The following is a 112,033-nucleotide window of genomic DNA, read 5'->3' as shown; positions in this document are numbered from 1 at the left end:
GCGCAGTTGTGAGCGCGCAATTTGAAAATAACTTATGGCGCGCCTGTCTAACCGATGTGCATAAATTTGCAAGTCAACGACATACATGGTCAACGTATGGGGCTTTAACAATAAATTTGTTAGCTAATATTGATAGTTTTTTGGCAAGGCTGTCAGTGTGTCTGCGGATAAACGCATATTTTTGTGGCAGCAACAACTTAATCAAGATGCATAAATCAAGCGCTAAGAGTCAGAAGAAGTCACAGCTGGCAGCCAAAGATTAAACATAATTTATAAATATTTATATTTTTGCATAAGAGTAGGAGTAGCTCTTGCTGTTGCAGGCGAGTGTTAGTTTCAAATACAATTGCATAATAAAGGAAAATTGCCGCTGAAAGTGAAACTAGCCAATAAGCGAAAGTGCATCCTCAGTTTGAGCGACCGACCAGTTGGCCAATCTTCACACAGCTTGGAGACGATGCTGCTTGCAGTCGAGATCATAGAGTTGTTTGTCTGTCGTCTGTCATAAGTAACATTAGCACAGCAGCAGCAGCTGTTTAACAATTTTTTGTGAAAGGAGGAAACGCTTGGACTTGGAAATGAAAAATGCAATTGAAAATTAAATTTTTGCTTTTTTAAAATTTTTTTGTTGTATTTTTCGCATTGGTTTTATACTTTTTAGGTAAGAGTTTTGTTGTTTTTTTTTATGGGTTTTTGTATGTTTTTATTGAAATTCCTTAGATCGCAAGAAGCGCACAGAAGTAAATATGTATATGGTAAATTGTTGGTAAGATTATACAACATAATTAATATTAATATATATTTTAGATAATATAATGTAAGTAGGCTAAATATGTGCATATATGCCCAAGTGTATGCATGTGTGTGTGTCAATGTGTGTGTGTGTGTGTGTGTTGCATATTATGCACATATAAAGCATTTTGTTATAATTAGACATAATTATAATATTATATACAAATCTCAATAGATTGCTGATTGATTTGATTTGATTTGCATTAATTTACATACACATTTATAGAGCTGCATATAATTTGTATAAATTGTTTAAATGTACTTGGCTTAAAACAAAACTATATATGTAAAACATTGAATTATCAACTAAAGTTAATACAATACAAAAAATTCAATTAAATTGCTGACGACGGGCTATGCAAAGTTCACTTTTCGACACAAAAAGAAATTGTTCAAGTACACACAAGAGTAAAAGTTGAAATTTAGTTGTTGTTGTTGTTGTTTAAGTAAAGTTAACAGTAAATGTTAACATACGTCGTATATATATATATAGTTCCTATAAGTATATATATTATATAAAATTGTTTTGTGTTGGACTTTGTCTTTCATTTTTTTTGTTTTGTTTTCGAATATTTCAATTACACATAGAGTTGTATATTAATATTTTTATATATATCTGGTTCTTGTTATGCCATAAATATGTTCGTATTGTATATATATAATAATATAATATGTTTTATATGTATATCAGTTAAATCATTCATAAATTATCACCCATCAAGTTATAATCAACAAACGAACCAAAGCCAGTCAATCAATCAATCAATCAAACTTCACACGCACTTTGTAGTTTTACACAAAAAATTTGTTTTGCTTAAGAGATTATGTTTAAAGTTTTCTATAAATTGTTTTTACTTTGATTGAGCAACTTTTACGCTGAGATACATTTTTCATTATTTTTTTAACAAATTCTGCACAGTTGTTTAACAATTTGTTTGATTGTACAGTTACAGTTATGTATTTAGTGCTGAAATTTGACTAATATTTATTTACATGTCATTTCAAAATGTATATATAATAGATATATTTTTTTAATAAGATTTTATGTATTTTTTTTTTTGTATAGTTAATTTGCTTGGAATTCTCGCTTACAGCATACGACAGAAATTCTTTTATTATATGGGAGGGGGGTGGCTGGAAAAACAAATTAAAAAACAATTTTAGTTAATTGCGTCGCAGTTTTTTACATGTTTTTTATTACAAATATAAATTTCTTTTCTTTTGCAAAAAAAAAAAAACTAAATAATTAAGACTAAAACTAAAATGAAATTGAATTTTTTGTTTGCATACAAAATAATTTTTTTAGGCGACGCAAAAAATGACAGAAAAAAAATACTAGATGCAAATAGATTTTTTTTTAGTTTGATTCTTCTACAGTTATGCGGGTGTCCCATATGTGTGTGTGTATAGATGTGTGTGTGTGTGTGTAGATTAGGGGAAGCAACAACAAATGTCTAAACTGACAGCGGCCTTCAGTCGAGTATAAGGTTTAGTATATAATATATATAGATGATGCATATGTCGTGGAAAGTCTTTTGCAGTCGTACAAAAATTAATGTTAGAAAAGGGAAAAGGAACAATTGAGGGTACGGTGTGAGGGGCGTGGCGGCTTAGTCAACTTTTAGATAGGAATCCTCGCCGAGCAGCAGCAAACTGGGCGCCGAGCCGTCATGTGGATAGAAATACGCAAATTGCCCACTGTATGTGCCTAATTGTTGCTCCTCGAATTGTTGCTGTTGCTGTTGTTGATGTTGCTGCTGCGGTTTGTAGACGGGCCAATTGTGTATTTGTTGTGAAGTCAGCACCAAGCTGCCCGCTGAGGCTGCAGGCGGACTAAGCTGCTGCTGTTGTTGTTGTTGTTGCTGTTGTGTTGGCTGCTGCTGCTGCTGCTGTTGTGACAACAATCACGTGCTCAGCCAGGTGGAGTTGCAGGTGCAAATGGTGCTGGGAATCACAGGTGCATAGTAGACGCCATTGGCATAGATAAGACCCGGCGGACCCGCCTGTATTTGTATAGTTTGTGTTGCTGTTGTGTTGTCGGCAACTGTTGCTGTTGCTGCAGCGGCGCCAGCAGCGCTGCTATTGCTGCTGCTGCTGCAACAAACGGCAGGCGGCGCTTGTTGCACATAGATCGTTTGTGTTTGCGGCGTTTGCGCTGGCGCAGCAGCAACCAAAGCAAGCACAGGCTGTTGCTGCTGCTGCTGCTGCTGCTGTGACGTTGATTGCTGCTCCAGTTGTTGCTGCTGTGTTAGATACAGCTGCTGCTGTTGTTGATGATGATGATGTTGCTGTTGCTGTTGCTGTTGATGATGATGATGCGCTTGCTGTTGCTGCTGCTGCGCTTGTTGCTGCTGCTGCTGCTGATACTGATGATCCTGCGCCTGCTTCACCTGATTGGCCAGCGAGTGTATCAACATGAGCGTCAGCCGACGCTCGTGGCCCATCAGGCAGACTGTGGACATCTCGACCACATGATATAAATGCATCAGGTACTCATACTGCAGCGGCTCCTCGTCGACGCCCCAGAAGTGATTGCGCAAATAGGCCTCGAGCTTGGTGGTCTGCGTGTTGATGTCCGGGAAATCGATGAAGAAGCGGGAGCACATGTAGCGCTCCAGCGTCTTGATCAGCTGCGAGTCGACGGCCGTATAATTGCGCACGAGTAGATTGCAGTACTTGAGCAAACCGCCGCCGCGTATCTCCTCCGGCTGTCGCGTTGAGATCAGTTTCTTTTGCAAGTGATAGAGCGCCTCCTGAAAATCCCCATAGACAGACTCGCCCACCACCGTGGGATAGAAGTTCTCGGAGATGGGCAAAGCGGCGCAGTCGTAGAACAGCAGCAACGAGTCCAGCACAATTTGGAATGAATCGACTGAGAATTCAAACTGGCGCCGCATCGTGTCGACAAACTTCAGTTCGACATTCTTGTGGCCGGGCGAGTTGCCCAGCGAGATGAGCGACCAGCGATCGCCATCATTGTTGTTATTCACTTTCACCATCTTGCCCACATACGCCTCCTTCAGGGAGCACGTGTAGATGCGACGCTTGCAGACGCCCTCGGGCATCAGATCGAGCAGCGTGTTCAGCACCGCGGTCTTCACGCGATCAAAGACGCGCGGCGAGCTCAGCTCAATGGCAAATATCAAATCCAAATCGTTGTACGGCTGATCCTCGCTGGCCAGCACATGACTAGCGGCGCCACCATTCAGACGTATATCCTTCACCAGCACTCCAGCTCCCCCAGCATTCACATCCGCCTCCAGCTTGCGTCGCACCAGATTCACCAAATCTTTGAGTGTCACCTCGAGTGTTGGGAAATTGCCACGCCCATGTATGGCCACCTTCTCGTCCATCACATTGTGCAGCTTGCGCACCTGCTCGAACGACAGCACGGCCAGACGCTGTGTGCCCCCAGTGTCGACGCTCTCCAGCGAGCCATGATCCGAGGTCGAGGCAATGGATGAGCCCGAGCTCGGCGACGGCGGCGGCGTCTCAGTGCCGCCATCCGAGTGGAAACCATCGTCAATCTGGTAGACGTCCATTCTGTTGTTGCGCTGCTGATGAAACAAAGGTTCGGCGGCTCCGTCTAGTGTCCCGCACTGCAAGTGAAAAGATCGAACAAAATTAGTTAGTTATAAAATTAGAAGATTTATTCAGTTATATTTTAGTTAATTTTAAATTATGTTTGTATTCATAGTTCATAGTTGATATTAAATAAACATAAAAAAAACTTTTAATTAAATTTTCTTTTTTTTAGCTGCCTATTTTAATTTCATATATAAATAAGTTTTTAAGCTATAAAAACTTTAAACATATGAATTAACCACAGTTTATTTTAAGTTTATTTATAATCATTTTGTTATAATTTTGATATTAAATAAAAAGTTGTTGCTGTTAATTGAATTTGTTTTCTTTTTCTTTTCAGCTGCTTATATAACTTATTATTATTTTTAATAAAAAATGCTTTTAATTTTTTATTGAATTTTGTTTTCTTTTTTTTATATGCCTATTTAACTTTCTGCTTTTTTAATATATTAAGAATATATTTATTTAAACTATAAAGGCTTTAAACAAATTCAATAAAAAAGTTTTTATTTTAAGTTAATTTTTGTCATAATTTTGTAATCATTTTCATTTCTTCATTTTTTTTTAACTGCCTATTTAAATTTATTTAGATATATTTCATTTTAAGTCTTAGCTTTAAATATTTAATTCAACTTAAGTAAAGTTTTTGCTGCTTCTAATAAAAATCGTTTTTTATTTTCAATTGCATTTGTTTTCTGCTTTTATTAGCTGCCTAGTTAACTTTCTGCTTATTTAATATATTTATAATATACATTATTTATTTAAGCTTTAACGCTTTTAAACAAAACTAATAACAAGAGTTTTAGTTTTTAATATTCAATTCGTTCTAAGTTAACTTTTTGTTGCCAATAAAGCTTTGAGCTGCTGCTAATAAAAAGCGCTTTTAATTTTTAATTGAATTTGTTTTTTTTTTTTTTTTGGTTGCCCACGGGAAACTTTTAGCTGCTTTATAAGGCGGCTATTTATAGTTCCGCTTTTAGCTCTTTAATTTTTATAGACCAGCAATATTTGCAATTTTTATTTCAATGTCACGCAGCTAAATTTTAATTAATTAATGCTCGAAATTGGGGACACCTAAACACACACACACACACACACGCACATCTGTTGCTATAATTTACTCAGAATTTTCCACATACAACAATTTGGACGTTGCCTTGTTTATTTGTTAAAAATTTATTTGTTTGTTTATTAATACAATTTAACGCTCAACAACAGCAGCAGCAAAATTTTTTTTCTTTTTAATGCTGATTTAATTTTTTTTATGCTTTGCTATTGAGTTAAAATTTCCGCGTTGTTATCGACACAAAATTCTTTCTTTCATTCTTTCTTTGCTTTTGTTTCTATTTTTTTGGCTACTGTTTCGACTTTTGGGTTGATATCGCGGCGTTTATTTTATATCTATCATTTAGCTCTATCTGTGGTTATTTATTTTTATATACAATTTATTTTTGTTTCGCTTTGGCATTAGCGTGATTTCGTTTTTTTCTTTTTTGTGTGTTTTGTACTTTTATCAGCAGCAACAGCAGTGGCGACTATTTACTTAAGAAATTTAGTTTATTTTTTTTTTTTGTGTACTTTTTATCAGCAAATCTTATGCACAATTTATTTGTTGATATCTTGCGTTTCGAGTTCTGGTTACTTTGCCACGTATAAACTTTGAAAGCTTTGCTTAAAATTCAAGCCGAAGCTTGAGAATTGTCGCGTGGTTTAATTCACAGACTTTTTGCATAAATTTTTGCAGCTTTATTTATTGCAACATCGAAGTCTGCTAACAATTATTGGAACTATGCGCATTAATTGTTTGTTAATTGTTGCTAAACTTTACGTAATTTTCTAGTCTAAATTTTGTGTGATTTTTGCAGCTTTCACTAAATAAAAATTAACACAATAAACAAGAAATTAAGCCACTTTAATTTGTTGGTTAAATATGCAACTAAAAGTTGAGAGATAACAAAATTTTGACGCTAGGCAATGATAAAACTAAATACATAAAGTTTTTAATTATTTGCACGAATTTCACAACGTACGTATGTAATAGTGTGTGTGTGTGTGTATTTGTATGTGTGTGTACTTTTTCCACAAATAATAAATTAACGCTGCAATTTTCACCAATTTCTTTTAGCTTCATATTTGTTGTTGCTCATTATGAGCTTCATTTATATTGTTTGCATGTGTGTGTGTGTTGATTATGTTTAGCTGCAGTTGCATAGCAACTCACACACACACACAGACACACACATAGACACGCAAACAGGTGTATTCGGTCTGTGGGCTTTGTGGCGTGCCCCGTTGTTGTTGTTGTTGGCCTAGACAAGACCGAACTCGGGGGTACTGGTCTCAAATAAAAGTGAAAATCGTTGTTTTTTCTTTCTACCGCAGCAGCATAAAATATATATGTATGTGTGTATGTATAAAAAAAAGAGAAAAACACAATAGCTGAAAGTCGGCGGCAAAGCTCACACAAGTGTAACTTAACAAGTGTGTTTGTTTAAATTTTATATTTTATATTAACTATTATAATATTAAAACTTAAGCATTACCGCTTTTAAAAGGCGCAGACAACTTTTAACTTTTAAACGCTTTAAGTTTCTTTAGTTTTGATTTTTTCCTTGCCAAGTGTATTAAACACTAAACGCCGCCAATTGGGCGACACAATTTAATAAACAAGCGCGTATTTGTTTGCTTTTGTATTTAGTATTTAGCACACACACACGCACTAACACTCGAACGCACAATTGCTACAAAATTCAACACTTAGTTTATTAAAATTAAATTTTTTCTTATATGCGGGAGCAAGCGCGCTGCGTGTTGCGTTGAGTTGCGCGTTTGAATTGTTATTGTTTTTAGAATATTCGCGATATTCGTTGGTTTCAAAAATTCCGCTCGTTTGTGTGAGAGAGCAATGACGAAGTTCGAACAGCGTTAGAGTGAGAGATTCGTGTTTGAGTTCGACGCTGCCGACGTTGCGAGAGCGTAAGCGCCAAAGAGCGCGAGCGCACATAGAAAAGAAAAAAAGAGCTTTGCAGCAGCAGCTGACGTCACAAGGCGCGCGCAAGAGTTTGAGCGCGAGAGCTTTGAGTGTAACACGAGTGAGTGAGTATGGCAGTGTGTTAGTAAGTTGTTGCTTTTTTAGAAGGGCAAGCATAAGCACACATACATATATATATATACATATATGCAGCTTAGAGCTGCTGCTGCTGCTGCTGCTGCAGGTAGCCTAGGCATTATTTTATATGCAATTCTGACGGTCGCTTGACTCAGCTGATAAAGCGATCAAAGCACTCTGCTGCATATGTATTAGTAGCTGTGTGTGTGTGTGCTCTAAGCTGCGCTGCTTTTATGCCATTTTTGTCTTGCTGCATTGCCTATGTTTGTTTGATTTCATTTTTTTCATATAAAATTCTTTGTAAACTTGTTTTAGCTTAAATTCTGCTGCTAATTAAACAAGTGTGCTAACTTTAGTGAAAGGTTGTACATAGATTAGCGCACCTTTGATCTTAAGCTGCGCTTGCAGTTATCTTGGGTCTGCTAAAAAGCTTTCCATTAAATATGTTGTGCCCAAATGCCAAAAATAGCCACAACAACGGCACTTTGTACACACATACACACACACACACGCAAGCAAGCACAGTGGGGCAATTATAATTAGCTTGTATATTCATTCACTTAATATTTGTTAAAAATATATACGCATACATATATATTGCGTTGGCCTTTAATATTTTTATAGGCAGTGCCTTAATTATACACAGCAACAAAAAATAAATTAACACACACACATACACACACAGGCATACACTTGTATGTCTGCATATTTATATTCATTATATTCACCGTTATTTTGGCATTTTGGCAGAGAACTTGCCGTTTATAATTTTATATTTTTTTAGCTTTTTTATCAGAGCCCGCTGGCTATCTTATTATATGGCCTGTGGTTCAATGTTAATCAGCAGCTCAAATCGAAAAATTAATGTGTGTATGTATGTGTGTGTGTGTGTTTTTATATTGTTAAGCAAAGTAACGCAATTCAACTGTTCGTGTGGCCAAAAAGATTAATGATATTTTTAAAGTCGCTGATGATGAATGCGCGCCGCACAAAGCAACAACAACAACAATAAAAGTTTGAGCATAAGCCTCGCTAATGTATCTTGCAGATACATACACTGCACTGCATTATAAAAGGCCGTCTAACTACAGCTACCTCTCTCGCTCGCTCGCACTCTCTATCCCTCTCTGTCTTTGCGGCTGCTTTTGGCTTTGTTATTAATGCCACAACTCTGCTCATGTATCTGTTAGCTACGTTTGTATCTTTTGATGATGTTGCTAATGTTTTGGCAAGCGTCTTGAGTCAGTCAGTCAGTCAGTCAGTCAGTCAGTCAGTCAGTTAGTCAGTCGGTTATTCAGTTTTGACCCTGACCTAATAAATGTGCGCAAGCGCAAATTGTCCGTTTTGCATTGTTTTTGTTGCTGTTTTATTATTTACGCTCTGTCTGCATTCCAAGTGTATCTGTATCTGTATCTTTAGCTGTAGCTGTATCTGTAGCTCTCCAATGGCACCAAAGATACGCTACTGCATTTGAATCTATTGCATGTTTTCGATGGCAAAAGCTTGTTAATTGCAACAATGTTTCACTTGCCAACATTTTCACATAAAATTAATTTCACGATATTAATTACAATTCAGCAGAAAAATCAACAATCATAACACGCAAGTTGACACGCCAACTGTTTTTCGATATTTATATATTTGTTTTTCACTTGCCATTTACCGCTAAATAACAGTTAAAGTAAGCAAGTTAAACGTGCATAAGAAGTAAGTAATTGAAATGAGTTAAAGATGTCAAACTATCGATGTTTTTTATAGACTCGAGCGAAATAACTATACTATCGATAGTATTTAATAATGGGTAGCAAATAGTTTTGAGTAGTAGAGCTTCAGCTACATAACAGTTAAGGTAATTGAAATATTTTTGAATAAGAAGTAATTTAAATGGAATAACTGTATTAATTTATTAATGTTTTTAAAAGATTTCACAGAAATACCAATTGATAGTATTTAATAATATTAGAATAAACTTTTAGCAATATTCTATTAATTAAGATCTTTGGATACAAGAAGTATTTTAAAAAAAAAAGTGAGATTTGGCGGAAATATTGATAGTTTATTTTCGTTATATGGTTCGAAATTGAAAGATTGAAGTAATTGAAATGGAATAAGTATAAGTATAAAATAATTTATTGATGTTTTTAAAACAATTCACAGATATATCAATTGAAAGTTACATTCAAGAACAAACCTTATTACTTCTATTTCAAATAAGAAGTAATTAAAAAGAAGAAGTATTGGAAAGAAATATCGATACTATCGATGGTAACTTATAATATGTGCGTTATATGATACGAAATTAAAAGTTTCATCTTTGCAGCAGAAATTATTTAAGATCTGATTCGAAATTGAAAGTTCAACATCTTTGCTGTAGAAATTATTGAAAGTGCCTTTGGTTGGTTGGGGGGAATTCAGTTTCAAAATCGAAAAGACATCAAATGTTAATTGAAAGCCAAATTCTAGCGCGCCTGCTACAATGCAAATGAGGCTTAATTATAATGCCGGGCACTAAGCGTTGTCAAGTGCCAAATTGAAACCGGTTCGACCGACATTTCAAATACCGACCGAGAGCATACATAGTATAGACAACACACACATAGACACAACACATAGAGCTAAGCTACAATTCAATTATACAACTACGACATAGTCCGCCGTTCAGTTCAGTTCAGTTCAGAGCTGGCTTTGGGTTTGGGGGTTTGGGGCCAAAAGCGAATCGAGATTCACTTGCGATTTTTGGCATAGTTTCACATACCAGACACAGAGGCAAGGCTGCGGCGGGGTGGGGCGTGGCATTGGGCGGCAATACGAAGCGAAAATGAAAGTGCAGCGCACTGAGAATTTAAGTTTGGCTTTTGTATCTTTTTTTTTCGGTTGGTAGCCAGCACTTTATTTAGCTTTGTCGCTGTCGGAAATGTTTGGCTTGCCCCTCTTTCTCTTTTTTTTGCTTTCAGCCATGCAAATAAATTTAAACGGTATATATAGCTATATATTGATTTCTGTCTACGTCTTTTGTTTGACGTTGCTGCTGCTGCTGCTTTGCGCTTTTTGTCGCTCGTTGGGTTTGGGTGTCAGTTAATCTTGACCCGGCGCCACAAAACGTGACCACCCTCCCTCTGCTCTTTCCTTTGTATGCAACTGTACCTGATGATAATAGTATAACAGCGCTTTTAGCTAGCCACGAGTCTATTTACGAGTCAAACACGACAGACATTTGAATAATTAAATTACTTTTTTTTTCTTGTGCGCTGCTCGTTTCATTAGCTAAGCATTGTCTGCTTTTATTTTCTTTTTTTTTTTTTGGGCTAGCTTAAATTTCTGCATTGTTTTAATGACGTTGTAGGCGTTGTGGATTATGCAACAAATTGTTGAAAAGTTGATTTCATTGCGCGCGGCTCATTAAAAAATAAAGCACAAATTCGAAAGTCTGGAAATGTATCTGCCAGATACAGTACGCAAGCCGTTTCTAACATTTGTGCAAATATTATTAAGCACATTTCTTTTACACACAATTAAACTTAGCATACATTACCCAAGCAGCAGACAGACTTGTCGACTAACGAGCATAATTTATTTATTTATTTACCTGCAAAGAAATAATGAAATTCGAAAGAAAAATATTAGTCAAGTAAACAAAACAAAGCATTGTCATCGAAATTTAATTTATGAGCATACTAATTCTTGATTTCAAAATGAAATAAAAAGCTTTATGTTGCGAAAAAACATTAGAATTAATTAGCATTAATACATTAAAAAATCAATACAGATAATTTTGAAATGCATTAAAAATTTATATGAAACAATTATTCATTTAAGTATGGTCCTCAATTTCTTAAAACATATTTTTTATTTTCTAATTTTTATTAAATAATTTTGTATATTATTTTGCATAGTAAAATTGGCTAAACATTTTTTTATTAAATTTTTTAGCTTATAAATTTTTAATTTATTTATTTTTGAATATGTTCTCGATTTTTTTTAATGTCTTAATATTTTTTGTTATTTTTTATTTATTAATTTTTGAAAATATTTTTTTTTTTAGTATTTTATTGATATTAATTTGCAGAAATAAATCAAATTTAAGCTATGTGCTGCATTTTTTTTATTTTTTGTATTTTTTTATTAATTAATTTTTTTATAATTTTTTGTAGTATTTTATTGAAATTAATTTGCACAAATAAATCAAAATTTAAGCTGACTAAACCAGTAGCGCTGCTGCTTAATAATAATAACTTTATCCACTAATTGTACACAATTTATCTAAATAAAAAAAATCCCCAGCTATAATTTTTCACAGGCACATCAGCTGAATATGATTATTACACATTTTTAGCTGTTCTCAGTACTGTCAATTCATTAATTACCAAAGTAATAGTTTAAAAGATACACATGCTTAATTGATAAATGCGCCTCCCACACAGACAGACACACACACACACACAGAAAGATATTGCCAATTGAAATTTAGTTAAACAAATGTTAGAAACTTACATTGTAGTGAGGTTAGGACGGAAGTAATTGATAGCGAAAGGGAAGCGTAAGGGGGCAGCAGCTGCTCATTTATCAATTTTTAATTACAATACAAAAAAATAGCAAGAACTAAAACGCAAAATATGCCAGAGAGCTAACTTTCAGATACATATGTATCTATATATAGTTGAAATTCAAGGTCTCGCGCTACTTGTTGCTGTTGTTGTTGTTGTTGTTGTTGCTGGCTGACACTCTATTCTAAATGATTTTAATTGATTCCAATAGCAAATTTATTATTATTAAGCTCTGCAAGGCTTCCACTCAGCTGTATAGCAATAGCTTTTTAACTGTTTATGCCTATATAACAGATACTTAACAGTTTGTTTGTAATTACAGTGTGTTACATGCGAAGTCACGCAACAACAACAACAACAACAAATAATATCAACTAAAACAACAGAAATTTAATATAAAAATTGCTAACGCTAACGCTCAAAAAAGCAGAAAAAAACAAAACTTAAGTCAACACGAGTTTTGCAATTGAAATTGTTTTGTTTTGTTTTGTTGTTTGCTTATAGCGAATTTTGATTTGATTTGATTTTGAGCTACAGCGCACATGGATTAAATTGGTGTGGATAATAAATTCTGTTATTTTCTTATGGAAACTAAACTTTAATATCAATGATCATAACTGCCAGCTGTGATATAAAAGAAAAGACAAAGCACGCAGCACTAAAAAATTAACATAAATAAATAAATAAAGCAGTTGTAGCAACCAGTGTGCTAGTTTTTTTTATATATATAGCTATATATGCACTTGAAGATGCTGCTAACATTTCCTACACAGCTTATGACGTTAATAGAGTTTTGAACCTACACGTGAGTTAAACATAACTTAAGGCCATAGCCGCTGACTAATGTTGGAGCAATGCTTTGGAGGATTGCCTGGCAGCCAACACACACGTGTCTATATACTATATACAACTGTCTGATTTATGTCATTAAGTGCTGCTGCAAACTTAAGCTGTAAATAATTTAGAAATTGGCTCAGCTGGCGCTTGAATTTATTTGCGCGTTTTTAATAAATTGTTTAATGCCATTTGTTTTATTATTTTTTTTTTTTGCCAGCATGTCAAGCAAATATGTCAAGACAGCGAGTTTAATGCACTCGCTCTCTCATTAAAAAGAGATGGGCAGCTGCTTAGCAGCGCATGCGAAAGAGCGAGCGCAAGCGTCGGTAGCTGGCAACAGCTTTCAAAAAAAAACAATTTTCTTAAATCAGCATTTAACTATATATGCGCCATATAGTACATAACTGTAATCAGCAGCAATCAGCAGCTACAATTTAATTTCAATCAACAAAAAAATCTTGCTTAATCTCAAAGCACGTGAAGTGGTTCATTGGCCCAATAATCTTAGCTATAATATATAGACAAACTAATTGTCTGATATATAATTCATTCAAAAATAAAACATTTTTTGCATTACAATTTAAACTTTGTATAACTTTGTCCCCCCCCCCCCCCCCCCCCCCCCCTACTTTCTTTTACGCAATTGTCTGTTAATTTCTCTTCATTGACGTGCCCGCCAATCTACGCTACGTGCCATTAAAAATTGGCTACGACCATCAGCTTAACTATTATGCAATATAATTGACAAGCTATAAAAAAAAGTAAGTGCAGCTTACTTTGCTACTTAGCTCCAGTTTTATAAGCAACTGCAGCTTATTAAAAATGACTGAGTTCACTAGAAATTGCAAAAGGATAACTAAATAAATTTCAATAGAAAAAACTATTAAAAAAATAGCTGCGTACTTTGTTAAGTAATAAATTTCTAGGTACTGCAGCTTAACTTTTATAACTGGATTCAGTTTATAGTAAGTGCTGAGTCAAGCAGCAAAATGTTTGCAACTAAATTGCAGCTAAAACCAATTTATGCCTTAAAAAAAATGTAAATAAAATTTGACTTTACCTTCAAGTGATTTAATACTTTTATTTAATGTATTTCTAGACTTTAGTTTAGAAAATTTGTTGCTATTTTACTAAAAAATTTGTTGTTTTGTTTACAAAAAACTGTTTAAATAACAATTTTAATTTACAAAAAATATTCAAGTGCTTTAATACTTTTATTTAATATATTTGTAAACTTAATTTACCTTATGAGTTCGCTAGAAAAATATTTACTATTTTACTTTGTAACTAAATTGCTGTAAAGCTTAAAAAAAATATACAAAAAAATTTAAATAAAATTTTAATTTACAAAAAGTGCAAGTGCAGCTAATTTTTAATACATTTATTTAATGTATTTCTTTCTTACTTTAGTTTATGAGCTCACTACAAATTTGTTTATTAATTTACTTAGCGCAATGCACACTAAACAGCAGTTAAGAAATATAATTTAATTTAATGTATTTCTAAACTTACTTTTACTTTTATGAGTTCACTAGAAATTTGTTTATTTTAATTGCAAATTTATAACATGTAAAGACAACTTCAATATTATTTGTCTAATTATAGTTTAGCATAAATTTTCTTTACAATTTATTTAGCTCAGCTAAACTCAACTATATATAAATTTGTTTAAACTACACAGCTACCAATTGTTGTTATTGCTCTGCTTCCGCTCAAAACTTCTTCAGCTTATTTAAAAATAGCCAGGTAAACAAAAATAATAAAGCACGACGACGACGAAAAAACATGAAAGGCAGCAAATTGAAAATTGAAATCGAAATTGAATTAATTAAGCAAATCAAAAATATATATATATATGGCTAACGCTTACGTAATGCGCCCACCTAAGGCATAAGAAAAATGTTTTAATAATAAACAAAAAGCAAATTCGCAAAGCTGCCAAAGTGTAACATACAAAAAAAAAGAAGAATTTCAAATTGTGAAGAGCTCACAAACGTGGGTTAAAGTCGAGTCTGCTGCCTAATCAGCTTAAGCTCAAGCCTGTGGCAGCAGCAACTCGAGCTGAGCTTGTTTAAAAATAGAAATTTGCTATACAATTATAGTTCTATCTTAAGCGCACTTTAAACCAGTCTTGAGCGTAGTCGAGTGCATCCATTGCTGGCTGGCTGCTGTTCCGCTTGGCAGGCAGTCAAGTATGGTATTTGATTTATTACGCATACGCCACGTGTGGTAGCCAACTAATTGCTGCGGCTAAAACTTTCTTTAGTTTGATTTTTAACACAAATCTTAAGCGCATTACTCAGTCTGTTGCAATTTTGTTGGCTAAGCTGCAGACAAAGTCAATACGTCAATGTAAAACTTGCAGTTGATAAAAGCTGTTGATGAATTTGTTGATGGCTTTGCAATTTGCTAATAAAGTAACGCGTTAAACTTGCTGACTGCATTGCCCAAGAGTTCAATACAGTTATTAACAAGATTATAAATTATTTATGTGCTAATCAAAACTTTATGCGAATTTTTTAATCAAAAATTGCAGCTTAAGCTGCTTTTATCACCAGCTTGAAAGCTAAAGTGTATCTATAAGTTGGGGAAGCATAGCTTAGTGTAATAATTTGCCTTTATTTGGATAATAGGGCACATATATTGTTGAAAACATTTTTTATGAGCATTTTGTAAGCAAAACTGCAATCTTATAACACTAAAGTGTATCTATAAGTCGGTTAAACTCAAGTTTGTGCAATAATTAGCCTTGAGTTTGATAATAGAGAATATCTATTGTTGAAAAACATTTTTTATGCGCATATTGTAAATAAAACTGCAGTTTAAGCCAATCTTATAACACTAAAGTGTATCTTTAAGTTGGTTAGGCACAGCTTTGTGTAATAATATGCCTTTAGTTCAATAATAGAGCGTATCTAGTGCTGACAAAACATTTTCTATGCGCATTTTGTAAACAAAAATGCAATCTTATAACACTAAAGTGTATCTATAAGTTGGGTAAGCTCAATTTAGTGAAAAGGCATAATTATAATATCAATTACGCTTACATTTAAAATTGTTTACATATTTTTTAGTTATGCGCTATGCTCTTTTATTTTTATAAAGTGTATAATATAGTCAGTCAAGCGCATTTTAAGTCAAGTTTTAATGCTAGAATTATGTTCTTAGCCAAGTATTTATTTTATGCAATGTTTTATTAGTTGTAGCTGCACTTTTGTTTAGCAAAGTGTATATGCTAGTCGCTCAATCCTCATTTTAAGCAACTTGTTGTCAATGCTTAGACGACAGACTCAATAGTTTCAACAGCTTTGGGTGCAAACATATTGACAAAGCTGTAACAGCTGTATAACTTGGCAAATGGCAGGGACAGGGGCGGGCAGAACAGAGTTTAATTTTTTTTCTTTTAGTTGCTGCTGCTAGTAAAACAAAAGGCAGCTTGAACAATTTTTTACAGTTAGCAGGCGCGCTGAAAGTTCATTCAACGCTTGCAGCTGCTGCCAGTTGCAACGTCTTCGGTCTTTTGTTCGTCTGACTGCTTCGTATGAAATTGTTTTTGTTTTTTTTTTATATTTTAGTTGCGCTTTTAGTTGGTCTGTGTGTCAGTAGAGCTTTTGGTATTAAAACAAAAATTCAGCTGTGTGTGTGTGTGTGTGTGTGTGGCAATGTGGCAAGCTGAAACTGAAACTGCGCTTCGCTTGCAACAAAGTGAAAGGAGTTTGAAGTTTTATGCGCATTTTTTTTTTGCAGCTGATTTCAAATCAATTTATAAATTTTGCAAATATTTATTAAAATATTTTGCAATTGCTTGACGTTTATAAATAAAACAATAATAATCTTTGTAGGCTCAGCTTCCTGTAAACGTGCGCAGCCAAACAAAAGTGAAAGGGAAACAAATTTGACTTTAAAAAAAAAATAATATTTAATAATAAGCCCAAGCTATAAATCAGCCACGCCCAGCCTGACTAACTATTACTTTTAGTTAATTTTCATTGATTGCGTGTCATTAAAATGTTTGTGTATGGAAAAGCGTTTTTAGTTGTTTTTTGTGCGCTGATGTTGGATGCACATGCAAAATGCATGTTGAACCTTTTTAGCGATAACGAAGCAGCAGCAGCAGCAGCAATCGCTGGTGAAAATGACTGCCAACAACACAAGTGAACAGCGCTTTTCACTTAACAAACAAACAAATAAACAAACAAATAAAAAAAAAACATAGCAAAACAACAACAACAACAGCTCAAAATCAAGCAAAGTTGCAACTGCAACTAATGCTGCTGCTGTTGGTGTTGCTGCTGCTGCTGTTGCTGCTGTGGCAATTGTATATGAAAACTACAACTAAGCACACATGTGTGTGTGCGTGTGTGTGTTACAATGCCCCCAAGTCATGCACATGCACATGCCAAAGCATTGCGCCACAAAAACCACAACAACAACTACTAAACACAGCAGCAGCAACAACAGCAATCACCTTAGCTTGGCAGCAGCAACTGCAAACTAAAATTCCAATTGCTCGTTAGATTGGAGCATTGGCTTTATAGTTATGACTATTTGTAGTTAGCAGAACTTAAGCTAGCAGCTTTTAGCTTATTAAATTCAATTTGTAATATCAATAAGTAATAATATTAAGCACTAACAAGTCTAATTCTAAGCTTAGAACATATCTCAACTCCTAATATTTTAAATAAATGCTAAACACATTTATAACTTTATTTAATTCCCAATAGAATATTATATTTAAAAACTGTTCATAATAGCTCATACTAAGCTTAGTCAGCTTAGGCTTCTTAATGATTTTTATTTATTATTAAATTTTAAATACGCATCTATATTAAATTCCCAATAATATAGTAATATAATAATAATAATCCCAATAATATAATTATAATAATTAATTTAATTCCCATAGTATCACTACTAAGCTTAGTCCAAACTCATTTAAAAAATTAAAAATTTTTGTACTCAACGCATTATTATATTTTATTTTAAATTAAATTTATTTAAAATTAAATACTGAAAATGTACTAGTCTCAATCAATTATCATATTTTATTCTATATTAAATTCTATTATTCTTACTCAAATATGTTAGCTTAACCAATTATTAATTCATTTACTTAACTCAATTTTATTTTATATATTTTTTTTATATTTGGAAAGTTGTACATTATTTAATATATAGAACATTTTACTAATCTAACCTGTTTTACTTTTTTTTTGTATTAAGCATAAATTGTAAGAAGGCTTCTTAATGATTTTTATATAATTTTTGATAATTAACACTCCCAATCTATAAGTTCATTAAATTTAAATAATTTTTAAATTTAATTTTAAATATTTTATGTAATGTTTTATTGTCGACTGTACATAGTTGACATTAAATAAGTAAAAAAATAATTAAAATATGGACTGAGTTTATTTATTTTTAAAAATGCTTTACTAACGTAACTTGTTCTACTATTTTTATGTTGATATGGAAAATCTATAAAACTTCATTCTAAATAAATTTTAATTGTATATTTGTTTAAGTTATGCAGCTGCCTTGCTCAACTTTCAATCGAACTATCCATTTATTGTCTTTCGTTATCTTAAGCAGCTTCATTCAGTATTCTATAATTCCATTTAATTCGAATATGTAATTATTTATACAAGCAGAGATATATATGAAGTGCGCTTTGTATCGTCATAAAATTCTATAGAAAATCTTGTTTGCTATACTCAAGAGCTTAATTATTATTTATACAACAAATGCTTACTGGGAAAACTTAAAGCCAAGAATCTGTACAGTGGGGAATAACCGCAAAGCTAAGCACACACATGTGTCTGTGTGTGTGTGTGTGTGTGTATTAGTGTGCGTGTGTGGCTGGTCAGTGACCAGTGCTGCAACTGCAACTTGCTGGTTGTTGTTTTAAATTTTAGTTGGCATTTGCATTTGCGCCTCTTTTATTGTTTACGGCGTGAAAGTGAAAACGCGCTTTTCTTTTAGTTGTAAAAAAAGAAAAGTAATGAAAAATTATTTGCGTTTGAAAGAGTAAAAACTCTGCACGTTTCCCGCTTCCCAATTTTGTTGTTTACCACACAAAGTTTTTGCCTTTATGGCAAAATAAATATTTACGCATAAACTTGTGTCGCTTGTTTACTTACAAATCAAATTCGCGAAATTCAAATTCAAAGGCGGCTATTTTGGTTTGCTTACCTGCAATGAGAGAGAAGAAGAAGAAATGCAAAATAAGTGTCGATATATATAAACAAATTGCGTTCTATGCATAAATCAAAAATAGACGAGAGACCAAAGAGGCGCCAACAGCAGCAGCAGCAAAAACAAACGAATTTTAAATTCAAGTCAAATGTGCAATGCTCAAAAACAAAACAAAAATTCAATGCTTAATTTTATTTAAAAATATACAGACTGTTGCTTAAAATAAAAATTTGACGCTTGACAACGTAAATTATACGCAGCAATAACTGTTAATCGAAAATATAATTTATAGCCAGTGCAGCATTTGTTTATTTATAAACAATAAATGTGCGACAGCAAATTCAAGCATAATAATGCTCTAGTTTATAAATTATTGATACACAAAGTTTCTTATATAGGTTTTGTTTAAGCAGCTGCGACAGCTGTTTATAACTAAATAAATAATAATAATTATTTTGGAAACTATAAAGCGCTAAATGGAGCAACAAGTGTGCAAACAAAGCTACAAGTGTTGCTTTTGCTTAAACAAATAAAGCAGTAAAGAAGTTTACTTTACAAATTTTTGACTTAAACCGTTTTAGCTTTATTTTAGCTTGCAGCCAAAAATAGCTTGAAATGCGCTGCCCTCTCTCCCTCTCTTTTGTTCTTACTGCTGTTCGCTTGCACTTTGAACTTAGCCTTGGACTTAAACAAAATGTCTTCGTCTTCTCAGCTAAATGTTGCGCCTTTTGTTATTTTATTTTATTTTGTGTGTGTGTGTTTTTGTTAATTAAATTAGCATTTTAGTTTACGCGCTTGTGCTCTTGTCCTTAACTGACGCTTTGGCTTTTGCATACCAAAACTGCGCCCATTTATTTCTTTTATTGTTTTTGTAATTAGAACGCAACAATGCAAATTTGCTGACGCTCTTGTTGTTGTTGATGTTGCTGTTGTTGCTGTTGTCGTCTAATGTAATCAAAGTCAAATGGCTCTACATATGTTAATGCCACAGTCGAATGCATTCAGCTGACTGACTGACTGACTGACACACACTTGGATACTTATGTACGTATCTCATAGATACATATGTATTTTAGCTATTTAGTTTGTGCATAAAATACCCGACGGACAACGCACTTGGCGACCTTCGCCGTGTACGTGCGACTCAAGGTTAACAATCAATAACAACAACAATAACAACAACAACAATAGCCAAGCAGCAAACCAATAACAAAGATAAAAGCGCATTAACTAGAGCAAGAGCTGCTTGCGCGCTGGATTGCATTAATACAAAAAACAGCAACAACAACAACAAATAAAACTTTGACTTGACGACCGTGTCCGGGAATTGCAGCTAAGTGGCCATATGCCCCCTTTGCTAACAGATTTAGGTCTGCAAGTCATGGCAACGCAGCAATTGAAATGCAGGCTGGGAACTTTATTAATTTATAATTAATTAGTGGCGCAGAGCTACGCATTTGTCCATGACACTGAACGCTCAGCGCTTGGGGCTTACAGCAGAAATAATGTTAAAGTTTCAGTAGTTGAAACTAACTCAGTTTATAGTGCAGCAATATTAAATATTATATTCAATCTGTTTTTAATAAGAAACCTTTACGCTCATTGCTTACGCTTTAAATCAGAAATAATGTTAAGGTTCAAACTAACTCAGTATGGAGTTTAGCAATATTAACTACTATATTCAATCTGCTTTTATTTACTTTTTAATATTTATGATTGTCAATTTTTCAAACAAAATAAATAATACAATATATTAAGTTCTTATTCTATTGCTTTAAACTTATTTTATTTTTATTTTTTGTCAATGCTTTTAACTTTTTTGTAGTTAATTTGTTTTTATTTATTTTTTAATATTTATTATGTTAATTTTTCCAAAAAAAATTAATTAATTAAATTAATACAATATAGAATACATTATATAGAATAAAAATAGAATAGGGTTAAGGAAACAGAGTAAAAACTTTCCTAAAGCTTTTAGCTCTTTTTTTAGTTTAAGATCCTTATTTTTAAAATTGTTTAGTTTTCTAACATTATTATATACATATTTATATTTATTTATATTTTTATATTTATTTATTCATTTAGCATTATTCAGCATTATTTTTATTTTTAGTTCTAGCACATTTTTTAAACATTTGTTTTAACTTTAGCATTTTTTAAAAATATTTTTAGCTTTATTAGTAACGAAACATTTTATTGTATTTACTTTAGTTGATGGCAAACTTTTTTTCTTGTTTAAATGTTTTTGTTTTTTAAGGCTTAACACCTTTATTTTTAAATTTGTTTAGCTCGTTTAATTTAAACATTAAATTAATCTGAAGAAAATATTTTTTTTATTGGGCTTAAGAACATTTTTGAAACATTTTTATTTTAGATTTATATTTTTTGTATTTTTTTGTAAGTTTTAGATTTATCTTTTTTAAATTTACTTTTAGCTGAATTAACTTTTTCTAAGTTTGTCGCGCCTGCAATTTATTTATTCCAACTCTATCTTTAATTTACTTAGCGCGCAACTTCTCATCTGCAACTTCAACTCTAATTGTTTTAAGGATCAGCTTTGCATCTTTCATTAGCTTACGTGTGCGCTCATTAAATCACCCCACTGAGACTTGAGACTATGTAATTTGTTGTTTAATGTGCCCGCTGGCAACTTTTCCTTTTGTAATTATTTCAAATTCCAACTTGCAGCTGAGAGTTGCCCAATTTCGAAATCCCCCACACTTGCAACTTTAACTTGCATTGTTTGTTAACTGCACAAACAAAAAAAAAGAAGTAAAGCCTAACCCAAAAATGCGCGCAGCTCCCCCCTCTAAGCGCCGCCTATGCTGCGTGCGACTTTGTGCTCGTAATTTTTGGTCGGGCTTCGTGACTTGTAAATAATAGCAAAGAAACCAAAAACATTAAAAAAAAAACTAACAACTAAAAAAACAGTACAACAAATGTGTTTTAATGACAGACACACACACACACACATAGGTGAGCTTAAACTGCGTGTTAATAGTTCTTTGGTGCGATCTTGATTGCCTGGGCATGGCTCTTGGACTACGCGCCCCCCTCACCGCCCAAACTTTTATAGCAATTGCGCTAGTTTATTTGTTATGCAACAACTATTACATATCTCTCTCTCTCTCTCTCTCTCACTCGCTCTTGCGCTCTCTTTGAGTTTAGCTTGCAGCTTTGCCAAATAGCAGCAAAAATTCCAAATTATTATTATTTACATCAGCTTTTTGCTTTTGCCTTGCAAAATTTAAATACAGTCGAGTCGAGTCTCTCCCCCTATTTCGTCAATGTGCCTACACCCTATTATGGCCCACATACTCGCATATGATCAGTTTCCCCTCTCCACCCCCCCTGCATATAATTTGCATACATAGCTAATTTGGCACAATTACTTATCGCGCTCTATACGCAAATGAAATTCTAATTAGAGCAACTTTTTGCATATTCAGTTTACGTCAAAACTAATTCCATTTGGAACAAGGCTTTATCTTTATCTATTTGTGAACTTTAAGCTAAACAACTAAACTGTCGCTAGTTGCAAATGATAATTAAAAACAGTTTAAGCTAAAGTTACTGTTTGAAATAAATTTGAAGTCAGCTTATATAAATGTACAAAGCGTATTTAAATTATTAATAGCAATTATACATATAGAAGTATTTAAATTTAATAAAAATAGCAGCAAAAAAATATTCATAAAATTTCCAAAAAATATTCCTAATTTTTTTTTAAATATTGCGTCACGTTTTTGCTTTTAAAAGTATTTTTAGTTAACATTTTAAAAATATTTTAGCGTCCCTTTAACTTGCTTCAAAAGCTGTACAGGAGTATGCGTAATATTTTGTTTTTAAATTTCAATAATTTTTATTTGTCAATTATAAAACTTGCTTAAATGTTAAAACGCATTACAAATTTCCAGCCAATCATAGCTAGAGCCCAAGCTCTTAAAACTTTGCTGCATGCGTATGCGTAATATATTTTTCCAACTATTTTATTTTTTAATCATTGCCATGCATAAAGCATTAAAAATTTCCAACCAATCTTAGCGCTTTGATATGTATCTATAACAAAAATTAATAACCATAGCAGCAGCCTAAGCCGTTGGGCTTTAACCCTTTTAGACAGTTCTGCATGCGTATGCGTAATTTTATACAGTTTGTATGTCTAGCAAGCGCCGCAGGCTTAAGTGCAGATTATTTTTTTGTATATTTTTTTTTGTCTTTTGCCAGCACAACAATTGGTTGCTATATATGAGACTATCAATGAGGTCAGAAGCGAGCCAAGTTGGTAACATAGCGTGCCCAACAGACAGACACACAAAATTTACAGATATTTCTTCTACCTGGCTAATTTCGTTTTGGAGTTTATTCACCTTTTGTTTAAAAGCTAATAAAACAAAAAGAAAAAAGACAAATATGAGGCAGCCAGCAAGTTGAGCTTATCACAATCCATCAACAAGACTCGAATTTACATTTGAAGAAAGAAAAATTTACAATGCTAAAAGCTTTTCAAACTAAAGTCTATATTTTTGTGTTTTGAAACAATGTGTATATGTTTGCTCTAAATAAGTAAACGCCATGACAGACAATTGTTTATTTTGTAACTATTTTTCTTGCTTAGTTATTGACTTTTTCTTTTTCGTAACAGCGCAGCAACTGCAACAACAATTACAATTATAAGCAAACAAACAATTTGTAGACAGAGAATGAAACGTGTCGCTGGCGGGGACAATCGATAACAATTGATAGGCGCACACGCAACTCTCTTGCCCATAAAACTGAAAACAAAGGCAGGAGGCAGAGCTAGAGGCAGCGGCAGCGGCAGAGCAGAAAATACCAAATGCAAACAATAAAAATTGTTTACATAATTCGGCCCGGGCCGATGTGACAAGATGCGTGCATATATATATATATATACATGCCACACATACTAGATAGCTTGCAGCCATACACTGCGCCAAAAAAAAGTTTGGCATAAATAGAAAATGTATTAAAGTATCCAATTATTTCTTATAAAGTTTGTGAGTTTAATACAATAATAAATTAATGATATATGCCAATTAAATTATATATAAACAAGCATTTATTTTAATATATTTCAATTGGCAGCTAACATACATTTATTATTTACATGTATCAATCTAATATTTGATTTTGAATTGTTTTATTTTTATACTTTTGAATAATTATTTCATAAGCTGAAACTACCAAATTATTTCTTATGAAGTTGTAGCACTTATTTTAATTTATTTTATGCATTATTTATTTTTATTAGCTTCATATATTTTTTTTTTTTATTTTATTGCCATACTTTGACTTTTATTTCGTAAGCTGCAATTTGTTTTGATTTGATTTCGCTAGTAGAAACTGAATTTGTTTTAATCAATATTAAAAATCTTTAAAAAATATATTTTGAATTAATTATATATTTTTAAGCAGACAAAATTCTACAAAAATATATATGCAAAATAATGCTTTAAATAAAAATTATTAAGCACTTCAATGATGTTAAACTGTGAGCTCAAAATATTTATAATATAAATTTAAATGCTGCCTTTGAAAGAATATTTTATAGAAATAAATAAAAATATAATAAAAATGTATTAAAATATATTAAATGTCAAGAACTTGAAAGTTTGAGTTATATAAAAATTGTTAACATTATCAAATGTGAAGACAAAATATTTAATATAAAAATGTTGTATGCTGCCTAATGAAAAAATATTTTATAGAAAAAAATAAATATATAATTAAAATGTATTTTATAAAACTTTAATTGTCAATAAATTGAAAGTTTGAGTTGTTGCTTTATATAAAATTTATTACAGACTTCGATGGAGTTGAAATGTGAGCTCAAAATATTTGTAAAAAATTTTGTATGATAGAATATTTTATAGAAAAAAATAAAAATTTATTTTATGCTTAATATTTTTATAAGTTTTATTTTAGTGCATATATAACTTTTGTAGCTTAGCATTTGTTTTAAAAACTAAAAGCGTTTTTTTTCGAGTGTTAAGCCATATGCTAGTGTATATTTATATAAATATGTTTGCCTAGGGCCCATTGATAGTCCAATTGGGCATCCATTTTGGCAACGTGCGTTGCCTGCACAAGTGACACACAAAAATGCCAAAAAGCCGAACCGAACTCACGATATCAGCAGAAATCAAAACAATATAAATTAAAATAAGTTGGCAGCAGCAAAGCTAAAGTGCCAAGTGTTATATAGAGAGACAGCTAGACAGACAGACATACATATATATGTATTAATGTGTGTGTGTGTGCATAGAGCAATGTAATGTAATGTAATTAGTGAGGGCTTGCAGCGCTTCAAATGTAATTTGCGCTTGTGAAATAAATATATGTGCAAGTGTGTGTGTGTGTGTGTGTGTGTGTCTAGGGCTGCGCGTCACACGTGACCCAGCCCTAAGACTTGCGCCTATAGCCGCCCAACAGCTGCTGGCGCATGCAAAGAAAATCGTTTAAAAAAAAACTGACCAAGTCATTAGGTTTCACTATACGACACGCTAATGAACCCGGATATATGCACATATGTCTAGTAGTTGACACGCTTAAACGTATTGAACTGGAATTTCAAATTTGATTTGAATTTCAATAGCATAGCAACTATTTCAACATATGTTTGGCTCAAAATATTGCAACAACATTTTAAAAGTAAAGCGCAAATTCTTGGCACTTAATGAGCCACGAACAGCAGCAGCAGCCACAGCGACAAATTGCCATAAACGCACTTAAATAAAAAAACACACACATACATATATACAAATTAGCAGCTAGAGAAAAAAAATAACAACTAAATAGACAAACAACAAATTTGTGTGTGTTTTGCTATTTAACGAGCTACGCAGCATTTGAAACTTTTTTTTGCCATATGCTACAATTGAGTGTATGTATGTGTGTGTGTGTGTATCTTTTTGTGTGGGTGTGGCTGCAAGTCAGTGGGTGGTTTGGGGCGTGTCGCTGCTGGGCTTGACATTTACCTTAGCATTGTACGTTGCTGTTGTTGCTGTTGTTGTTGCTCTGTTTTTGGTTGCTGCTGCTGCGGCAGCTGATGTGGATGGTGATGTGTTTGTGTTTGCTGATGATGTTGCACGCCAATTTTCCGGTTTCATATGTGTGCTGTTATGCGCTGCAGTCGGCGCAATTTGGTTGCAAGGAATATATTTATAAGTTAGCAGAATGCACCACCAACTAAGACAACACTTCAGATGTTGCCACAACGTTTTTTCAATTGCACTTTGCACACACACTCACACACGCACACACACTTTGTATTTGACACACACACACGCGCGCGTTGCTTTAAAGAAAACGCGTATACGCCTAGTGTAGCTGAAAGCGGCCTCTAGCGTTCAACATATGTTAGAGAATTTCTTTACAATGCAATTCTATATGCCCAAGCTGCTTTCAATTGTTGCTGCTGCTGCTGCTGCTGCCAAACATATGTTTTGCTTTCAAGTGTTTCAGAGCGAGAGAGAGCGAGAGTGCGAGCGCAGCAGAGCGAACGCAGTGTGAGAGCAACAGGCAGACAGGAGCTAAAACGCAGTTTAACAGTTTCAAAGGCTCGAGAAAGTTCTGTACGCTGCTCGTTTTGTTAATTTGTTGTTATTGCAACAAATTATATGCCACACATATATGTATCTATATAGTTATGTTTTGCGCTTGAGCTGTATAATGTATATTTGTATATTATATGTTTATGCTCACTTTGTTTTTTGGCTGCATATATATATTTGCTTATTAGCTCGTTTTATATATATTTCTCTCTTTTGTAATAAATTTTTGCTTGTTTTGTTTTAATTGAATTCTTTTGCTTTTTTATTTGGTTTTGTGCGTCTCCGCTATATGATGATTGAGGCTTTCGTACGCGGTCACTCTCGTTGAACGACTGACTTGACAATTTGGTGGCATGAAACTTGACTACGCGGCCGCCCCAATAAGCCCCAAGCAGCCAGCAGCAGCAGCAGCAGCAGCAGAGGCAGCAGCAGCAACAGCAGCAGAAAATTGAGTGCAAAAAGCTTAAAGCGCTCACACAAAAGCACGCTCAAAGTTTTGAGTGAGTGCAGCAACGCAGCTGGCGTTGGCGTTGGCGTCGACGTCAACAGCAGCAACAACAAAAACTTGATCCCATTCGAAAGTTTAATTATATTTGCGCCACCGCACACTAGTTGCTATGCCTGCTGCGCTGTTGTTGTTGTTGTTGTTATTGCTTTTGAATTTTCGAAACCGGCAATACAGCAGCGACGTCAGCGACGTCAGCGCTGGCAGCGCTGCTGATCAAGCCAGCCAAGCAGCGCTCTCAATTACTCCCGCGCTCTCGCGCTCGCGCTCTCTTACGTTTGTCGATTCTATGTGTGTTGTGTTTGGCACACAATTACGTCAGGTATGCTCACACACACACACACACAGGCGCACACAGTAGCTTTTGTTTTTTTTGTGCACTAAAAGTTTTCTTATACGAAATTCGTGCGCCGTTCTTTTTTCAATTCATGCGCGACCCAAAACAGAGACCTGCTGTCCGTTCCCCGCTGCAACCCCCCACGCTGTTAAAACACTTAAAGCTGCACCGGCAACAGTCGCGAAAATAAAAATTAAATTAATTAGAAATAAATGTTGTGCACACGCACACACACATACAAAGCGCTTACTCACTGCTCTGTCTGTGTGTTTGTATTTTTTTCATTTGCTTGTATGTGTATTTAATGCAATTCACTTTAAAGCGTATCGAAATGCCTGCCAACAACAAATAAATAAATAAATTAAAATACATTTATTTAATGCACACATTTTTGTCGCCTGCACCGAAATTGCTTTGCTGTTATTATTATTATAATTTGTTATTGTTTTTATGTGGCTTGTAGTGCAATAAATATTTGTTTTATATAAATTTATTTGATTTTTACATTTGCTGCGCTACAGCTCAATCTAGTTGCTGACTAACTAATAGCATATAATTTGCTATAATTAATAACAGAATTAAAGCTGTAAACACATGTTATTAAAATTCAAAGTCAATGACAATGACAAAAAGTTCTTGAACTGCTGCGCAAAGACTCAATTTGTTTTTAATTACAGCTTAATGTTTATATAGCTTGTAATTGTTGCAAGCAACAACAACAACAGCAACAATAAGCAATTGCCCTTAAAGCTAATGCTATTTATATATATTTATTTTTATCAGCCCAATAGACTGTATATATAATTTAATTTTTAAATGATTTCGATTGCCAGCTGTGTGCGTCTTATCAAATAGCAAAAACAAATAAACACCAAAATATAATAAAAAAATTTAAAAAAAACAAAATAAAAAGCTAACAGGATGCATTTACAGTTATGCATTATGCATGAGGCGGGGGAGAGCCGCTTGCTTATCGAAGTTTGTTGCCCCAAGTCTATGCCCTTGACAACTGTATATTTAATATATATACATGTGTGTATGTGTGTGTGTGTATGTGTGTGTGTGTGTGGTGTTAGCACTAATTGTAATTAGGCCGCTCTTGATGACGTTGCTGCATTTACAGACACGTGCCGCAAATGAAATGAGACAAGAGCACAAACAAAAAAATAACGTTGAAGTTGAAAGGCATTATCTATGGCCAGGCCAGATATCTACGAAAATAAATCTCGACAAATTGCTGCGAAGACGTAACTTCCGCTTCAAACGAGTCGTAACAAATTACAGCTAAAATTTATTAATAATTTGGTACAAATTAAAAATTTCCCAGGCCAAGCTAAACGAGTTGTAACGTTTATTAAAATATATTAACAATTTAAAAGTTTCCTATACAACTCTTAATATGATTTTTAAGCAAGTTGTAAGTTTGTTGTATTTTCTTTAAATTATAACCAAAAATCTTTGCTTGTGCTAAATGAATTTCGATTATTAGAATATATTAAAAATTAGTTTACAACTTAAAAGTTTCCCATACTAACTTCATTTAATTTTTAAGCAAGTTGTAAGTTTGTTTTATGTGCTTTAAATTTAAATTATATATACACATGCTCTAAGTGGATTTTGATTAAATTATTAAATGCATTAAAATATATAATTATTTTTTTAACAAATACAAAGCTACTCATGCAACTTCATTTGATTTGTAAGTTTGATTTACTTTCTCAACAAACTGTCTTTGCATATTCTAAATGGATTTCAATTATTTCCCAAGCAACTTCATTTGATTTTTAAGCGCGTTGTAAGTTTGTTTGATTTTCTTTAAATTATAACAAACTATCTTCGCATGTTCTAAATGGATTTTGATTATTTTTAACTTTGAATAAAAATAGTACAAACACTTGCTTGGAATAGCAACAAAGCCAGACAAACGCCAAAGCTTACAGTTGGATTCAAATCTAAGTGGGCGACGGGGGGAGGTGTTCATGTTTGGCTGCATGTGACTGGGGCGTTAGCTAATTTTATAAAAATTACGTTCTAAACTAAATGTAGAGCTTAAGTACACACACACACACATACACAACTGCAAAAGAACGCTGGCTATATACTTATTTTATTTTTTTTCTGTTCTTCTTGTCTGCGTGTGCTGGCGCAGAAAAAAATAAAAAGACCTTGCTTTCGATTTTCAAAAACACACATACGTACACACACACTCACATACTAATACACATACAGTCACACTCTGTAGCAGCAAACAAGAAACGTTTAAATTGCTATTTTATGCACTGAAATCTGACTATGAATACCAACAACCAAAATTGCAAATAAAAAAAAAAAAAATAAATAAATATTAAAGCAGCAGCAACAACAAAAACACAAGCAAATTCATTTATAATGTGTATCAATGCTTTTTAGCTGCTGCCGTCGCCATGCCACGCCTCTTGCCCTGCCAGCTGCCCACCAACAGCCCCCGCCATTTGATTTATCCCCTTGTGCTTAAAAGCGTAACCGCAGACACAGTCCAAGTGCAAGCCCAAGTCAAGTAACCACAAGACAAGCAAGCAGCAGTGGGCATTTCGATAGCTGCAATACACTTTAAAAAGTTATCGATAAGAGTGCATTTATGAAATTGATTAGCGATACATTAATTGTTATAATTAATATGTACAAGTTGCTACATTAGCAAGTAATAGTAAGAAAAACGATAACTAAGTCAGTTAACGCTAGTTGATTTGTATAAAGTTATCGATATGCACAAGTGATAAGCACAAGCAACAGCAATGGGCATTTCAATAGCTACAATACACTTTAACATTTTATCGGTAAGAATACACTTATCGATACAATAATTGTTATAACTAAGTTAGCATAAAGTTGCTGAATAAGTAAGTAATAGTCAAAAAAAAACGCTAAGTCAGTTAACGCTAGTTGATTTATATAAGGTTATCGATATGCACAAGTGACAGCAATGGGAATTTCGATTGCAAAAACACACTTTACAAGGCTATCGATAAAAATACATTTGTGAAATCGAACAGAGATACATTAATTAGCAAAAGTTTCTGCATAAGCAAGTAATAGTAAAAACGATAGTCAGTTAACGCTAGTGGATTTATATAAAGTTTTTGATATGCACAAGCGATAAGCACCAGGGACATTTCAATAGCTACAAACACTTTTAAAAGTTATCAATAAAAATATAATTAGCGATACATTAATTTATATAAATAACAACAATAAGTTGCTGCAGAAGTAAGTAATAGTATACAAAAAGTTAACTAAGTCAGTTAACGCCAGTAGATTTATATAAAGTTATCGATATGCAGCTAAACGAGTCTGCAGCAAACTTTGCTAGCTTTTATAGCTGCCATATTCTTATATATAGCAAACTAAGTATATAAAGTGTATACAGCAGTTGGTTATTTGCACTGCTTGCGTTTTTTTTTGTTTACTTCAGCGCGTTTAGTCTTGTGGCCTGTGACTGTTGTTACCATTGCTTGCTGAGCTTTGATCACAGTTGCACTTGTGTGTGTGTGTGTGTGTGTGTGTTTGCCCTGTTGTCGGCCTAAGATGCCAGCTTAAGAAAAAGACACCTTTCAAGACTGGTTTAGTTATTGCTTACACACGCACACACACACACACGCCGCTAGCTATAAACTCTAGCTACACATATATATATATTTATATATATATATATTGCTATAGTGTGTCTTTGGCTGGCTTCTTGGTTGCAGCTCATTTGATACACATGGCTTCTAAAAAAGCATGAAACTAACAAATAACAACAACAACAGCAACAAATGAATGCAGCTTGTGCTTAGTTGGGTGTTGGCTCAAAAGAATGTCGTTTTAATTTTTTTTTTTTTATTATGAACATTGCATGCAAAGTGAATTGCTTAAGCAACAAAAGCAACCACAAAGGCATTTAAAAGGGCGTGTCTACGCATCAAAGAACAATATCAAATGCCATCGATTGAGAGCAAAGTATAAGGCAATTAATTTATGCGCGCGCAAAAGTGAAAGCTTGAGCACATATTACGTATACGACAGCGCATCCTGAATTCCAGACTTCGTGTGTGTGTTGCACAAAATTGAAAGAACAATCGAAACCAACAAGCAACAACGACCTTAATTCTGTGGCACAAACAACGTCAAGAAACGACTCCAAGGGCAGCGACACTGCTGCACTCAACACACACACACACACACACACACAAACACACACACACACACACTTGAGTACATGCCTATAGAGTAAGAAGAATGTACGTTAATTTGTAACTAATCTACACTTGAAGAATCGCGCGTTGTCTACAATTTGTCTGCCCCAAATATCAAAGCTTTGTTCATAAACCAACAACTTTAATTTTAGTTGGAAACGCATTATCTCGTCATAACTGCTGTTGCCAAACTAAAAATAAACTCATCGCTTAGTTAAGCAAAAGACAAATTGTCTGTAGTAGCAATTATATATAACGGTTGTTTTGCTGATATTTATAGATCGTGCTTATAAGTGATCAATTTTAAGTTATCTAAAGCAAGTTCCTAGAAATGCGCATACTATAAGTTTATCTTTAAATAAAACTTCTTTATCGCAGTGGACTGTGAAAAACTTTGAATTTCAGACTACGCAATAAATAAATAAATTAGCTTGGAGTTCTTAAAAAGAATTTAAATACTTTAAAGTAAAATTTGTAAGCAAGAAAATCTAACAAAATATTTAAATAAAGTAATAAATCTAAAGCGACAAGCAAGAAATAAAGATTCGATATAGATACTTGAGACAATAGAAAATTTAAATTTGCTCAAAGTTTTCAAGAAAAATATACAAAAGTTTGGACTAAAGCCTCAAGCAAATTTATAAAATATTTAAATAAGCTAATAAATCTATACGAACTAAGAAATAAATAAAACTGAAAGATGATAAAATACTTTAAAGTTCACACTTGAAATAAAAACAAATATGGCACTTAAATTTGCTTGCAGCACCTCAACAAACAAACAAACAAATTTGAAATAAACTTTTTAAGCATGTGCTAAAAATTTCAATATATTTTTTTATTATTTTCGAGCCTCATGCGTTTCTCGCGGTGCAACGCTCTTGTCTTTATGCATATGTGCAACGCTCACTTTGTCAGGCGCATTAGAATGGAACTGGTTGCAGCTGTAGAGCTTGCAACAACAAGTTGCTGCTGCTGGTGGCTGCTGCTGTTGCATTTACTGTCGCTGCTGTATGCATGTGTCTGTGTGTGTGTATGCGTGTTTGCTGTATTATGTCCTAACACTTGGCGCAACGCCTCCGTGGCAAGCACAGCCTCCGTTAGGCGGCGTTAACGAGCTCGTGCGGCTGCCAAAACGCACACAAGCATTGCCATGAACCAATTTTGATAATACACACACACACACACACATAAGCACGCACAACAATTATTTGTTGCCAATTTTTGGTCTTTTATTTTTATTTTTTTTTCTTGTGCGCAAAATTGAAAGTTGCCGTCAACACACAGCGACAACAATTTGTGGCACATTTGAAAACTGACGAAGCGTGAACGCAGCTCAAATATATAACCTTAAAGTGATGACCTGCCATGGAGCGCTGAGCCCCGCCTAAGCCTCCTTGTGGGCCTTGCCACAAAAGCAAACACCCATGAAATTAATGTCCTGTCGCGCTGCGTGGGCGTCAAGCTGAGTTTACAGAGAAAAGTAAGAGCTACCGACTTGTCAGTTACGCTGGCATAAAAATGTTTAAGAGCTTTGAAGGATATAAATATACTTAAAGCGCAATCGATGTTTTTGATTGTTGTAGCAACGATACTATCGATAGTTTCATATTAGTTTCATTTTGTGCAACAAGCATTCATAATTTCATTAGAGAACTATACGAAAAATATTAAAAGCAACTTTAGAAAAATATATCTTATAAATTATTATCATCTATATATCAATAGTTTCATAGCTACGCTAAAACTTTTTGGGATAAAAATATATTATATCCTTAGAAAACAAATCACAAATTTATTGTGCTTTTATATAGTTTGCTTAAAAAAAGGAATCACAAATATTTTTACTAGCTATACTTATGCTAAGCAAGTTCCACTAAAGCTCCTTTCTTCTGATTCACAGTTAATATAATTTATAATTTCTTACATAATTACTATAATATTACAATCGATATTATCGATAGTCTCTTTGTTGTTCTAAGCAGTTCCTCTAGCGCTTCTTTAATCTACGTCATTTTTATATAATTTCTTTCAAAAAAGTTATCATAAATATTATTGCTAAGTATAGTTATGCTAAAAATGTTCATCCTTGTTTTGTTGTTCACTTACTATATTATTATATTACTATAATATTATAATCGATACTATCGATAGTCTCTTAGTTATGCTAAGCACTTCCTCTAGCGCTGCTCTAATCTACATCAATATTATATAATTTCTTTAGAAAAAGCAAACACATATATATTACCATCTATACTATCGATAATTTAGTTATTGTTCTTCTACAGCTGCTTTAGGCTACTAATATTACAATCGATACTATCGATAGTCACTTAGTTGTGCTAAGCAGCTGCTTCAATCTACATGAATGTTACATAATTGCTTTTGAAAAAGTTATGACTAATATTATTACCAACGATACTATCGATAGTTTGCTAATTGTGCTAAAAAGTGCTGCTCTAGTCTATTACAATGTTATAGATTGCTCTATAGCTGCTTTGCTCCACTTCAGCTGTTATATAATTTCTTTAGAAATGTGTAAATCACATAATTTTATAACAATGCCAACACAGAGAGAGTTCGTTGGTCAAAGCGAGTTCAATTGTACGCTTACCTAATCTCTATACGGCATGACAATAGCCATATAAAAATACCCTCTGTACCAGCTGCATCTGTTGTTAATGTATTTGAATTTTCTGTGTGTGGGCGCCAAGTGCAAAATGAGACTAAAAATGTGCGCAAATCGTTGATAAGCAGCAGTTCATGTTTATCAGCAACACACACACACACACAGACACACACGAGGGGACTAACAAACAGCCAGTTGACTTCACTTGATGTGGACGTGACGTGTAAGAGTCCTGCTTGTTCTTCTTCTGGCCAACATTCTATTTACGAAAATTGCCAGAGCTAAAAATAGAAATACGTAAATATAAACCCAAAGGGCCAAACGACAATCGACGCTGAAACGCGTGGGCAGAGCAGCAACAAGAGAGTAAAAGCCAAAAAGAAAAAAGAAAGTAAAATCGAATGCCAAAAAAAACGCGACAACAAAATGCTCTAACCTCAAAGCTGAAGATTTTCACAAGTTTTCTTAATTAAGTTAAAAGTGAAACAAAGAAAATTAATTTGTATACAAGTTTGAGAAACCTGCTTTGAGTATATTTAAATTTTTGATAGCATATTGTTTAAAAAGCAAAACAAGCAATTAAAGAATAAATTTAAAACCTTTTATAACAAAATGAAAGCATTACAAGCTTTCAGTTTCGTTAGCAAACAAAGATGAAGAGAGTTGAAAGATGTTCTAATGTTTATGAATTTTTAATTACAAGCATAGATAACAATTAACTAACTATATAAGCCAAACAGCTTTGGCTTAATATACACTACACTACAATGGAGCGACTGTTGCTGATGACGCTGATGCTGCTGCTGATATAATGAAAAATCAATGAAGCGGCAGCAACAACAAGTAGCAAGCAACATTTTGTGGCACTGGACAGAGCAATTGCTTTAACCAAAGGGCAGACGACAGGCGCCTACGAAGTGAACGCAGGAGCGGGAGCAGCAACTAGAGCAGCCAGCTGGGAGCACATGCTGCCGTAGCAATTGCTATGTGGAGAGCTGGGCAATTGAAAAGGACGACGACGAGGACGACGACACAACAGCAGGGGCCACACGACTGGCGACGACTGTTGGCGCCCCTTTGACCGTGTGGGCGTTGGCGCCTCTTTGTTGTTGTTGCTGTGGCGTGCGCATGACTAGTAACGGTAAATGTGCATGTGCCTATGTGTGTGTGCATGTGTGTGTGTGTGTATTTTATTTGTGGACATAACGTACAATTAAGTGCAATTTAAGTTTGACTAGCGTATGTTGCGTAATAACTCATAAATTGATTGCAGCAGGTCCTGAGTCCTGCTACTAACTGCGTGGGCGTTTATTAAAAGCTTACATTAGCTTCATACGAGGGTTGCACTAGCTAATTCTATAGAAAAAAGTATTTTAGTAGCTTGAGAAATAAATTATATATTGCAAATCTTTAGTGCAATTAGTCTGAAATCTATCAAACCAAATTGTTTGGGAACGCAATGAATTTTATTTAATTTCAAATAATATTCTAAGTATTTTTTTGCTTCTAAAAATGCAATTTGTATGCCTAAAATCAGCTTAAAGCTTAGTTTGGGTTAGTTTGAGTTCAATTTAAAATTCAGTGGCACTCTAAATAAAAGTTGCCTTTGGCCTAATGACATAAAACTAATTCAATTACTGAAAAAAAGTAGCATTAGTTATAAAATAGATTTATTTATTATATAGCGCTGATAAACAGAAATCTTTAGAGCAATTAGATTGAAATCTATCAAAGCAAATTGTTGGGAATGCAATGAATTTTTTTTGTATATTCAAATAATTTCGCTTAGCCTGAGTTTAATATAAAATTCTTTAATTAATATAATTTAATGCAGCGTAAACAAAGTTAAAGAACTTTATTTTTTATAAGTTAGAAATATTTTAGTAGCAACAGCTATAAAAAATATTTATTTATTATACAGAAATATTTAGAGAACAATTAAAAGAGATTGTATTGTTTCAAAAGTTTTTGCGACTAAATATTGTTATAGTAAATTTAATTTGGTTTGGTATGAAGCTAATTTGATACTCGCTGGCTGCTTAGCTAAAGTTATCAAAGCAATTTGGCTAAATTACTGCAAATTTATGCAGCAAAGACTTTCATTTAAAAATTAGCTGAGTTAACATAAAATATAAAATATTGCTATTTTATTGAGTAAGCATAAGGAATAAAGCTGCTAGCTTAATGGCAGCAAATTAATTTGCCATTAAAAGTTATAGAACTTTCATTTTTCAGACAAGTATAGCGCGTTTTTATGGGTATTTTCACAATTTGAAATTAACAAAAGCTGTTAAGCAACTTAAATATATTTATACGCATAACTTTGAACTTTTATAGTGAAGGATAAATAATACGACAATAGAGTTATAGTTGGCGATAAGAGTTGTCAGTTATTTGGAATAATATTTTTATCTCATATGCTAGCTAACTTTATCTTATCTGCGCTGTTGCATGCGTCGTTAGCATGCGGCACATATAAAGGGATTAAGGTAACACGTTTTGGCTGCTGCCAGCCTGTGCATTGGCAAAAGTAAGAACGCCCACGCCAAATATATAGCTATATATACTACGCTATATGTATTACGCGCGCTGACGTCACGTTGAAATTGAAACGGCAAACCGCAAACTGCGTCATTCATTCATGGCGCACAGCAGCAATTGTCGTAGGTTTTGGGGCAGCAGGCTGCAGCCAATGGGGAAATTCATTCATAAAATTTTGAAGAGAGCGCGAGTTAACGCATGTGCCGAAAGTCCTTTTGGTGTGACCTTTGTGCTGAGCTCACTTGCAAATGCGCAAGCCTTTGCGATTTGAGTTCTGAGTTCTTTATTTTGGCGCTGAGTGAAAGCTTGCGCAGCTTTTGTGTTGCTGCGCAGTCGTTAGATAGAGAGCGAGATAGTGAAGCTGCAATGTCAAAGCCACAACACACACACACAGTTGACAACCAAATGACCTTTAAGAGTTTTTGCGAGGCATGAGCGCTTTTGACGCAACAGCTTGTATATGCCACAGATTGTGGTACGCAATCCAATCAACCATATTGTTGCATATTGTCAAAGCCAAACAGCTATTGAATTTATGAACTAGCCCACAAGATCGCAAACTCAACAGCAGCAGCAGCAACAACAATAACTCGCATTTGATTTCAAGGTTGAGAGCATGCGAAATGTCAAAATTGCAGATGCGACAATCAAGTTTGCACCTTGGTCCGCACAAAAGCAAAACAAGTTCCCAAAGCGCATTAGAACAGCTACACACACACACACATATATATATATACATTAAACTGATATGATATTGATTATCATAATGTTGCTGCTGCTGGCGTTGATGCACCTTAAGCGCAGCCACAATGCCTCAGCTTCAGTCTCAATAAAATCCAATCAAGACAAACATTTCGATTCGATGCGCCAACCACAACAAACTCGTATTATAATTTATTGTGTAATAATTGCAAAAGTAACTACAACAACCACCACTAATAAGAGTAACAAACTGTGTTTAGACCTCAAGCTGAGCTACTCTTAAAATTCGTTGCTTTTATTTTAAATTTAATTTAATTTTATTCCTTTAGCGTCTAGACTTTATTTATGTTTAAAACAAGTTGTGGGCATATTTTAGCATAGTTTGGCTCTTAGCTATGCTCGTTAAAGACTGAAACTAATAAAAATAAAGTGTTAAACACTATTTTAGGCTTTGAATGTCTTAGAATATATTAAAGTATGCGACGGAATTTAAATATGCAATTACTATACGAATTTTTCTATTTGATTTTAAAGCAACATTATATATTAATAGTTTTAATTAATTTTTGTGCAAATAATATGAAAATAGTTTATGTACTAATTTCATGAACAGAAATGTGAAATGAAAAAAATTTTAATTCATTTATTAACTATTAAAAATTTGTAAAAAAGCTATATTTTTATTTACGTAATTATTATTATTATTTCTTTAAAAAAATATTTGATTTACTATTAAAAAAAAATTTATTTATTAATTTCATAAACATAAAATGTGCAATGAAAATTTTGTAATTATTTTATTAAATGTAACAAAATATTTTGTGTAATTTGTGCTTGATTTAATTTTTAGAAATGCTAATTTTTTCTATTTGGTTAATTTCAGCTTTAAATTTAATTTTGATTATAAAAAATGTCATAAAAATATTTTATTTTATTTATTAATTTTAAATATGTATTTTTTTAAATTTTAGTATTTGTGATTGATATTTTTTTTTAATTTTTAGAAAAGCTAATATTTTTTTTTTAGCTAATTTCAGCTTTTAATTTAATTTTAATAATATAAAATGTCTCATAAAACTATTTCAATTCACTTATTAATTTTGTATATATACATGTATTTTTTGAATTTAATTATTTATGCACTTTTCATACATTTTTTGAAATTCATGCATACCCTACACTTCGAAAATTCTCCTAGGCACAGTCACATTTAATTGTATTCAAAGCAAAAAAAAAATTAGCATTTAAAGTTGTTGCGGGCGTCATAATGCAATAAGCAAAACATGACAACGACAATAACAAAAAGCGCTAACAATACAAAAAAAAAAGAAAAGAAAAAAATATATATACCAAATACAATGTACCGTTGCTTTTTTGTTAAGCAACAATGCTGATTACTTTCAAATGAAACAACTAAATGTTTAAACAGCTGTAATGTCAAAAAGTTGCAGCTGAGGCTTAAGCTCGAGCTACTTAGGCTTAAAGTCTAACTGCACTTTCCCAACTATGAACAACAACAAAAAATGTTAAAAACTTTGGCTAGTTGGTCCAGTTTAAAAACTTTAACTTATGCAAATTCTGTGTGTGTGTGTGCGTTGGTTAAACAACCTGTTGTTGTTGCTTTTTTTTTTTGTGTTTTTCTTGCCATGCGCCATGCTCGTGGTTCAAAACTGGCATAAAATGCAGCTCAGTGTGCCAGCCATGCAGTCAGTCAGTCAGTTAGTCAGTCAATGTTGCAGTTGGTTCTATATGCATCTTGGCAGCGCGGTCTCTGCTCGCTACAAAAGTGAATGTCCACACAAAAGTCCTTGAAACCTGAAACCGATCTTTCCAGTTTAGAGACTAAAAGTGCAGTCGCTGCTGCTGCTGCAAACAGACAGACAACAAGCTCTAAAAAAAATATTAAGCAAAAATATAAAAAAAAAAACTTGTACTAGCTGCTGTTTGTGCTTTTAGCCAAAAAAAACTAAAGCAATCCAATTCAATTCGCAGTCAATATGAAAACTGCACTAATCCTTCAGCATGCACCTGAACAAATTGCAAAGTGCTGCACTGAAAGAAAAAGTTTAAGTTTAACCAAAGTGGAAAATTAAACAATTTTAAGCCAAGTTCTAATAACATTAACACTTATAGCTTAATAAATAATTTTTTCTTAGTGCATACCTCAACTTGTCAAGAATTTGGGTTGATTTTGGGTGCGGTTTCAAGTACGTTAATATATAAGAAATAAAACAAACCACAAAAGCAAAAGCTAGACGGGCGCTTACTTAATTTAAGTTGGCATACATCCTCTCTAGAGCTGCAGACAATCCTGCAACCGGATCTGTCTCTCTCTCTCTCTCAAGCTAAACATTTTTGCTAATTATAGTCACATATCTGCATCTTATATATACTTAGCTCTGCTTATTGCACAATGGAAGCGTCCGAAATGTTTAAGCAGAACCTGAAACAGGCCAAACATAAAATTCCCCCCCTGCAACAAAATTTCCTCTACAAACGTAATGCGATTACAAAACACCCAAAGCAAAGCGAAACAATTAAGCTCCACACACACACACATACAAACTTTTTATACAAAAAAAATCGAGCGAGCGTTACAGATAAATCAAAAGCAGCAACCAAACAAACACCCTGTATATATAAAATATGGCATAACACACTTTTAATTTTAAAAACAGTAAAAATGAATATTAGCAATTATTAATTGAATTTTTACTAAACTTTTACTGAACTAGCCTCAGATAACTCGGCTATGTTAAAAGCTACAGCTATGTAATTCAACATGGCCATAAAGCAAAGCTTAGTTAACATTATTGTATAGAAATTTTAAAGCGCATACCTCAAGGAACTCAGAGATTGTTAGACTTTAAGTTTGGGAAAATTGGATATACAAGTAATATAGCTAAATATAAACTAAAAAGAATTCAAACTACAAAGTATTTTAATGCAAAATCTCAAGAAACTCAGCATAAAGTAAATATAAACTATAAGCAAATGTTAAAGCTAATGCTAAGCTTAGATAACTCGGTTATTTTAAAAGCTACAGCTATGTAATTCAACATGGACATTAAGCAAAGCTTATAAAGCATTTTTGCATCGAAGTTTAATGCGCAAACCCAAGGAACTCAGAGATTGTTGACTTTATAATTGGGAAAATTGGTATACACATAATAAAGCTATTATAAATTAAATAGAAACTAAAAAGAAATTAAACTGCAAAATATTTTAATGCAAAAACTTATAGTTTTATAGTTGGTACAACTAGAATACAAGCAATAAAGATATTATATTTAAATAACTCGGTTATTTTAAAAGCTACAGTTATGTATTTCAACATGGCTATATAGCAAGGCATACATAGCATTTTTGCATCCAAGTTTAATGCACAAGCTCAAGGAACTCAGGGATTGATGACTTTATAATTGGGAAAATTGCTATACAAGTAATAAATTTTAATATAATATATTATTATATAATATATTTAATATATTTTATTATAAATTAAATAGGAATTAAAAAGAAACTGTATATTAATGCAAAAACTCAAAAAACTTAAAGTTTGTAGTTGGTAAAACTAAAATACAAGTAATAAAATTAAATAAATTAAATTTAAGCTAAAACTACAGGGTATTTGTATGTATATGCAGCTCAAGTACAGCACGCTGACTTGTTTTTTTTTTTGTCTTTAGTCTTTAGTTTTGTTGACCAAAAACCGAAAGCTGGGGCGCTGTCCATAGCCAACAGCCACCTGCATTGGATTGACATTGAAGTTGTTTGGTTATTGGATTGTATTATTACTGTTGTTGTTTGTAACTGTAAGACCAAACCTACAAGTAACTTGTTGTTGTTGTTGTTTTTATTACTGCTGTTGTGGCTGCCTTTCATTTCTTGCAATTGGCGTTTTAATTTGCTTGCTGCATTAGCAATGTTTAATCTACTTATACAATAAGTAAATGCTACAAGTTTTTTTTATTAAATATGCATATTATATTATCTAATTTAAATCTGTTCAAGCGTACTGCAAAATTTAGATCAAGGAAAGATAAATAATTAAACAAATAGAAAGGAAAACACACAGAACTTTATAGAAAGCGAAAGTTTGTTGTTTGTTTGAGTTTGACTTAAGATGAAAGTACAGATTATATTTTCTCACGTATATAAAACTTAATTAAAGAGTTAGTCAAGTACGAGCATAAAAGCAAGCAATAAAACCATTTATAGTGGTTAGGCCTAAAAAAAGCAACAATTTTTTTAGTTAATTTCAAATTGTTTTGCAATTGCAATAAACGTTATAAACACTTAATAAACAGCAATTAGAAGTTTGAAATTCCACAGCGCGTAAATACTTAAAATGCTGGTGAGTTATAAACTTGGGCATTAATTGCTATAAAAACAAAAAACAAGCAATTGGTATAAGGTCTACACTTCAGAGCTGTTGTAACCCTTCAAAAAATAAATATAGCGTGTTTGGCCGCAAGGCAAATACTTATAAAATTAATAGAAAAATGATATAGAGAAAAGCTGCAAACGGATATAAACGCCACACAGTTAATGCAATAAGTTTGCGAACGACCTTGCTGAAGGCAGTCTGCCAACGCTTCCATGGCGAAGTCGCAATAAAAAGAATTAGCAACGCTTAATACGCAAGCGTAACTGAAAAACCCATATATATATATATATATATATATATATCTATATATATACATAACTCTACAGCATTGTACTGTATGCTAGCGAAACAGACTTCCAATCATTTGGAGTCCATTCATAAGTGGCTGCCATACACATATATAAAGTTTTATATATAAAGCTGTTCAAAATAAAGTTTTCAACATCCGCATTCTGGCTAAAGGTGCTCTAAATTGTTGAGTTTGATTAATAGTTCGTTAAAGTTTTATTTTATTTCAATGCTAATTGCGACGAACAGATATTTAGCACGTGATCTATTTGGCCGCCCCCTCCCCCTAGAGCTCTTTAGATGAATCAGTTTTATTATAAATTCGCACTGACGTACAACTTAATAGGAGCTATTAAAAAACCACTAAGCAATTATAATATATTGTTTAGCAAAACGCATATGAATATATATACATATAGCTAAGCTATCAAGGTAAATCGAGATTGCATAAATAAATGTAAACAGCGGGCTTCAGTGAATATTTTGATTCAAAAAAATGGTTAAGCTATGAATAATAAAAAATATTGTATATTTTTAACCAAATTTTTTAATAAAAAAAATTACTGAATAAAAATCTTTAATAAAAATAATGTTAAAAAAATTAAATTAAAAAAATAGGTACATCTTGAATAACTATTTTTTTTTAATTTTTTTATACATTTTTATATAATGAATGTAACTTTTATAATTTTTTTTAATTTATTTTTTTTAATTTTTTTTTAAATTAATTTTTTTTTAATTTATTTTTTGTTTTAATTTATTTTTTTTTAATTTTCTTATTTATTGCAAAATCATTTTTTGTAATTTGTTTTTAATTCATTGAAAAATTCAATTTTTTGTCTTATACAAATTTGAATATTTTCAATAACAAAATTTACAATCTTCACTTATTAAAATTTATTGATTATTAAAATCTAATAAATTCGATTCCATTAACAATTAACTTGAACATAACATTTTTATGTCTTACGCCTTTGAAAAAAAACGCCCATAATTTTTAAAGAGTTTGCAGACCAAAAAAAACTTCAACTTTGCATAAACTTTTTTATAGGCTGCATAAACTTTAGAGCCCACACTATACTAAAGCTTAGCTAAAAAAAACAATTGAAAGTCAATTTAATTACAGCATTAATTTCAATTTCAGTTTAAGCACAATGCCCGTTAAACAGATGCTAATCAGACAATTCTAATTTAAATGTCAAGTTAACGTTAAGAAGGCATTAGCTCACTTAGGAATTACCCGGAGCCAGATCTATATAGTATAGATATATACGTACGATCAGCTGTTGTTTTTGTTAGCTAAAGTGGCCCAGTTTAAAGTCAGACAATTGTTATTTTGGCTTGTAATCGTTTTCAAATTGGCTTAAATTTATTTTAAATACAGTGTTTACGAATTTGGTGCGCCAGAGCTAGAGCTGGAGTCAGAGTTACTTTTTGCAAGTCATAAACAAAACTAAAAATAAATATAATAACATACTTATCATAGCTGTTGAAATACTCGTAGCCTTTAAATTTTTTTATTTTGCGTATTATTTTTGTTAAACAAAAAAGAGACAATAACAAATTGAAACTGAAAATTTTATAATTAGCGGAAGTAACTTGTCCCAACATGTCTACATGTTTCTATTCGCTTTTGGCATTCTTTTTGATAAACAATTTTTTGCTTTTTTTGTTTTGCTGTTTATCAGTTTTCCCATTAACTATTAGAGCAGCAATTTGGCCAACACTTTTGGCAGCTATTTTAAAAACAATATTTCTTGGAAGTGACTGTTACCAAATTACAAACAACAAAAAGTGGAAATAGTATTTGTTGTTCGAGTCTGTGGTAATTGTGGCAGCAACAAATAGAAACAAAAGCAACGAGAGAGCAACTGATAGCTGATAAGCCGCATAAACCGCACTGATTATCAGCTGACAAAGAGAGAGACAGCGAGAGCGAGAGCGCAACACATGCAGGCAATGAACCTTAAGCCAAACTACTCGAACCATATAATCAGTTGAGAGCCAGCAATGAAAGGAAGACACTTGAAATATGTTGATAGGCTCTGACTTGACACTAAACGTGCAACGAATAAATCAAATTCTTATCAAAAAACAGCAAAAAAGCTCCTAAAATTAATACACTTTGCAACCTTTTAACTGCAATCAATAAGAAATCTTAACAAGCAGATTAACTATAGAAGTCAGATAAACTCTAAAGATCAAAAGCCAAAGCATCTAAGAATAATTCATTTCCAAACTTTAGCTGCAATCTTAACAAGCATAGAAGTTTTAGTTAGATTTACTCTAATTAAAGTTTTCTAGAGCTTTCAAGGTTTAATTTAAAGCAAAACATAGCAAAAAGAATTTAGATTAGAGCTCTACAAAAATTCAATTTAATGCTAAAATTTATTACTTAAAGTTTTTAGCAGCATCAAGAATTTTATGAGCCCTCAGAGCTGCTTAAAACTTTAAAGGCTAAAGTCTTATTATTATTTAGCCCCATAAATAATTTTCTTTTGCTTTCAAAGCTTAGAGCTCAAAAAATCGATTTAAAGCCAAAATATAAATTTTAATTTAAGTTTTTTGCAACATCAGGAATTTTTGTATAGATTTTATGAGCGCTTAAAGCTGCTTGAACATTTAAAGGATAAATTTTAATACAAGATTAATTATTAATTTTCTTTTCTTAATTTTAATTTAAGTTTTTAGCAGCATCAGGAATATTTTAAGGCTTTTATGAGCGCTTAAAGGTGCTTCAAAACTTTAAAGGCTAAATTTTAATACAAGTTTTATTATTAATATTTTTCATAATTTTAATTTAAGTTTTTAGCAGAATTTTATGAGCGCTTAAAGCTGCTTAAAACTTTAAATGCTAAAGCTTTATTATTTGCAATTCTTATTACTTTAAATTTTCATTTAAGTTTTGAGAGGCATCAAAAATTTTATGAGCGCTTTAAGCTGCTTAAAACTTTAAATTCGAAAGTTTTACTATTTTCGATTCAATTGTTTAGCACCATAAATAATTTTCTTTTGCTTTCAAAGCTTAGAACTCCAAAAAAAATTAATTGAAAGGCAAAATTTATTACTTTTAATTTTAATTTAATCTTTTAGCAGCAGCAAGAATTTTTTGACCTGCATAAAACCTTAAATGCTAAATTTCAATACAAGTTTTATTATTTGCAAGTTTTTTTTTAGCAGCATAAATAATTTTCTTTAGCTTCAGACACATTTGACGCTTTATGCGCACAAATATTTAATTATTGCAAGTCAGCTGAATTTAATCTTAAACAATTCAAACAGCTTTGCCTAATTGAGCTTTTAAGCTTACGCTGCACGCTTAAGACAAATGCTACAGTAATTGCAATCAAGGAGCCCAAAACCGCTTTGAAGCTTAATCAGCTGTTTACATTTTTTGTTTTTCTTGCTGCTGCAGCTTTCCAAGTGCTTTCCAAGCTTAACTATGCGCTACTTAAAGACACGGATTTATTGTTAAATTGTCGATGTGTGTGTCTGTGTGTCTCAACAAGCGCCACTTGAGGCAAGTGTCATTGAGCCACAAGCAACAAGTGTTGGCCGCGCTTTGCTGCTTGAAAAACGCTTTTGGCTTAAATGTCAGACAAAGCCGCCTAAATAGCGGCAGCCGTGCATAAATGTTAAATGTCTTTTAAATACCAATCGAGGCGGCACTTTATTTAATTTTTGCAATATTGTTGTTCGTTCGTACGAAGACGAGACTGTAACTTTGCTTTTGAAAGTTTATATACATAATTATTAATCGTTTTAAAGCTGTTAAGTAACAACAGCAACAAACAAGCAAATTTAACAAATTTGCGCATAAAACTAAAATGCGGCCTTCTGCTTGCAACTACCACATGCAACAACAGCAACAACAACAACAGCAACAGTCGCACACAGATTAGGCGAAAAAATTTGAAAGGTGCACACACCGCGAATGCATTGCAAGCATTTTAAACAAAGAACTACCAACTACAAGTTGTCGGCTGTGTTGCCTTATAGACAAACATAGACAAACATAAAACAGCAATCGCAACATTGTATTGTGGCATGCCACGCATACAAGCCAGCGAGCGAGCTATGCCGAGATTTCACATCCTTCTTGTTGATTAATTGAGCTGCGGTCGCGTCGTGGCGCCAACGCATTCGTTTCTCCATTAATTGCTTTAACGTTTTGTGGCCCGTAACATATAAAAGTATTTTATTTAAATTAGCATACAAATTATAATTTATTAATAAACATTTGCATATTTATATAACGCGTTTGTAGTCATTTGCTTTAAATGTTATAAGCTAAATGTTGCTAAATTATAAAAAAGGCGCGCCAAGGGCTTTAAGTGCGACTCGCGCATACATAAATTTAAATTTAGGTAAAAGCAGACCTTGAACCCGGCATATAAAATTCAATTTAAAGCATTTTAATATTACAACTCAACTTTTATGTTCTTGTTTTGCTTTAAATACTTTTCTTTAATTTGTAGCCACAAACATTTGGAGCGTTCTGCTATCAGCTTTAAAGTTTATATATAAAAATTTTTATTTATTTACCTTACATATATTTTTGTTTTGTCTGCTTATCATTGCTCAACAATGTTGTGCGGCTTGTCATGTCAGCTCAGGTCAAACTTCGAGTGTATCTTTTTCTTGCTAATGGCACTAATTGCAATCTTTTTGTCTACGGCGACACAATGTGCGTGCCTCAAATTACCAAAAAAATAACAACAAAGTGTATCAAAGAGAAACAAGCAATGCCTTGTAATTAGTTGAATTACAACAAAGGTCAACTTGTGTGTGTAATTTAATGCATTAACAGCTTTAATTAACTTATAACTTGGCAGCGCTCTGGCGCTTTGAGAAAAGCTTTCAAGCCCGAGCGCTGCCGCTTGTCAAATGCAATTAGTGCGCACAAATTCCATTGCATAGTTTGAGGCGCTGCTTAAATTGCTTAATTAAATTGTTTAGTTTACGAATATAACGCAGCATACTTAGCGTGTTTGTGTAAACAAAAGCAGCTAAGAGAAATTAAATTTATTATATTTTTAATATATATTTTGTATAATGCTAAGCAAGCTTTGGGACTCCAACTCCAACAAATTAAACAGATTAAATTTATATTACATTTATTTATATATATTTTGTATAAAGCTTTGGAGTCAAACTTCTCGACTTAACATATCCAACTCAACTTTATATATTTTCGTATTCTTAGTGTATATTTTAACTGCTGTCTAATTGAGCGCTCATTAAAGCTGGCAATTTGTCTTTGGCTGCTTTGCTTAAAAATAAATAAATAAACAAACTGCTGGCACTTTGCGCAGCTTTTTTGAATAACAAGTGATTGTTAACATATGTGTGAACATTAATTTTATTTAAGTTTGTCTCTGTGTTTGTTGCCTGACGTATCTGAGCACTTTCTAAGTTCTCAAGTAGCGCATCCAAGTGTTTTGGGTTTTTATTTCTTAGCTTTGATTAAATTATTTATTTATATTTGTTGTTGGCTGATAAGTGCCCACAACTATGTGTTGGGCTTTTGATAAGAGCCGCGCCATTAATATTTCAAAAATTCTATCAATTTCTTGCGCAGTTTATTTTTAGCCATACAATTGATATGCGCGCTCCAATAAACGACGCAAATTATTATTATAAATTAACATGCAACTGTTACTTTAAAAACTTATAGTCTAGCTCTAAATATTTAATTTTATATATTTTTATTATCACAGCTGTAATTCTTAATTAAGCTTAGCTTTAATAAATATGTGCATGATAAACAAAGCACAATTTGCTAAACAAATAACAGTATATAAAATTAAGCAATAATTTTGCTGCAGCATTTTTTATAAACATCGCTATGGCATAATATATTAACACATTTTATATTTACTGTTTATTTATATAATGCTGCTAAACAGGCATAAGCAGTTTAAATAATTATAAATAATTACATGAACTTAATAAGCAAGCAGATGTTGTTATATATAAAGTTGAAGAGCAATTAACTTAAAAATGTTTATGGAAATATTTCGATCGAAAATATTTTGTTGCTGCTTTAATTTTTATACGCAAAGGGAATTTAAAAATAAACTTTGTGTGCGTTTGTGACATTTTTAATAATTTTAATAAAAAGGGCAATTAAAAATAAACTTTGTATTTATTTTATACATTTTTTATTCATTTTGGGTATTAATTTTATTGAAACTTGTAATTCATATTAAATCTGCTTAATTTTTAATAGGTGAGAAATAAAAAAAAAAAATTTATTAAATGGAAACTTGGTTAGGGTAAGGGTTACCCTTTATTTCTTAGAAGGGAATTTAAAAATAAATTCTGTATTTATTTCAGACATTTTTAATTAATTTTTTGAATTAATTTAATAGAAACTGGCAATGAATATTTTTTAACCCTCTTTATTTCTTTAAAGGGAATTTAAATATAAATTCTGTATTTATTTTAGCCTATTTTAATTAATTTTGAATTAATTTAATAGAAAGCTGTAATGAATGTTTTTTAACCTTCTAAATTTCTTAGAAGGAAATTTAAAAATAAATTCTGTATTTATTTTAGACATTTTTTATTAATTTGGAATGAATTAAATAGAAATTAATGAATATTTTTTAGCCCTCTTTATTTCCTAAAAGGAAATTTAAAAATAAATTCGGTATTTATTTTAGACATTTTTAATTAATTTTTAGAATTAATTTTATAGAAACTAGCAATGTATATTTTTTAACCCTCTTTATTTCTTAAAAGGGAATTCAAAAATAAGTTTTGTGTATATTTTAGCCATTTTTAATTATTTGGAATTAATTTAATAGAAATTTGTAATGAATATTTCTTTAAATTATAAACTTATACATTTTTTTAATATTTTGATGCTCAACTAATTCTGCGCACTAATTCCTCATTTAGTTTTAAATTCTTACAAACTACGAGTTTGAACTCCAAGTAATTAAGGCGTGTTAGCCATAACTGTAAAGGTGCTAATTATACAGTTATATAGCCAAGTGTTATGGCAATGTAACACAGCTGTGCTGCATATGGGGACCCATTAAGCCCACATTAGTGGCAGGTAAGGAAACGTTAATGCAAGTTGGTAAGCAACTTCAATATTAGCGCGCATTTCAATTATTTCAAATCAGTTAAACAAAAAGTACGCTATATAGACTATATAGATTGTATGCCCAACTGTATACACACACACACACACACACAATATAACAAATTGAAATGGCTTGTATAATTTGTTGTTCTTGTTATTGTTATATTGACGCAAGCGACATGTTTCAATATTTGTGAAAGGCCTAACGTCTGTTTAAGCGTTACCAGAGCTAAATAAAAAATTTGCTTTTTATTTGTGCGCACACCTACACACACACACATAGCTATACATATTTAATTTGTATATAGATTTTATTGTTTAAATTTTTTGCTGCCGCTGCTGCTGATTGTATCAGCTTTTAGACTTAATAACAACCATAACGGCAGCTAGCGATGCATGCAGAATAAAAATCTAAGCACTACATGTGCCAAACTCAAATTAATAGTATATAAAACTCAACTCAATATATATTATATTTAAATGCTTTGTGTTTTGGTTGTTTTTAATGAAGACAAGTGCAAAGTTATCTTATCAGCAACGTCAGTGATTTCCGTTTGCCTGCCACGTGTTTGCAGCAACTTGTACCACTGTGCGCTCTTCCATAGTTTACAATTGTTTTAAGGTAAATAATAATACTATATGTGTGTTATAGTCGCCGCCGCTGCTTTGAAGGTCAGCAGTTGTTCAAACGTACTTGACATAATGCCAAAAAGAATTTGTTTGGTTTTAACCGTTTGGGTTTTTCCGCTTGAGCAATGAATTTGTAACATGGCGTGTTTTATAGAGTTGAGATTTCTAGTGGTTCGCTCGAACAAATGTATTGTTTATAAGTCACAGCGCTTTTAAATGTTATAGTTTAATTTATTTGCTAGTTCATGAACGCAGCCAAAACCATTCGGAACTCTTTGGCTAAGTATTATATTAAATTTATAAAAAATATGCTTGTCTAAAACAAAAACAAGTTTCACTTTTTCGCATACATTTTAGAACTTGTTTGTCTAGCAGCTCGCTCTAACCAACTTAATAACAAAAATTAAACTGACGCACATGCTGCTGCTAATCAAAAAAGCAACTTCTTTATTTTTTTTTCCCCCATATGCAGATTTAAAGCCTGTTGTGGCATAATTAGCATAAATTGATTTTACAAACAATTTCCGCATAACAGTGCAAAGAATCTATCAAATCAGTGTCAGTAAAAACAAAATACAAATATTATTAAAACACACGGCGTATACGCAATGTTATATAGCCTTCAGTTAGCGGCGGCAGCACAAGTGCATTGATAACAATGCAACAAATATAAATAAATAATGCACGTAATAAGTTAATTACACAATTACAAGCTAAGCCGAGTGTTTGCTTATCAGTGTTCAAAATGCTTTACGAAAATTTCTGCGTTAATAGATCTTGAAATGTATTTCATGCAGCTGAGAGTGAGACAGCTGAGTCATAGCTACGCTCACTCTCTCTCTCTCTTTTTGCTTACTTTGTTAGTTGTGCTCATTATCAACTGAAACTGTTTTGCTGCCCGTAATTATCAACGCTTCCTTTTGCTGCTGCTGCTGATTAGAACAACGAGCACAAAAAAAAACTAAACTCTAACTCAAATGGAAAGTTACGTTAGTCGATTAGGTGCGATTGATATATATTTTGCACTATAATTCAAACTCAAGTGGCTGCTGTCAATCAACAACGTGCAGCAAACTCTAAACTTGAGCTGCATTAAGATACAATTGATTTAAAGTCTGTGCTTTGCCATAAATTGTTTACTTGGCTTAGGCGACAAAATAAATAAACAACTGCGCTGACTAACCAAGTCTGATAAAGCAAACTTCAATTAAACATTATCTTGCAAGCAATAAGTAAACACTTAAGTCATCTCTCTAGAAAGTGAAAAGTCTGTTGAGCAGACCTTGGGCTCTTTCTAGAATTCAGCACAAATGATGAAATAAGCGAAAGTATTAAAAATATATAAAAATATATTTCGCTGACTGCTAACAATTGTTTATAAATATATGAATTAAAACTTAATGCTTATATCTAACCCAGCTATATTATATTTATTATTTTTGCTCTCACTCACCTGCATACTGGGATAGGCGATGCGTCCTTTGCCGAAACGTTCAATGATGGTCAATTTGCTGGCACTCGCTATAACACCGGCGATATTTGATGAGGATAATACAGGTCGCAATGGTTGTACAATGGGCACGAAATCGCGATTACGCTCGGCAAATGTGCGATCAAAGGAATTGCGTCGATCGCTTTGCGAGCGTCTATAAGGCACATGATTGCTGTTGTTGCCATTGTTGCTGTTGTTGTTAGTGTTGCTGGCAATTGTTGTTTTGCTTGCATATTGCGCACTGCCCATATACGATTTAGATTTGCGATATTGTTTGCTTGTATAAACAATTGGCTGATCCACCAGCTGATCGCATTTGCTGCTATTGCTGCTGTTGCTGCTATAGCTGCTGCTGCTGCTCAAATCAGAGCTGTTGCTTATGTTTGAGGCTGTTGTTGGCAGCAGCGCGGGCTTGGAGCATTTGGCACAGGGTACGGCGAGAGCAGCAGTTAACAAATCGGCGGGATTCACTTTGGTCAAGGCTAGTTCATTATTGCTGTCGGCAACTGTTGTTGTTGTTGTTGTTGCCACAGCAACATTGTTGCTGCTGCCAGCATGTTGACGTTCCAATTGTTGTTTCTGTTGATTGTTGTTGCTGGTGTTGCTGCTGCGTGTGAGTGGTTGAAAGAATAGTTGTTGTCGTTGTGGACGCGCCTTCTTGCTGCTGCGTTGCTGCTGTGCCTGTGGTTGTTGCTGTTGTTGTGACTTGTTGTTGGCGTGCTTAGAACGCGCAGCATTGCTTTGATTTGTGTTGTTGTTGTTGTTGTTATTGCATTTGTTAGTCTTGCTTTGCTTTTCAGCAGTTTTTACAACATTGCTGCTGCACGCCAGCAACTGTTGCTGCTGCTGCTGCTGTGCTGGTTGTTGCTGCTGCTGTGTTGTCGTTTTTTCCTTGTCCGCCTTCGCCTGTTTGCCGTTGGCTCTGTTTACCATCTTCACAACAAAAGCGTTGCGTTGCGTTTATTAATTGTTATTTGAATTATTTAATTTTATTTGCACAATTTAAAACTGTCGGTAGCCACAATTTCGGTCTTTATTTTATTTTCGTATTTTATTACTTGTTGGCTTTATTATCGGCTTCTGCGCTTGCAATATTGCTTCTGTGCCTTGTTGTTCTATGCGCAATTGGTTTTGGCCGTTACTTTTATTATTTTCGCTGCTAACGCTGCTGCGCACTCTCTTTTGCTCTCGCTGCTCACAACGAAACGAACACACACACTTATTACTTGCGCGCGCTCTCTTATTCACACACGTTTAGCTCTCACTCTCAAAAACTCACTGTATTGACACGCACACATACACCCACGATACACTCTCTTAGGGCTTCGCTACTTGTTGCTCTCACTTCACAGTCTTTTTACTTTTGCTTTTGCGCGCTGCTCTTCGTTGCTGCTGTTGTTGTTGTTTGTTTTTGCTACAAAGCTTTTTGTTTAGTTATGGCCACGTTTTATTGTTGTTGTTGTTTTTGTTGTTGTGCGTTGTACTATATTTATTATATGTATGTATATTTTCTTTTTTGTATTTCTTTAAATTTTTATCTTTTTTTCGATTTTGTTGCTAGGAACGACGCCGCGTTTTTGTTTTTGCTTAAACGAGCTTTTGTTGTACCTTTGAAATATTTATAATCATAAAATTCATAAAATTTCGTTGACGTTGTTTCTATCTTGTTGCGCTGCCTTTCTAAACTGCGTTGCTGCTAAACAAAAGAGAGCGAGAAATAGAGAGGGGAAGAGAGAAATTTAATTAATATTTGATTAAATTGCTTAGTTTTAAGCTTTTAATTTATATAAATTCTTAGCACATATACAAACACATGCATACTCAATTGCATATCTTAAAAAATTGTTGCTAACTTTTATCACTTTTTCTTTGCTATACTTTTGCCATGGCGCTAAAAAGCACAACAACTAAGAAGAGTAGCCATTGTTGCTGTTGTTGTTGTTGCCAAACACACATTGATACCGATTTGCGACGCGCAATTTCTATTACTTTCGCATTCAAATTCAAAAACAACAACAAATACATTTGCAACGCCATTTTTAGGCGCGCTCTATCTTTAAATATTTTGTTTTTGTCTTTGCCGCTCTCTCGCGACAATAAGATGATGTAAGTTTGTTAAATGCTAAACAGACACACAAACTAGATTATTTGAGCACAAACAAAACTAAGGAATGAAATGAAATTGGAATGATTCTTTTTTTTTTTTTGCAACCATATGCAAGGTAATTGAGAGCTATACCTATAATTAATTCTTGGAAAATTCTAAATATAAAACTATTGTTTGTTTACAGTTTGTACGGCACATACGCATTTGATAAAAAACAAATAGATATTGATATTGAGTCGTTGAAAATTGCAACTTTTTCTTCTAATTACGCATGAGTCACAAATAATAATTTTTTATAAAGTCCAACTAAGTTGGATTAGCAACTAATTGTTATAGCTGCATATTATGACACTATAGCATTTAAATTGCCATTTGTTTATTAGTTACAGCTACAAGATTTACAGCTGTTTGTTTGTGTGTGTGTACTTGAAATCTAAACTAACCCTGATGCTTGAAAATTGTCTTAAATATAGGAAATCAGCTGTGTGTAATGGGCGCATTACCAAGAATCTGTCAACGAAGGTGATTTTATTTCAAAACAAACCGGAAATAACAGAAATTCAGCAACCCGGCAGTAGTTTCGGTCTCGGTTTGCAACTGTGTCACGTAGGCATAAAAAATTTGCAATATCAATATTTTTGATAGTTCATTGGCATACATACATTACACACATATTACATATGTACATACAACACACATACATACGTACATACATACCTGACAGTTTTTAAGCTCGTGCTTTAACGGTATTTAAAATAAATCAGCAAGAAGCAACTAAAACAGCAAAGAGAGCACTAAATTGTCAGAGAGAAACAAAGCAGAGAAAGAGAGAGAGAGAGAGCAATGTCTAGCTGCAGCATCGCTGCAATCTATGTATGTATGTATGTGTGTTTTGGCAATTGTTTGTGTGTGTTTGTGTGTAGGCGGCAGATCTCCTAATAAGTTTGCTTATTGCTTGGGCTCAAAAGATGTTTTTGTTTTGAAAATAACGTTTTGAACGCGAGAACCAAAACCGAGCGGGCAAATTTTTCTACACACAACACAATTACAGCCCTGACAACTAAAGCCCTGTATTTCTAAAAATTATTAAATATTCTTTTATACATATGCATTAGGGCTTTAATTACAACAATAAACACACGCGTGTTAGGGCAGCCAAACGAACACGTTGTTTGGCTCTTCGCAAATAAAAGCTTCGAGAATGTTGTGGGCGGCAATGGCGCGTTGGCAACTAAATAACTGCTTATGTATTGTATGTGGCTATGTACTAAGTATCTATAAGTATTGTAACTTTAAAATTGTCTTATCACACTCACAGCTTGCACACGCGTCGTGGTAAAAGAACAGTTCCGTTTGATTTGAATCTCTTTCACGATAAATCAAATAGATTTCTTTTCTATTTCTCTAATCAAATTGATTTTGATCGCCTTTAGTTTTCTTGGTTTTAGGTTTTATACTTGAGTGTCGAACATGTGACGAGCAACTGACGAGCCGTTTGTATAAATCGCGGCGAAACGTCGCGAAACGTCGTTGACGCACAGTGGTCGCCGATGGGCAACTTCCATCCGGTCAGTTTCGATTGAATGTGACTTTAAAAATAAAACAAAATAGTTTTGTTTTTGTATGAAATTTGGAAATTGAAACTATTTTCAAGTGTCAACTTGTTTTAGCAGAAAAAACAAAACGAAAAATTTTAATAAAATGCGCAACAGTCATGATATTCAATAATTTTCTACGCATGTGGCCCCACTGTGCGACGCTAACGTGAATTTAGAGAGCAAAGAAATAAAAATTCACACAAAATCGAAATAAAAAGTGAGCAACAAAAAAAAAGTTCACGAATAACCAAAATGTTCATATATACATATGTATGTATGTACATTGTACATTTGTATGTATGTATGCACATTTACATAAGCACATTTTGTGCTGCTGAATTAAACAACAATTAATTAGTTGTTGCTTTGATGGTCACACTGCAGAGAACAGACACCAAGTGGCAGAGTGAGTGAGACAGCCAATGAATGGGTCAGTCTGATTTGTTTTGGCCGCGTTTTCACTTTTAAGCCTAGTTTTATTTTCGCGCTCACCAGACTTTTGGGCTTGTCTATTGTCTGTCTGGCAATGCTGCGCGTATAACTTAAAGACGGCACACGCGAAAACGCGAGAAAGCTTTTAATATGAAGATAAGCGAAGCATACGCGCTTTTGTTGTAATGCTCACATTGTTGTTGTTGTTACAGCTACAGCTGAGCTGAGAGCAGGCGATTGTATGTATGTGTGTGTAATAAAACACCGGCCGGCATTGAAATTGGAAGAGAGCGAGAGTGAGAGAAAGTGTTGTCTTCCCTTTGTGCACTAATTTCTAATTTTATTAAAAAACCAAACTAATTTTCGTTGCCCACTAAGCGTTTAGGCAAAACACGTGACATACTTACATATATATGTTTTTAAATTAGTGCAATCGGCGCATCTTCGTGACATATTTTTGGCTGCACAATAGTCTCCTCTTTTCACACATATAACATTGTATAAATAGAATGTACAAACATTTAAGAACAGCCAAAATACGATGCGTAGTATTTGACCACGCGGTTATAATTTATGAACAGATACATATAGAAATTAAGATATGCGGTTAGCTATTATAAAAAATTAGGCGCCTTAATTATGAGCACATTACATTTTTTTGCCATTCACACGTTTAGCTCACAGACACGTTTTGCATGCAAATTTAACAGCACAACACTTTTAACACCGTAGTGCAAGTATGTAAACTTTTTACAACAATTTCTAATTAAGTTTTTATTTATAATTATTAGGAAATACAATTTTAACGGAAGCGTCGTATATAAAATGCACCAGCAATGCCAGCTAGCGCGCCAGTAAAGAGCGTTATATTCAAAGCTTTGCCAAGTACTCGATCCTGCCATTGACGATTCAAAATGCATTGGCTATAGGGCATGCTGCTAAAGGATACGCTATTGTAGAGCGGCACCCACTTGGTGGGGAACAGACGAAACAGCATCGTGTCCAGCCACTTGCGGCAGCGAAAGGACAAACGCTTGGTAAGATCACGCATCTGCATTCAAAAGAGTTAGCATTTTCTTATCATAATAGTTGACTGACACTCACCTCTACATAGTTATACATGGCCAGATCACAAATGGCATGAGCATCTGGCCAGCGCTGCTCGGTGAACTGCGCCAGAGAGACATCCAGTGGCAGCTGTTGATCCAAAATGGAGCAGAGCAGCGTCAAGTCTTCCATGCCAGTATTCATGCCTTGGCCATAATAAGGGACCATAGCATGCGCAGCGTCTCCGAGGATAAGCGCTTTATCTTGATAATGATACGGCTGACATTTAATGGACACCAAATGCTGTGGGCGTGTCTTAAAAAAATCCTTAATGAGCTGCTCTTGGCCAATAAGCGGCAGTGTGTCTACGAAATTCAAACGAAAGAAGTCTAGCAGCTGTTCGTGAGTCTTAATCTCAGCAAATTTCTCAAAAGGCATGGAAAGCGTAACGGTGAAGGATTTATCTTGATTTGGCAAAGCAATCATCATAAAGGAATCACGTGGCCAGATATGCAAATAGTTGGGAGGCATTTGGAATTCACCGTGCTTGGCGGGTATGCAAAGCTCCAGATAACCCGTGTTTATATACTCCTGTGAATAATTAAAGCCCGGCGTGCGCACCAGCTGCTGTCGCAAGGAGCTAAACGCACCATCGCAGCCAACTATTAAATCTGCCTGCACCTCCAGCGGCTGCTGCTCGGGCAGCAAGCGAAACTCCAGCTGTCCCTCGTTTATATTGGCGCCCACCAGCTTGTGCTCAAAGTGGCAGCTTATGTTGGGAAACTTGTCGCAGGCATTCAGGAGCAACTCATTGATCTGCTTGCGTCCCACAGAGTACAGGCATTGATTGTGGCAGGGATCATAGAGCACCACACTTGTCTGACCACGCAGATTATGCAACATGCGCCCACGCATGGGTATGGCCGTTGAGAGAACCTCCTGCTCTAGCCCAACAGCAGCCAGAGCTTTGCGTCCGCGCGCAGATAAAGCCAAGTTTATGCTACGTCCATGCGGATAATATTCCTGTTTGCGCAGATCCTCACGATATTCATAGAGCTCTACTTCATGTCCCATGCGTGCAAAATTTAACGCAGCCAAGGAACCCACCTGGCAACAAACAGCATTATCATTTAAAGTAAACCAAAATTTGTAGGAATTTTTCACTAAGCCTACCGTAGATCTAAACATCTTAAGCAATTTATGAGTTTACAGCCACTAGCAGATGCTTTAATCTGTTAACATTGATAAAACTATGCTAGATAACCCACTTACCAAACCTGCGCCCACGACCGCCACCTTACGGCGCACCACACCTACTCCATTGACCTCCGCGCGTGTGTAGCTCTTGTTCTTTACCATCATTAAGGGGGCTACTTTCTTATGGACCGTACACTTGGGCTGTTACTTGCACTATGAGCAGACCATTTGGTAGACAAGTCCCAGTTATAGTGATTATTAGACGCCTAGACAAAGGGGCGCACTAAAAACTAAATACACATAAGATATGCACATAAAACATATAGGGTGTCTTGAGCTAAACTACTTTACTATTTGTAGTTATATGCTATACCTCACTTTAGGCACACTGTTTGGGAAGCCCTACAGCTGTAGTTTGCAATTTCCTTCAGTTTATGACAAAACCGCCAAATGAGTTTTCACTTTCAATTGCGAATGCATTAAAGCAAGACTTATCAAAAGGGCAATCCAATTTAAAGACGTTTGAACTTCGCGAATGACGGAAATGTAACCCAATAAGACATAATAACCCTATCTTTCAGTTTGTACTCAATTACATTTTGCACTGAATTTAAATAAAGCGCGCAGGCGTTAAATTCGATAACAATACAATTTCTGTTATTTAACATTGCTGCTAAGTTTTCTCTAATGATAACAGAAGTTCGAATGTACAGGTGCACCAGGGCGCCAACAAATTGTAAAAGCGCCAGTTTTAGTGAAACTCGCCAACTCTGGTCACATTTTATACATTTTTAGCTCCCAAGGAAAAATCGACCACAAAAGGCAAAGCAAAATCAAAACACAAAATGGTAATAAAATGCATAACAAATAAGTTAATCAAGTGTAATAGCAATCAATAGAACTACTATGCTATTAAGGCAAAGTGCTGAAAAAATATGCATAAACAAATAACGGGGCTGAGCTTCGTCGCCATTTGCCAAACTGGAATCTAATTAGATTTTTACTATGATTTTGCCAATTACAGGGAAACGAAACCTCGCTGCCCATGGAAATGTGCTCCAATTGTAAGTAAATGTGAATCTGCGTGCTAAATAACCAATGTCAAAGATCTAATGAATATGCATATGTATAAAAGCAGCACACGTTCAATTTTACATACATATACATACATACGTATATGTGTGGCCCATTATAAAGTGTATGTGTGTGTGTGCGCATATTTGCTTATTTGCAAAATATACGGGTATGACACTTGTTTGTTACACATTTTGAAAACTTTTTGTAACACATGGAACATTAGATGATTACAAGCTTACAAAATAAATATTTGAACAAGTGCAACAACAATAAGCTAACTGTGCAACGCGTGTTTACTGTTATTTGCCTTTCGAAAAAATACTTTCCATGAAATGAATATTAAAATGATATGCGATTTACAGCTAGTGTTTTTAGCTGGTCATTTACCTGCTGTGGTGCATACAAAATATATATTAAAGTAAATGCTTCTAGTATAATGTGATGGATATGTTCAGTCGATATTGATATTATCAACAAAAAAAGAAATTTCATTGTCAAAATTCACACGGCTAAAAATAAATAGACGCACACATGCAGCTACGTTGGCTAATTAGCTTATGAAATCTCACTTACCATATCTTATTTACATATGTGTATATAGTCGACGCGGATGAGATACGTCGCTTGGGCAAACGCTTTCGCAAACTGGATCTGGACAATTCAGGCGCCTTGAGTGTGGATGAGTTCATGTCGCTGCCGGAGCTGCAGCAGAATCCTCTAGTGCAACGTGTCATAGATATATTCGATGCGGATGGCAATGGTGAGGTAGACTTCAAGGAGTTCATCCAAGGTGTATCGCAGTTTAGTGTCAAAGGTGATAAGCTGTCTAAGCTGCGTTTTGCCTTTCGCATCTATGATATGGACAATGATGGTTATATATCCAATGGCGAGCTGTTTCAGGTGCGTATTTGGCCATAATAAATATAGCAGTATTTATTTTATTTCTGTACTGCTTTGCAGGTCTTAAAAATGATGGTGGGCAATAATCTGAAAGACACGCAATTGCAGCAAATTGTGGATAAGACAATCGGTTTCGCTGATAAGGATGAGGATGGCAAGATCTCATTCGATGAATTCTGTTCGGTTGTGGGCAATACGGACATACATAAAAAGATGGTTGTTGATGTTTAGAGAACGGCAACGAAAACCTCTTAACTGCATATAGGTTTAAAGTGTATAATTTTTTTTATAAAACAAAAGAAACACAAGAAACAAACAAACAACACCCACACATATACAATTTTTCACTAGTTACTATTTATTATAAAAACATTTTGTTTGTTTAATTTTTGCTTTTGTATTAATTGTTAATGCAGCTGTCAAGTCGTAAACAAAATTCAATATATATATATACATATATATTTAATCAGCTGCCTTTAGTCAGCTAACATTTTTCTAACACTCGCTTGTATGCTCGAAAAGAAAAGTAAAAAAACAAACGTTAATATCACACACACACACACATACATTTTCTCAAAGAAATAACTTGTACAATTTTTTAAAAAGAATTGTAAATCTAAGTCGTAAAGTAAACAAACAAAAAATTTAAACTTATACATATTTATAGGGAATATTGAAAATGAAAAATAATGAATTGTGCGCCCTACTACTTACATATGTCTTAAATATATTATAAATATAGTCATAATTTATTATACAACAAAATATACACACTCACGCAATGAATTGAGAATCAAATTATATGAAAAAAAAACAAAAACAATTCGTTATGTTAAGCAACAAATAAAGCAACAAGTTGAGCGTTTACTAATTTCAACTGCTGTCTCCAATCAAAAAACAGCTAGCTATAAGTACGAGAGGTGTTCATTATACAATATTAACTTTTGGTAATTGTTTCTTAAACTCACAACACTCATACTAATATCTATATCGCTAATCTCTCGCTAAACTCTTGCTGTTAATTACAACTAATTCTCCTGTGATTAGGCCAAAAGTTCATCTAAAAGCAAATGATATATAACGAAGCAACTCCTTATTTGTGGAGCTTTTAAACAAATAACTGTGCTATGTTCTCAACACCTTTTTTTACTAATATATATATATATACATATATATAAATATACATATACATATTAATAATATTATATATTATGCCAATTTAACGAAAAACAAACAACAAATTGTTTAAAATGGGAAGCAAATTGCATAACAATTTTTCAATTAATTATATACTATATTTATATACTTACAACTAATTCTAATCAAGTTAACTTAACATCAAGCGCATAAATCGAATAATTATACAAATACAAATTTTATACTTAACATATTTAATATTAATTATATTAATAACGTTTAACGAATTGCATGTTACAGCAAATTTTTACAAATTAGCAAACATTTTTTTGCACAAAATGCCATATAATTAACAACAAAACAAATGTGTTAACATTTTTTTCATCAACGCATTCTGAAAAGTCAGCCAAAGATAACAAAATGCTCTTTCCGCAATCGCACAATGAACATTTTTTAAAGGAAACTCAGTTAGGCGGCTCGTTGAAGCAATAAATAAATAAATATACATAATACTATTTAATATTCATAAACGCTTTATTCTTCTTAATCAATTACTTGCGGCAATTGCAAATGGCCTTAGCATTACACCAGCCACCCTTGAAGCCCTTGACGAGACAATGGGCGGCACAGGCCGTGTGCTTAAACTCCCATTTGCTCAGCAAATCGCAAGTGGCACGTTTCAGGCGTGGATGCAAAATGCTGGTGTCAGCCTGTTCTTCCGGTTCCAGTACCTGCGCTTCAATGAGGCACGCCAGGAGCAGAACAAAAGCAATGCTTAGCAAGAATTTCATTTTGATTTCGTTTGTTCTGATTAACTTTAAGAACTGTTGATGTAGCCTAGTCCAACAGCCTGTCTTTATATAGTTTGTATCTCTTTAAAACGCTTCTTTTGTCGCCAAGGGACTCCCACTGGGTAAATTTGCACAGACGCTTCAATTGATATATACATATATATTTACATATCTTATGCACATCACGTCTTCGTGGGGATTTTTGAGTTACGCATGCGAATTATGTCAATACAGCTTTCTTATTGTGTCATTGTCTGCAGCACTTACGTTTGTTCATGTGAATAACTTTTATTATTCTGCACAAATATTTATCACTTTCAAATAGTTTTGTAATTCAAACTCGCGCCAAGTTGTAAACAGTGCTGTCGCTGCTTTTTAATAGTTATGCTGGATGACAGTGTATTGCTTACAAGACTTGCCATTCAAGTAAACAAAAACTACGCGTAACCTGTTGAAATTAAAACTGCAGCTAAGTTTGTTTTTAATGCGTTTGTTTAATCAAACTAAGCATAAGCATGGCCAGCATAGATGACATATACTCGCTGCGGTTGGTTATAGCCGATTTCTATATGGAAAAGCCGGTATTTGGACTGGATCCCTGCTATTCCGAATTGCGCGGTGGTGAAATCAAACGCGTAAGTTGTAAACTAGCTTATTATTGTTATATTAATGCATTGTTTGTTTAAAGGTGCCCATTGTGCGCATTTTTGGCGCCAATGCAAATGGACAGAAAAGTTGCATGCATGTGCATGGTGTTTTTCCTTACTTTTATATACCCTACGATAAGAAAGACTTTGAGACAGTGCAGCGCGGCATATTGCAAATAGCCATGCACTTGGACAAGGCCATCAATATATCGCTAGGTCAGGGCAGCTCCAATGCGCAGCATGTGTTTAAAATACAGCTGGTAAAGGGCATGTAAGCTTAATTAATATATGAATATAAAACGTTTACTAATGTGTATACCCTAGACCCTTCTATGGCTATCATCGCGCAGAGCATCAGTTTTTTAAGATTTATATGTTTAATCCACGCTTTGTGCGACGTGCAGCAAATCTGCTGCAAAGCGGCGCTATTTTAAATCGAAATTTTAATCCACACGAATCGCATGTGCCGTATATATTACAATTTATGATTGATTACAATCTGTATGGCATGAGTTATCTGCATGTGCCACTGGAAGTTGTGAAATTCAGAAGAAGCAACGAAGAAGAGGGTAAGCTTTGCTATAAACTTATGCCATTTTTTAAATATTGGTTTACTTTTAGTGCTGGCTTATGCTAACGTAAAGCCACAACAACTGCTGGATCCAAACTTGGTTAAGAAAGTTGCCTGCAGCGCTTTGGAGCTGGATATCAATTCAAATTTTATACTAAATCGCTTTCAATTGGTTACCAAAAGCAATGCAACGCATACAAATCCAGGCATTGAAGCTATCTGGCATGATGAGCATGTGCGCAGACAAAAACTAGCGGCTAGCTATGGCAATGATCAGGAGAAACTGCAAGCGGTTAGCTGTTATATATATTTGTAATATAAGTAAATATATTTAAACTATGCCAACAGTTGCCGGTGCTGCAAGTGCCGCCCACACAGGAGCGTCCGCATGTGGAGGTCGCCGAAAGTGACAATTTCTATCGCGCTGCGCTGGAGAGCAAGCTGATTAGCCTGGAGCAAACGCTTAGCGAAGAACAAACGCTGTCTGATGTCACCAGCGTTAGCAATGCGAATATAACGTTGCAAACAAGCGCCAAGGAACAGCGACGCAAATTTAATTTACAAAAACTATTGGTAAATGCTGTTTATCCAGAGGAATGTTCACAAGAGGCGCAGCAGTCGCTGGTGAATGCATCTTTTATACAAAATCATTTAACTGGCAGCGGCAGTGTGCAAAGTATAGAGCCAGAGCAGGATTTTCTAGATGAAACGCTTATAGATGAGCAGCTCATAGCAGGACCAGTGCCACATGAGGCAAGCTGTAAGCTTAGCGAACCTGAATAATAATAATAATAATATAAAATGTTAAATTTTCAATAGTGCGTGAGCAGGACTTGGAATTGTTGAATGTTTTAGCAGAGCTGGAGCAGCAAAATGAGCATGAAACACACATAGATTTGGATAGCTCGCTGGCGCCGCTCTCCCAGCCACATAAGCAATGTAAGTGTTAATACAGCTAACTCAAAGCTTAAATTAATTTTTATTTACTTGCAGTTGAGCTAACGCCAGAGCTGCTGGATAGGGAAGCAGCAGCTGCTGCCACAAGGCAGCCGCTTTCTGAGGATGAGGGCGATAGCTCAGCGGATGAAACTGCTGCCGAGCATAAACATGACTTTTCTGTTGCTTTGGATGACATCGACGAGCTGCTGGCCAAGCTTACTCAAAGCCAACCAAAGTCAGCAGTTACGCCAGAGTTGCAGCTGCCGCAAGTTGATGGCGCTGCTGATGATCAGCTGCCACGCACGCCTAGTAAAGTAAAGTCCAAGACTAGTCCAACTGCCACGCCTACAACGCCACGCAGTCGCATAAGCATGCAGCAGCCACGCACGCCCAAGTCCAGTGCTAGCAAATATAAACCGCTGCCGCTTATTTTTGGCAACAAGTCCACGCAGAGTGAGTTGGTTATTATAACAGAATTTCAACTAAATCACACTTTAATTTGCAGAGCAATCAGCGGAGACACCCTCGCCGCTTAGTCAACAGCCAGCAAAGCCAAATAGTGCTGCTTTAAACTTACGCAAAAAGTTGGCCATGTCGGAGCTGCGACGCAAAAGTATTTCCACTGAGGATAACAACACTTCTCCAGCTGCCACTCCCTTGCGTCGTCGCACGCGCAGAAGCACCATCAATTTGGATAAAACTCATGTGGGCTGTGAGCTTAAGCCGCTTAACAAGAATCCATGCTTAACGCATGTGTTTCAAATGGTGCAGGATTCGCCACAGACTCCAGAGACACCTAAACAGTTGCGTCGTAGTGCACGTCATGGCAATAAGCAGGAATCAATGACAGCAGCTTCAGCCTCAACTGAGCCACAGCATTGCAAGGAGTTAGAAATAGTTGCACCCTCAGTTGAGCCACAGCAATCGAAGGAGTCAGCAGCAGCAGCTACCAGCGATGATGAGGCTATAGTCTCCGATACTGAAAGCGATGCATCTGCACCCAAATTACGCAAGACACCAAATTTGAAACGTTTGCGTAGCTTTCGTGATAGCTTGTTGGCTAAAAATTCATCGCCAGCTGTAAAAGAGCCAGTTACTTCAGTTATAGCGAGTACATCGACTGCAGCGAGTAAATCATCGCCAACTGCTACAAAAACAAGTTCAGCGCCAGAAAGACGCAGCACACGCAGATCAGCCACATCGAGAGAGATTGAAAGTGTTGCCCATGAAAGTGATAAAGTAACGAGTGAAGCTAGCGTTAGTCAACTAATAAAGCAGCGTATGGCACGAAGATCAGCGCGAGCGACTCAAAATGCAGCAAGTCCAATAATAGCAAAAGCCAGAACAACAATATTAAGTCCAATGATAGAGAGCTGTGCAATAGCGAGTAATACTGTAGAAAATCAAGCAATAGCGAGTCCAGCTGTGACGAGTAAAAAGGAAGAAAATGCAGCAAAGTCCAGCAGCGAGATAAGTGTGGCGATTGAAAGTACAAGAGCAGCGAGTCCAGTTGCAGTCTTAAGTTTGGAAGCCCAAATGACACCACAAGGTAGTCCCGAAAGCGCTGGAAGTCAAAGTCCGGAGTTGATGAAGAGTTTCTACGAGCACTCCCTGATTATAGACAGTCCATTGTTATTCAGCGAAGAGTTGGACAGTCCACAGTTAGCGCCACGCACTTCAAATGAAATTGTAACAAAATGCGATACAGATGCAGTTGTTATAACGCCCTTGGAGCTGCCGCCCAGTTATGAGGAAGTGTTGCAAGGCTGCCGCAAGCTGGACATACCGGAGCATGTGTTCCAGCAGCCTTACTACAGCAATCCCGCTGACGTAAGCAAGATGACTGAAGTGGGATTTCTAGTGCTGCGTATACCAGGCAACAAGCTAAACGATCTGGAGCCGTTTCAAAGCAACGTGTTGAAGCCCAATGAGGGGCTGTTGGCTTGGCGACGACGCCAACTGGCGCATATAGCTGGTCCAGAGATGTTGGTGCATTTTAATAGCGAGCAGCTGGTTAGACAGTATTTGAGCAGCGAGCAGCAGCTGGTTATAGAGCCAGTGGGCAAGCCACCCAGCAGACAGGACGCTAAGCTTTGGTTAAAGGCGCGCGAGTTGCATAAGCAGCGGGCGCAGGGAGAACAGCAAGCGGAGCAGGAGAGTCCCATTAAGATAAAGCGTCAAAAGATAACAATGATGCTAAACGAAGCTGATGGCGCAGGCAGTGGCGATGAGGAGGAGCTGAATTGCAGCGGCGTAAGCTTGTCCTTGACGCCAGCAACGCCACAAGCGACGCAGCTGACACCTGTGAGCAGCAAGCTGCGCAGCAAACGTGCAACAAAGCTGCAATTTGAGGCGCCAGCAGAGGAAGCAACAACTGCCAGCAGTCAGTCCAGTGAGCAGAGCGTAGCCAGCAGCGCTGCTTTGGATGCACTGGAGCGCAGTTCGTTTGTGCGACAGCTGGAGAGCATAAGTGCTGGACATGAGCTGAGCTTTGGTCTTACCAATGCAACGCTGGATAATACATTTGGTTTCAAGGTGAATCTGGAGAATCTGCAGCAGGCTAAAGCAGACATAGAGGTGAGTTGCAGCTGTAACAAAAAGAATTTGTTATTAATTTGGATTACATGCAGTGCAACTATTTGACCACCATGACGCTGGAGCTGTTTGTGCCCACACGCGGCGACTTGCTGCCAGATCCTTTGCATGATGAAATACGCTGCATTTTCTATGGCATTGAGCATAGTTTGCCCGCCAGCGCGACGTCAAAGCTGCCCAGCAAAGCTTGTGGCTATATAATAGTTAACAATGCTGCAGATTTGCTGCCCGAGGGCTGTGTACATGGCTTGGATGCTGATATTGAAGTGCAGCTAGTGCAAAGTGAAGCGCAGGCGTTTGAAGCTTTGCTGGCGCTTTGTGCGCGCTGGGATGCGGATATTTATGCTGGCTATGAAATTGAAATGAGCAGCTGGGGCTACATTATAGAGCGCGCCAAGCATTTGTGCTTCAATATAGCGCCGCTGCTTTCGCGCGTGCCTACGCAGAAAGTGCGTGACTTTGTAGATGAAGATCGCGAGCAGTTTACCGATCTGGATGTGGAAATGAAGCTGTGTGGACGCATATTGCTGGATGTGTGGCGGCTCATGCGCTCAGAGATTGCGCTCACTTCTTATAGCTTTGAGAATGTTATGTATCATATAATGCACAAGCGTTGTCCCTGGCATAGCGCCAGAAGTCTAAGCGAATGGTTTGCCTCGCCCAGCACGCGCTGGATTGTGCTCGAGTATTATTTGGAGCGTGTGCGCGGCACTTTGGCTTTGCTAGATCAGCTGGATTTGCTAGGACGCACTAGCGAAATGGCCAAGCTTATAGGCATACAGTTCTATGAGGTGCTGTCGCGTGGCTCACAGTTTCGTGTGGAGAGCATGATGCTGCGGTGAGTTATCAATTCCGCTGGCTTTCCCTTTACTCTTATACTTTTTGCTATTTGCAGCATTGCCAAGCCCAAGAATCTGGTGCCACTCTCGCCCAGCGTGCAACAACGCGCGCATATGCGTGCTCCAGAGTATCTGGCGCTCATAATGGAGCCCGAGTCACGCTTCTATGCAGATCCTGTTATAGTGCTGGACTTTCAAAGTCTTTATCCCAGCATGATTATAGCCTACAACTATTGCTTCTCTACTTGCTTGGGACGCGTGGAGCATTTGGGCAGCAGCACAACCTTCGAGTTTGCTGCCTCGCAGCTGCGTGTGTCGCGTGAATTGTTGCAGCAGCTGCTGGAGCGTGATTTGGTTACTATATCGCCCTGTGGCGTGGTTTTTGTAAAGCGTGAGTTGAGGGAAGGCATCTTGCCGCGCATGTTGAGCGAAATACTGGACACGCGGCAAATGGTGAAGCAGTCAATGAAGTTGCATAAACACAATTCGGCGCTGCAGCGCGTGCTGCACTCACGTCAGCTGGGCTTGAAGCTAATGGCAAATGTTACTTATGGTTATACAGCAGCTAACTTTAGTGGACGCATGCCGGCAGTGGAAGTGGGCGACTCTGTTGTGTCCAAGGGACGTGAAACGCTGGAGCGCGCCATTAAGCTGGTGGAGTCCAATGAGCAGTGGCAGGTGCGTGTTGTCTATGGCGACACCGACTCTATGTTTGTGCAGGTGCCAGGACGTCAACGCGCTGAGGCATTTCGCATAGGCGAGCAAATTGCAGCAGCTGTTACTGAAATGAATCCACATCCGGTTAAGCTAAAGCTGGAGAAAGTTTATCAGCCATGCATACTGCAGACCAAAAAGCGTTATGTGGGCTATATGTATGAGACAGCGGAGCAGCAGCAGCCTGTGTATGAAGCCAAGGGCATTGAAACTGTCCGACGCGACGGTTGTCCAGCTGTGGCCAAAATGCTGGAGAAAGTGCTGCGGCTGCTGTTCGAAACGCAGGATGTGAGCTTGATTAAGCAATATGTGTGCAGACAGTTTAGCAAGCTGCTGTCAGGACGTGCCAATTTGCAGGATCTCATATTTGCCAAGGAGTTTAGAGGCTTGAATGGCTATAAGCCAACTGCTTGTGTGCCAGCGCTGGAAATGACGCGGTAAGTAGCGTAAGCATATCTCTGTTGACTTGAATTAATTATGCTGCTCTTTTAGCAAATGGCTTGCCAAGGATCCGCGTCATATACCGCGACGTGGCGAGCGTGTGCCTTTTATTATCATCAATGGACCACCTGGCATGCAGCTTATACGTCTAGTGCGCAGTCCACACGATGTGCTCGCCAATGAAGGCTACAAAATCAATGCGATTTACTATATAACCAAAGCTATTATACCGCCGCTCAATCGTTGTTTGCTGCTCATAGGCGCTAATGTGCACGATTGGTAACTTACACAGCTTTATTATTATCAATGTCACTCATGCATTTCCCTTTTGCAGGTTCAGTCAACTGCCACGCAAGCTGCTCATGCTGCCCGCTCTAAGCACTGCCGCTGAGCTGGGCAATCGTGGCAGCGCCAAGTCCACCATATCACAGTATTTCTCCAGCACCAATTGCATTGTCGACTGCGGCGCTCACACCAAGTCTGGCATATGTCAGCAATGCGCCAAGCAGCCAGCCAAATGTGTGGTCACTTTGCATAGCAAGCTGGCGCAGCTGGAGCGCGGCTATCGCCTCAGCCAACAGATTTGTCAAGCGTGCTGTGGTCGTCTGGGGCAGCTTCAGTGCGGCAGCTTGGACTGTCCGGTGCTCTATGTGCTGGAGGTAAAGCGGCGCGAACTGCAGCAGGCGCCGCTTATAAATAAATTGTTAGCTGAACATTTTTAATTAATTTCTGTTTGCTGTATATTTAACTGCTAGCAAAAAGTTAAAATACGCTTATACACTAAATAGCATGTGTGTGTGTGAGTGTATTAGTGTGTATGTATAATACTACATTATGTATGTATATTTTATATATAAAAAGCTTTATAGCTTTGTGTTAACTATTGTTATGTGAAATGAGATTTTCCAACTTATATATTTAACAATTTTTTATGTTTGCATAACCAAAAAAATTAAATAACAATTATTTATGTAGTTAAACATGTTGTTGTTGCATGCACTTGAAATTTTGTAGTTACAAATTACTTTTTTGTTGTTTTTTTTTTTGATTTTCATTGTTGCCCTGAACGTTTAACAATTTGCAATTGAATTGAGCGCCGCTTACATTGATAAGATTGTTGTATAAATGTTCAAAATAATTATAATAAAAATACAAAAAAAAGAAGTATATGCCTCGAAAATACACACACGCTGTTATTGTTTAAACAAACGCTTTAGATATCATCATCCATTTCAAACATCATGGACTCCTGCTGTGCCTGCTGCTGTAGACGCTTCTTCTTGCGCTTGGCATCCTCGCCAGCAGTCAAGTCCAGGCCGCTATCATGCAACGACGAATCCTTCTTGTTCTCCTTGTTATCCTGATGCTGTTGTTTGGTTTGCTTGAAATACTGGGCATTGGCAGTGGTCTGTAAAAAATAAAGCAATAAAATATTAATATTAAATCAAATAAATGTGACTATAGCTGCAGCGCTAACAAACTAAACATTACACAATTGTTTAAGTGCTTCAATTTCTGCTTAAGCCTTGCTAAAAATAGTTTAATTCACATCAATTGATAATACAATTGCCAAATAATCGCTGCTAAATTTAAACGTGACAACTAAATTGAATTGAATTACACAATTATGTCATCAGGGGCTGCTAAAATAATTCACACTTGAGTGTGGAACGCGTGTTGAACTTGAGAACTGGTGCAAATTGGTTTATAACAAAAGCTAAAACGCCATTAGGCTTAAGCAAAGTCTAACTTAAACATGTCACTTAACAAGTTGACAAGACTACAAACAATATTTGCTTAAATCGATTATAATTGTACCTGCTCGGCAGCTGGTGCATGTGGCAATGTCTCCTCGTAGTCGGCAGAGTCGCCTTCGCTTAGGCGTCGCTGCTGAGCGCGCAATTTGCAATCGCGACGCTTCTGGTTCTTCTTGCGTTGACCCAAAATGCTCGAGTCGTGTCTGCAAATAAAGAGCAGCACAAATTGTGAGTAAACATTCGTGCTGGGCGCTGTTTTATTTGGACACTGACCTAAACACTTGCTTCATTATATGATCATTAAATCTAACAGTCTTCTTGCAGCTCTCCGAGAGCGTAGCATCCTCCTCGGGTATGCCGCCAAATGATGATGAGAATGCGTTGCCCTCTATGGAGCAGGAATACGAACAGCACTCATCGATGGAGGAGCAGCTGTCCGAGATCGAGGGACGTGGTCCGTAGCGACTAAAGCGCTTGAGTATGCCGCGTTGTACGCTGCTGGCTGCGCTGCCGCTGCTTTCATTACACTCCGAGTAGCTGCGCTGCTTGCGTGCCGGCAGCTTTAAAGTGGCTACAGGTTGACTTGACACAACGGGCGGCTGTTGCTCCCGCTGCTCCTTGAGTTCCTCACAAGCGGATTCGCTTAGCGAACGTTGCTTCTTATTGCGCTTGCGCTGCTTTTTGTTTAGCTTCTTTTGCTGCTGCTCCTTGATCTGTTGCTGCTGCTGCTCATGCTCAGCTTGCTGCTGTTGCTGCTGCTGCTCTTCCTCCTCCTCTAGCTTGCACTCTGGCTCTATGGTAACTGCCAGCTGCTGCTCATTACGCTCCATGCTTACATGCAGCGTTTCCGCCTGCTGCTCCAGCTCCAGCTCCACTTCATGCACTTTAAACATGGCATACGACTTTAATTGCTCAGCATCCAGTCCAGCCAGATAGCTTGTTAGTAGCTCACAGCTTGCGCTCATGCTTAAACGCATGACCACATTCTCATCGGACGCATCCAGCTCCACTTGCTCAATGCGCAGCTCTGCCAGCTGCTGCTCCGCCGGCAACTGCATATGGAACGCATAGTATATGGGATAGTAGCCGCTGCCCATGGAGGCAAACTGCACATAGACACTGCGCTCCAGCTGCAGCGTCTCCATGGAATCCGGCTGCACATTGGGCACATGCAGCACAAAGGCCAAAAGCGCGTCCAGCGCATTGCAATCAAACTTCGGTGGCAACTTGTAGTGCAAATGCGTTTTTAGGAACGTGCGGGGTGTAACTATGGCAGTGATGGGATTAGCTGTAAGCAAAATAAATAAATAAATGAAGTAATAACTAAGCAATGAAATACTTACATGACTCGGCAGCCTCATCATCGGATGCGCCCTGCTCGGGCAGCTCCACAATAGCTTTGGGCTTGGGCTTGGCTTGCTCTTCGGCTTCCTCTTCCTCCTCGGCGGGCGACTCGCTGTTCGAGTGCAGCTCCACGCCGCTGTCCTCGCGGCTAAGCAGACGTAGCGTATCGTGCATGTCGCGCTGCTGACGCGCCGTGGAGCGCACAACGGGCAGCGTAATGCAGAGACGTCGGCGCTCGAGATCAAAACGTGCATTGCCCGATTTGTCGTCCACGGTATAGGGCAGATCAAGCTTGAGGCGGTACTTGGCGCCTTGACGCTCGCTCAGCAAATAAACGGAACGTTCGGTCACATCCAGTTGACAGTCGGCTGTGGAGTTAAGCAGCGGCAGCTCAATCTCCACAACAAGCGCACGTGGCACAGTTGCTTGCAGCTTGGCATCCAACTCATCTGTATATTCCGAAAGATCCACATCATGGCTATGCTTGATGCTGTAGTTGGGCACCGTGAATGTGGGCTTGGGTGTTAGCTTGGTCTTCATGGGCAGCACCTTGGGTTTGCCAGCGCCAGGCTCTGGTTTCTTGGGATACATATGCTCCAGCGGATGCGGCTCGCGCTCCTCGGCTGTAGGATCTTTGGCCAGCTTGCGTATCACTGTGGGCCGCGACACGCCCTTGTAGTCCAGCTTGGGAAATTTGAGATTAGCGCGATCCAAGTGCACGCCATATTCGCGCTCCACAGCATCCAGCGCCGTGTCGATCAAGCATTGCCTAAACTGCTTGTCGCGCGTGCCCAGATGCAGTGCATCCGGATGAAACACCACATCGTAGACCTTGCAGTGATTGTTCTTTGCATCGAAATCATCGCGCGCTGCCGTCTGCGCCATGGGTATGCTCCAGCTAAGACCGCGCGAGCCCGTTTGCGGATTTACGGCAATTTCATTATGCGGCCGCTCCACCTCCGACGAGCTGGCAATGTTGATAAAGCACTTGACCTCACCATCTATGGCCGACTTGATGACAAAACCAGGCTTGGGATGTATAAAGGTTACCTCAACGCCACGTTCCTTCTCGAGCTGCTTGATTTCCTCTTCGTAGAGTTTGCGATTCTCAGGATCTTGTATTTCGTCGATATAATCGAAAAACAATTTACGAAACTCTTCGTTCTTCAGAGCCTCGCTAATGCGCTCAAATTCGTCCTTGCTTATATCGAGCTTTTCATTTTTATTATTATTATTATGCTTTGAGTGTTTATTGCGTGTAGAAGCGGACATAGCTTCAAGGAAAAACTCACGTAACTAGCTTTAAAGGCTTTCTTTTAATCACGCACTGCACTTTACTAAATAAATTTTTAGTTATGAAAACACTTGTTGCACTTATTTTTTGTTGTTTTAATTTTTTTTTTATAGAGGAACACGTAGCCGTTAGAAGAGCTTTTGTTATTTCTAGTTTGTTGCTGCAATTAGAAATGAGAGATAAAACGTTGGTATGAGTAAATTTATATAGTTGATGCAATAGCAGTTTAGTATTTGTTTTACGTTAGAGTCCGATAAGCTTGCTATCTCACTCTGACGTAAATTTAGATGTTTGTGTTTGTGCGTAGATTAAAATTTTCATGTATTTAAATAATTTTCATATCTCGTATTTCAAGGCCTTGCTGTTTTTATGTATTAATAAATCTTTGCATAGCATTGTCGTAGGTTAGCAGCCGCCTTATCAAAATAAAAATACAAAAACAACATACACCGCTAGTTTGCGCTCTCACCCCTCTTGCTCGCTCTCAGCATAAAATTTGCCGGCTGCAAAATGCAGTATATATTTAATTGTATTTATTTTTTTTGGCAGCTTTACAGCGGTAATTATGTAATATAGACAGACCGGCCGGGGGGTGTGGAGCAAAAAGAACACACGATTTTTCTGTTTGTGCAAATTGAAAATAACAAAAATCTACTGCGTAGTTTACGTTGTCGCGCGAGCGAGCTTTTTACGAATGAAATGCCGGCAAATAAAAATGTAGGAGGCCATATACCGAGAGGGCGAGAGTAAGAACAAGAGAGTAAGAGGGGCAGCATTTGATAATCAACACAACTAGCCAACCACTTGCCCTCAATTGTTTGCCTTTGCTATTCGTTTGTATGTATGTATGTATGTGTTTATATGTTATGTATGCGTATGTTTGTTTGCCTGTATGTAATCTGCGTGTGCGTCGGCTATGTATGTATTGCGCAGCCCAGACGAGCTGTATTATCAAAACAAACTGTATACTATATATTGTATACATAAAATTCTGTAAGTAAACTCTGGAGCCGAAAAAGGACCCCGGCCAGAAGCTCAAACACATGTTTGCTGCTCTGGCCCTTTGTATGTATGCGTGCGTGCGTACTTGAAACGTAATAATGGGAAAAATTAGGTTTTCCAAGTTACGTGACCAAGGGGAGCGCGCACACGTGTATTGTGCACGTTTGATCGATATGCCCAGCAATGAAAATAAATAAGCGAGGAAAATTGATTGATTTTTTCTGCATTAAGTATGGCAAACAAACTGGAACCGGTCCCCTACTACTAGCTCTAGAGTACACGCCTACATTAATAGCGAGTTGCAGTCTAACTTCAGCTATCCAGAAAAACTAGAAAAGAGAACTTGATTCCATTGTACTACTGGCAGAAGCTATAAAAAGTCATTGACCAGTCAGCCTCATGCAATAATGCACTATAATAACAATTGCAATCAGCACTTTAGAAGCGCATTTTAAACATTTAAATTACACACACACTCACACACATGTACTAGGCACACTTACCTAAAAAAAATATATAATTACTTGAATGTATAAACGCGTGAACGCTTCAAAAGTTATGTATAGCATTAATTGCAATGAACACGTATTTTATATTAATTTTGCGTTGTTTAATTGTTATTATCAAGTCTTTGAAGTTTTATTCACTATTTCTAGAAACTTTACGGGCAGCTGATCAATCGTATTTAATCGCCGAAAGCCGATTCGATACAACACCTAGATTTTCGATAGTTTTCTATCGAGCCAATGTAGCGACTACGGGAACTCAAAGTACTCGATACTCGCAGAGCCAACCCTGACATAGGTACTTGCCAGGCAATGGAGTCTAATTTATTTTTGGTTTTTCTGTTGGCTATTTTTCTGTGTAAAAATGCAAAAGGTGTGTTAAATTTAGCTAACAAATGATAAGCTAGCTGTGGTCTACATAGTGGAGTGTTTAAATAAGAAACAAGTGGCTTGAATACACAAATGCTGGCCGTTGCTATTTTGTTTCTGTGCTACATGTGTATGAGTGTGTGTGTATTCACATAATTTGTTTTCATATGCTACAGTTCTGACGAATTGCGGCGCCATTTAAGCCAAATATGTGACAAAACTGCTGCGCAGCATTTTCAAAGTAATGAAAACCAAGCGCAGTTGCAAAAATAAACATTATATAAACATAATTGGCGTGATTATGTGCTCAAGCGAAGCCTAAAAGTGCATTTAATTATCAACACACACACAACTGCAGCTGTGCGTGTGCATTTGTGTGTGTGTGTATACCGATTGTTTTGTTTGTGTGTGATTGAAAATTTCTAGTTATGATTCTTGCAGCTGATCCTAGCGGACTACTAATTGATGAACAACAGGAAATGGACTCGGAAATGTTGACACATGTTAATGCCAAGGAATTTCCAGCCGTGCCGCAGAATTCTGTGCTAACACATCCCAAGTGAGTAATTAAAATATTAGAGATGAGCCCGTGAGTGCTGCAAGCAAAACTACAGTAAAAGCTCGAAGCAAAGAGCGGTGATGGGTTTTAGCTTATAAATATAAATTTACCATACCCCACCTAACCCACATCCCCAATCATTACACATGCTGCTTTAGGAGACATATTAAGAGTAAACGACGAATGAAGCGCAGGTAACACACAAACACATCAAATACATCCAAAACTATTGCACTTTCAGTTAATATTACTATGGCAAGCGTTATAATATATTATTTCTTAATACAGATTGAAATGTTATGCCTGCGAGCCGCCTTGTCATGATCCCAATCAACATGCGCACACCTGTCAGAATGCCATACAGGTAAGTTCTTTAGCGATTTAAATCTAAATCAATATTTAAACCTTTTCAATTACAGTGCTGGAAGTCACGCACACGTGATGCTGTTGGTCAAGAGCATGTGTCACGCGGCTGCAGCACGACGCCGGAACATGTGCAGATGATTTGTCATCAGAATACGCTGGGCAAGCTAAATACTGGCACATCCAAACGGAATACAGATAAATTGTTTAAAGTAACTTGCTGTGCCACAGATTTTTGCAACGATGGCGAATTTCCAGAGCTGCCGCCATTTGTGAGCAGCGATGTGAGCACAGTATTGACTGCTGACAGCAGCAACTTGAGCAAAATGGCACTGGCTATAATGGGTCCGTTCATAGTCATAGCGCTTATGGGCGCCGTGGCTATTTACTTAATACGTCGTAATCATCGCAAGCGCTTGGCAGCCACACGCACCAAGCAGGATCATGAATCATATTTGGTCAATGATGAACTGCTGCGTGCCACAAGCGCAGGCGATAGCACTTTACGTGAATATTTGCAGCATTCGGTAACCTCTGGTTCGGGCTCTGGATTGCCTTTGTTGGTGCAGCGCACGCTGGCCAAACAGGTAACGTTGATAGAGTGCATAGGGCGAGGCAAATACGGTGAGGTCTGGCGTGGACACTGGCATGGCGAAAGCATAGCTGTCAAAATCTTTTTCAGTCGCGATGAAGAGTCCTGGAAGCGTGAAACGGAAATTTACAGGTAAGCTTAGAAAAGTAAAAATCTCAGCACACGCTTTAACTTGGCCTTTTACTTTAAAGCACTGTACTGCTGCGCCATGAGAACATTTTGGGCTTCATTGGCTCCGATATGACATCACGCAATTCCTGCACACAGCTCTGGCTAATGACACACTATTACCCGCTGGGCTCGCTGTTTGATCACTTGAATCGTAATGCCTTAAGCCACAATGATATGATTTGGATTTGTTTGTCCATTGCCAACGGCTTGGTGCATTTGCATACGGAAATCTTTGGCACTGAAGGCAAGCCTGCTATGGCGCATCGTGACCTAAAGTCCAAGAATATATTGGTCACCTCAAATGGCACTTGTGTCATTGCTGATTTTGGCTTGGCTGTAACACACTCGCATGTCACTGGACGTCTGGATCTAGGCAACAATCCCAAAGTCGGCACCAAGCGTTATATGGCACCTGAAGTGTTAGACGAAAGGTGCGTTTATTATCTAGCTGTGCCTTGAAACATTTAATCTAATCGTTTGGTTTTTATCACAGCATTGATATGCAATGCTTTGAGGCTCTGCGTCGCACGGACATTTATGCCTTTGGCCTGGTGCTGTGGGAGGTCTGTCGCCGCACCATAAGCTGTGGCATTGCAGAGGAATATAAAGTGCCCTTCTACGATGTAGTGCCTATGGATCCCAGCTTTGAGGATATGCGCAAAGTTGTCTGCATAGACAACTATAGACCATCTATACCTAATCGCTGGAGCTCAGATACTGTTAGTGCCACAATTGCCTGTCTAATGTCCATATAGTTTACTAATGCGTTTACTTACAGCTCTTGGCTGGCATGTCCAAGCTCATGAAGGAGTGCTGGCATCAGAATCCCAATGTGCGTCTGCCCGCATTGCGCATTAAAAAGACTATACATAAATTAGCTTCCGCTGATGAGAAAATACGTTTAGATTTTGATGAAGTCTGCGTTTAGTTTAAGCCAACAATTTAAGTTAGTTTAAGCCATTTTCATTTCACTTAGTTGTATAAGTTTTCATTGCCTTCAAGCTATTTGTTGTGCCTTAACTATGACTTGAAGCCTTATCATACACATACAAACACATAACTATATAAGCCTCGATTGCCTGCATTTTTGGATAAACAATTCAGTTTTATTTTCATTTCACGTGCCATTACAATTAAGAATTGTAAAACATTTTCATGTAATAGTGTTTTAAGCTCACTTTTTACACATGCATCAGAACTAACCAAGCAGCTATATAATGTATAGTATATGTATATGTTTAGTTTATCTTCTTAGTTAAGAACTTATACTCTGCTACACATAATTTTGCAAGTTTTATAAAACTTTAAGTTCCCAACTATTATACATATATGTATATAAAGATATATATGTATATTGTACAAATTAAGTATACACTACATATATATATATATATGGCTAGCTGTTAATGAAAAAACAAAATACACTTTGTAAATGTTAAGTTAAAAATAAAAAACAATTAATATTTAAAGAAAACAAATCAAATAATAAATTAAAGGCCTTCAGCTGTTAGCAATCTAAAGCTTTCGTTGTTTGGTTCGTCCAGGAACAACAGCTTGAATATATCGTTATAGAACTCTGGATAATAATCGCACGCACGCTTGCAATCTGGTGTCCAGTTAATCTCCAACAGCTTTGGCTGCATGCGTGGCCCATCCCAGGCAAGCATTATATCCGCTGCATAAAGCGCGCGTGACTGTCCACAAGGCGCCATGCCACAAGGTGGCGGCGCTTGGCAGGCACACTTCAACAATTGATGCAACATGGCGCAGATTTCTTGCTCAAGCGCATCCCACTGCTGCTTTGGATACTGCTGCTGCCATTGCTCCAAGAAATCATCGCATTTAAGATGATGCAGTTGCTCCGGCGCTTGATAGTTCATTACAGTGTAGTGTTTCTCATAGTCGTCAAAGTTATCCATGCTAAAGGCGCGGTTGGCAAAGCGCAAAAAGAACTTTCGATGCACATAGGCTTCCAATGGCTTTACACGCTTTAGCAGTATAACATAGCGTATATCAAACTTGACCTGTGCCTGCAGCGCCTCACGCTGAAACAGCACAGGACGTTCAATATATTTCTGCGCTATTTTTGGTCCTGTGGCAGGCAGACGCACTATTTGCTTCAGATTGTTGGTTATATGCGTATCCAAGCCTCTGGCTAGATTCCAAGGCTTGATGATCCAATGGTTATCCAGCTGGCGTGCCGCACGTTGCTGATAGTAGGCCACAAACTCGCGCAGCTCTGTACTTAGATTATAAGTAGTGGGCAGCCAGGCGGGCTGAGTTTCCAAAGTATTCGCATCATGATGCTCCAAGGCGGCGCGTCTACCCACAATGCTCAGCAGATCTTTAATGGTTATAACATACTCAAAGGGAAACTGGTTAATGAACTTATGCGGCGTCTCCGATAGCTCAGCGTACTTTTTATAATGCGTTGTTAGCCAAAGTATATCCGCCTCTGCAGCATCGTCCACAAGCACAAACTCTGGTGCTGTTAAATGCGCACGCAGCACTTCGTATTCCGCATAAACCTTTAACGGATCACAGCGCTGTGCCAGGCTTTGGCAAACTTCTTGTTCGGGATGCGTTTCGGGTATGTGGCCGCTAGTGAAATAGTCAGCTGCAGGCTCAACCTGCAGAAAACTCTCAGAGCTTAGATCTGCCTCACGCCAAGGCAGCAGCAGCGCTGTTCGTTGCGGCGCATCTTTGTCCACATATTCTACGAAATCTCTGCACACTTGTTCACCCTGCTCACAGTCCTTTATGGGAAACAGCAAGCTGTACGTAGTCTGCGTATTCAAATAAAGCAGCGGCACCACTCTGAAGTTGGGCTCATCCGAGTGATTTACAGCGGAGCCAACTTCATCCATTACATACCAAATAGGTTGACGCTCTTCATCGCTCAAGTCCGCGCTAGCAATGGAATAAGCATGACAGTATTTCCACAAGCGTCGCAATACCTTGTCAATGCGCTGCTCATGTTCCAGATCCACACCGGTAATGGCGCACATGCGATCCGTCAGCTGCGGATATTGCTCCAATTGTTGCCTAGCGCTGGGTAGACGAAAAGTCCAGGCATGGTCTATTAGATAAATTGCCTGGGGATCGTTTGCCTTAATGCCCTGCTCGTGTGCTACCTCCAGCGCAAACACCGGCTTGGCATCATCATCGTTAACCTCATTTACCGACGATGACCCTTCCTCATCCTCATAGTCAATCAGCAGCAGTTGCAGGACTTCACCAGCATCAAAATGATCCGTGGTCAGCTTGCGATATAGCGCGGGCCACAAGTGCAGCGGCACTGCTGACGACTCCAGCTGCGATTTGTGCAACGCCACAAATTCATTATATTTATTAATGCCATCCATTTCGCGTGCTAGTTTAAATATATACCTGCTGTAAAAGTATCGATAACGATAGCTGCGAGGGCTGCATAAGGCTACGCCAGAGTTGCGCAGGCTTTGAGCACGAACAGCTGTTGCGCTCTGTTTTTTTTTGGTGAGAACAATATAAATAAATGCACAACAACAAACTATTTCACCATTAGAAAAGATAACACACAAGCACTGGAGCATTTAGTTCTTAAAGCGGAATAAAAATTACAGAGTCATCATAGCTCGGCAATTAGACCGTGTGTAAAGGGTTATGTAGCGCTCGCAAACAAAAACAAACAGAAAACATTACGCTCTTTTGGCAAACATTCAATAAGTAAATTTGTTGTGCATATATAAACAATTATAAATACGAAGAGCAACTAAATGAGCGGCACGCTGTCATTGCCAAACAACGCCGACGGCGCTGCTAATGCTGTGCTTCAAGCGAATAGAATGGACGTAGAGGTAAGCGTACGGCTGCCTGGGAGTTTATAGTCATAAAAAAAAAAAAACAAATCGAAAGTGTACAATTAAAGACAACTCTTGGCATACAAAAGCAAAATGAAATTATAGTTTACTGCGCAGTTAAGCTATTAGTCAATAGCAACATTACTTCCGCCTTTCTTGGAGCGTAAACAACATATAATCGAGAACGTTACATTAGCAATGTGTGTGTCCTTAGCTAAGCATTAAGAGAGAGAGAGTTCAAAGCTGCGCTTAGTGCGCTCTCTCTTAAAGCGCGCTCTTTGTACTTTTAATGCTTTATGTTTGGCCTTGACTGACTGTCAAATTAATGCTGTTAACTTTTGATCGCCAGGTACCCAAGAATAACGGTTTCTGGCTCTGGCAATGGTTATGTAATTGGACCTCCACCTCACCTACGATGTTGCGCGCCGTTGAGAAAAAGATACTCTCCTATTTAAAGCTGCCCTATCGTGGCTTTTTCGTGGACGTTGGTCCCGCTGTGGGCGAAGCAGACAAAATATGGACGCTAAGCATGAATACTGATTCCAAGGAAGTGCCGCTAGTGTTGCTGCATGGTTTAGGTGCTGGCGTAGCTCTATGGGTTATGAATCTGGATGCCTTTGCCAAGGATCGTCCAGTGTATGCCATGGATGTGCTGGGCTTTGGACGCAGTTCCAGACCGCTATTCGGCAAGGATGCATTAGTCTGTGAGAAACAGTTTGTCAAGTCTGTCGAGGAATGGCGTCGTGAGATGAACATCAATAATATGATATTACTGGGTCACTCCATGGGCGGCTTCATTGCATCCAGCTATGCTCTCAGCTATCCCGAACGTGTGCGGCATCTTATACTAGCCGATCCTTGGGGCTTTCCCGAGAAACCTGCCGACTCAACAAACACCAAACAAATACCGTTATGGGTGCGCGCTGTAGCACGCGTGCTGACGCCATTAAATCCACTCTGGGCACTACGTGCCGCTGGTCCGTTCGGTCAGTGGGTGGTGCAAAAGACGCGTCCGGATATAATGCGCAAATTTCAACAGACCATTGAGGAGGATATCAATCTGCTGCCACAGTACATACATCAATGCAATGCTCAGAGTCCCAGCGGCGAGTCAGCATTCCATAGCATGATGCAATCCTTTGGCTGGGCCAAGCATCCCATGATACATCGCATCAAGGACGTGCGCAGCGATATACCCATTACCTTTATATATGGTTCACGCAGCTGGATTGACTCCAGCTCAGGCGAGAAAATCAAAGCACAGCGCGGCACCAATATGGTTGACATCAAAATTGTCACAGGCGCCGGTCATCATGTCTATGCCGACAAGCCAGATGTCTTTAATCGCTATGTCAACGAGACCTGTGATATATACAAAATCAATGAGCCGCAGTTATTGCAATCTAAGCCAATGCCGCCGATGCCGCCGCAGCTGCTCAATGAATCGGATGAGGAGCCGAATTTACCAACAGCAGCGTCAGTGGAAGTGAAGCCAGAGGCAACACACGAGTCTAGCACGACCAGCGCTGCGGCAGATTTAGCGGATGTTAAGCGTAAATGAATCGTCGAATCATGGATTCATGAATCATGCATAAATTATATCTTTATATATAGCACTACTAGCCTTGTATCTATTCTATTAGCGTTTTTGCCTAGTATTAAATGGTTGTCTTATATATATAATTAAACACATCGTGTGCCTTATATCAATTATCAACAATGACCACTCGACTTGGCGTGATTCAATGCTGGACAGCGGTACAAAGTGCAAAATATCCGCTCTTGATAAACGTCATGAAAGTTCTTGAGTTTATCAAGCTTTAAGCTCGCTCTGTTGCTAACTTGATGGCAGAGAAGTCTGATGACCTGACCTAGGAGACCCTTTTGCAAATATAGTTTGATGTGAAGATTAGCTAATTACAAAAATAAAAAAATATAATAAATTAGTAATAATAAAAAATAATACAATTTGTTTATTCAACTAAAAACAGGTGATAATTCTATACGGAAGAAACAACATCATTTGTGTACTGATTAAGTTATCGGATTAATAAATCATAAAAGGGAAGCATAGTTTAAAGATAATGCTTTTAATAGGAACACAAATTTATTAACACAGTTGCTTTTAAATACAAATTCAGCTTTGCTTAGCTAGCGCAGAAAGTGAAATAAAAAAGGAATTCTTTGTTGTCTGGTGTAATTTTCACATAGTATACAACAATATTTGTCAACAAAGCGCGTTTCCATGAAACGTTTGCATCGAGTATATTTTTTAACAAGTTTATATATACACATATTTATATTCATATCAGTTTACTGATCCAAGCACTTTGCAGGTCGCTCTCCCGCTCTAGGCAAAAGCAGAAACAGCAATAATTGGCTGCCTGATAAGCAGAAAACTGAACTCATGACTAACAGCAATAACAAATGGAACAAAGACAAATAAACAAATGGTTAACATATACAATTTTTCAATTGTTTAGTCTTTTTAATTTGGAATTTAGTATACATATAGGTATATAGTATTATTAATTTTGTTCAAAGCTGCGACTTTACTTGGCATCGGCAAAGCCCACGCGATCATTGCCCATGTCAAACTCAGTATAGTATTTGCCAATGAAGACATCGCCCAGAATCCAGAGCGGACCATTGGGTGGTGGAATGTCCATGCCCATGAAGCCAGACAGGCAGATGGTCTTGCCCATTTGCGCCACACGTAAGATATAGTCCTTGCCCTCAAGCTCAAAGGTTTTGCCGCCCAGCACAAACTTGATGACTGGCAATTTGGGTATCAAGTCACAGGAAACAATGTACTATAAAAATATAAGATTATTAGCTTAGAAAGTGCAAGTTTATCTATGAGACTTACCTGACCACCGACAATGGGTGTGCCGCCAATAGCCTGATTAATGGATGTGGCCTCTGCAGCAGGTGCCGCAATTAGCGAGGTGCCTGTATCAGCAATAACCTGGCAGCCACCCTTGCAGAGCTCCAAGTCGTTCAGCTGCGCAGAGTCCATCTTAACCTGCCAGTAGGCCTTGCGTGTTACGGGCAAATAGGTGAAGTCGCCAGTGTAATGATTAGGATCGGAGCCACCAAAGATAATCTCGCCGCCCTCTGGTGCCGCAGGATTGCGATTCAGATAGAAGGAGAACACAGGCGCGGAGATCAATCCCTGCTCATACATAGCATAAAATGGTGGCTTAACACCATCTACAGATATAGAGCTGTAGCCCAAACCGAGGATGCCATCGAATTTCGCAGCCACAAAGACCAAACCAGGTTCACTTAATGCCTCAGCAAAGGTTTGCTGCTTAATATCCAATCCAGCAATGTTAACGGTATCTGTGGACAGATAGCCCGACAAACTGCCCGAGCCGTAGTGAATAGCAAACTCGGTGCCGTTCTTGTTGTAGGTCGAGGACTTGGTGGCATCATATTTGTTATGCATCAGGCAAGCAATGTTGGTCAGGTGACACTTCTTGCTGGGCACCCATAGATTGGAGGAGCCTGTATCGAATACTACCTTAAAATTTTGAGCAGGTGACCCGATCGATATGGGGCCATAGTACTGCGCATCGAGATAATTGGATAATGGTTCGGGTGCATCACCCCCGCCGTACTTAATGCGCAACTGCTGCAGCTCGGTACCAACATCAGCGAAATGCCGGCGTGCTGTTGTGAATTTATTTAACGGCACACGCAGCAGTTTAGGCTCGGGATGAGCCCAAGCAACCACCAGGAGGGTGGCTAATAGCAGTAGATTCCTCTGCATGACCAGCGATTTATTTAAATGTTGTAGTTAAGACCAGCAGCTAATTTACAATGTTTTCTTGTTTGTTGAAGTGCACTGAAAATGATTCAGCAGCAAAAATGTGCTAAATTTGGACAAATATCGCTTGACTATCGATTAATCGAACAGTGCGCAACAGTTGAATTGTATTACTAAATAAAAAATTAAATTAAACACACTAATTAAAAACCATACCATTTCTTTAATATGACCATTTGTAGTGTATTTCTTTAATTTGTAATTTAAATTTACCACTAACTAGCACTTGACTATCGATTAAACAAACAGAGCTCAACAGTTGCCAATAAAATTTTAATTTTTTAAAATTGTTTAAAAGGCTTTTGTAGTTATGTATATTTTGCAAATAAGTTTACAATAATGATTTAACGTTACATGTATCCAAAAACCATACCATTCGTCTTAAAATTACCATTAGCTGTGTGTAGAGTACAACAAGAGCAATTATTACAAATAAGCAACTAAGTGAGTAGTTTCCAACGTTTATAATTTTGCCACACATATAGATTAATATGTTTATATCGTTAAGGACAAAAATGCATTTAAATAGCTCAAAGTACGCTAGCATACTAAACACTGCATTTTTGATTCTCATACTCAGTATTTGTAACGATATAGAGCAACACCAGCAACACCAATCAGTATGGAACCCATAAGGAATCCAAGCAATTTAAGCTGAAAATAGATACAATAGATTTTAGAGTTCTAGTTCAATTATTCTTAACGAAGTGAACCAACTACCTTGGTGTTGTCTACCAGTGGCGCCTTTTGGCGAACAGTAGTCTTCTGTTCCATTTTCTTGGCTTGTCCAAGCATTTTCTGATACATTTCCTTTTCATTGTGCTCCTCCCGGCGCGCCTTGATAAAAAGTCTAGCCAAATCCGACTGGACAGCGCGATTATCTGGTTCCAGTGTGGCAACCTTTTGCAAAAGTTTTATAGCGCCTTGTGTGTCTGCTTTGCCCTCAAGTACCTAGAGTTACATGATATATAAACTATTGCTTAGTTATAGCATTTATAGCACTTACTCTGCCCTTGCGATACAAAGCCTTTGGATTATTGGGCTGGCAACGCAGCACATGCTCAACGGAGGAGAGCGCGGCATCGAAGGCACCTATTTTAATCTGAGCCATGGCTAGATTGTTGTAAACAATTAAGCGGTCTTCCAATAGTGTTTGTAAATCGCTGTTCGAAAGTTCCAGATCTTCTTTATCAAACTCAGCATCTGGATCGCCATCACGATGATCCAAAAAGTCTAGCGCACGTCTGTACAAATTGATGGCATTGTTATATTCCAAGCGCTTGTAGAAATAGTTAGCGCGCTCCTTTTTCCTAGCCCTACAATAGAATATAGTTAATAGCTTTAAAAATATGCAAGCTTATGCGGCGTACCCGTATTTGCGCAGCACTTCAAACGACTTTAGATCCGCAAAATCTTCATACTTCACCTCTAATAGTTCTATTTCGTAGCTAAGCTGTTGGTATAAAACATTGAAACAAGCAGTTTGTTAATAGCTTTTGTTTACGTACATGAGCCTCTGGTGGTATTAGTACATCCGTGGAATTATCTTTTTTCAGTCCAATAGCGCCGTAACCGAAACGTGCATCAACGCTTATTTCCGACACTTCGCCCACATGCATCATGGGAAGCACCATGTCCAGCCCCTGCACTATCTCCAAATCACCAACATGGCATTCAAAATTGTCTTCCTGTTCTACAACAGTGCCATCATCTAGCTTAGCCGTAAATCTAACCTTAACCAAATCACCACGACTTGGACGCTTTGCATTTGCTGGAGATTTTTTAATAATGCGCTTTATCAACTGCTTGTTACCCAAGATGTCACATTCATTCTCATCTTCCAGCGCTGGCTCCCCATCCTCTTCTGCTCCTTCAACATCATCTTCAACTTTTACATTAGCTGGTGCTGCATGAGATTTGACGGCCTCTGAGTCGCGTGCATCCTGGGTGTCCTCGGCATTGGTTAGATCCTCAAATGAACTGCTGCTTGATTTTTCCACGTCCATAATTAACTACGGGTCAAACGTGTAAAACGCTGAAACATGGAACAAAGGGCAACAAATGAGAGTGGGACTTACGATAAAAATTGTTCAATTAAGTGCAGGTTGCTAAATAGTACGTGCACTTACGGATCTATAGCGTTAATAGATTCTGCACGTGGAAAACGGTATTCCAAACACCGTTTTAATTTTAAGGTAAACAAACTAATGATGTAAAATTAATATTTAGAAATGGTTACTTTCACAAGTACTTTTGACATTTCCAGCACAGGGTTGACAGCGCATGCAATTCAACGTTCGTCCGATAACAGTTCGATAACACTAAGACTCATATCGGTTTTGTTGTCAGCTGTTGCGCTGCATTTTGCGTGGGTTGTTTTGAACAAAATCTAACACAAACACCATGGCCAAAGGGAAAAAACGTTCCGTTAAGAAAAAACAACATTTGCAAAAGAAACAATTCAAGAAAGATAAGTTAAAGTCATCACACAAACGCGGCAGAGTTTTATTTGGAAGCGCAAGCACCAGCACCAGCACGTGCAAAACAAACGGAGTGACGGCAGCAACAACGCTCATTGTAAGTTTTAAATAATAATGCATAAAAGCATAATTTAAAAATTGTGCTACGACTAGGAGCAGTCGTAACATTAATATTAGTTGAATATGCCGCGGTTTTTTTTTTATATTGTTTATGCGTGGGTATTTTAAGGGATGCCTTGGCATAACGGTACTGCCATGCGCAGAACAGCAGATTGTGAAAAGAAATATACTTTTCCACAATTACATTACCGTAAGGCATTTAAAACACACACTTATTAGTGCAAGTGCTAAAATCAGTGGCCAAAAATATAGTTAACTGCCCACCACACACCACATATAAAATATACATTGCATAAATACAATGGAGCAAATCTGGCGCAAGGTTTGCGCACATTACGATGTGCCCGAGGATGTGACTAACGCCTGGTATGAGCGTATCTGGCAGCATTTAAACGCGGACAGCCCCACTCGTGCCTACCACAACTGGCAGGAGATGATGCAGCGCAAGCTCTGCCATTTAAAAGACTGTGCGCCCAGCATAGTGCTGGCTGCCTTCTTTCAATATTACTTTTTCGATGGGAATCGCAGTTGCGTGCAACAGAACTGTGAAGTCTTTGAGGAATTCTGTCGCGATGCCATGATAGAGGATGTGAGTAGTGCTGCCTTTTGGAAAATAAATCTTTTCAAGCTGTTGCCCCCGTGTCTCTGTGTTAGGAGGACGCCAAGTCTTTGATTTGCAATCTACTGGGACGCAAAACACCAGAGAATGAGGTCACCTGGTCACATGATGATGAAGCCAATTTGCTGCAGGATGTGGATCTAGTGGTGTTGGCGTAAGTGCTTGTACTTGCTACTGCTGCAATTACTTAATCCATTCCCAATCCTAGCGCACCGCCTGATGAGTATAAACATTATACGCAGCTGCTGCGTCACGAGTATGCCAATTTGGATGATGAATGCTATAAATCAATGCGCGTCAAGGTGCTGGAGACCTTGCTGCTAATACCTAGCATATATGCCACAGCCGATTACCACGACAAGTATGAGGAGCTGGCGCGTGCCAACATACGTCAGGAGATTCAAGAGCTAAAGCAGTGAGAGTTTTTGCAAAAGCTTTAGTTACAAGCTTTTAAATGTTTAAATTAGTTAATTTGTCAAGCTGCTTAATTTATGGTAAACGCAAGGCTTTGCTTTACTTTGAATTTGCGAAGAAAGCTGCTTAAAGCTTTAGTTAATCAGGCTCTCAACTTGTTTTACGGTTGTGTTTTGCTGCAAACTTTAATCAAACTACAAATTCTTTTAGCTAGTCGCAAACTCTTTCAATTTTATGTAGCGTTCTAAATGTTGAATTTATGTTGTAAAAAAAGAAATTAATCAAAAAGCTAAACTGTTAACACTGCGTATAACTATAATAAAGTGAATGTATATACAAAGCTGCAAACTGTAGTTTTAATTAAAATAATCACAAAGAAACTTGAAAATACAGTAAGTATGGAAAAGTAGCAAGTTATTTACTTTTCATATAAAATGTAAATATTATAAAGTACTATTTAATTTATTATTAGATACTCGGCAATACAGCAGGGAGCAGCAGCAGCAGCAAGATGGCGCCGCAGCGCTTTCAAAAGATTAAGGACAAATCGGTGAAGGTAAGAGTTGTGTTTCAAAATCTCACAATATAAAGCTCATATTTTTGTATATTGTAGAAACCTCTTAAGCGTTTGGCTGCCAAACAACACAAGAAGGATCGCACTTATACACAAAAGCTGGCAAATTCTTTAAAGCGTCGTGCTTTGAACTCCGCTGCCAATCATAATTTTAAGCGCAAGCTTAATTTCCAAGCAAATGTTAAGCAAGCAGCTGAACTAGTACAGAGTGCATTACCCAAGCCAAAGTTTTATAGAAATACAAAGGTAAGTTTGTGTGTTTAATTAATTTACTGTTTTAACTAAATAATATATTTCCAACTCCAGGCAACGGATTGGCCAAAGCTGCGCAATGACACCATTGAAGAAGGTGAAATTATAGAAGAGATTGGAAGCAGCGATGATGATGATGATTGCTACATAACAAAAGTGCATAAGAATTTAGTGCCAAGAGTAGAGCTTGTGGATGATTCCAGCAGTGATGAGTCAACATCATCACCATCAGCCAATGGCAGTAACTTTGTCGTGGATACCAAACGAGAAGCGCTGCTGGCTTGGTCAACAACTAACAAATGTAAAGTCAACTATGCGGTAAAGAATAATTGCATTGTACTGGATGATAGCCTTGAACCATTGACGCCTAGAAAGCGAGGCTTTGTATATGAACCGGAAACAGCAGCAATAAGAGCAGCAGAAGCAGCCAAAGCAACCCCACCAACTAATCTGGATGATAGCGTTATAATAGTTGAAGATCATAAGCAAACCAACGATTTTATACCCTTTTCAAAATCCGAATCACCAAAGCAGGTGATTGTGCCGACCACAAGCAAACCACAGGCAGCTGTAAAAATTGTAAAAACCGCAGCACAGGCAGCTGTAAAAGTTGTAAAAGCTGCAACGCCAAAACGTCTACGTATGTCAGAGAGTTTGTTTACAAGCACGGAGCGAAAGAAGTTACTAGATTATAATTCCAATACGTATAATCCAGGCGAAGATGATAGTATTCCTACTAACCACAAACGTTTCATTATTATTGATGGCAGTAATGTTGCATTTGGGTAAGGTATACCCCCAACATCTTTTTAAAATACTTTTCTAAAATTTGCAATTTTTTAATTACAGTCATGGTTGCTCCAAAGTCTTCTCAGCGGAAGGCATTAAGTATTCCTTGGAATACTTTGAAACTCTGGGTCATAGTGTTAAAGCAGTTATACCCCAATTTCGCAAGAATCCTCACAAGTCCACAAATCCAGCGCTTTTGGATCAACTTTATAAGGATGGCAAAATTGTTTTTACGCCGTGCAAAAATCTGCCCACTCAACAAAGCATTAGCTATGATGATCGGTGTGTATTTTGGCTAATTGTTTAAATAATATTTTTATTCTCGTTTTGTATATTTTTTCAGTTTCATATTGCAGCTGGCGTATGAGCGCAATGCTGCTGTCGTTTCCAATGATAATTATCGTGATCTAATACACGAGAATCCCGCATTTAAGAAAATTGTAGAAAATCGGGTCATTGGCTATTCGTGGTGTGATAATATATTTATCCTGCCAAAGGATCCGTATGGCAGATTTGGCCCACAGTTAGCTGAAATATTGCGCTGTTAAGTTAAAATTGAATTTAAGTTTTTTTCTTTTGATTTTCGTTAATTTAGTTAAGTCTTGAGAAGTGTAATTATTTTTATAGTTTTATAAGTTAATAATTTAATGTGTAACGTTTATGGCAAACAATTTTGGATTAACTTTTTTTTATTGATTGCTGTTGTTATTGATGACCACTGTAGTGGTAGTCGTGGTGCTGGTGGTTAGCTCATACTCTGGTGGCGGCTCGTTCAGCGCTGGATTGCTGGCTGACAGATTGGTGGTAATGGTAAGCGTTGAGGCGCCCACTGGCTTCAACGAGAGCTCATCATAGCTGGGCGGCAGATCCATGCCCTTGGGCAATATGCTCATGTCATTGTTAGCTTCAGTGTTAGCAACGGAGCTGTTGTCCATGTGTGTAGCATTGCTGGTGACGCTAAGTTCCATTTGACGGCGTGCTGGCAATTAAAAAATACCAAATTAATAATTCTTATAAAATTCAAATTTAACGACTGCAAATTAAAGCAAGTTGGCAGCGCTGTGTACATGTGCTTAACAGCACTGTTAAGCTTAACAGCAGTTGGCGGGCAGCTCTTATCAAACAGCTGTTGCTGTTGTAATATTCAATTTGTTTTATTTGAAGCTAAAGCAAGTACAAGTAGCAGCAACTAAACAAAACACACACATGTGCTGCACTAAACAACGCACAAATAAATATGTAAGTAAGAAGTAAAAGTAAAAGTGTCGCAAGCATGAAATGTAACATGTGTTTGCGTTTTATGTAATAAACAATTGCTGACGTTGTGTAGCGCGGCGCCCTAAAAATCAAAGGTGAAAGTGGCCCACTAACTATGTAAATATTAGCTTAGTGCAAGCTGCAGCAACAGGTTTGAAGATGTCCAAACTGATTGCTTTACAACATTAATCATTAGCTGCTGAAATAGCAAAGTTCGGAAGTTCAAATTGTCAAATTTGGCAAAGTGAAAGTTAAGGGTTAAATGCGTCATATGCTTAACCCCTGTGCGCCCGCTACTAATTGACATTGACAACCTGTTGACTTTACGCTTCAACGCTTACGACGTGCTAAAGTTACAAGTAATTAAAACAGTTTCTATTTTGCAGTCAAGTTAGCCATGTTGAGACGCGTGCTTGGCTACAGCGTCTTGGGTGCGGGTCTGGTCAGCACTGGGCTAAGTTTGCGCACCAATGACTACGATATAAACTCGCTGGGCATAGTGCGGCTCTCGCGCTCCGCTTGCGCTGTGGTGGATGTGGCGTTAACCTACAAGCGTGAGCTGTACTACAAGGAATGGGACAAGAGCACGCCGGAGTACAAGGCGGAGAAGAGTCGCGTGCACAAAATTGCTGCTGAAAAGCTGCTGCAGTTGATATGCACAAACAAAGGTGTTTACATCAAAGTGGGCCAGCACATAGGCGCTTTGGAGTATTTGCTGCCCAAGGAGTTTGTGCAGACAATGAAGGTGCTGCATTCGGATGCGCCACAAAACCCCATCGAAGATTTGTATAAAGTAATAAGGCAGGATTTGAAACGCAATCCAGAGGATTTATTTGATAGCTTTGAGCGTGAGCCGCTGGGCACTGCCTCGCTGGCGCAAGTGCACAAAGCGCGACTGAAAACGGGTGAAGTGGTGGCAGTTAAGGTGCAGCATCCGTATGTGAAGGGCAACAGTCTGGTGGATATGAAGACCATGGAGCTGGCTGTTAAGCTGCTGGCTAAAATATTTCCAGACTTTAAAATACAATGGCTGGTGGAGGAGTCCAAGAAGGTAGCCCAATACAATACTAAAGTCAATTTGTTATTAAAACGCTGGTTTATTTTAGAATCTACCCATTGAGCTGGACTTTTTAAATGAGGGACGCAATGCGGAAAAGGTAGCGCAACAGTTTGCCAAATATAGCTGGCTGCGTGTACCCAAAATCTACTGGGAGCTGAGCACTAAGCGCGTGCTAGTCATGGAATACCTGGAGGGCGGACATGTAACCGATTTGAACTACATTAGGCAGCATAAAATTGATGCATTCGCTGTGGCCAATCGCATAGGACAACTCTACTCTGAAATGATATTCTCCACGGGCTTTGTGCATAGCGATCCACATCCAGGCAACATATTGGTGCGACAAACGGCGCAAAATGAGCTGGAGCTTATTCTGCTGGATCATGGGCTATATGCAGATCTGAGCGATAAGTTTAGATACGAGTACTCCAAGCTATGGTTGAGCATATTGCGCGTGGATCGCAAGGCAATGCGTCAGCATAGCGAGCAGCTGGGCATTAAGGGTGATCTATATGGCTTGTTTGTGTGCATGGTAACTGGCAGACCCTGGGAGACGCTTATGCAGGGCATCACCAAAGTCAAGTACTCCAAGGAGGAGGTAAGTTGCGCAGTATATAACAAAGTTGCTGCTAAACAATTGTTTGTTTTACAGAAAAACACGCTGCAATCCAATACATCGCTGGTGCTGCCGCATATATCGGATGTGCTGGAGCAAGTGGATCGCCAAATGCTGCTTATACTCAAGACCAACGATTTGATACGCGGCATTGAGGCGACGCTGCGCACACAAAACCGCATGACAGCGTTTTGGTCCATGTCCAAGTGCTGTGTACGCAGCTGCTATGCGGAGCAGCAGGCACAGCTGCCAAAACAAAGTTGGCGCCTGTTGCTGCGCGAGCGTTGGGAGCTGCTGAAACTAAATCTGTACTACCTCTATTTAGGCTTAATCAATTTTAATCTAATGGCTGCTTGCAAGCAGCTGCTCTAGTGACAACGATTAAACAAATGTACAAATCGAAATGGGAAACTAACCTTGTAATCTTTGTGCGGCCAAACGACGTTCAGCATCGCGACGCTTGCGTTGCATGGAGCTCTAAAGAAATATGTTTATAATTTAAGCAACAATAAGCATGCGCTATGGCTTAGAAGTAATGTGAATTTACTATTTGTAAATATTTGTAAATTAAAATTCGCGTTACTTCTAGGCTCATATTACGTATACGCAGCACTTGAATTACCGCTATTAGTGCCAAAGGCAGCAGTATAATAAATAGAAACACCAACACCACATAGCACACATAGCTGGAATAGAAGTACACATAGCCAGGCTCATTGTCCCAAATGGTGACATTGTTCTGACCAGTCCAGCTATAAGTCACAGCTGGCGCTACTGTTGTAGTGCTAAATATGTTCACTAATGTGGTTGCTGTTGTTGCTGCTGCTGCTGCTGTTGTTGTTGTTGCATTTAACAAGGCAGGCGCCATTGCGCTGAAAAATATATTCCGCACTATTTTCGTTTGTAAGTTTATATATATTTGCCGTTTCACGTCTTAAAACGTACTGACAACCAAAATTGATGGTTCTGACCAGCTTTCAAAAATTTTGCTATATATCTTTGTTGTTGCTTTGCCCATATTTGCTTTGTAATCATTAGCTGATAAGGCTTGGGCCTAGCCTGGGGCTTAAGTTTTCGTGTGTGTGATTTTTGCCCGTACCTTATACTATATGAGCTGAGTGGGTGGTGCTTGGGGGGCTAGGTGCGTGTCACTTGTTGTTCAATTTTATCTATCAAGTAATGAGGCATTATGATAAATGTGTGCACATATACATAAATATATCTATGTAACTGCTTACTATAGACATGAGTAAGTAAGCATATGCATATGTAGATATATATTTTATGCGATTTTATCACAGATTTTGAAATATTTTCATTCATACGCTAGCAAAAGTTAAAGCAGTTTGTAGAGCTGCAAGCCCAAGTGACCAAAATATTATTGATAAGTTGCAAAAGTTGTAGCTATTTATTTTATGGGTTATCTTTTATTGTTTATACAGAAACATTGTTGAATTTTTTAGGGATTTTATTGCAGTTATATTTAACTTTCAATGCTCATTAAAAATTATCTAAAGCGCTTGGGGCTTTCGATTTTGAATAATCTATGGACTCTGCACAGTTTGTTAACTTTATAGCCGAAAAATTGTACTGTTACAATTCAATAATTATCTATATATAATTTATCACACAACCTTTAACCAGACAACATAAAATGACTCAGCTAAATATTTGTTTTTTATTTACTCACATTGCTCAAGATCCAGCGTTGTTTTAGCCTGCCTTAAAGCGTAGCAACGATAGGCTATCATACTTATCTGTTAACATATTTATTTATTTTATTGAATGTCAAGCAATTAGCCAAGGCAGACAAGTTGTAAACTTACGCGTATAAAGAAAAGCAAAAAGCTGAGCACACAGGCGGCCAATAGAATTGAACCCGTGGAATCCATTGTTGTAAAAATTGCACACTTTGTTGTTATTGTTGTTTCTTTGTTATAAGTATAATGATTCACATTAAGCCTTGTCGCATGTTGTAGCGATAAGATATTATTGATTGTTTTTCTTTTTGCCCGTAATGCAAGAATTTTAATTTCATTAATGCGCTTTGTATTAGAGCCTTGCTTGATTTTTCATAACTGTGCGTATTATATTGGTTAATAAAGCTAATTTTGTCTCACCTGCATGCTTATCAATAAAGTGCTCTCCCGCTGACGCTCTCACTCTCATGCGTAGCGCTTTGCTTCAATGGCCAGATTGCATTTACTGTTTATGAGTTTGGTTATCTCTATATAAATCAGCTAAAAGCCAAATCCCACACTCTCTCGCTCCCAATGTTTATCATATATCTATATATAGCTGTTATATCGCTGTGTTTGTCTATTTGGCAACAGCTTCAGTCATTTACCGTTAATTAAAGCTAATGCCCGCTAGCTTGCTATCAGCAATGCACACTTGACCCACAAGCGCATACGTCACATCATCAAATCAAGTATACGCCGCTTTGTGCTGCAGATTCATAACTATATACGCTCTTCTCGGGCACTTTGCTTTATTTTACTTTTCGCTTTATGTTTGTCTTGTGCTTTGCTCTGGCTGCATTTTAACAATCTTAAGTAAACACCGCTTGTGTTTGTGTTTGTTTAAAAAATTTATGTGCAAATAATCAATTATTGTTTGCTTTGGGTTTCTGAAAATGTAAATATGTTTACTTTTTGTTAGCCCGCTCGGTCAGTTGCATAAAATATTAATTGCTTAGCGTAAGTTATGATTCGTTATAAAAATATAAAAAAAAACAACTTGCAGTTTTTTGTATATACTTATATATTTTGTTTTAAACATATACAATTACATAAATATTTTTATTAATACTCCAAATCATGTTAACGCATAAAATTCACACACAAACTCTTATAATTTCATAAACATATATGAATTTTGAAATACTCACATTAACATTTTATTAATTCGCTAGTTAAGTTCATTTAAATTGTTTTTATCTGAAAAACTAAATTTAGCTACATTGTGTGTAAACTTTAGTTGGCACTGTGAAACAGAAAAAATGTATTTAATTATATTAAGTACACACACACATGTACATTGTTGAAATTGCAATTGCAATTAAATATTTATTTGCAACTTTGGTATTTATTTGGTTTTTATTTTATGGTAGTTTGAATTTTCAATGGAGCTACTGTTTACACATGTCTGGATACGTGTATGTGTGTGTGTGTGTACTATTTGCATGCACTGTTTACAGTGTCACATGCAATTAACGCGCTTTGTTTAATTTTTAAATTTAATTAGCTGCAATTTTCTGTCACGCCAGTGACACAAATTTTATATCATTTTCATTTTATTTACTCTAATGCATATTTCAGTTGATTTTTCTCTGTTGTGTTTACGACTTGCTATAAAATAGAGAGAGAGAGAGAGAGGGAGATAGAAAAATAAATGTTGTTATTGTTTATGCAGTCAGGCTGAAAAATAAACTAGCAAGTCAGTGTATTTTATATATGCTTGTAGTTTTCATTTTTATTTTTAAAAGGCACTCATAAAATATTCATATTTACTTTGTTAGCTCTTAAATCAGTATTCTGTGCTGCCTGAGTGCTTGGCTGCCTTTTTCGTATATTTTTTAATGTCTTTTATACATATGTATAGCTTACATGCATATTTTATAGACTATGCCTAGCCCAGAGCTGAGCATGTGTGGAATTTTTGTAAAACTTTACATTTTTGGGCACGAGTCAACGCCTAAAAGCATGCTGTGAATTTTTTAGTTGAATGCGTAACTAATAAATGTTTATATTTCTATAAATTGTGCGCTATTATGTTTAAAATCAGCTTTATTTATTTTCATTTATTATTAAAAATCTTTTATAATTTTTCAAAGGCACAGCTTTGCCAATGACTCATTAAACTCTTTTTGCTCGCTCTCTTAAAATATAACCACAGCAACAAAGCCTTTTTGTAAAGACTCCCCCTCTTCGCCCACAGCCACCCATCAATCAAAAGTTTACAAAGCGCACAGCTGTGGTCAGGCACTTGTTTAAGTCTCATATAGTATAAACCTTTTACCACAATGGCAAACAATTTATTTAGACTATTTTAGTGCGAGTTGTTTTGGTGCGCAGTGTGAGTGAATGGTGGGGGAAGTAGAAGCTTAAAAGCAAGTGACATTTTAATTAATTTAAATGACTATTTCTTGTTAATAGTTGTGTGTTGATTTTGAGTTTACAATGTAAACTAAAATGTCAAACATAAGAGACCTTTATCAAATATACACCCACCCACAATACGTAAATTCCAGGTGGGGTGGGGGGCGAGTTACCAGCAAGTTTGTAAGGTAAACTGCAGAAATTGTTGGAGAAACACGACACAAATCAATTTGCATAAGGATAGAAACTTTGTAACGTAAACTTTTGTTTTTTTGGCTGTAAGTGTAGTGGTATGTCTTTGGCTGTGTGTGTGTGTGTCTTAAATTTGAAATTCAAATTTATGAAACTGCAGCAGGCATAGAGGTACGTTGATTTTTCCCACAGACACGCACACACACACGCATAGATTGTCATACACACTGACATACACACACACACACATAAAATTTGTGGCATTTACTTGATGCCTTAACAATTAGATAACATAGCATACTTTTTGGCACACACACACACATGCACACAATGTGTTAAGGGCCGTAATAAAAAACCTTTGCTGTCTTTTATGCCTTTTATGTGGTGCAAATTTTGTAGTGTGGGTAGTGTGGGGCTGGCGCGCTGCGTCCCTTTGACTCGTTGAAAGTCGTTCAACTGGAATCAAGTTGTTAGCACAATTAGTGTGGGCGTATATGGGCGTGTCTGCGTCTGTCTGCTTCGTTTTGACTTTATGCTGTGGCTTTCATTATCGGCTACGTGCCTCATTTTGTTCATGAATGTTAAGTAAAATTAATTGCGTAGCCGTCGGCACCAAAGCTGTTATTGTTGTTCTTGCTGTCGGCTTTGCTTATTTTGCCAACAGCAACAAAACACAACACAACACAAACGAATACAGCAGCCGAAATGAAAGTTTTTGAATAATTTCATTAATATATTTGCTAAATTTGTTGGTAATGCAAGTAATTTTCACACACACACACACGCACGCACACTCTCAAATACAAATATAGCCTGCGCCTGCTGATTATAATTTATAATTAGCCCCAAAAATATATAACAGCTCAAATGAATTTGTTTGCTTTGCCATTTGTTTATTAGCAGCGCTTTAAACTGATTAAAACGGCGTGCCTATTTTAGATTTTAAATTAAAATTCAAAATGCATAATTCGGTGCGAAAGAAAAAGTGTTGCGAAATTTGACTAATTGAGCAGCATTATCGATAATTTGCTGGTATTTCTTAGGGTATTTTTAGCTCGATCATTTTTAATTGCTGGCCGTTTTTTTTTGTTATCAGCTCAACGCAAGCAAAATTTTTAATTATACTTTCGGTCTTTTGGCGCATGCAAACCCAAAAAAAAAAAGTAAAGAAACAAAAGCAAAGCAAGCGGCAGCGGCAGCGGCAGCCGCAGCATATTGAACCCATAAACGAACGCCTTCCGGCCCAGCCCACAAAAGCAGGTCAACGCAAATGTTGAACAATAAACTTTAATGAATTACAAGTTGCGCTTGGCAGCTGTAAATCCTTAAGCAAACAGCAAAAAGAGAAATCAAATAAAATGAAATAAAATAAAACGAATGGCGAATGTAAAAGGAAATGAAAATATGTCGAAGGAAATGAGCATTGACGCCAACGTCAGCCTCAGCGTCAGCGTCAGCGTCTCTACTGGCACTAAGTACCATTATTGGAGCCCTACTACTTCTTGGAGTGGGGCTGGTCAAGTATAGTCTGGGTCTGGCGTTGATTTCGGGGCGTGGCATTAAGTTGCCGTTTCATCATTGTCAACAGTCGCAGTCTCAAACAATAAATATTGTAAACAATTTGTATGCCTGTGTGTATTACCACTACTAAACACTATGGGCAATTCTATATAAAAAACTGGCTGGCATACTCATTTATAAAGTTGCTTAATTTTATATTCTGTTTTATGTCCATGAGCTCAGCTCAGCTGTTTAACTTGGCTGTTTGCTTTTTATTGCGTTTTGTTTACATGCTGTATTATGTCCATTGTAAATAAATAATTAGAATAAATTCCAGCGAAAGAAGTTATTTGCCCCACGGTGCAATACAGCGATAAGTAGAAATGCCAGTGCAAATATTTGAACACGCTTGGCAAAGGAAATAAGGTCCGAATGCGAAATCCTCAAGCCCTTTGGGCCATAAATTATCATCATCAGCAAATGGCTGTGGCCTCTACAATTTCCAATTGCCTTGCATACTTCACATCCCACACCCAACGCCACTCCCGCCAACCAACCAACCAAGCAGCTCAACTAAGCTCTAACAATTTTCCAATACCCAAGTGGCATCCACGTGGGCAATCCGGCATTAATTAAATCAAGCATCATTAAGCAAACTCTGTGGTAAGCTGACTGCGGCGAACATCTTCAAGCGACCACTGTGCTGGCGCCTTTAATTGCGTGGGCGTGGTCTAGATCCACTATTTAAAACTGCAGTTTAAAATTGCACTCAAAAATGCACAGTGGCGCCAATTTGGTATCGAACTTGCGCTTAAAGTATCGCACGCGATGCTCGATCGCTGGATTGCGTGAGCTCATTTATCGATATCGCTATCTATTCGTGACACGTACCAAAAGTTTGCCGCGCAGTGAAAAACCACAAATATTTGGCAATTTATGATAATTGATGTGCAAAAGTGTTAATGTGCCGTTAAATGCAGCTAATTGCATGCAGTGTTTTAATTAATAAAATTTACACATTTTGTGCGTGTTTTCGCTTTGTGCGTAGTTGAGACTCCTTTGGGCAATGTGTGGTGTAATTTGGCGCGCGCCATTTTGTCTAAATTGCAAACGCTTAAGCGGCATAAAATAATTGTGCTTATATTAATTAAAGCGCAATTGCTAGTGCAGTGTTTAATGTAAAAATATAATAAATGCATATTTTTTTTATTTATTTTGTTTTTATTGTGTGTGTGCGTGTGTGCTGCGTGGCTCCTTTGGGCAAAGTGTGGTGTAATTTTGCGCGCGCTATGTTGAGCATGTTACTAAATTTTAGCGAGCGCAAATTGCTTATATTAAATGAAGTGCAGTGTTTTATATAATAATATAATAGAATATGTGCTTTTTGTGTTTTTTTTTTGCCTGTGGCCGCTTGGGGCAAAGTAAAGTACAACGCGCAGTTTTAGCGCCTGTGGTGAATAAGCAAATCAGCAGGAGCAACAAGTACTTATTGTTGTTTTATGGCTATCATATGTTTCACTGCATGAGTTAGGTGAGTTTTTCGTTTTCTTTTGAGCAGTGCATTAAAATTGTTACCACTGTGCAAGTGTAATTGAAAAACCTTGTGGCTGCCTGCTGCGTAAAATTTAATTTGCTCAAGTGTAATTTTTATGGCATTGACTGTTGTTTTTTATCTAACAGTTGGTGCCGCTCAATACTGTCTTAAGCTCAAGACGCCATCATTTTTCATTATGCACGCCAAGCTGATGGAAAATTTTATATTTTTATGATGCGCAATACAAATTTAATGTAATTAAAGCAACGTTTCTACTTACAGCAAGGGCAAGCGGCGCTGGCTTATGCAGTCAGGTGAGTGTAAGTAACTGTACTATACTATATATCTATATGTAAACGAAATTTATTGAATATGTTCGCTTTTGTATGTTAAAGCTGCTTAAGTTTACAAGTATAGAAAACGAAGCAGCAGCAGCAGTAACAGCTGGTAAATGATATTATATTTTATAAAAGACACACACACATACATATGTACATGTGGGGGGGGAAATTTTATTATATGCTTTTGTGTTGTGCATGAAAATGCATTTTTCTTTTGGGCAAATGCTTTGTCTTTTGGCCTGCAGCAGCTTTTGCCTGGCAGCTGGCCAAGTGCAGAAAACAAAAGTCGAGCGCACCCCCACAAATGATGTCCGGCAGGAAAAAAAATTGAGCCATGGGTTGTGATGCGCCAGCTGCGCTTGTTGGTTAAACAACAGCAAATGCACTTCGTATGGGTGAGAGAGACACACACACACACACAGACACAACACATGGGTGCATTCTCTTTCTTGGGCTTAAATGTGCTTTACGTCTATTTATTGCCTTAGCTTGTCGTAGCCATTTTTCACTTGCTTGGATTTTCTGCGCCTGCAATTTCATTTGCTAAATGTAATTCGATTTAAGCAAAAATTCACACAATTCGCCACTCGTTAGTTTTCGTCCTTTTTTGTTGCTACTCGCTATTTGGCATTTGCTTTTTGTACATAAGTATGGAATGAATTTTTTACGCTGTTAGAATAATTTTTTTTTACTTTTTTTTCAAGTGCACTTTGTGCGCTTTGTGCGCGTGCATTGCAAATAGTGAAATGTATTCATTGTTTATTTTATTTGTCATAAATCAACATTTACCAAGCACAAGTTGAATTTTTGGTCGAATGCGCTTTTAGTATTACTTTAATAAAAGCAATAAAATCAACACTTTTTTTTATTGTAAGTTGTGGCTTGCAATAAATATTTATTTTGTTTAACAAACTATTGTTATGCAGCCCTGGTTACGCTTTGTGTGCTGCCTTATCAATTAAAAATATGTAAAGCTTAAACAGAAATATTCAATTTATTTTCGATCGCTGTTTTTTTTTTGCATTATGTAGATTTGCTGGGTCTGGCTCTCAATTAAATTGCTAAATTTGCCAAATGGTTTTTGTGGGCAAAAAGCGCAGCAGCCGCACTTTGTGCTTTGCGAGAAACCAACAGCGTGCAACAGAAATATACAAATAGAAAATTGTTTTGCATATTGCAATCAGTCGGTCTGTCTTGCTCTGTCTGTTTGTCTCGCTCTTTTGTTGTGCTGCACAAATATGGAAATTGCACTTGTTCATGTAACTGTGTAAAATCAAATTTGCTGACCCACTCTACGCTGCAGCGGGGCAATGCCAACGAAAATGTTGCGCCAGCGCAATTGTGTGCAAAAACAACAATAACATGGCGAACAATGCAACTTGGCTAAAAGCAATAAACTGGTCAAGTTGGTTCAAGTGGTTGGCATTGCCACTGGTTGCGGTTAGCGCTCAAACCGAAAGCCCAATCCCAAGCCCAAGCCCACCCACCCATGGCGGCCATGGCAATGAGCTTTGCCAACTCAGCAGGCATTTAGTTTTTTGTATAAAATGCAATTTGCTGGCTCGGGCCATAAAAGTCTCATTGTTGTTGCGCATACGCTACTTTGGACAAAAATTATAGTTAAATTGGATATATTAGTTGTGGCAATTGGTTGGGCGAAGCAAAAAGTTGGCAGCCCACAAATGTAGGCTACAGAAAATATAAATATGTGCTATACAGATTAAAAGCCTAAAATTCATAGAGTTGTTGGATTAAATACAAAAAAAAATGCATTAATTTGTTTTAAATTCTTTAACTTTTAAAACAATAGAACGTAATTATTATAATAACGCTATTATTAAGCGCTACAATTTATTTTTAGTTTTATTTTTGCAATAATTAATTCCACTTGTACAGCTAAGCAGCTTACACACACACACACACACACATACTAAGCTATATGCTATTGCTATGTGCTTTATTGCAAATAAATTGATGCCCATTGACTGTTTTCCAAATGGGATTATAGAAAAGCTGCATTTGCCCATATGGCTTGCCATATGCCAATCTCATTCACACACACACTTACGTACTTACGTACGTGCTACTTACCCCTGCTTACGTGAATGGCTGCAGTTTACGTTTGGCTTCGAGCAAACTTCAAATCGTTGAATGTTTGACAATTTTGCAGCACTTGGCTGCTAGTTATGTTGATTAAATCAAAATCAATGGCCACACATTGCACAGACTCTTGTTCTGAGCTGGCCGTGGCATTGCTTGCTGCCTCAAATTCCGTCTCATTTGCAGTCAGTGTAGTGGTGTGGCCAGCATAGATCTTATCATGCTCTAGCTGTTGCTGCTGCTGCTGGCAATCAATTGCATAACAAAGCTGTTGGGGCTCTGGCTCTGATGCTGGCTCAGTCTGGCTTAAGGCCGAAGCTTCGGCTGTCAACACTTTGGTCTGTTCGCACTGCTGCTGCTGCTCCTGCTGCCCGTAACTGTAGCCATAGTCATATTCATCGTACTCATCATCCATGAATGATTGCTCCGAGTAGCTTTCATCGTCATCATCATCGGCGCAATCAAAGTAGCCGCTCTGTGTGGGATTTAACAAGCTTGTTTTAGTGCTAAGTGACTGGGAATTGGGGTGAACTTGCTTTGGCTTTCAAAAAGCCAAAGTAAATTCAATTTATATTTTGTATAATTTTGTTCAGTGTATACCTGGCAATCCAAGCAGCGGCAATTATCACAGAGGCTGCAGCTTAGGCCCAAAATTTCGGCTGCCTCCTGATATAGTTCATGACTATATCTTGGTTGTTGCTCTTGTTGCTGTTGTTGCTGTTGGAACTTGTTGTTGTCATTATGCATGCTCCAATTGTTCAATTTATTTTGTTGCTGCTGCCACGTTGACTCTTGACTGTTGCTGTTGCTGCTGTTATTGTTGTTGTTGTTGTTGTTGTTAGTCTTGCTGGATGAGTGAGCCGCCAGCGAAGTGGACGCTGTGTAAATAACCGCCTCATTGCTGTTGCTGGAAAATGAAAAGTTTATTTAGCTTCTGGTTGACTAAACTAAACGGCAACAGGAACAGGAACAGCAAAGTCACTGCCGTACATAGTTTATTAGGTGTGCATGCAAATTGATATAAACTGTATGTGTGTGTATGTGTGTGTGCCCCGAACAACAATAGCAGCCGCATTGTAAATGGACTTTGATTAAAATCAAGCCCAAGTAATGCGCAACTTTAAACAAATCAAGCGAAGAAGAGAGCAAAGTACAAACGTTGACATTTTAGTTAGATTTGCACTCAGAGAAATGTGCAGAAATTAAAACTATATAATGTAAAAATACTCATTAAATATATATTATTAATTTACTTATGACTAATATGAATTAAAGGCTTTGTTGCCATTTTATTAGCTTTAATTTATGCCTATTATTGTTTATTTTAAACTTTTGTATCTATTAGGCAGCTAACGAATATTAGACTGACTGACTGTACAAAAGGCTAAATTATATGTGGCTTTAAAGTTTGTCAATAAATTTATACAATTTATTTAGCTTATGTTTAATGCTTGGCTTGCTTAAATCTTTATAAATAATTGCATTTGAGACATTGGCAATTTCTTTTATATTTATTTATTGCTTTGTCTGTACACTAGTTTTTTCTTGCAGTGTAACGCTGTCAGGCCAACGTTGCTTGATAACGCGTCACGCGTTTCACGCTGGGCACCTTTTGAAACTTGAAACTTTTGCCATTGCTACAGCTTCTGTGCTGCTCTCTCTCTCACACTCTCTGCTGCTGTCTCGCTCTAATGACAGGCCATTTCGGTGACATCAAAGGGAATGCAGACCATTAAATGAGCTGTGCTTGGCTGCCAAGTTGAAGGCTGTGTGGCACGATAGGGCTCGGGCAACAATTGCCAAGTGCGCAGGCAAACTTGCAAAATAGAATTAAAAAAAAAGGGAAATATTTTGCAAGTTATTTTGCAACACGCTGAGGCAAGTTGATGAAGTTGTCGTCGCATTGTGCAGGCCTCGCAAAGTTGTTGAATGTTGCAAGCACAAAAGTTGCATTAAAAAGAGAAAAGTTGGCCAACGCTTTTGCTGTTTACTAATTAAAGGCGTTAATAAATCAAAGCAAAATGACACGCCCACTCAGTTTGCAATTAATGAAATTTACAGCGTGCACTGGCAGCGTTTGACATGATTATTAAAAGTGTTGGTGGCATGCCCCGCACCGCGCTGCATGCAACTCATTGCATGCAATAAAAGTTAACTACTCGAAATTGTTACGGCTGCGTTTTCGCTTTCTCTCTTTTTTTTGTAAGTGTGCGCACTTTAATGTATTCAACTGTACGCATGGGACAAACCTCAAGCGCTGTTGCCTGAAATGAACTGTGGGCGCAGTATATAAAAAATGTTACTGTAAACAATAGCAGCAAATTTCAAAAATGGCATCAAATTTTATTCAGCTGCCAAAAAATTTATTTCTAAAATGTTTTTGGGATGCAAAATTGAAAGAAGCAAAATTTTTGATTTAATTTGTGCTATCAATTTTAGATTTCTAGCATTTTGAGTTTAGTTCTTATATAAAAAATAAATTTCTTGCCCCACAGTGCGCTGCTGATAGCAAAAAAAATTGCAACTTGGGTGTAAAGTTTTTGCTTTAGAGCATAAATTCCTTTTATTTTTTTTTGGTTAGGCATGCGTGTGTAACAAAGTTTTATAGACTTTTGCACACACACACACACACACACACACACATGCGGTAGCTCGTTAGCTATTGAAATATGATTATTGCACTTCAATATGCGTTGAAATGTGTTAGTGTGTGTGTGTGGCATGCATTTTAATCAACTTTATGACGCGCTGCGTTGCTTGCAACCTGGCAACAGCCAAAGCCAAACACAATGCGAAACACACACACACCCACACCCAATCACTAATAACAACAACAGCTTCCCACTCACACACACACACACACAGACATAAAGCTATCTCTGGGCCCTTTCACCAACAATCTACACTCCACACTTTATGCCCCGCAGTGCGCGTTAATTTTTCAATTTCGCAAATGGCTGCGCCAACTAAACGGCTAAAAAAGTTTGCGCACTGATCAAAACTTATGACTTTATGAACAACACAATGCAAGAAAGTTGCACTGGCTTTGGAGCCCAGAATATTCCACCTGGACAGCTAATTGAAAGGCGCTTAACCAGTTGCTGGCAGGCGAAACGATAAGCGCTAAACAAGTTTGCACAACATTCAACTAAGCCACGACTATTAACTGCTTGGCATAGTCTAAAGCTGCTTGTAAGCAGCTAGCCAATATATATTTACTGTTATTAGTTTAGAGCAGCTAATTGAACTGTGGGCGTTATTAAAATATAAAGCGTGTACTCTAGTTTAACTCTAGTTAAAAATGTTATAAGCCTAAATAATGCAATCTGAACTGTCTAGCTGCCATAATTTGATTAAAACTGAACTAAATTTAATGCAATTTGCTTAGTTAGTGTTCAGTGTGAATTCAGAATTTTCTAAGTTAAAACAACAAGATTTAATTTTAAACATTGCTAAATATGAAATTAAAACAGCTAAAAAATGCCTAAAATTATTTTATATGTTAATTTAACAATATAATACTTAAATTGAGAATAAATATTAGTAAATAAAACAGTGACTTTTTTTTTAAATTATTATATTGCTACAAAAGTAGTCAAATTACTTTTTTAATAATCTGATTTCTAGCTTTCAATAAAAAGAAATTGTTTTTTCAGTTTCAAAACTACTAGATAAGCTTAAATAATGCAATCTGAGCTGTCATAGCAGCAATAACTGGATTAAAACTGAACTGAATTTAAAGAAATCTGCTGAGTTAGAGCTAGCTTAGCATGTATTATTCATATTCAGTGTGAAATCAGAATGTACTGAGCTAAAATAGCTAGTTTTAATATAAAACGTGGCTAGAAATAGCTAAATATTAAATTAAAAATGCTAAAAAATGCCTAAAATTATTTTATATGTTAAATTAACATTATAATACATAAATTGAGAATAGCTAAATAAAATAATGATTTAAAAAAATTAATGTATTGTTTATTTTAGGGGCGCTACAAAAGTAAACAAATCATTTTTTAAAATAGCCTGATTTCTAGCTAATAGCTAGTTTTCAAAACTACTAGCTCTAGCTATAAGCTAGCTATAAAATAGCTGTTAAGCATAATGTGTGCAGCTACTGCGTATAGCAACCAATCTAAAGTTTGTACAGTTTTGAAATCCAAAAGTCATTTTATCAAAACTAAACCTAAAGCTTTATGTTAGCCGCCGTATTGCTCAAAATGTGGCTGAGGCAAGTAATTTGGTGGGAAAGTGTGTTCGTGGCTTGCCACCTAGTGCTAATAACTATTTCAAGTTGAGTTTGGCCAAGTTGCAACTAATGTTATAGCAACTAAAAGTTTTGCTATAGCGACAACTACTGTTGTTGTTTCCTAAGATATTTCATACGCGTTCGCCTCAGCGCTAACTCGCTATGTGGGCAAACTTAATGACAAAAAGTTGTTGAGCCACAAATACAACAACAAATGGCGCAAAAACTTGCAACACGGAATTTTTAGCAGCGCGCGGCAATATGCCGAATAACATTTATGAGAGAATTTATACAAGTTAGATGAGAATATGGGCAGCTTAGTAGGGTTGGGTGTTTGGGGGGAGGGGGTGGAACTTTGCCTACCTGCTGTGTGTGGCTGCGTTCAAATTGTTGTTGCTGCGCCATTTTTCTTCTTCGAGGAATTTCAAAAACTTTGTCTTCTTGGCAATAAGCGTTGATTTGACATTCGTGCATTTTTTTTTGCTGCTGCCAGCAAGCAGCGGCGGCAATGCCAATGCACCTGCAACTGCTGCTGCTGTGCTCTCTGGCGTTGCTGCTGCTGTTGTTGACAGACAGCTATTGTTATTGCTACCAACTGAGCAATTGTTGTTGCCATACTGCTGCTGCTGCTGCTGCTGCTGATTTCTGTGGCTGACATTTTGGCCACCAACACTGCTGCTGCTGCTGCTGCTGCTGCTGCAATTGAACAATTTGTGCAGCGTTGCTGTTGCCGGTGAACACATTGTGGTTGACATTGATGTAGCGACCGGATTTACGTAGTTTATTGTAGCTCCCGCCGCAGCAGTTGCTGCTGTTGATGTGCCAAAACTTTTGAATTTATGCTGCAAACTGCAGGCCACCACACTTGAGCTCAAACTAGCCCCTATTGAATTGCTAACGTTCGCTCCTCTGTTTGTTGTCCTCGCATTCATTTCACGCCTTGTTGCCGCCGCTGCACCAAAGTCGTGCTGCATATAAAAAAAAATATAGATATATCCATGAGCCATGCGCAGACTTGCCAAACAATTTGACCCCCAAAATAAAACATACAACAAAAAAGAAGTTAAGCAAAAGCGTCAACAAAAACAATTTCAAAACTTACGCCGTAGCCAGCTGCATTAAGCACATAAATGGAGTTTTGATTGCTGCATTGCTGATAGACCATGTCGTCCATTGTTGTAGCTAAAGTTTGACAAAAAAAAAAAGAAACTTTTTAAATAATTATTATATACAGCTTAGCTGTAAAAAAAGGATTTATAGCAAGTTGATCTATATCGTACGCAGAGTAGAAAAGTTTGATGTGAGTTTTTTTACGCTTGAGCGCGCTTTATAATTTAAGCTATAAATTCAGCAAAAATTTAATAAAACATAGAAAGATTTTTTTTTAAATTTTTATAGTTTTTTAAACGGAAATCAAAGACGCAGTGCGCATTTTATACCAAAGTAAGCAGCAACTATAGCTAATAAATGCTTTTAAAACTTTTTTAAAGTCTGTTGAAACGTGAAAAAACAAATTTTTGAACAATATTTTGCAAATTGAAAAGTAAAATTAGTTTCACAACTATTTAGTTTAGTTACACAAATATTTAACTCACAGTCAGTAGTTCAATAAAATATTTAAAAGTCGTACTTTTGGTTTACATTGTCAAAAATTTATGATCAATATGTAAAACTAATGCTATTTGCATTATAGTTTAGTTTAGTTTGCTTTACTGATTTCTCAATTCAATTAAATATTTGCCATTTATAAAATATGTGACTAGCATCTTTGCTTTGCTTTACTAGCTGCCACTCATATATTTTATTTATATTATTTTGGATTGCAACTGTTTTTATTTACACTTGCAGCTCTCTCGTTAAGCTTTTCTCACACTTCAGTAAATACTATGCAAATTTATCAATATAAATCGCGTTAAATCAACGCAGCCATTTCACTCTCTTCAGCTGCTGCTGCTCATTTTAATGCATAAAGCAGAATAAGCTTAAAAAAATTATAATGCTTAAGATGTGGAATCTGTGATTTTTACCCGCTGAACTTTCAATGAATTGCGTTTCGTAAATATTCGTTGAGATTTTAAAAAGTTTTTGTTGCTTCAAGCCTTGGCGCTGTATTGAAAGTGTTGATTGCTTTAGAGTTGTTGATGCTGCTGCGCTTGACTTTTGTTGTTGCTGCTGCTTGTTGCTGCTGCTGCTGTTGTGTTGCTGGTAATGGCCGGATGGCTGCTCGCGTTGTTGGTAATCAAAGCTGCAATTACCGCCGTACACGTCCAATTGAAGCGGAAATTTATGCGACTGTTGTAGCGTGTAAACGTCGGCGTCCCTTTGCTTGTTGCTGCCACCGCCGCCACCGCTGGAGCTGGAGCTGGAGCCAAACCAGCTCGTTAGCCACAAGGATTGCAAGTCTGCAAGCCAAAAAGAAAGAGGCAGCGTATGTATAAGCGAGACAGAGTATCAAAAGTAGGTAAAAGTAGTTTACAAGTCTCGCAAGCATATTGAGCTAAATAAGCAACTTTCATGTTTCGCCCATCAAATGTTGCCAAGATTTGCAAGCATTTATATATTATATATATACATAAGCATATTGTTGCTATATAGTTGTTATTTTCTGCCGCCTCACTGGCTACGCACACACAGTTACTTTTTTTTTTATTATTTTTTATTGCTGTTTGTTATTGTTATTGTAAGCTGGACCAGCATAAAAAGCACAAGTCAAGTGCGCTTCGTTAAAAAATACTAAGTGGATATTATAAGCGACTCAAGATGTTGCAAGCTACACTGGACTATGGAATATGTGGGCATAAATTCTAATTTCAAAGCTAGAGCAAGCTTTGTATATAAATTATATGTTAATAGCATTATTATAGAAATTTTATTTATTAATTTTTCATGCTTTAAATTGTTTCTTTGCTTTTAAATAAAAATTATTACTTATTTTTGATAGCTATAATAAGTTTAATTAGAAATTTAATAAAAATATTATTTAAATAATAATTAAGAAATATTTGATAAACTCGTCTAAAGCGCAGCAAACCAAACAAACCATAAGAAATATATAAATAAATATTTAAAAGTGCGAACAACTTAAAGTGCGAAATAAAAATAAAATATAAACTTTGCAGCAAGTGAGTGCAACTGACAAGACTGAAGGTGAATATATAATTGAGACAACAAAAATTACAAGAGAGGGAGACGGACGAAAAAAAAATGAAATAGTTTAAAAGCAATGCGACTAGCAGTAATGCTCAAGACTCAATTTAACCCATTAGCGCGCTTTAAAATGCGCAAAGTATTAACAAGCAGCCTGAGCTAGCTAACTAGCTATTCTATTTCTTTCGCTTTATTGTCTGTCTGTCTGTCTGCTCATGATAAAATGGCGGGCGGACTTGAAAGGCAGTTCATTGAAATGAAAGACAAGAGCCAACTGCTGCTTGGTTGCGGTTGCGTTTTGCGTTTATTTCGCTTGTTTGGTGCTGGGGCCTACATTAAAATACACACTTGTATTTCGGTTATTTTATTTTTATTTTTGGCAACTGTGTTGGGTCCATTGTTGGCTACAATGTTATCGTCGCGCACGCTTTGCCCACTGAAGCAGTAACAATGGGGAAAAAAAAATACAAAAATGGGAGGGAAAAAGCAAAACCAGTGAATTTGTATCAAAAATAATCCTTTTTGCTTGTTGTTGTTGTTGGCAGAGCTTAGTTATGGGCTGCCATTGTTTACGTGGCGTATGCGTAATTCGCTCGCATTTGTACGCCCAAAGTCAAGCAAATTGCCTTGAACAGCGGAGTAGACTACTAAAATATATATATGCATATAATTTATTATGCTAAATCATGTGTCAAAATTACAGCTGCTGCTCTCGCTTATTATATAGAAGATATACCCTTTCGAGTCAACAATTGCCATTGCTATCAATTTGGGGTAAAGCGACTGGCTTAACAACTGCTTTCCATTCATCAAAATGTCAGTACTGGAAGCTTCTTCTTTTGCTCGAAGGCCAAATGCGAAATGCCAAAATCTTTGTCACATGCTGTCATTAATCGCAGCTAACCCAGCCAATCTACACAGCAAAACTAATACGTGTTAAAGCTGCACATGTGTGTGTGTGTGAGCTACACAAAATGCGTAGCGTAGGTGTTTTAGTCTTTTTTTCAACTCGCAACGAACTGATTGTGAGTGAGAGCGACTCGATTGAAAGTTGCTTCAAAAGCAATTTGTCTTGGCTACTTTAGACTTGTAATTCCCTTATGGTTTTAAGCTAAGCTTTTCCTTATTTTTTGTTGTTGTTGTTGCAGCTGCTAACACAATGTGTGTGTGGCAAGTAAATTGGCTTAAATTGCTGCATAAACAAATTTAGTTTAAAGAAAATAAATACTTAAGTATATTTGACAGCTTGACAGGCAAATGTTGTTTTACTTTTAGCCTTAGCCAAAGGTAGATAATATATAAAATAAATAAATAACAAGCGTGCGTAAAAATAAAATCCTTATAAAATAAAATTATTGAAAAATGAATGAAAAAAGTTTAGTATTCATTTTATAAAGTTTATAAAAAAATTATTTTGTTTTACCTTTAGCCTTAACCAAAGGTAGATAATATATAAAATAAATAAGATCCAAGAGAGCGTAAAAATAAAATTGTGTGGAATGCTAAAAAAAAGTAAAATATTAATTTTATAAAGGTTTGCATTTAATTTGTATGTATAAAAAAATTTGTTTTGATTTACTTTAGCATATTCAAAGGTACTTAATAAATAAAATCAAACGAACGTAAAAAAAATTGCCTTATAAAATAAAATTAATGAAAAATGCATGAAAAAAATTAAATATTAATTTTATAAAGTTTTTAATTTAATTTTTATGTATAACAAAATTATTTTGTTGTACTTTTAGCCTTAGCCACAGGTAGATAATATATTAAATAAATAAAATCAATGGAGCGTAAAAGTAAAATTGCCTTAAAAACTTAAATAAATGAAAAATGCATGAAAAAATTTAATATTAATTTTATAAAGGTTTTTATTTAATTTGTATGTATAAAAAAATTATTTTGTTTTACTTTTAGTTTTAATAAATAAAATCAATGAAGCGTAAAAATAACATAAAGCTATGGAATAGCGAAAAAAGTAAAATATTTATTTTATAAAGGTTTACATTTTATTTGTATGCATAAATAGAAATACAAAATTGCTAAAATTAAAAGAAAAATTATGCTGGCTGTAGCCTGAATAAATGAATGCTAGCAAATTATTATTTATAATATTTTTAACATTATTATGTAATGATAAAATTAAGCTTTTAATCAAGTGCTGCACATATTCGCTCAGTGTATTAATGACATGCATATCATTATTATATGTATGCGTGGCTGCGTGTTTATTTTTTGCTTAAGCTGTCGCCTCGCTGAGCATTTCTAATGAGCAGCAATAAAACCAAATGTGTCAGGTGACATCACAGGATACATCAAACAATTTGCACATTATAATTGTTGACATGCTGTGTGTGGCTGTTGCCAACTCTCTGGTCGCTTGCTCTATCTCAACGACAAAGGACACAGCTGCGTTGCTCATTAGTCGGGCCGAGTCAGCAACACACACACACACGCACATTTATTTTTTTGCTATGTGTGTGTGAAGCCTGCAGCTATTTTCATTTCATTTTTATTTACATTGGCTGTGTGGGGCATGCTAATAATAAAACTTGTATTTATTTTAGGGATT

The 112,033-nt window shown here is 36.5% G+C and overlaps 16 protein-coding genes across 25 annotated transcripts; 7 read left to right on the top strand and 9 right to left on the bottom strand.

Moving 5' to 3' along the window:
- Positions 1-2,083: 2,083 nt before the first annotated feature.
- On the bottom strand, positions 2,084-52,890 carry LOC108596203 (terminal nucleotidyltransferase 5C). 3 transcript variants are annotated; one of them, XM_033293103.1, is made up of 2 exons: positions 51,422-52,890; positions 2,084-4,391 (listed from the first exon to the last, which is right to left on the bottom strand). In XM_033293103.1, the coding sequence occupies exons 1-2, from the start codon at positions 52,391-52,393 to the stop codon at positions 2,697-2,699; spliced, it is 2,667 nt and encodes an 888-aa protein (XP_033148994.1). In that variant the 5' UTR covers positions 52,394-52,890; the 3' UTR covers positions 2,084-2,696. The 3 variants fall into 3 exon arrangements, with proteins under 3 accessions (XP_033148994.1, XP_017837208.1, XP_017837209.1); XM_017981719.2 differs by lacking the exon at positions 51,422-52,890 and adding an exon at positions 26,061-26,077; XM_017981720.2 differs by lacking the exon at positions 51,422-52,890 and adding an exon at positions 6,921-7,144.
- A 3,498-nt stretch (positions 52,891-56,388) lies between these two features.
- LOC108595093 (kynurenine 3-monooxygenase) lies at positions 56,389-58,229 on the bottom strand. The gene is made up of 3 exons (XM_017980245.2): positions 57,917-58,229; positions 56,702-57,751; positions 56,389-56,648 (listed from the first exon to the last, which is right to left on the bottom strand). The coding sequence occupies exons 1-3, from the start codon at positions 58,004-58,006 to the stop codon at positions 56,400-56,402; spliced, it is 1,389 nt and encodes a 462-aa protein (XP_017835734.1). The 5' UTR covers positions 58,007-58,229; the 3' UTR covers positions 56,389-56,399.
- A 396-nt stretch (positions 58,230-58,625) lies between these two features.
- LOC108595618 (calcineurin subunit B type 2) lies at positions 58,626-60,163 on the top strand. Its single transcript, XM_017980884.2, has 4 exons — positions 58,626-58,689; positions 58,866-58,905; positions 59,520-59,818; positions 59,879-60,163. The coding sequence occupies exons 1-4, from the start codon at positions 58,687-58,689 to the stop codon at positions 60,047-60,049; spliced, it is 513 nt and encodes a 170-aa protein (XP_017836373.1). The 5' UTR covers positions 58,626-58,686; the 3' UTR covers positions 60,050-60,163.
- A 1,336-nt stretch (positions 60,164-61,499) lies between these two features.
- Positions 61,500-61,799, bottom strand: LOC108595522 (defensin). The gene has a single exon (XM_017980777.1). The coding sequence runs from the start codon at positions 61,744-61,746 to the stop codon at positions 61,507-61,509; it is 240 nt and encodes a 79-aa protein (XP_017836266.1). The 5' UTR covers positions 61,747-61,799; the 3' UTR covers positions 61,500-61,506.
- Positions 61,800-62,240: 441 nt separating this feature from the next.
- Positions 62,241-69,319, top strand: LOC108597671 (DNA polymerase zeta catalytic subunit; the record flags this gene model as incomplete). Its single annotated transcript, XM_017984344.2, has 12 exons — positions 62,241-62,381; positions 62,435-62,664; positions 62,718-62,962; positions 63,015-63,256; positions 63,313-63,724; positions 63,784-63,903; positions 63,958-64,356; positions 64,409-66,480; positions 66,534-67,336; positions 67,394-68,488; positions 68,544-68,771; positions 68,827-69,319. Coding segments are annotated over 12 exons (6,375 nt in total), but the record flags the coding sequence as incomplete, so codon positions are not given.
- A 197-nt stretch (positions 69,320-69,516) lies between these two features.
- LOC108596971 (protein kintoun) lies at positions 69,517-73,026 on the bottom strand. The gene is made up of 4 exons (XM_017983220.2): positions 71,593-73,026; positions 70,523-71,537; positions 70,311-70,452; positions 69,517-69,900 (listed from the first exon to the last, which is right to left on the bottom strand). The coding sequence occupies exons 1-4, from the start codon at positions 72,863-72,865 to the stop codon at positions 69,706-69,708; spliced, it is 2,625 nt and encodes an 874-aa protein (XP_017838709.1). The 5' UTR covers positions 72,866-73,026; the 3' UTR covers positions 69,517-69,705.
- A 1,386-nt stretch (positions 73,027-74,412) lies between these two features.
- Positions 74,413-77,759, top strand: LOC108596972 (activin receptor type-1). Of its 5 annotated transcripts, none has more exons than XM_017983222.2 (8): positions 74,413-74,768; positions 75,206-75,323; positions 75,482-75,517; positions 75,612-75,687; positions 75,743-76,410; positions 76,470-76,880; positions 76,943-77,168; positions 77,228-77,759. In XM_017983222.2, the coding sequence occupies exons 1-8, from the start codon at positions 74,708-74,710 to the stop codon at positions 77,375-77,377; spliced, it is 1,746 nt and encodes a 581-aa protein (XP_017838711.1). In that variant the 5' UTR covers positions 74,413-74,707; the 3' UTR covers positions 77,378-77,759. The 5 variants fall into 5 exon arrangements, with proteins under 5 accessions (XP_017838711.1, XP_017838710.1, XP_017838713.1 ...); XM_017983221.2 differs by having other exon boundaries at positions 74,414-74,768; positions 75,191-75,323; XM_017983225.2 differs by lacking the exon at positions 74,413-74,768 and adding an exon at positions 74,866-75,005.
- Positions 77,760-77,939: 180 nt separating this feature from the next.
- LOC108594680 (tubulin--tyrosine ligase-like protein 12) lies at positions 77,940-79,814 on the bottom strand. Its single transcript, XM_017979821.1, has one exon. The coding sequence runs from the start codon at positions 79,812-79,814 to the stop codon at positions 77,940-77,942; it is 1,875 nt and encodes a 624-aa protein (XP_017835310.1).
- Positions 79,815-79,992: 178 nt separating this feature from the next.
- On the top strand, positions 79,993-82,206 carry LOC108595059 ((Lyso)-N-acylphosphatidylethanolamine lipase). Of its 2 annotated transcripts, none has more exons than XM_017980202.2 (2): positions 79,993-80,285; positions 80,638-82,206. In XM_017980202.2, the coding sequence occupies exons 1-2, from the start codon at positions 80,205-80,207 to the stop codon at positions 81,847-81,849; spliced, it is 1,293 nt and encodes a 430-aa protein (XP_017835691.1). In that variant the 5' UTR covers positions 79,993-80,204; the 3' UTR covers positions 81,850-82,206. The 2 variants fall into 2 exon arrangements, with proteins under 2 accessions (XP_017835691.1, XP_017835693.1); XM_017980204.2 differs by lacking the exon at positions 79,993-80,285 and adding an exon at positions 80,331-80,488.
- A 536-nt stretch (positions 82,207-82,742) lies between these two features.
- LOC108595030 (lysosomal aspartic protease) lies at positions 82,743-84,130 on the bottom strand. The gene is made up of 2 exons (XM_017980169.2): positions 83,158-84,130; positions 82,743-83,101 (listed from the first exon to the last, which is right to left on the bottom strand). The coding sequence occupies exons 1-2, from the start codon at positions 84,061-84,063 to the stop codon at positions 82,841-82,843; spliced, it is 1,167 nt and encodes a 388-aa protein (XP_017835658.1). The 5' UTR covers positions 84,064-84,130; the 3' UTR covers positions 82,743-82,840.
- A 277-nt stretch (positions 84,131-84,407) lies between these two features.
- Positions 84,408-86,374, bottom strand: LOC108595364 (peptidyl-prolyl cis-trans isomerase FKBP8). 2 transcript variants are annotated; one of them, XM_017980590.2, is made up of 6 exons: positions 86,199-86,374; positions 85,629-86,132; positions 85,491-85,573; positions 85,127-85,436; positions 84,841-85,071; positions 84,408-84,774 (listed from the first exon to the last, which is right to left on the bottom strand). In XM_017980590.2, exons 2-6 carry the CDS (start codon positions 86,124-86,126, stop codon positions 84,697-84,699), a joined length of 1,200 nt encoding a protein of 399 aa, XP_017836079.1. In that variant the 5' UTR covers positions 86,127-86,132; positions 86,199-86,374; the 3' UTR covers positions 84,408-84,696. The 2 variants fall into 2 exon arrangements, with proteins under 2 accessions (XP_017836079.1, XP_017836078.1); XM_017980589.2 differs by having other exon boundaries at positions 85,629-86,155; positions 86,250-86,374.
- A 108-nt stretch (positions 86,375-86,482) lies between these two features.
- Positions 86,483-89,974, top strand: LOC108597171 (protein NYNRIN). Its single transcript, XM_017983585.1, has 6 exons — positions 86,483-86,697; positions 88,226-88,309; positions 88,367-88,573; positions 88,634-89,364; positions 89,429-89,650; positions 89,712-89,974. The coding sequence occupies exons 1-6, from the start codon at positions 86,524-86,526 to the stop codon at positions 89,914-89,916; spliced, it is 1,623 nt and encodes a 540-aa protein (XP_017839074.1). The 5' UTR covers positions 86,483-86,523; the 3' UTR covers positions 89,917-89,974.
- LOC108597173 lies at positions 86,792-88,069 on the top strand. Its single transcript, XM_017983588.2, has 3 exons — positions 86,792-87,309; positions 87,375-87,493; positions 87,548-88,069. The coding sequence occupies exons 1-3, from the start codon at positions 87,022-87,024 to the stop codon at positions 87,756-87,758; spliced, it is 618 nt and encodes a 205-aa protein (XP_017839077.1). The 5' UTR covers positions 86,792-87,021; the 3' UTR covers positions 87,759-88,069.
- Positions 89,975-90,018: 44 nt separating the features above from the next.
- LOC108597174 lies at positions 90,019-94,332 on the bottom strand. Of its 2 annotated transcripts, none has more exons than XM_017983589.2 (3): positions 94,128-94,332; positions 93,992-94,058; positions 90,019-90,347 (listed from the first exon to the last, which is right to left on the bottom strand). In XM_017983589.2, the coding sequence occupies exons 1-3, from the start codon at positions 94,191-94,193 to the stop codon at positions 90,058-90,060; spliced, it is 423 nt and encodes a 140-aa protein (XP_017839078.1). In that variant the 5' UTR covers positions 94,194-94,332; the 3' UTR covers positions 90,019-90,057. The 2 variants fall into 2 exon arrangements, with proteins under 2 accessions (XP_017839078.1, XP_017839079.1); XM_017983590.1 differs by lacking the exons at positions 93,992-94,058; positions 94,128-94,332 and adding exons at positions 92,718-92,778; positions 92,924-93,231.
- On the top strand, positions 90,493-92,710 carry LOC108597172 (aarF domain-containing protein kinase 1). Its single transcript, XM_017983586.2, has 4 exons — positions 90,493-90,607; positions 91,012-91,676; positions 91,732-92,283; positions 92,338-92,710. Exons 2-4 carry the CDS (start codon positions 91,023-91,025, stop codon positions 92,671-92,673), a joined length of 1,542 nt encoding a protein of 513 aa, XP_017839075.1. The 5' UTR covers positions 90,493-90,607; positions 91,012-91,022; the 3' UTR covers positions 92,674-92,710.
- Positions 94,333-95,390: 1,058 nt separating the features above from the next.
- LOC108594976 (protein kinase 4) lies at positions 95,391-108,830 on the bottom strand. The gene is made up of 8 exons (XM_017980108.2): positions 108,791-108,830; positions 108,342-108,716; positions 107,417-107,496; positions 106,944-107,282; positions 106,678-106,829; positions 102,669-102,975; positions 102,060-102,543; positions 95,391-95,651 (listed from the first exon to the last, which is right to left on the bottom strand). Exons 1-7 carry the CDS (start codon positions 108,828-108,830, stop codon positions 102,085-102,087), a joined length of 1,752 nt encoding a protein of 583 aa, XP_017835597.1. The 3' UTR covers positions 95,391-95,651; positions 102,060-102,084.
- Positions 108,831-112,033: the final 3,203 nt, after the last annotated feature.

The sequence above is a fragment of the Drosophila busckii genome, chromosome 2R (genome assembly GCF_011750605.1).
Source record: "Drosophila busckii strain San Diego stock center, stock number 13000-0081.31 chromosome 2R, ASM1175060v1, whole genome shotgun sequence".
Taxonomy (NCBI): domain Eukaryota; kingdom Metazoa; phylum Arthropoda; class Insecta; order Diptera; family Drosophilidae; genus Drosophila; species Drosophila busckii.
This window is presented reverse-complemented; position numbering and strand designations above follow the sequence as displayed.

Coding starts and splice junctions, on each gene's coding strand:
- LOC108596203 (XM_033293103.1), bottom strand. CDS start 52,393: ATGGTAAACAGAGCCAACGGCAAACAGGCGAAGGCGGACAAGGAAAAA. Junction 4,392..51,421: donor TCGCCTATCCCAGTATGCAG/GTGAGTGAGAGC, acceptor TTTCACTTGCAG/TGCGGGACACTAGACGGAGC.
- LOC108595093 (XM_017980245.2), bottom strand. CDS start 58,006: ATGATGGTAAAGAACAAGAGCTACACACGCGCGGAGGTCAATGGAGTA. Junction 57,752..57,916: donor CGGTCGTGGGCGCAGGTTTG/GTAAGTGGGTTA, acceptor GTTTGTTGCCAG/GTGGGTTCCTTGGCTGCGTT. Junction 56,649..56,701: donor CCATGTATAACTATGTAGAG/GTGAGTGTCAGT, acceptor TTTTGAATGCAG/ATGCGTGATCTTACCAAGCG.
- LOC108595618 (XM_017980884.2), top strand. Junction 58,906..59,519: donor CATGGAAATGTGCTCCAATT/GTAAGTAAATGT, acceptor ATGTGTATATAG/TCGACGCGGATGAGATACGT. Junction 59,819..59,878: donor CCAATGGCGAGCTGTTTCAG/GTGCGTATTTGG, acceptor ACTGCTTTGCAG/GTCTTAAAAATGATGGTGGG.
- LOC108595522 (XM_017980777.1), bottom strand. CDS start 61,746: ATGAAATTCTTGCTAAGCATTGCTTTTGTTCTGCTCCTGGCGTGCCTC.
- LOC108596971 (XM_017983220.2), bottom strand. CDS start 72,865: ATGTCCGCTTCTACACGCAATAAACACTCAAAGCATAATAATAATAAT. Junction 71,538..71,592: donor TGATGAGGCTGCCGAGTCAT/GTAAGTATTTCA, acceptor TTTTGCTTACAG/CTAATCCCATCACTGCCATA. Junction 69,901..70,310: donor ATGCACCAGCTGCCGAGCAG/GTACAATTATAA, acceptor TATTTTTTACAG/ACCACTGCCAATGCCCAGTA.
- LOC108596972 (XM_017983221.2), top strand. CDS start 74,708: ATGGAGTCTAATTTATTTTTGGTTTTTCTGTTGGCTATTTTTCTGTGT. Junction 76,411..76,469: donor CGTGAAACGGAAATTTACAG/GTAAGCTTAGAA, acceptor TTTACTTTAAAG/CACTGTACTGCTGCGCCATG. Junction 77,169..77,227: donor ATCGCTGGAGCTCAGATACT/GTTAGTGCCACA, acceptor GTTTACTTACAG/CTCTTGGCTGGCATGTCCAA.
- LOC108594680 (XM_017979821.1), bottom strand. CDS start 79,814: ATGGATGGCATTAATAAATATAATGAATTTGTGGCGTTGCACAAATCG.
- LOC108595059 (XM_017980202.2), top strand. CDS start 80,205: ATGAGCGGCACGCTGTCATTGCCAAACAACGCCGACGGCGCTGCTAAT. Junction 80,286..80,637: donor CGAATAGAATGGACGTAGAG/GTAAGCGTACGG, acceptor TTTGATCGCCAG/GTACCCAAGAATAACGGTTT.
- LOC108595030 (XM_017980169.2), bottom strand. CDS start 84,063: ATGCAGAGGAATCTACTGCTATTAGCCACCCTCCTGGTGGTTGCTTGG. Junction 83,102..83,157: donor CACCCATTGTCGGTGGTCAG/GTAAGTCTCATA, acceptor ATATTTTTATAG/TACATTGTTTCCTGTGACTT.
- LOC108595364 (XM_017980590.2), bottom strand. CDS start 86,126: ATGGACGTGGAAAAATCAAGCAGCAGTTCATTTGAGGATCTAACCAAT. Junction 85,437..85,490: donor GAAGTGCTGCGCAAATACGG/GTACGCCGCATA, acceptor ATTCTATTGTAG/GGCTAGGAAAAAGGAGCGCG. Junction 85,072..85,126: donor CTTTGTATCGCAAGGGCAGA/GTAAGTGCTATA, acceptor ATGTAACTCTAG/GTACTTGAGGGCAAAGCAGA.
- LOC108597171 (XM_017983585.1), top strand. CDS start 86,524: ATGGCCAAAGGGAAAAAACGTTCCGTTAAGAAAAAACAACATTTGCAA. Junction 88,310..88,366: donor TTAAGGACAAATCGGTGAAG/GTAAGAGTTGTG, acceptor TGTATATTGTAG/AAACCTCTTAAGCGTTTGGC. Junction 89,365..89,428: donor GGCAGTAATGTTGCATTTGG/GTAAGGTATACC, acceptor TTTTAATTACAG/TCATGGTTGCTCCAAAGTCT.
- LOC108597173 (XM_017983588.2), top strand. CDS start 87,022: ATGGAGCAAATCTGGCGCAAGGTTTGCGCACATTACGATGTGCCCGAG. Junction 87,310..87,374: donor GCGATGCCATGATAGAGGAT/GTGAGTAGTGCT, acceptor TCTCTGTGTTAG/GAGGACGCCAAGTCTTTGAT. Junction 87,494..87,547: donor GTGGATCTAGTGGTGTTGGC/GTAAGTGCTTGT, acceptor TCCCAATCCTAG/CGCACCGCCTGATGAGTATA.
- LOC108597172 (XM_017983586.2), top strand. CDS start 91,023: ATGTTGAGACGCGTGCTTGGCTACAGCGTCTTGGGTGCGGGTCTGGTC. Junction 91,677..91,731: donor TGGTGGAGGAGTCCAAGAAG/GTAGCCCAATAC, acceptor GGTTTATTTTAG/AATCTACCCATTGAGCTGGA. Junction 92,284..92,337: donor TCAAGTACTCCAAGGAGGAG/GTAAGTTGCGCA, acceptor TTTGTTTTACAG/AAAAACACGCTGCAATCCAA.
- LOC108597174 (XM_017983590.1), bottom strand. CDS start 93,169: ATGGCGCCTGCCTTGTTAAATGCAACAACAACAACAGCAGCAGCAGCA. Junction 92,779..92,923: donor TGCCTTTGGCACTAATAGCG/GTAATTCAAGTG, acceptor ATATTTCTTTAG/AGCTCCATGCAACGCAAGCG. Junction 90,348..92,717: donor GGCCGCACAAAGATTACAAG/GTTAGTTTCCCA, acceptor TTTAATTGCCAG/CACGCCGTCAAATGGAACTT.
- LOC108594976 (XM_017980108.2), bottom strand. CDS start 108,830: ATGAAAGTTGCTTATTTAGCTCAATATGCTTGCGAGACTT. Junction 107,283..107,416: donor TTAATGCAGCTGGCTACGGC/GTAAGTTTTGAA, acceptor TTTTATATGCAG/CACGACTTTGGTGCAGCGGC. Junction 106,830..106,943: donor ACAGAAATCAGCAGCAGCAG/CAGCAGCAGCAG, acceptor GTTGCAGGTGCA/TTGGCATTGCCGCCGCTGCT.